The sequence below is a fragment of the Porites lutea genome, chromosome 7 (assembly GCF_958299795.1).
Source record: "Porites lutea chromosome 7, jaPorLute2.1, whole genome shotgun sequence".
Lineage (NCBI taxonomy): Eukaryota > Metazoa > Cnidaria > Anthozoa > Scleractinia > Poritidae > Porites > Porites lutea.
This window is the reverse complement of record NC_133207.1, coordinates 1,678,577-1,821,718: the sequence shown is the minus strand read 5'-3', so window position 1 is coordinate 1,821,718 and position 143,142 is coordinate 1,678,577. Positions and strand designations below refer to the sequence as shown.

At 39.2% G+C, this 143,142-nt stretch overlaps 9 protein-coding genes and 1 long non-coding RNA gene across 15 annotated transcripts in view; 6 read left to right on the top strand and 4 right to left on the bottom strand.

Annotated features, from left to right (window-relative positions):
• The window catches only part of LOC140942702 (uncharacterized), a 6,071-nt gene extending 1,483 nt beyond the window's left edge, over positions 1–4,588 (top strand). Inside the window, exon 2 of the mRNA XM_073391667.1 lies at positions 1–4,588. This exon is cut by the window's left edge and continues 80 nt beyond it. Within this exon, the coding sequence (XP_073247768.1) occupies positions 1–4,050 (4,050 nt within the window). The 3' untranslated portion in view covers positions 4,051–4,588.
• A 13,834-nt stretch (positions 4,589–18,422) lies between these two features.
• Positions 18,423–24,045, top strand: LOC140943451 (uncharacterized). Its single transcript, XM_073392540.1, has 3 exons — positions 18,423–19,288; positions 19,600–21,807; positions 21,934–24,045. Exons 1-3 carry the CDS (start codon positions 18,454–18,456, stop codon positions 23,286–23,288), a joined length of 4,398 nt encoding a protein of 1,465 aa, XP_073248641.1. The 5' UTR covers positions 18,423–18,453; the 3' UTR covers positions 23,289–24,045.
• A 3,355-nt stretch (positions 24,046–27,400) lies between these two features.
• LOC140942786 (phospholipase B1, membrane-associated-like) lies at positions 27,401–60,491 on the bottom strand. Of its 3 annotated transcripts, XM_073391781.1 has the most exons (17): positions 60,362–60,491; positions 59,387–59,758; positions 58,523–58,650; positions 57,682–57,745; positions 57,396–57,454; positions 57,132–57,199; positions 56,655–56,698; positions 55,773–55,887; positions 55,594–55,645; positions 55,406–55,486; positions 54,404–54,469; positions 54,043–54,140; positions 53,498–53,570; positions 53,232–53,330; positions 52,135–52,230; positions 51,495–51,560; positions 50,464–51,212 (listed from the first exon to the last, which is right to left on the bottom strand). In XM_073391781.1, exons 1-17 carry the CDS (start codon positions 60,420–60,422, stop codon positions 50,970–50,972), a joined length of 1,785 nt encoding a protein of 594 aa, XP_073247882.1. In that variant the 5' UTR covers positions 60,423–60,491; the 3' UTR covers positions 50,464–50,969. The 3 variants fall into 3 exon arrangements, with proteins under 3 accessions (XP_073247883.1, XP_073247884.1, XP_073247882.1); XM_073391782.1 differs by lacking the exons at positions 50,464–51,212; positions 51,495–51,560 and adding an exon at positions 27,401–27,520; XM_073391783.1 differs by lacking the exons at positions 50,464–51,212; positions 51,495–51,560; positions 52,135–52,230; positions 53,232–53,330 and adding exons at positions 27,454–27,520; positions 27,941–28,037; positions 28,660–28,758.
• Positions 60,492–62,639: 2,148 nt separating this feature from the next.
• LOC140942879 (uncharacterized) lies at positions 62,640–64,008 on the top strand. Its single transcript, XR_012166578.1, has 3 exons — positions 62,640–62,840; positions 63,238–63,294; positions 63,878–64,008. It is a non-coding gene; the product is annotated as an uncharacterized lncRNA (long non-coding RNA).
• Positions 64,009–66,585: 2,577 nt separating this feature from the next.
• LOC140943450 (transforming growth factor beta-1 proprotein-like) lies at positions 66,586–68,348 on the bottom strand. The gene is made up of 2 exons (XM_073392538.1): positions 67,979–68,348; positions 66,586–67,412 (listed from the first exon to the last, which is right to left on the bottom strand). The coding sequence occupies exons 1-2, from the start codon at positions 68,346–68,348 to the stop codon at positions 66,586–66,588; spliced, it is 1,197 nt and encodes a 398-aa protein (XP_073248639.1).
• Positions 68,349–70,077: 1,729 nt separating this feature from the next.
• LOC140944902 (putative glutathione-specific gamma-glutamylcyclotransferase 2) lies at positions 70,078–72,637 on the top strand. The gene is made up of 3 exons (XM_073394008.1): positions 70,078–70,398; positions 70,486–70,521; positions 71,910–72,637. The coding sequence occupies exons 1-3, from the start codon at positions 70,210–70,212 to the stop codon at positions 72,324–72,326; spliced, it is 642 nt and encodes a 213-aa protein (XP_073250109.1). The 5' UTR covers positions 70,078–70,209; the 3' UTR covers positions 72,327–72,637.
• Positions 72,638–73,422: 785 nt separating this feature from the next.
• On the bottom strand, positions 73,423–102,946 carry LOC140944901 (chromatin-remodeling ATPase INO80-like). 4 transcript variants are annotated; one of them, XM_073394004.1, is made up of 43 exons: positions 102,772–102,911; positions 102,212–102,363; positions 101,261–101,373; positions 100,473–100,540; positions 99,340–99,480; positions 98,613–98,724; positions 98,398–98,477; positions 98,133–98,258; positions 93,298–93,351; positions 92,819–92,917; positions 92,166–92,270; positions 91,862–91,943; positions 91,174–91,296; positions 90,757–90,824; positions 90,462–90,528; positions 90,091–90,191; positions 89,968–90,000; positions 89,528–89,608; positions 88,789–88,884; positions 88,455–88,514; positions 87,989–88,054; positions 87,009–87,094; positions 86,586–86,670; positions 86,380–86,497; positions 85,553–85,638; positions 85,215–85,379; positions 84,712–84,811; positions 84,417–84,450; positions 83,916–83,995; positions 83,593–83,683; positions 82,520–82,603; positions 81,693–82,370; positions 80,854–80,983; positions 79,920–80,142; positions 79,176–79,303; positions 78,906–79,000; positions 78,433–78,505; positions 78,295–78,339; positions 77,817–77,930; positions 76,776–76,878; positions 76,426–76,511; positions 75,683–75,926; positions 73,423–75,126 (listed from the first exon to the last, which is right to left on the bottom strand). In XM_073394004.1, the coding sequence occupies exons 2-43, from the start codon at positions 102,340–102,342 to the stop codon at positions 74,555–74,557; spliced, it is 5,226 nt and encodes a 1,741-aa protein (XP_073250105.1). In that variant the 5' UTR covers positions 102,343–102,363; positions 102,772–102,911; the 3' UTR covers positions 73,423–74,554. The 4 variants fall into 4 exon arrangements, with proteins under 4 accessions (XP_073250105.1, XP_073250104.1, XP_073250106.1 ...); XM_073394003.1 differs by lacking the exon at positions 102,212–102,363 and having other exon boundaries at positions 102,772–102,946; XM_073394005.1 differs by lacking the exons at positions 89,968–90,000; positions 102,212–102,363 and having other exon boundaries at positions 102,772–102,946.
• Positions 102,947–103,784: 838 nt separating this feature from the next.
• On the top strand, positions 103,785–120,472 carry LOC140943207 (arf-GAP with coiled-coil, ANK repeat and PH domain-containing protein 3-like). Its single transcript, XM_073392277.1, has 22 exons — positions 103,785–104,028; positions 105,545–105,700; positions 106,158–106,271; positions 106,503–106,595; positions 107,521–107,631; positions 107,938–108,006; positions 108,528–108,599; positions 109,888–109,997; positions 110,512–110,606; positions 110,713–110,747; positions 111,281–111,443; positions 111,619–111,739; positions 112,723–112,840; positions 113,742–113,882; positions 115,030–115,107; positions 115,452–115,496; positions 116,119–116,248; positions 116,790–116,923; positions 117,440–117,528; positions 117,624–117,771; positions 118,255–118,323; positions 119,211–120,472. The coding sequence occupies exons 1-22, from the start codon at positions 103,906–103,908 to the stop codon at positions 119,316–119,318; spliced, it is 2,322 nt and encodes a 773-aa protein (XP_073248378.1). The 5' UTR covers positions 103,785–103,905; the 3' UTR covers positions 119,319–120,472.
• A 2,561-nt stretch (positions 120,473–123,033) lies between these two features.
• On the bottom strand, positions 123,034–128,170 carry LOC140943398 (uncharacterized). Its single transcript, XM_073392478.1, has 3 exons — positions 127,665–128,170; positions 125,373–126,329; positions 123,034–124,668 (listed from the first exon to the last, which is right to left on the bottom strand). Exons 1-3 carry the CDS (start codon positions 127,985–127,987, stop codon positions 123,801–123,803), a joined length of 2,148 nt encoding a protein of 715 aa, XP_073248579.1. The 5' UTR covers positions 127,988–128,170; the 3' UTR covers positions 123,034–123,800.
• A 5,861-nt stretch (positions 128,171–134,031) lies between these two features.
• LOC140942691 (mRNA decay activator protein ZFP36L1-like) lies at positions 134,032–135,913 on the top strand. The gene is made up of 2 exons (XM_073391653.1): positions 134,032–134,190; positions 134,356–135,913. The coding sequence occupies exons 1-2, from the start codon at positions 134,137–134,139 to the stop codon at positions 135,199–135,201; spliced, it is 900 nt and encodes a 299-aa protein (XP_073247754.1). The 5' UTR covers positions 134,032–134,136; the 3' UTR covers positions 135,202–135,913.
• The last annotated feature ends 7,229 nt before the right edge of the window (positions 135,914–143,142 follow it).

Sequence of the window (143,142 nt, the reverse complement as noted above, 5' to 3'; positions counted from 1 at the left end):
ATTATGGGTCACGTGAAGTCTGAATCTACCCGACTGGTTTCGATCTGGGGTTCACCTGGATTTGGAAAAACATCGGTTGCAATTGCAGTGGGACATTATCTCCGAACTCAAGGACTACCGGTCTGTTGGGTGTCGCTACGTGGACGGAAGTCAAAAGCAGATCTGACTTCAAAGCTTCTAAGCTTTGTCACGCCATCTTTCTTAAATGATCAGCCGTCCTTTTCGCAGTTATCTCTTGATGACCAGCTTTGTCTACTTTTAAGCGAAATTTCCGATCAATCTGTTTTTATTCTAGATAATGCTGATGATTTATTAGAAGATGGTGAGCCAGGAGTGAAGAAAGAGGTCATAGGACTTTTGAAAGAAATTCTCAGGCGAAGTAAGGCGATCACATTTTTTGTAACAACGAGAGAGTCTCTAGATTTTCTGAATGTAGATTTGCAAGGTCACCAGAGTGTAAGGATAAGACCACTGGATGAAGTCTCTGCTACGAGATTGGTAAAAGCCGTTCTTCCAGCTGCAAAGTCTTCAGATTGTACTCGAATCCTGCAAATCTGCGGACTTGTACCCTTTGCAATAAAATTAATGTGTTCCTCAATTTCTGAAGATAACGCTCAACCGAGCCAATATCTCGATCAATTCATGAAGTCCGCCTCTACAACAAGTATCGCTGAGATGTTAGATCGACCAGATTACCCAGACGAGTACAGACTGCAATCCTTTTTTGAGTTATCTTTCAAGAGGCTAAATGCACAAGAAAAAGAAGCGTTAGTGTCGTTAAGTATTCTTCCTGAGAATTTCGGTAGTGAGGTCGCTGCAGCCGTTTTAGATGAAAACAATCTCCAGTCAAAAAAGCTACTGCAGACACTTCAAAGAAAGTCGCTTCTTGATTCAGGAGTGAAAAAGGAGTTATTCACGATGCATAAGCTACTCCAATCATTTGCTAGAGAAAAAGGGGAAAATGAAATGATGAACGACACGATTCGTAAATCAAAGTACCGCTTAAACGCGTTTTACGTTTCCCTTTTTGAAAAGCTGAATGTGGAATATCTCACTGGTCATTCAATGACATCGTTTCTTACGTTTTATGAAGATGAGCTAATTATTATTCAAAGCCTACTTGAGGCTCTATCAGATCCCAGAACAGCTAGCACTGTTATTGATGTGTTAGTACATGGAGAGCTGTTTCTTGCTAGCCTGTATTTCTCAGACGCATCAAGCTTTAATTTTATTTACGATTCAGCACTTAAGGCTGCAAAGAAACTAGAGGCAAATGAGTCTTACCAGCAATTGCTTGTTTCCAAGGCATTCGGAGAGGCATGTTGGGGCGCAGAGGGAAGTACAGTACAGCTGCTTTCTGAGGCTTCATTTTCTTCAGATTCCATGGCAGACTTACAAGGAAAACGTCTCTGTTATTTAGCCTTGAACCACCTTGCTAGAGGAAAAACTGAAGATGGAGTTCAGCATTTGCGAAAAGCTCTTCAGTTGATGCATGGAAGCCTAGATGAGACTATTCTTAGGCTTGCTGCTTTACAAATTCTTGCAATTTTTTTCAAATTTCAAGACAATCTGTCGGATTTAAAGCAATCACTTTGCGATGCACAAATGGAGTGCAAGTACGCGAAAGACACGGAATTACTTGTGATACCCTCAACCAATTTTATGGGAACTGACACCAGCAATGCAGAAGAAAGTCAACGAGACTCTGACGATCATTCTGACCAGCCTTTAAAACTGGAAATACTTTTCATTGTTAGCGTGGCAACAGAGAATTTCATAGATATTGACACTAATAAACATTTAAGAAGTACTTTGCATCAAATGCTGAAGGAGATCGAAGGAGACAAGCGAATTTCTACAGGTCTCTTTAGTGTTTATAGCAATGTTGTTTCCGTTTTAGAATTAAACGAAGACACCACAGTACAAAATGAGGAAAGAATCAGTTTTCATCAAAAAGCTCTCGACAGGTGTAGTGAAAAATCGGCCTCTTATCGTGTACACAAAGAGGCGCTTGCAACGTGCTACGAGAATCTTGGAAGGGTTCTCTACGGAAAAAAATTTTATTCCGAGGCTCTGAACTCACAACAACGAGCACTTGATATATCAATGGAGCTTTTGCGAGATCGAGAGCATCACACAAACACTGCTGATAGGTCTCTTAAGTTAGGCGTCACTCCTCATTCCAATGGTGACTGTAAATCAGCATTAAAATCTAAAAAGCGCACACTCGACATCCGCATTGAACTGTTTGGAAAAGAACACGCAAGGACAGCTAACAGTTATGGTAGCCTTGGCGTGACCCAACATTCCCTTGGCGAATATACATCAGCATTAGATTCTAAGCAGCATGCACTTAACATCCGCCTGAAACTGTTTGGAGAAGAACACGCATGCACTGCTGATAGTTATTATAGCCTTGGCACCACTCAACATTCACTTGGAGACTTCAACGCAGCACTAGATTCTTTTCAGAATGCACTTGACATCCACCGTAAACTGTTTGGAGAAGGACACTCGAGGACTGCTAATAGTTATTATAGCCTTGGCGTTACTCAACATTCACTTGGAGACTTCAACGCAGCACTAGATTCTTCGCAGCACGCACTTGGCACCCGCCTTAAACTGTTTGGAGAAGACCACGCAGACACTGCTAATAGTTATGAAAACCTTTCGGCCATTCAAGTTTCACTTGGAGACTTCAACGCAGCCATAGATTCTGAACAGCGTGCACTTGACATCTTCCTTAAACTGTTTGGAGAAGAACACGCAAGCACTGTTAACGGTTGTGATTCCCTTGGCGCCATTCATCTTTCACTTGGTGATTATAAATCAGCATTAAATTCTATACAGCGCTCACTTGACATCAGACTGAAATTATTTGGAGAAGAACACGCAAACACTGCGGCCAGTTATTATTGTCTTGGCGTCACTCAGTTTTCCCTCGGCGACTATAAATCAGCATTTGTTTCTCATCAGCACGCACTTGACATTCGACATAAACTGCATGGAGAAATACACGCAAGCACAGCTGAGAGTTATTGTCGTGTTGGCGGCACTCAACATTCACTTGGTGATTATAAGTCCGCTTTAAATTCTATACAGCGCTCACTTGACATTAGACTTAAATTGTTTGGAGAGGAACACGCAAGCACTGCTGAAAGTTATTCTTGTCTTGGCGTCACTCAACTTTCCCTTGGTAACTATAAATTAGCATTAGATTCTCAGCAACGCGCACTTGACATCTGCCTTACACTGTTTGGAGAAACACACGCAGAAACTGCTGAAAGTTACCACAAGCTTGGAGTCATTCAACATTCTTTTGGCGACTATAAATCAGCACTAGATTCTAAACAGCATGCACTTGACATCCGCCTTAAAAGTCTGTTTGGAGAAGAACACCCACGCACTGCTGATAGTTATGATAGCCTCGCCGTCACCCAACATTCTCTTGGTGACTATAAATCAGCACTAGATTCTAATCAACGCGCACTTAACATCCGCCTTAAACTGTTTGGAGAAGAACATGCAAGCACTGCTGTTAGTTATTATGGTATCGGCGTCACTCAACTTTCCATTGGCGACTTAAAATCGGCGTTATATTCTCATCAACGCGCACTTGACACCCGCCTTAAACTGTTTGGAGAAGAACACGAAAGCACTGGCGATAGTTATCATCACCTTGGCGTAACTCAGCATTCTCTTTGCGACTTTAAATCAGCATTAGATTCTAATAAACGCGCTCTCGACATCCGCCTCAAACTGTTCGGAGAAGAACATGCAAGCGCAGCTCTCAGTTATTATAGCATTGGCGTCACTCAACATTCTCTTGGCGACTATAAATCAGCGTTAGCTTCTCAGCAGCGTGCACTTAACATCCGCCTTAAACTGTTTGGAGAAGAACATGCAGACACTGCTGACAGTTATTATGGTCTTGGCGTGGTTCAAGATTCTTTGGGCGATATTAAATCGGCCCTAGAATCTTATCTGCGTTCATGTCACATTAGGTTTAAACTTGGAGAAGAAAACACACAGCCTCAGAAAGTGTTTTAGGCAACTCGAGTTTAGAAACTTAGTCACGTAACAGCTTACGTAGATATATCCAACTGACGACAATTTTTGAAAGTACCACCGCAATTCCCCCAACCCTAGCCTCGTTACCCGCGTTGAAAGGCTATCGTGGATGGCTTCTTGTCATAACTGAGTTTGTCAAAACTATGAACGACTACTTTTCCTTCAATACATTTTTATTTGTGTCAGGATATATATCTTGTGGCTCGAAAGAAGCACAGGCGAAAATTTTGGCCAATAGGGATTGGATAGCGGGCCTTCTTCGCTTGATCGGCCCTTATCTAGGCCAAAAGCGAGGAACACAACTTTCAAGCGAGAGTGCACCCACTGGGTTGGGTAATTTAGGGAGATTGATTAATTACCAGGTGTCGCCACTTTTGGCATTTAATTTATTTTAGTAGGTATCGATTTAAAGCGTCAATTTTGGAAGGTCGCTCTTATTCGTATACAACATGTTTTCAGTAAAGTGGTCTTGATTTCCTTTCCTTAGGAAAATTCAAGCTTAGGTTTACGTCACTGAAGTCACAAACAATAAACGGTATTTATTTTTTTATAAGTTTCTGTATTGCCTCGTTTTGGTTTGTTTTCTCTAGTGCTCCTTTATGAGACATATATCAGACCATTGTATTACCTCAAGCAAGCAACGTATGAGCAATTCTGTAATGTTTAAAACAGGAAACAGCAGTGATTTATCACTGGTTAAAAATGCGAGCGCGAAGCGCGAAAATTTTTAGGCTGTGATAAATCACGTGCTGTAAGTGCTGTGAACAGCTCCAAAACGTCCCCAGAGTGAAGTGCTAAATAATGCATGTTTCTTTTAAATACGTGTTGATTGAAAAAAAGTTAAACAAAAGAAGCAAAAATAGCAAATGTTAGGCAGAAATATTTAGGCAGGAGGCTCGCACCCCTTTTTAAACGTCTCACCCCTTCGTGTTTGATGCTCCATAACTTTGGCTGTAGTGGATGCACGGAAAAGTCACGAAGTGAAACAATGGAGTGTAACACTGAACTCAATTTTAGAGTATGTTTCGTTGACATCGCCACTTCCATAGCAACCGCCCAGCCTTAATTTGCATCATTTACCGTCAATGTAAATTCATAAAGAATTTATCGGCGGCGTCTGATTTGAACACATAAGTTCGGTTGTTTAACACAATTGCCAAGTGGAACTCGGCCCTGTGTTCTCATTTTGCGGGTTGAACGTGCAGTTTTCACTTGGATCTTGAAGAGAAGGTGAAGTTTAAATTTATCAATTTTATGATTTAGGTCAAACATTCTATGGCTTCATTTAATGCCCACTCAAACAGAAATTCAATGCGTGTTTCAGTGATCGAACCTTCCCCCTCTTCTCAAAAAGAAGAAAGCGCGATCGCAGGTTAATTTTAACGCGGCTGCAAAGAGTACCAGGTTCAAAGAGAGACCAATCTGTAGCCTAAAAAGCGAATAATTGATAGTACGTATCTGTGAAGAAAGACGCAATCAGTTTTGACAATTTGACAAGAAGATTACAGCAAGCAAGAAAGAACATCGTGTCAGTAATCTCTATTTAAGTCCACATTCACATCTCGGATTTATTAAATAAAACTCAAACCAGTTCACCTTTTACTCAGTTTTATCTTTTCCATGAGTACTTACAGTTAGGGAAGTGCTGATAGTTATATAGCCTCACCGTCACCCAACACTCTCTTGTTAACTATAAATCAGAGCACTAGATTCTAATCAACGCGTACTCGACAAGCGCCTTAAACTGTTTGGAGAAGAACACGAAAGCACTGGCGATAGTTATCATCACCTTGGCGTAACTCAGCATTAGATTCTAATCAACGCGCTCTCGACATCCGCCTCAAACTGTTTGGAGAAGAACATGCAAGCGCAGCTCTCAGTTATTATAGCATTGGCGTCACTCAACATTCTCTTGGCGACTATAAATCAGCGTTAGCTTCTCAGCAGCGTGCACTTAACATCCGCCTTAAACTGTTTGGAGAAGAACATGCAGACACTGCTGACAGTTATTATGGTCTTGGCGTGGTTCAAGATTCTTTGGGCGATATTAAATTGGCCCTAGAATCTTATGTGCGTTCAAGTCACACTAGGTTTAAACTTGGAGAAGAATACACAGCCCCAGAAAGAGTTTTAAACAACTCGAGCTTAGAAATTTAGTCACGTAACAGCTTCTCAAGCGGAAATGTTGGGAAGAAAAAGTGACGTAGATATGTCCAACTGACGACGGTTTTTGAAAGTACCGCCGCAATTCCCGCAACCCTAACCTCGTTACCCGCGTTAAAAGGTTATCATGGGTGGCTTCTTGTCATAACTGAGTTTGTCTAAACTATGAACCAGTACTTTTCCTATTGTAATAGTTCGACAATTTATTTTCATTTGTGTCAGGATATATATCTTGTGGCTCTGAAGAAGCACAGGCGAAAATTTTGGCTAATAGGGGTTGGAGAACAAAACAAAACTGGGGTGTGCTTAAAGCGAGATACACTACTTTCAGGCTAGAGTTGCACCCACTGGGTTGGCTAATTTCGGGAGACTGATTAACTTTGCAGGTATTGCTACTTTTGGCATTTATTTTAGTAGGTATCGATTTAAAGCGTCAATTTTGGAGAGTCGGCTCTTATTCGTATACAACAGGTTTTCAGTAAAGTGGTCCGTCTTAAATTACCTTTCCTTAGGAAAATTCAAGCTTAGGTTTACGTCACCGAAGTCACAAACAATAAACGGTATTTATTAAGTTTCTGTATTGCCTCGGTTTTTGTTTTGTTTTCTCTAGTGCTCCTCTATGAGACATTTTTCAGATATTATGGCTCTTGCTTAAACAATCAACGTATGAGCAATTATGTAATGTGTTTAAAACACGAACATCAGTGATTTATCACTGGTTAAAAGTTCGAGCGCGAAGCGCGAGAAGTTTTAGGCTGTGATAAAAATAGACAGAAACATTAACTGCCCCCCCCCCCCCCCCCCACCTTCATCTCCTAGAAATAAATGGCACGTTTTGGCTTTTATCCTTGTTTTCTGGGGGGGTTGCTGTTCCACTCTATTCTTTTCAAGGTTCCAATCATGATGGATAATTTAGACTCCCTCTCCCTTTCCCCCCCCCCTCCCCCTCCCCCAAAAAAATCAAGAATGGGAAAATGGCCCATTTTGGCCTTATTGCAGGCTTTATTCTTGATTTCGCTATGGGGCCGAGGGTGTGTCACTTGCTTCAAGATTGTACACCAGGCCTGGAAATCGAAATTGTTTTGCAGCCCAGTGTGAGCAATGATGGACCAACAGTGTTAGTGTAATGTCTGTTTTTGTATTTTAAAGGAACTGTTGACTAATCTACATATTGAAAGTAGCTGTGTAAACTTTCTGAGGGACAAACCCCTATTACCAAGGACTGTCACGGACCAAAACGCTTTTCCTTGAGGCTTTTCATCCTATTCTCGACAACAAAGACAATCTAAAGACCGTGGGATTGATCAGCTCAGGGAAGTTTTAACTTGCCTCCTTTAATTTCGTGAAGGTAGGTTATATTTTCAGTTTTAAGTATAAGTATCCATGCAAGCTGCCGGCACTCAACAATAGAATTGCATTTTACACGAGAGCGAAGGCTTCAGAGACTTGCAACTAAAGCAACTCAGGAACTGTCTGTAAAAATAATGTCTTATCGGTGGATTGAATTCAAACATTTGTAAGCCATTAATATAGAAAAGCTGAATTAAAAATTGGTTTACAAAATTAGATTGCGTAGACCGACTTAAGTTTGAAAAAGTTCGATTCGTCTAGGAAATAATGAAGGGTACAGAAGAACTCGAGTGCACAACAGTTGTAAGATGATCTTGAAATTTATTAGAAACCTTGTGGCATGTTCTATAACCCATTACCCCAGCGTATCGCATCGAACGTTTGGTTTTCGAACTCTCTCGAACGAAAGACGTGAGTTCGATACAGCTGTTAACGCGGCCATTGAACCAAATCGAACAAGCAAAAACTATTGGAATTGAAGAAAAATGAATGCTTTTTGAATGAGTTCAATTGGATTGGGTCATCGAACGAAGTGGAACTCTTTACAAAAAAAAAAAGAATTGAACAAAATCGTTTAATTGATCCAGCGTTGAAACAGCCAAGGCGATTTGAAGTTTTGGTTCCTTTCATTACTGTATTTCCATATTCTGAGAATAGTTATGATAATATGCTTTCTGCCTTAATTTTAAAGTACTATTTTCCGATTATCCCCTGTCATTTTCCCGTCAGCCGTCATGAAAATTTCCGGATTAATTTCTGTCTTCATTTTTGTACTTTTTTAAAATCTTCTTTAAAGAGAAAAAGTGACTATTTTCCGCTATTTTCTGTTGAATTTCCTGTCATCCGTCATTTAAGAATTTGTTCATCCTTAGCGTGCGTATATCGAGTTATGGATGCACGCGGGAAGTTTGGAGAGCACGAAAAATGCGTAAGAGTAGCTCGAGGCGCAGCCGAGAGCAACTGTAGCTTTTTGAGTGCTCTCCAAACTTCCCAAGTGCATCCATAACTCGATATACGTACAGCTTAAAGCATGAGCAAATTCTTTTACAACAGAGCGACAACAAGGATTAGATTTTTTGCGGCCTTGATTGTTTGGTAAATTCCCAGTTAACAACTGTGTGCTTTATTCCCCAGGTTGAACAAATTTAAAAACAATAATAAAAACGGACATTTTACCTTTAAATGTTGTTAATGACCAATTGGTGACTTTTTTGTTCCCAACGAATGTCTTTCGGCCAAAATTTGCTGCAACTGGTCTTCGACAAATTTGCGAAACGCAAAACTTGCGAGGTTCAGTTTTTTCGGCTTTATTTTTGCTGCTTGTTGGATCAGGACCTAAAAGGTCAATGCCGATAGAAAAATAGGGCAGTTCTTCGCTGATTTCTTCCATATTTTAAAAGAAGCAAAACTGCACTGCAGCTTAACAGGACGGCAACTCTGCAGCCAGGTAAAAAAAATGTTCACGTCATCTTATCTATGCACGGGCGTGCGTAAATAAAGATTTTGCTCACAGCGGCTCAATAGGACTTATATAGGGCAAGCACGCGCGCTATGTTATGTCCTGTCATCCGTCATCCTTTTTTCCCGGTTTTTTTAATCGGAAAATAGTACTTTAAAACTGAGGCAGAAATCATATTATTATAGTACTCCTGTCAACTGAAGCAAAAGTTTTTGATATCAGCGACCCGAGCGAAGCCGGAGGCTGATGAGAGGGATGGAGAGTGAGTGAGCAGAGAGACAGCCGAAGGCTGTCGAACGCGACTGAACCAAACAACATAACAACACAACTTCCTAATATTATCCTCATTGAATATAATAATCCACAAAGCCATATTATTATAACTACTAAAGACACACAAACATTTGAATCACAAGGGAAATCTCCTATTTGCAAACACCTGCCAGCTTGTTTTGACTTTGTCTAAATTATTTCGAAAATATTCTAGACAAATGGGGGGTTTGGGGGGTTTTCCTTTTTTAACCAATCAGATAATGACACCCGTCAGTAATAATATCGGTGAAAAGTCACCAGTCTGTAAACATTTCAGTAAGACCTGGATTTTATGATACCTGAAAGTTTGAAACAGCTTCAAGACGGACATATATATATATCATAACTATGTAGAGAAAATCAAGGAGTGTAGAGGAGAGATAGTGGATGTTACAAGTGAGTATGATTTGCCCATCGATTTTAATCATTTATTTAATTTAACTGAAATCATGCGGGAGTTGACAAAAATGTCGGATGAAAGAGTAACAGAACTGAAAGATTTTTCAGCTTTTGCGATGAAGATTTTTCCCTTATTGTCACACAAACTGGCAGACAAAATTTGCAAGAGGATACAAGAAATGATTCAGCAGTAGAAATATAAATTAGTCAACCCCAAGCTCAATGATTTGCATTTTAATTGAAAAACTTTTTACTTATATAAACAATATGGCTTTTTGGATTATTATATGCAATGAGGATGTTAGGAAGTTGTGTTGTTATGTTGTGTGGTTCATGCGCGTTCGACAGCCTTTGGCTGTCTCTCTGCTCACTCACTCACGCTCGCTCCCTCTAACTCAGCCTAGTTCGGCTTCGCTCGGGTCGCTAATATCAAAAAATTTTGTTGAAGTTGTAATAATATGACTGCTGCCTCAATTTTACAGTACTATCTTTCGATTATCCCCTTGAGCAGAAACGAGCGAAGCATAATACCGTCTAGTTCATGATTATTTACAACATATTTGTGTACGAAAATAAAGATAGAAAATAAACAGAGAAAAAAGGATGATGGATGACGGGAAATTCGACAGAAAATAGCGGAAAATAGACACTTTTTTTCTTTAATGAAGATTTTTAAAAAAGTACAAAAATGAAGATAGAAAATGATCAGGTAAATTTTCATGACGGCTGACAGGAAAAGGACAGGGGATAATCGGAAAATAGTACTTTATTTTGAGGCAGAAAGCATATTATTATAACTACTTCAGAGTTAACTCTAAATACTGATTATTCCTTGTAAAAACTGTACCAAGGAAAAATATTAACTCTTCAGATCTGGAAACCTAAATCATCTAGAACCATGACCGTTCGATTTTGTAGCCGATATCCTTTCAGACATCGAACTCACAAAAACATGAAAGTTTACCTGATTATTTTTTGTCTTCATTTTTGTACTTTTTTAAAACACACACGCACATGAAAAAAGGTCTGTGCTCGCTTTCGTTCAATAGCCGACTGCATTGAGCTCTTCCGTTCAATAAAGTTTAATTGAGTTCGATGGAAAGTTTTGTTTGATTTTGTTCAGTTTTATTCGGTGTCTGATTCTTATTTCCGACGTCCTCTCACAAAATCGATTTATCATAATTTATTGTAAAAGAGATGAAGATGGTACCAAGCGAAAACTTATATCTCCCGAAATTAGCCAACCCCGAGTGGGTGCACTCTAGCTCGAAAATAGGGACTCGTTGAAACAAAACAAACCGGGAAATACATATAGACATAGCGCGGGCATTCCTCGCTTGATGGGCCGTTTTCTGCAGACCAAACAAGGTTTGTGAAGGTCGACTTTTAAAGAGATTACTGACACTTTTTCGGGGTTACAGTACACCCACTGGATTGGCAAGTTTCGAGAGACTGATTAATTGTGAAGGCGTCGCTACTTTTGGCATTTATTTTATTAGTAGGTATCGATTTGAAGCCTCAATTTTGATAGGTCGATCCTATTCATATACAACAGGTTTTCAGTAAAGTGGTCTCAAATTTCCTTTTATACGCTAGAAAGTTCAAGCATACGTCACTGAAGTCATAAACAATAAACGGTATTTATTTTTTTAACTATAAGTTTCTGTATATATTGCCTCTTTTTTTGTTTTGTTTTCTTTAATGCTTTTTATGAGACATATATCACTCGTGGAGACTACTGTATAATCTTAAACAAGATCATCACCTCATCAAAACAGCTAGGCTTGAAATTTTATGATCTAGACAAAAGAGGCTCCCGGCCTTAATTTGCATCATTTACCGTACAATGTAAAGTCATAAAACATTTATCTACGGCGTCTGGTTTTGGAGACTCACTGAGAACTCGGTTTGTCTATTCTACGGACACCATTGCCAATTGGAAGCCGTGTGTTCTCATTTTGTGGGTTGAAGGTGCAGTTTTCATCTGGATCTTGAAGAGAAGGTGAAGATCGAATTTTTATGCATTATGTCATTTGGGTTTAACATTCTGCGGCTTCATTTAATAGTAATCTATTCCCAGTGGACGTTCGCATAACAAAGGCCTGGGACTCAAGAGATGAGTTACGGGACATGCGAGTCCGCAGGCGAGAAGGCGATAGGACTAGACCAAGATGAGAGAAAAAATCGGGGGGGAGGGAGGGTCAAACAAACGAACCCCAAAGCAAAACAGGTGTAGACCCCCCCCCCCCCCACCCCACAAGGGGCTTCGACGAGCGCATGAATCCAATCCTTCCGCCCTTGCAGCCAAACTGGACAAATTTGCTTACACACGTGTTTATTTATATAGAGAAAGCCACTCCCGAGGGAGAAACGCACACACACTCCTGAAATAGATCTCTCGCTGCTAATTCGTCAGAATTAAGGCCAGTGTTACGCGAGCGAGCACTGGGAATAGCCATCCAAAGAGAAATTCGGTGCGTGTTTTAACGTGGCCGGTGATCTTACCTTCCTCCTCTTCTCAAAAAGAAAACTGAGCGTCATCGCACTTTAATTTTAAAGCGGCTGCAAAGGGTAACAGGTTAAAAAAGATACCAATTTGTAAGATAGAAAACTTAATGCTGTCGGAATAATGGTGACCAATGATAGTACGTATCTGCGAAGACAGACGCAATCAGTTTTGACGGTAAGATTACCGCAAGCAAGAAAGAGCATCGCGTCAGTAATCTCTTTAAAGATCCCCGTTGACATCTCGGATTTATTAAATAAAACTCCAACCCATTTCACTATTTACTCAGGCACACAGTTTTATCGTTCCAGGACTACTTGCAGTTAGGGAAAGTCAACTTCCCACTTATCATCCAAGGTAAAAATTCATAATTTTTCAAAATTTGCAAAGTTTAGATCATTAGCTATCATTAGCTGAGAGCTCGTTGCGAACTTCATTCAAACAAAATTCCAGAAAAAAGTGTTATTTCTGCGAAGACTATGGAGCGCTAAAGATTCCTTGATGCTTATTATTTTAAATAATTAATTGTGGACAAGTTCTGTCACACTTTTCACTGATAGCAGTCAAATGCTAATCACGCAAATCACCCGGGCGGGGCAATTCACTGCTATTTACAAGAAATCGTGTTCCACAGGGTCTTTCTTTTTTAAAAATGGTTGAGAATGTCTCCAAAAAATGAGAAAAGATTTTGTTTGACGAGTGTGTTTTTGTCCTCCAGATCAACATTTAAAAAATGACTGCTCCGATCCAACTGTTTCAAAACCGTAAAAGGTAGCCTACCGTCTCCCGCGTTTCGTAGCTTTTTGTCCTAGTATCGGAAAACGCGGGCATGATTGTCAGCCTAATCAGTATTTTCAAGTAGCTTTGAACACAAGGATACTTAATGGTTACACAAAATACTTTTTTGCGCGCCATTTCTGAAACGAGTTAGCATTTCGGATTTTTAGAAGAAATTAGCCGTAATCTGGAACTTTTAGGCTTACAGAAATGTACGGTTTGTAGGGGTTATTATTAAATACATGCGCTAGCGAGATCTGCGCGAAGTTTGTACCGAAGGTCGGAATGGTACCTTAAGGTGTTTCAATACAGTTTTTCGGAGATTTAATCGCCTTTAAAATGATTTTGTTCTTGTCCGATCGCTACAAACTTTTCATCAGTGATTGACTGTGAATTGGAGTTTGTCAAAATGCAGTTGTCACTAAAATCTATATCACTATGACAACAATAAACAAAAAACTTTGAAATCGATAAAATCCGAATTTTGTGCGATCTAGCTCTGCTACTGAAAATCCGATTCCAGGAACTCACATTACGACATAACTGGATTTGTCTATAACATTCTCTTAAATATGTATTCACATACGAAATGTAGCGTAAAATTTGGGAACAAAATAACTGATTATTTTACCTATGGAAGAGGTGTACGACAAGGATGTGTCCTTCCCCTCTGCTATTCAATCTATATTTGAATGAAATTCCCAGTCTATAAATATTAAAAGCATGCAATTCTTATGACCCTATTATTCTCCCAAATGGTTCACCACTAAGCTGCTTATTCTATGCTGACGATGTAGTTTTATTCTCAAGCAGTGCTACTGGTCTTCAAACAAACCTAATTATCTTTCACCAATGCTGCAAAAACTGGAAACTCTTCATAAATCTCAAAAAGACAAAAAACATTGATATTTGAGAAACGATGCCGCAAATCAACGCTTGAGAAATATTCCTTTTTTATTGATAATGACTCTATTGAAATTTCACAAGACTATTCCTGTTTAGGACTTTCCTTTTGTACTAATGGTAACTTCTCAAATTCAAAGCAAATACTGCTCGAAAAATGTAGACGCTGTGTTTTTGCGACAAAAAGTTTTCTTGACTTCCAAAAATTATCAATTGACTCTTGCAACAAACTTTTTAAGACACCGTTCAAACCTATATTATTGTGTACCTCAGAAATATGGGGTGCGTATGACAAACTGAATCTTGATAAATGGGAACAGGAGAAAGATTACACTGCCAATTTTATTAATACTTTCTGGGATTAAACAAAAGGATTCCCAATTGTCGCTCGAGACGAAGTTGGACAATCATCTTTAAAACCTGCAGTTTATTTGAATATCCTAAAGTTCTGGCAACATTTAGAAGAACTACCCGAGAACAGCATTGCGAAGCAGTGCTTCATCATATCAAAAGAATTAGCAAATACAGGAAATCATTCCTTTATCTCTTCCGCATACCAAATACGCTCTCAGTTTTGCAAAAAAGGAACGAACACAATAGCACTTGATGATATTCAACAAAAAAATAAATTAGAGATATCTAAATGAACACAAAATATTCTTAAAGTAGCTAAGACATAGCTCTAGACACAGACTAGCTCTCTCATTCAACTAAAAAAGAAACTAAAATTTTGCTCTCTTTTCAAACAACAACAAATCTCTTTACTTGGACCTCATAAAAAACACAAATCACCGACGCTCAGAGGCAAAATTTAGAACAAGCAATCATAAATTAACAAGAGCGCTCTAAAAGTGTTTAAGTCTCGCTTGCTTTGAGATAGATAACAAGTGAGGAGGCCAATGCTTAGAGTCACAGCAATTCCTTTCTCTGGGTCAGCAGTAATGTTTAACTTGAAGACCTTTTGCGTCCGTGAAAACACTATTTCCTTTTTCCAAACACAGAAATCTTGTTATTATTAGAAGATGAATTCGTTGAGCTTTGAGCTGTCTATAAACAACTCTATTACTAACGCTTAATTTCCGGTTTGCCGGATACTACCCAGGTGCCTTGTGCATATTATAGTGATATCAATTGATGTGCCACCGGGTCATCAGCGGGTCATAAAAAACTCAGAAAATAGCATTCGTGTTCGGAAAACCTTGTAACTTTGATTAACATCTACCGTCATATTCAGTAAAATTAATAAAATATCACTTAACTACTACAATACAATACAATACAATACAATACAATACAATAAGAGTTTATTGTGAAAATACACTTAGCTACAATAATGGTATGCTTTCACAGACGGGACCGAAATCGGGGTCTGTGAAAGCACGCCAGCTAATTTACAGGTATTCCACAAACACAATAAAATTAAGAGTTAAAAAACTAGATATGGAATATTCTATAATTAAAATTATAACAATAAAATCTTAATAAGTATATCTTATATCTAAATAAATACTAAATTCAATAAAAAAGCGTCGAAATTATAAAAATTGCACTAGGTCAACTTGGCTAATGGATCCCTTAAAAGACTTAAAATTCGTTATATTTCTAAACATGTTTGGAATTGAATTCCAAAGTTTCGGACCAATATAGCGGACTGAGTTCAAGCCATATGTAGTAGACTTTGGCTTGGGTAGCGAGAGGATATAGTTACCTCTTAAATTGTAGCTAACGTTCTTCCTATGAACTATCAGATCTTGTATACTTTTGGGCGCTAAAGAATTGTGGACGGCATCAAAAAAAGACAGTGTGATTTTAATTAATCTTTGTTGTTTTAAAGATGAGAGGCCTAATGCGTTGAGAAGTTCCGAGTAGCTTGTGTACTTATCCCTGAAAACAAACCTAATCGCGCGCTCATTTAACCTTTCCAATTTGTCTGCAGCACTTTTACTACAAAAATTCCACGTTTCACTGCAATAATTGAAGTGGGGAAGGATAAATGCTAAATATAGGTCGCGCATTGTTTCGAAGGGAAGCATTTTCTTCATTCTTTTAAGAACAGCTATTTGCTGTGAAACTTTCCTACATATTTTAGCAACATGATTGTCAAACTTCAGTTTGTTATCTATCGTTATGCCAAGCATCTCAAATTCTTTAGTCACTGGGATACTGGAATTTTCACACTTGAAATCAAGTGTGGCGTCAGATTTTCCCATCACAATAGCTTGATACTTAGGGCCTCTTTACATGGAGTGGGGGGCCCCGGTCTAGTGGGGTTGGTTTCTTTTGTTTTCACGCTCTGGGGGACACAAAACAAAAGAAACATACCCCACTAGACCGGGGTCCCCCACTCCATGTAAACAGAGTCCTAGAATTGTTCCTTTTCAGACCGTTCTCATCATACCATTTATCAACAAGCTCGAGATCAGAGTTTATAGCACTCTCAACTTCTCTATAGTCATTATGAGCAAAGAAAATTTGCGTGTCGTCTGCGTAGCTAGAAAGTTTACATCTTTTCACGATGAACAGGAGATCGTTAAATAAAATATTAAATAACAAAGGCCCGAGGATTGATCCTTGGGCAATCCCTCTGGAAATATAATTCCAGCTCGAATATTCTCCAGCTACTTTCACTCGTTGTTGGCGATCAGAGAAATAATCCTCAATGATATTAGCAGTTCTCTCGTCAGCACCATATTCTTTGAACTTCTTCACAATGAGATCGTGTGGTAGAGAGTCGAAGGCCTTCGACAAGACCATAGACACAAGACCAATTATTTTCCGATCGTCCAGCTCCTTTCGCCATTCCTCCGTAAGACTGAGCAGGGCCGTATCACAACCGTGATGCTTTCTATAAGCGAACACGAACTTGTGGAGAATATTTCTGAACCGGGGACCGACTCTTGAATGAACGAGGGTTTCAAAGACTTTTGACAAAGATGGAAGAATGGTGAGAGGTCTGTAATTATCCTTGGACAGGCTGCAGTCTTTCTTATACACTGGAGTTATTTCGCCCTTTTTCCACTGTTTAGGGATTTTTCCAACGTCCAGAATGTAATTAAAGAGAGTGCAGTACGGCTCACACAACACTTCAGCAGAATCTTTCACTGCCCTCGCGGGAATAAGATCATGGCCAATGGCTTTATTTGTTTTCATGTTACACATGATTTCCTTCACTTCTATGGGGTTAGTATAATTTATCTGGCCGCTGGCGGAGTCGTGTGGAAAATGTGTGAAATCCTTCATGCGTTCAGTGGTTTTATCAGTGCCAACAATGTTTGAAAAGAAATCGTTCAAAGTTTCTGCAACTTCACGTGGCTCCCGCATTATCTGATCGTTCTCCTTAAGAACAATACGGCTATTGTTCTTTTTCTTACGTGAATTAATATACGGTCTAATTGTGTTCCAGAATTTTCTTTGATCTGCGTATTTCTCCTTACAAAGTGTTTTGAAGTGGCCCTGTACAGCTTTTCTTCTCATACTGACAACTTTGTTTCTTAAGACACGATATTTTTCCCACTAGATTCCTGGATCTGTTTTTTTGGCCAAATATCAGTTAACTTCCAACTCCATTGGCACCCTCTTTACGTTCCTGGAGTCGGATTTTAAGTAGCAGGTCTAGAACGCGCAAAATTCCGGCGGATTTTATCGATTTCAAAGTTTTTTGTTTATTGTTGTCATAGTGATATCGATTTTACTAACAACTGCATTTTGACAAACTTCAATTCAAAGCCAATCACTGGTGAAAATTTTGAAGCGATCGCGTTTGCCTTTAATTGTCTTAATTTCTCTTCTCACGTCTGGTTTTTAACAGAATTGAAGCAGAAAGTTGTTCTCCATACGATTCATTTTAGAGCCCTCTGACGATTTAGAAGCCGCTCATCTCTGTGTTGTGCTTCCAACGTGCAGTTTAACAGAATATTTAAGAGAAGGTAAAGTTGTCAGTTTTTGAAATGGAACCCCCCTATGCATTTCAAGATTCTTGTGTAGGAACTAGGGAGCTCTCACACACCCCTGGCACTCAAAGTAAGGTTAAAAGTGCTGCATTTAAGTGCCAGACATAAACGGCTAAGTCTGTCAGCCAAGAAAAAAAATGATAAATCAACGAATCAAGGAAAACGCAATGACGACGACAGATACAATTTCAGATTTAGGATTAATTATGACTCCTTGATTCAAAGCAAGGGGGAATTCACATAATCATAATTTTATGAACCTTTAAATTAAATATTACAGACACTCCTTATAGTTAGCGTATCAAACTTCGTCAATCATCATTATTGAGCATTTTGGAAGATAAAAGAGCTCTTGTGTCTTGCATTCTTTTGTGTTCTGAACTGCGACGTTCGATCACCCTTACTCCGCATGATTACTCACTTAATTATGGTCTAGTAGGGTTAAAGGCAACACAAAAGGGCAGTCTTAAACCAATATTTTGGAGTTCCAGCAAACTTGGAAACCTTGAAACTTTATTCATTTCTCAGGACAACTCATACCTTGCCTGGCTAATCACCACCCAATGGCATTGCAGCCGTTTAGCGACGAACAGTTAAATTTCTTCAAGTTTGCGTCCTTGGTGTTAAATGAATTCCCCAAAGCCTTACGGCAGACCTTCAAAACCATGTGGGACAACACCTATGGACATCGCCCTGGTTTCCAGTTCTGGGATGATTCCTCTGCTGTTAGAAAAATGTTCGACTCTGAAGAAGCAAAAAGCGGCAAGAAGACTAAAGTTCCTGTTCTTCAGTCTTACAACGAATGGGATTGTACCAACCTGTTCCAGGCTACTATATTTGCGCGGTCTTTTGCCTCAGTGATTGCCTCATCAGCCAGTACAGGCTCTTACACGACACTCAGTGATTTGTACGTGAAGCGCTGTGTAGTACCTTATGGTAGTTTTCACGCATGTGTGGTCAGCCCTGGTGGAAACAATGAGGAGACCTTTGCACTTGCAATTGATCAGCTTCGTCGCCTTAGAAATTCGCTCTGTCACTCCACCAGTGATGAGATGGACAAAGCGACGTTTGACCAGCGCGCGAATTACGCCAAAGTTGCGTTTCAAGCCCTCGGTGTTCCAACAGCTCCAATCGACGCACTTAGTAGTTGGACGGAGTCGGACTTCCCCACAAATAAGGTTTGTCAATTGGAAAAGAGAATAAAAGAAGAGACTCGGGAATACATCAAGTTCCTTGAGGAAATGAGTTCAGATGTCATAGAGATGAAGACGCTGTTGAATGCTATTAAGCAAACTGCTGACAATACCGCTAACAAAGAAGACATCGCTAAGTTAGAGCAGAAGATCGCTAAGTTGCAAGTAACCCAACTTGAAAGTGAATCTAAATTGAAGTCTACAGGTAGGTTAACTTTTTAATGGACGACCAGGGCACTGATATTGTTTTCAGGGTTAATAAAGCGATCAAAGTACAATAGCGTGTTAGGAAAAAAATTGAGTCCAATGATACCACTCTTATCGCAAGTGGCGCAAGATCAAAGTGAAGAAGACAGGTATATGTTAACTTCTTTCTATGTCACTCGATCGGTAGGCATAAACAAAAGGAAGAGTTGTGAGTTACAGAAACGAATAGCGGTTTGGTAAAGGACTACGAATTTTATTTTGCTTTTAGGTCACTTTTAAAAATACGAAAACAGATTTTTACTTTTACAGGTTTGAGACCATCGCTATCCATACCTTCTCTTCCTGCAATGGTTCCTTATTTTACTGGACGTCAAAGCGAATGCGAGGAGATTACGGGCTATGTGACTTCTGAATCTACTCGGCTCGTGTCGATCTGGGGTTCACCTGGATTCGGAAAAACATCGGTTGCGATTGCGGTGGGACACGATCTCCAGTCTAAAGGACTACCGGTCTGTTGGGTTTCATTACGTGAACTGAAGTCCAAAACAGATCTGACTTCAAAGCTTCTAAGCTTTGTTAAACCATCTGTCAGAGATGACCATCCATCCTTTTCGCATCCATCCCTTGATGATCAGCTTTGCCTTCTTTTAAGCGAAATTTCCCATCGATCTATTTTCATTCTTGATAATGCTGATAATTTATTAGAAGATGGTGTGCCAGGCGTGAAGAAAGAGGTCATAGGACTTTTGAAAGAAATGCTCAGGCGAAGTAAGGCAACCATATTTGCTCTAACCACGAGAGAGTCCCTACGTTTTCTGAATGTGGATTTGCAAGCTCACGAGAGTGTAAGAATCAGACCGTTGGATGAAGACTCTGCAAAGACTTTAGTAAAAGCCCTTCTTCCAACCGCAACTCCTTCAGATTGTATCCGAATCCTGCAAATCTGTGGATTTGTACCCTTTGCAATAAAGTTATTGTGTTCCTCAATTTCTGAAGGTGAGGCTGAACCAAGCCAGTACCTCGATGAATTCATGCAGTTTGCCTCCACAGCAAGTATCGCCGAGATGTTAGACAGGCCAGATTACCCAGACGAGTACAGATTACAGTCTCTTTTTGAGTTATCTTTCAAGAGGCTAACTGCACAAGAGGAAAAAGCACTAGTTTCATTGAGTATTCTTCCAGAGAATTTTGGTACGGAGGTCGCTGCTGCTGTTTTAGACGAAAGCAATTTTCAGGCCAAGAAGTTATTGCTGAGCCTTCGGAGAAAGTCCCTTATCGATTCAGGTGAGACACAGGAGTCATTTACGATGCACAAGCTGCTACAATCATTTGCAAGAGAAAAAGGAGAAAACGAAATGAAGGACACGATCCTTAAATCAAAGGACCAATTGAACGCGTTTTACGTGTCACTTTTTCAGAAGCTAAATGAGCAGTTTCTCACTGGTCATTCAATGACGGCGTTTCTTCAATTCTATGAAGATGAGCGAAGTATTATTCAAAGCCTTTTATATACGCTTGCGGATGCGAAGACAGCTGGCACTGTTTTTGATGTGTTAGTTAGGGGAGAGTTGTTTCTTGATACTCTTTTTTTAAAAGAAGGATCAACCTTTTACCTGATATACGATTCGGCAATAGAGGCTGCGAAGAGGTTTGAGAGAACCGAATCTTACAGTCGATTACTTGTTTCAAAGGCGTTTGGAGAAGCATATTGGGGTGCAAAGGGAAGTACGGTGCAGTTGCTTTGTAGAGCAAAGGAAGCTGAAGCTTCACAGCCTCCAATTTCCATGTCAGAACTACAGGGAAAACGTCTGTGTTATTTAGGTCTCACTCACCTTGTTAACGGCAATACTGAAGATGGAATTCGGAATTTGAAAGACGCTCTTCAGATGTTGAGTGGAAGTCCAGATCAGAAAAATCTTACTCTTATTACTCTTCAAATTCTTGCAATGTTTTGCCGATTTCAAAACACTTCGACGGAATTAAATGAATTACTTTGCAATGCATCGGGAGATAAAGACCAACTGCTGGTGTTATCTTTAAAACAAGGGGAGGGAAGGTGGAAACTTAGCAATCTGGCAGAAAATCAAAGAGGCGTTATCGGCGTTTCTGATCACCCCTTAAAACTGGCAATGATAAATATTGTAAGCCAGACAACGCAAAATTTCATTGATGGTGACACTAAACAATGTCTTACAAATATTTTACATGAAATGCTGAACGAGATCGAAAGAGAGGAGCATATCTCCACAGGTGTCTGTAAATTTCATTGGCTTCTTCTGTCTGTTTTAGCTCAAATGGAAGACACCACATTACAGTGTCAAATGAGAATTAGTTTCCATCAAAAAGCGCTAGATCGGTGTTGTGAAAACAATCCCTTCTACCGGTTACACAACGAGGCACTTGCAGCGTGCTACGAAGTCCTTGGAAACACTCAGCATTCATCTGGAAACTTCAACGCAGCACTAGATTCTAAACAGCATGCACTTGACATCCGCCTTAAACTGTTTGGAGAAGAACATGCAAGCACTGCCAATAGTTATCATAACCTTGGAACCACTCAACATTCACTTGGAAACTTCAACGCGGCACTAGATTCTAAACAGCATGCACTTGACATCTGCCTTAAACTGTTTGGAGAAGAACACGCAAGCACTGCCAATAGTTATCATAACCTTGGAGCTACTCAACATTCACTTGGAAACTTCAACGCAGCACTAGATTCTGAACAGCATGCACTTGACATCCGCCTTAAACTGTTTGGAGAAGAACACGCAAACACTGCTAATAGTTATCATAGCCTTGGCATCACTCAACATTCACTTGGAGACTTCAACACAGCATTAGATTCTCATCAGCATGCACTTGACATCCGCCTTAAACTGTTTGGAGAAGAACAAGCAGGCACTGCTAATAGTTATCATAACCTTGGCGTCACTCAACATTCACTTGGAAACTTCAACGCAGCACTAGATTCTAAACAGCATGCACTTGACATCCACCTTAAACTGTTTGGAGAAGAACACGCAAGCACTGCTGATAGTTATCATGTCCTTGGAAACACTCAGCATTCATCTGGAAACTTCAACGCAGCACTAGATTCTAGACAGCATGCACTTGACATCCGTCTTAAACTGTTTGGAGAAGAACACGCAGTCACTGCTAATAGTTATCATAACCTTGGAACCACTCAACATTCACTTGGAAACTTCAACGCAGCACTAGATTCTGAACAGCATGCACTTGACATCCACCTTAAAATGTTCGGAGAAGAACACGCAGACACTGCTAATAGTTATCATAACCTTGGAGCTACTCAACATTCACTTGGAAACTTCAACGTAGCACTAGATTCTGAACAGCATGCACTTGACATCCGCCTTAAACTGTTTGGAGAAGAACACGCAGTCACTGCTGATAGTTATCATAGCCTTGGCATCACTCAACATTCACTTGGAAACTTCAACGCAGCACTAGATTCTAGACAGCATGCACTTGACATCCGTCTTAAACTGTTTGGAGAAGAACACGCAGTCACTGCTAATAGTTATCATAACCTTGGAACCACTCAACATTCACTTGGAAACTTCAACGCAGCACTAGATTCTGAACAGCATGCACTTGACATCCACCTTAAACTGTTTGGAGAAGAACACGCAGACACTGCTAATAGTTATCATAGCCTTGGCATCACTCAACATTCACTTAGAGAGTTCAACGCAGCACTAGATTCTAAACAGCATGCACTTGACATCCGCCTTAGACTGTTTGGAGAAGAACACGCAGACACTGCTAAAAGTTATCATAGCCTCGGCATCACTCAACATTCACTTAGAGACTTCAACGCAGCACTAGATTCTAAACAGCATGCACTTGACATCCGCCTTAAACTGTTTGGAAGAGATCACGTATGTACTGCTGATAGTTTTCTGAGCCTTATCACCACGCAGTTTTCACTCACCAACGCCGCTCTAGATTCTTTTTTTACGGCACACAGGTAAATCCACCTTTTATATGTTTGGAGAGAACAAGAGAGCAGTGCTTGTAGTTGTGAGTCCGTTGCCATAACTTAACTCTTTTTTTGATGATTGGAAGAAAGCAATAGAGTCAGCATAACATGCACCTCACATCGAGATTAAACTAGGAAAAGGGAACACATCTTCTGACTAAAGTGGAAGCTATGGATTTGTTTATTTTTTATTACACGGAAGATCTAAAGATAAACAACAGACTTTGTTGATGAGCCGCTGACGCTCGCCTACAAATGTAGTCTTGCAGGGTCCGGAAGGGGGTTCCTATTCGCGCATTCTCGCTCCATTTTCAAGACAATCCTGCATCTTGAAGTTATGTCCCTTCAATCCCGAACACCGTTTTTTCTTCCCCAATACCGCATCCTGTGCCAAGACTTTAGCGAATCCCGGTTGCCGAGTAACGGTCAAATCCCGTATCCCGTCAAGATATTTTGCGTTTTCCCGAATCTCACACTGTATTTCGGATCCCGAGAGAGTACCCTTTCTGACCCTGGTGTTAGTGTCTTTGTGACAACGTGACAACACTCTTCTGAAATCAGCAGTCAGCATTAGGTTTGATACACGAAAAACATGTGCTTTTAGAGCGATTATGACTTTCTACGAAAGATATCCTGGACTGTTCCTTCCTGTATTTGAGCTGTTATTAAGAAAGATAGGGCAGAATTGACATTTAAACGGCAAAGGAATATGCAGACGAATATGCCGCAAAACGTAGGATCTATAGAAGACCTGATTAGCAAACTGATATACACTGAGAAGTCACACTGAATTCTGCAAAGCTGATCGTATTACGTGAAAATTTACTCTGCAAGACATTAACTAGTCTGCTACACAGCCGTTTTTAGTGTCGTCACGCAACGCTCCTTTGTGGGGGGGGAGCGTTGCGTGGCGACACTAAAAACGGCTGTGTAGCAAACTAGACATTAACATGACACCGAAAGAACCCAAAACATGGCGGGGTCGTAGCCGTAGACAGCTGTTTCGCCATAACCCATGGCATTAAAAAATCAGGAAATTCGTAGGTGTTTACTGAAATGTTTAATATATAATTTCATGTTTGAACCGCCGATTACAGAATAAGATCGCAGTTAAAGATGCAACGAACGCAACTGCGAAAAGAAAGGCTGAAAAAAAAAATCAGGTTTTCTATTCGTAACTGCTTTTAAAGTTGTCTAAGTTGCATCTTTGACCGCGATAATACTCTGTGTATTTATTAAATATCTATCGCTTGAACTTTTACCTCTTAACTAGGTAATGCATTTTTAATTTGTCCTCTGAATTTTCTCGTCAAGTCCGTAGTCAATTTATGGAGAAGTTCAGCCAATAATTTTCGATTAGGAAGCTTGACGTCCTCTGTAGCTTGCATAACAGGCGCTTTATGAGAGAGCAGAGTCTAACTCGGCATTTTACGCCAAGCGCGAGAAAAGTGCGAATCGCGAGATGAGGGGAGGAGAAAAAAATTTTTTTCTTCTCCCTCGTCTCCCGCTTCGGGCAAAATGCCGCGTTCGCCTCGCTTGGCTCATAAAGCGTTTGTTATGGAGGTCAAGTCCTCTCTCATCGACTAGTTGACATAGTTTTCAATTGTAATTTTAGTGATTTTGTGTCGCAACAATTTTCCGTTTAAAGGTTAAAAAAAAAAAGGTTAAAGGTTAAAGGATTGTTTATAGTGGAAAGAGCACTTAGCTTGTCCAGCTAATTTACAGGCACTCCACTCAAATATTAGAAACAAATAATTCAAATACAACATAACAGGAATAAAAAAACCCAACTGACAGGAGACAACCAGTTGGCTATTTACAAGCGTGGCCGGGAATTTGAACTCGGGACGACCGAGCACAAATCCAGCAAGTGGCCAGAGCGGGACTCGAACCCGGGACCGCCGGATTGCGAGTCCGACGCGCTAACCACTCGGCCACGCTGTCTCCTGTTTAAGCAAATGCTTGGTAATTTTTATAATGCCCTCCTTGTTTTGTATGGACTGGACAAGCCAAGCTTTACGGCGAAATTAAAGAAAGAAAATCGCTTTGAAGAGTTTTCTAAGCCATTCGAAAGTCAAATGCAATTGAGTCTGTTCTGACCAATTGCAGAGGACCTACGTAAGCATTGAATTTCTCAAAGCAGGTGGGTTTTCTAGTCAATATAAAATTGCAGGAGGCGCCAAGTCTAGTCGTCAATCGGAAAGAATTATTTGCTGGTAAGTAGTAAAAATCGTAACGAATAAAAGCGTTCAAAGAAGATAAAAGCCTTATCCTTCTGTTGAAGAACTTACTAGTTCCCCCTAAAAAGTCGTTAAACACAGGTTAGCCAATCAGAACACAGGATGTACTGATCTTTCCCGCTCGCAGAGAAAGTCTTGCAATAAATAGGCCTGATAACAATACTAGATACCAAAAGGAACTATCCTTGTTATACAGGGATTAGCGGCGGCGTGTAACTAGCGGTCGTTACCGTCTTTTTAGAGTCAAAAACTGTTCCCTTTTTTCAAAAAGCTCAAACATACATATCATCAAGGGGTATTGTCTCCTCTTAAAGAATAACCATTAAAAAGCCTTAGGACATTTTTAGCCCAAAGGGAATGTCAGCAACCTCGTTCCCAAGGCTTTTTCCCATACAAAATGGAAAGAACGGGAAGGGAAAAGCCCCGGGAACCAGGTTGGGAGTGTCATGTGACCTTCAGCACACGTGAGGATTGTACCAATCGCGGCTTTCGACGACGCTTCCCGCCTTCTTGACTGAGAAGACGATGCGTAATCGGAGTGATCTGAAATAGTCGGCTTTGTTAAACGTAGGTTTGAAGTACTGTTCCAGAGGAAAACGTCGAAAAACCTTACATTATAAAACGAGTAAATTCATGTAAATGTAAGTCGAGCGGAGGGGGGGGAGTATAATTTTTAAGTGACCAGGAGGGGGGTTAGAGTTAATTTGCCTTTATTGGGAGGGGACATTATATTACTTTATGTAAGGCCCATTTTTCACCCCCAACATCATCCTCATAGTTATTCACAGTCTCTACCTGTAGGTTTTCTTTGTTTCACTGTTAGGTACTAGTTTATTGTTTGTCTTTCTTCTTGTTTCTAAAGTTCCCCATTTTAGTTCCTTACGCTTGTCTGAAAAATTGCCGGGCTGTTCAGTTGTAAGACTTAGGTCAAAACGTGCTGGACTCTTGAAATTCAAGCCTGTCAAGCTAATTTATTTGAATTCGAGCTTGAATTTTTCTTCAAGTTGAAATTGAGAAAGGATAACTAACCTTCCCGTCTTCGTGCGCATTTTAAAGCGAGAATTTTATTGTTTGACATCACCGTTAATCTATAGAAATGGCAAACAGTTGGACTGAGTTCTGATACAACGTATGTGCCGAGGCAATTAAGCCTTATTATTTAACGGAGGTCTCGCTGAAGTGTTGGTTGTAGGTGCGTGAGAAGTATGTAGAAAACACGGAGCGGGAGAAGCGAGTGAGCACCAGAAGTGCGAGCCGCTCGATTCAACACCTTCCCCTTCTCTTCCCATCGTTTGCTTCCACGAGAGCTGAAGGTATAAGACAGCTTGAACCAAAAACAGCGCTCTGGGCAGGTTAAAAGACAATTTCTACATTAGCGCGCCCGTAACTCAAATTCTTGGTTTATGTAGTCCGGGGGCATAGGGAGTTTCCTTGCTTCTGGTCTTCGTCTTGACTTCCGGGTTCTCCACGCAAAAACAACGACAATCACCACAACAGCTGTTAAACACACAGCTAACGCTACAGCGGCCGCAGGAGGGAAGTCATCTGTGGCGGAGTCCTGGTCATCGTCACTGATCAGTTCACTCATAACTGTGTTACTGTTTGTTTTGGTGAATAAGTAGGAATTTTCCTGAAAACATAAAGTTACAAAGTAATAGTCAGCCCTATACCATGGACAGAGCTAAGTCCGCATTACAGAGATGTCCGTACTTTTTACTTAACATAAACAGTAAAAGTGCCGGCTTTTATAAAAAGGCGTTTACCTGCTCTAGTGGAGCGGTAAACGGCTACATTTGGACAAATCATCAGAATGACACAGTTACGCTGACGTTTAACTGATTAACTACATTGAGACAAGACCATTTGTTTTGGACATGAATTAAGTCAACTGAAAAATCTGGTACAGTTTGAAACAAACCTTTGTGGGACACTTGAGATTTTCTTGATCTCCCCAGCCTTTTGTTTTAGAACCAAATGGCTCCAACTACAAACAATGGATAAATGAACATGTTACATGCTATAAACATGTTTCAGGAGGAAGCTGGACGCCACAGCCTATAAGTAAACTCCTTTCCACACTTAACGCTTTTAAGACATCAAATTAGTAATATTACTTGTAGAACTTCTATCTCTATAAAAAAAAGTAAAGAAAGAGGAAAACATAGACAAAAAAGAGCATAGGCGTAGATATATGGATAGACTGCAAAACAGTTCGTATTTTTGCCTATTCAAGTACGCGCGAGCAGTCAAACAAAAGGTCTGGAACGAGGCTGAAAACAGAGAGCGTGTGAGGCTCGCACGCTTCGTGCTCGTAAGACTCTTACGCCACGCTTTACCGATTTCTCTACTGATTTTGAGAAAAAAACCGACTGTTTTGCAGTCTAATATATAGATAATACCATACCATGTTTCTCCATAAGGCTAGAGATGCTGCCGCATGGCCCCTGTGCTGAAAAGTGCAGACAGTCCAAACCGAAAAATTCCTTCACTAACTTGCCATCCTGCAAGAAGAAAGGGTAAAGATAAAGATTCAAAACTTCTGACTTTGCTGGATGATAACGAGCCCTGGTGGACCCGTGGGAAGCTATATTAATGCCCTTTTGAAGAAGAGACCATGGTTTAAAGCGGGCTTTAATTGGGGGAAAGGGAGTATCAAAGAGAAGGTATTTAAAGTCCCACTCCCGCCCTGGTGCAATATACTTGAATTATTTAGCGTTTTCACATGACGTCACGGCGGCCATATTGGTGTCTCAAAACAAAACATGTTAGTCTTCCACAAAATCCAGTGGGAGTTAAACTCCTCTCTTACGTGAAAGCATTCTTTTTTCCAAGACATTTTCATGGACGCTGGCTACGAGAGTGAAAACATTCTATAAAGTCCGTCTTAATGCGTAAACAGGATCCTCAGTTGGGTATAGAGATGTGTGAAAAACAAAGCCCAAAGAGCAGCGCTTGGCCTCTTCCCAAGATCATGCTCACCAAGCTCCGCTTACTACCAGAAATATCAATAAACTACATGAGCGACATCTGGGCAACAATCATAAGTTATTTTCTGACAACGTTGACCATGAACACTCAGATAACGGAAAACTAATTAAATAGCAAAAGAGCAGTTTCCCGTACCTTAGTTTTCGGAGGCAGTTGAAGAGCAGGTTGAATAACCACCGCAAAGTCGTTCTGTGTGTCATAAAGACCACTGCTTACTAGTTCCATCAAAAGGTGCTAAAAACGGTAATTAAATAAATAGACTACGAGTAGTCCCCCATTTTTCCTCAGGGATAGTAGAGCGAGCGAAACGCGAGCGCGCGTAAAAATCACCCCACGCGAGAAAAATGGGGGACTACTCGTAGTCTAGTAAATAAACGATAATAACCACAAGGACACCTCCTACAAGAACATCACAAATTCTAAACGATGTTAACCCACTATTAAAAACGAGAACTTAAGGTTTTTCAAAGTTTTATTTTGTAACAGGCGTTTCATCCTTATTAGAACTACACGAACAGTTACCTTGTAATTTTTCACAGCTTGTGAAATTTTGGCCCTCTCCTCGCCACCTTTCTTCAAGCACTGGCATGAACTCAGAGAAAAGAACAACAACAACAATTTCATTGAGTATAAAGGTAAGGGGAGGTTCAGAATAGTGTTATGGATAATAACTCATAGAAAATACTACTTTTAATAATAAACTGAACAACTAACAGTTTCTGAAAATACTACAGTTCACAAGAAATGTACCAGACTGACTGCACAACTCTTGAAAACATTATGTACCTGTAACCTTACCTACCATCAAATCTGATATATCACATGCTAATGATTTTAATTACAGTAAGTTTAAATTTCTGACAATTGTGAAAGGTTTTTGAACCCAGAAGTCATGTCCGCTTCAGGTTTAAAAATCAAAATGCATGTAGCTGAGAACACTGAAACCAGTCATCAACATTTTTCCCAGATCAATAAAAACGATCTACCCCAACACAACAAGATAATGGATTAAAATTATGCAACTTTGGCAGCTGAAATGGTCAAATTATCAACCCATGCCAAAGCAGTGTTACCTAAACATTCTGTTTTTCACTCACCAGCCCATGATTTCACAGGACTTGGAAGATCCTCCATGTAAATATTCATAAAGAACAGACATGTCCATGGGCGGGACCAAGTTGACAAAAAGACGGGGCACCTGTTCAGTCAAAAAAAGTAAAATTGAAGGGATATCAGAACAATGCTATATCCTTGTAACGAACTTTGTTGTATTTTTTCTATGAAAATGAAAGAGAAAATAAAGGTAAAATATTTAATCATACGTCCTCTTTCAGGCCATTAAGAGAGCGCATCACATATTTCCCTTGTACTTGAATTTATATGTAAGGTGTTTCTTTCTGTATGTTATTGTATTTCTTTCCTTTTCTTTTTTTCTTATGTATTAATTTCATACCGTCTTTATTTAAAGTCTTGTCCTGCCTAAATTAGAATTAAAGCGATTTGCAGGACATAAAGAATGTAAACTTTATATTTCTTTAAATAAATACATTGTTGTTGTTGTTGCTGTTGTTGTTGAAAGGCCTTGGGCCAAGTTTGTCCTGAAAAATAAAGAAATTAAAATTTTATGACTTTTAATGGATAACACAAATTATTTTCTGGTAACTGTATAGTCTAAAATGTGGCCCACAATTAAGGACAGAAATAAAAAATTACTGAAACAAGCATAACAAGTTAGAGTCCCAACTGGCTGAGAGCAAGCCAGTTAGAAATTTACAAGCTTGGCTTAGGAGATGAACGTGGGACGACCAAAAACAAACCCAGCTGACCGTTAGAGCAGGGCTTCAACCCAGGGAGTCCCGATTGCAAGTCCAGTGCTCTAACCATTCGGCCACGCTATCTCCTTATTTAAATAAGAAAATAACGTATGAAATCCAACACCAATCATTACACCACCCTTAATAAACAAGTGTTTAATCGTGATTTCTTGAATTTATAGCACTATTAGCACAGCTGAATGAACTAGAAGTCATAAAATTGATGAGCCCGGGCCAAAATACGACACAAATCAATTTAATTTAATTACATACACAATGTAATTCAAAGTAATCATACCATGTCTAGTGTACAAACTTGACAGAGATACCACTTCAAATTTAATAGACTTATATTTTTCTGCACAAGATTTCCACCCAGGTGGTTTGTGTACAAGGTGCACCTCAAGAGTCCAAAATCAATCAGTCCAATGATTTTATTAGTAATTTTATACTACTACATGAGAAATTTCTGCAATTTGATTGGTTTAGAGCATTCAGCTTCATTTGAAATTCCTATACGTGAAAATTACAAACCTTTTGCAGGTAGTAGTATAAACAAATAATAGCATGATTTGTACGTGATTGGCATAAATACCACTCGTGATATTTCAAGATTGTCTCAAGTTTCGTCTAGGCAGAGTCAATATAGTCGCTATGGATCGGGGGGGGGGGGGGGGCTGTTCCATTCTATTCTTTTTCAAGGCTGCAATCATGATGGCATGGATAATTTAGACCCCCCCCCCCCCCCCCCCCCCCAGAATAAATAAATAAATAAATAAATAAATAAATAAGAAGAATGGGAAATGGCGCATTTTGGCCTTCTTGCGGGGTTCAATCTAGATTTCGCTACGGCATGGAGATTGGGAGATCCCTTCAAGACTGTAGACCAAACCCGGATTACAGCCCAGTGTGAACAATAACAGCGATGTCTGTTTTTGTTTTTAGACAGACTTCGTGACTAATCTACATAAGTAGCTGTTTAATAATTAACTTCCTGAGGGACAAACCCCTGTTTAATACCAAGGACTGTCTTTGAACAAAACGCTATTCCTTGAGGCTTTTCATCCTATTCTCGACAATAAAGACAATCTACAGACCGTGGGATTGATCAGCTCAGGGAAGTTTTAACTTGCCTATATAAATTTCGTGAAGGTAGGTTATATTTTCAGTCTTAAGTATAAGTATCCATGCAAGCTGCCCGCAGTCAGCAGTAGAGTTGCATTTTACTCGAGAGCGAAGGCTTCAGAAACTTACATCCGGGCTTGCATCCAACTAAAGCAACTCAGGAACTGTCTCTAAAAATAACGTCTTATCCGTGGATACAATTCAAACGTATATAAGCCATTAATGTGAAGGTGAAGTTTGAATTTATGGATTATATCATTTCGGTTAAACATTCCGCCATGTCCGCGGCTTCATTCAATAGCCACCCAAACAGAAATTCGGTGCGTGTTTTAACGTAGCCGGTGATCTTACCCACTCCCTCTTCTCAGAAAGAAAGCTGAGCGTGATCACACGTTAATTTTATCGCAGCTGCAAAGAGTACAAAAGAAGAAGAAGAAGAAAAGAAATCAAGAATGAGAAAATAGCGCATTCTGGCCTTATTGCGGCTTTATTCTTGATTCCGCTAGGGGGATTTAAAGGGGGGGGGGGGGGGGGTGTTTGTTGCTTCAAGATTGTAGCCAAGACCCGGAAATAAACGACTGTTTTGCAGCCCAGTGTGAGAAATGATGGACCAACGATATCAGCAATATGTCTGTTTCTGTTTTTTAAAGGAACACGTGACTAATCTACATATCTTACATATTGAAAGTACTTGTGTAAACTTCCTGAGGGACAAACCCCTGTCATGGAACAAAACGTTTTTCCTTGAGTCTCTACAACAAAGACAATCTAAAGACCGTGGGATATCGTGGGATAGTATCCATGCAAGCTGCCCGCACTCAGCAATACAGTTGCATTTTACACGAGAGCGAAGGCTTCAGACACTTGCATCCGGGCTTGCATCCAACTAAAGCAACTCAGGAACTGTCTCTAAAAATAACGTCTTATCCAACCGTGCATCGAATTCAAACATATATAAGCCATTACAGAAAAGCTGAATTAAAAATCATAAAATTGGATTGCGTAGACTGACTTAGGTTTGAAAAACTTCGATTCATCTAGGAAATAATGAAGGGTATAGAAGAACTTGAGTGCACAACAGTCGTAAGATTATCTTGGAATTTACTGGGAACCTTGTGGCACGTTCTATGAACCATTACCCCGGCGTATCACATCGAACGTTCGGTTTTCGAACTCTCTCGAACAAAAGACATGAGTTCGATACAGCTGTTAACGCGGCCATTGAACCAAATCGAACTAACAAAAACTATTGGAATTGAAGAAAAGCGAATGCTTTTTGAACGAGTTCAGTTGGATTGGGTCATCGAACGAAGTTGAACTCTTTACAAAAAACACGAATGGAACAAAATCGTTTAATTGATCCAGCGTTGAAACAGCCAAGGCGATTTGAAGTTTTAGTTCCTTTCATTACTGTATTTCCATATTCTGAGAGTAGTTATGATAATATGCTTTCTGCCTTAATTTTAAAGTACTATTTTCCGATTATCCCCTGTCATTTTCCCGTCAGCCGTCATGAAAATTTTCCTGATTATTTTCCGTCTTCATTTTTGTACTTTTCTAAAAATCTACTTTAAAGAGAAAAAGTGACTATTTTCCGCTATTTTCTGTTGAATTTCCTGTCATCCGTCATCTAAGAATTTGTTCATCCTCAGCGTGCGTATATCGAGTTATGGATGCACGCGGGAAGTTTGGAGAGCACGAAAAATGCGTAAGAGTAGCTCGAGGCGCCGCGCTAGCCGAGGGCAACTCTAGCTTTTTGAGTGCTCTCCAAACTTCCCAAGTGCATCCATAACTCGATATACGCACAGCTAAAAGCATGAGCAAATTCTTTTATAACAGAGCGACAACAAGGATTAGATTTTTTGCGGCCTTGATTGTTTGGTAAATTCCCCATTAACAACTGTGTGCTTTATTCCCCAGGTTGAACAAATCTAAATACAATAATAAAAACGGAAATTTTACCTTTAAATGTTGTTAATGACCAATTGATGACTTTTTTGTTCCCAACGAATGTCTTTCGGCCAAAATTTGCTGCAACTGGTCTTCAACAAATTTGCGAAACGCACAACTTGCGAGTTCAATTTTTTTCGGCTTTATTTTTGCTGCTTGTTGGATCAGGACCTAAAAGGTCAATGCCGATAGAAAAATAGGGCAGTTCTTCGCTGATTTCTTCCATATTTTAAAAGAAGGAAAACTGCACTGCAGCTTAACAGGACGGCAACTCTGCAGCCAGGTAAAAAAAATGTTCACGTCATCTTATTTATGCACGGGCGTGCGTAAATAAAGATTTTGTTCACAGCGGCTCAATAGGACTTGTATAGGGCAAGCACGCGCGCTATGTTATTTCCTGTCATCCGTCATCCGTTTTTCCCTGTTTTTTTAATCGGAAAATAGTACTTTAAAATTGAGGCAGAAATCATATTATTATAGTACTCCTGTTAACTCAAGCAAAAGGTTTTGATATCAGCGACCCGAGCGAAGCCGGAGGCTGATGAGAGGGATGGAGAGTGAGTGAGCAGAGAGACAGCCGAAGGCTGTCGAACGCGAATGAACCAAACAACATAACAACACAACTTCCTAACATTATCCTCATTGAATATAATAATCCAAAAAGCCATATTATTATAACTACTAAAGACACAAACATTTGAATCACAAGGGAAATCTGCTATTTGCAAACACCTGCCAGCTTGTTTTGACTTTGTCTAAATTATTTCAAAAATATTCTAGACAAATGGGGGGTTTGGGGGGTTTTCCTTTTTTAACCAATCAGATAATGACACCCATCAGTAAAAATTGCGGTGAAACGTCACCAGTCTGTAAACATTTCAGTAAGACCTGGATTTTATGATACCTGAAAGTTTGAAACAGCTTCAAGACGGACATATATATATATCATAACTGTGTAGAGAAAATCAAGGAGTGTAGAGGAGAGATAGTGGATGTTACAAGTGAGTATGATTTGCCCATCGATTTTAATCATTTATTTAATTTAGCTGAAATCATGCGGGAGTTGACAAAAATGTCGGATGAAAGAGTAACAGAACTGAAAGATTTTTCAGCTTTTGCGATGAAGATTTTTCCCCTTATTGTCACACAAATTGGCAGACAAAAGTTGCAAGAGGATACAAGAAATGATTCAGGAGTAGAAATATAAATTAGTCAACCTCAAGCTCAATGATTTGCATTTTAATTGAAAAACTTTTTACTTATATAAACAATATGGCTTTTTGGATTATTATATTCAATGAAGATGTTAGGAAGTTGTGTTGTTATGTTGTGTGGTTCATGCGCGTTCGACAGCCTTCGGCTGTCTCTCTGCTCACTCACTCACGCTCGCTCCCTCTAACTCAGCCTAGTTCGGCTTCGCTCGGGTGGGTAATATCAAAAAATTTTGTTGAAGTTATAATAATATTATTTCTGCCTGAATTTTACAGTACTATCTTCCAATTATCCCCCTCAGCAGAAACGAGCGAAACATAATACCGTCTAGTTCATGATTATTTACAACCTGTTTACAACTTACATATTTGAGTACGAAAATAAAGATAGAAAATAAACAGGGAAAAAAGGATGACGGATGACGGGAAATTCGACAAAAAAATAGCGGAAAATAGTCACTTTTTTTCTGTAATGAAGATTTTTAAAAAAGTACAAAAATGAAGATAAAAAATAATCAGGTAAATTTTCATGACGGCTGACGGGAAAATGACAGGGGGTAATCGGAAAATAGTACTTTATTTTGAGGCAGAAAGCATATTATTATAACTACTTCGGAGTTAACTCTAAATACTGATTATTCCTTGTAAAAAGTGTACCAAGGAAAAATATTAACTCTTCAGATCTGGAAACCTAAATCATCTTGAGCCATCACCGTTCGATTTTGTAGTCGATTTCCTTTCGGACATCGAACTCACAAAAACACAAACGCGCTTGAAAAAGTTCTGTGCTACAGTCGCTTTCGTTCGATGGCCGACTGCATTGAACTCTTCTGTTCAATAAAGTTTAATTGGGTTCGATGGAAAGTTTTGTTTGATTTTGTTCAGTTTTATTCGGTGTCTGATTCTGATTTCCGAGGTCCTCTCACAAAATCGATTTATCATAATTTATTGTAAAAGAGATGAAGATGGTACCAAGCGAAAACTTATATCTCCCGAAATTAGCCAACCCCGAGTGGGTGCACTCTAGCTCGAAAATAGGGACTCGTTGAAACAAAACAAAACCGGGAAATGCTTCCCAATTTATATTATACAAATAGACATAGCGCGGGCATTCCTCGCTTGATGGGCCGTTTTCAGATGACCGGGTTGTGAAGGTGAACTTTTAAAGAGATTACTGACACTTTTTCGGGGTTACAGTACACCCACTCTATTGGCAAGTTTCGCGAGATTGATTAATTGTGAAGGTGTCGCTACTTTTGGCATTTATTTTATTAGTAGGTATCGATTTGAAGCCTCAATTTTGATAGGTCGCTCCTATTCATATACAACAGGTTTTCAGTAAAGTGGTCTCAAATTTCCTTTTAAACGCTTTATTTAGAAAATTCAAGCTTACGTCACTGAAGTCGTAAACAATCAACGGTATTTATTTTTTTTTTACTATAAGTTTCTGTATTGCCTCTTTTTTTGGTTTGTTTTCTTTAGTGCTTTTTATGAGACATTTATCACCGGTGGAGATTATTGTATAATCTTAAACAAGCAACGTATGAGCAATTCTTATATCTTCACCTCATCAAAAAAGCTAGGCTTGAAATTTTAATATCTAGACAAAAGAGGCTCCCAGCCTTAATTTGCATCATTTACCGTACAATATAAAGTAATAAAACATTTATCTAGCTACGGCGTCTGGTTTTGGGGACTCACTGAGAACTCGGTTTGTCTATTCTAGACATCATTGCCAATTGGAAGCCCTGTGTTCTCATTTTGCGGGTTGAAGGTGCATTTTTCACCTGGATCTTGAAGAGAAGGTGAAGTTTGAATTTATGGATTATATCATTTGGGTTTAACATTCTGCAGCTTCATTTAATAGCCACCCAAACAGAAATTCGGAGCGTTAGTTTTTACGAAGCCGGTGATCTTACCTTCCTCCTCTTCTAGTTCTTCTCAAAAAGAAAACTGAGCGTGATCGCACTTTAATGTTAAAGCGGCTACAAAGGGTATCAGGTTAAAAAAGATACCAATTTGTATGATAGAAAACTTAATGCTGTCGGAATAATGGTGACAAATGATTGTACGTATCTGCGAAGACAGACGCAATCAGTTTTGACGGGAAGATTACCACAAGCAAGAAAGAACATCGCGTCAGTAATGTCTTTAAAGGTGCACATTCACATCTCGGATTTCTTAAATAAAACTCCAAGCCCGTCACCATTTACTCAGGCACACAGTTTTATCGTTTCCATGAGTACTTACAGTAAGGGGAATTCAACTCCCCACTTATCATCCATGCTGAAGATTCATAATTCTTCGAAATTTGTAAAGTTTAGATCATTAGCTGAGAGCTCGTTGAGAACTTCATTGATGCTTATTATTTTAAATAATTAATTGTTGACAAGTTCTGCCATACATTTCACTCATAGCAGTCGAATGATAATCACGCAATTCACTGCTATCCACAAGAAATAGTGTTTTACAGGGTCGTTTCTTTTAATAAAATGATTGAAAAAGATTTAGTTTGAGGGTTTTTTTTTGTGTGTGTTCCACATCAAGACTAAAAAATGACTGCTCTGATCCAGCTGTTTCAAAACCGCAAGAGAAAGCCTACAGTCTCCCTAGCCTCCCCGCAGACGTCGTAGCTTTTTGTCCTAGTACCTGAAAACGCGGGCATGATTGTCAGCCTAATCAGTATTTTCAAGTAGCATTGAAAGCAAGGATACTTAATGGTTACATCAAATATGGATCATTTTGCTCGCCATTTCTGAAACGCGTTAGCATTTCGGATTTTTAAAGGAAATTAGCTGTAATCTGGAACTTTTATGTACGGTTTGTCGGTAATCCATGCGATCAGGTGGTCCTTCTTCCCTATAGTTTGGGAGACGCCTGATCGCAGGAGTTGAAAATAACTACAATCGCTAGCGAGATCTGCGCGAAGATGGTGCTAAAGGTGGGATGATACCTTAACGTTTGCAATTAATTGTCTTAATTTCTCTTCTCACGTTTTGCTTTTAACAGCATTGAAGCAGAAAGTTGTTTTGCGTACGATTCATTTTAGAGATCTTTGACGATTTAGAAGCCGCTCATCTCTGTTTTGTGCTTCCAACGTGCAGTTTAACAGGATATTTAAGCTGAGAAGGTAAAGTTGTCAGTTTTTGAATTGAACCTCCCGATGCATTTCAAGATTCGTGTGTTCTAAGGCTATCACACACCCCTGGCACCCGAACTAAGTGCACATTAAAAGCGGTGCATTTAAGTGCCAGACATAAACGGCTTAGTCTGTCACCTAAGAAAAAAATGATAAATCCACAAATCAAGGAAAACGCAATGAAGACGATAGCTATAAATTCAGATTCAGAATTATTCACGCCTCCTTGATTCAGAAGGGGGAATTCACATCATCATAATTTTAGGAACCTTTAAATATTACAGACCCTCCTTATAGTTAGCGTATCAATCTTTATCAATCATTGTTGAGCATACTGGGAGATGAGAGAGCTGTTGTTTCTTACATTCTTTTGTGTTCTGAACTGCGACGTTGGACCCTAAACCGCAACACAAGGCAACACAAAAGGACAATCATTAACCAATATTTTGGAGTTCCACGAAAACTTGAAAACCTTAAAACTTTATTCATTTCTTAGGACAACTCATACCTTGCCTGGCTAATAACCACCCAATGGCATTGCAGCCGTTTAGTGACGAACAGTTAAATTTCTTCAAGTTTGCGGCTTTAGTGTTAAATGAATTTCCCAAAGCCTTACGGCAAACCTTTAAAACCATGTGGGACAACACCTTTCGACATCGTCGTGGTTTCCAGGTCTGGGATGATTCCACTACTGTGAGAAATATGTTCGAATCTGAAGAGGCAAAAAGTGGCGGGAAGACTAAAGTTCCTGTTCGTCAGTCTTACAATGAATGGGATTGTACCAGTCTGTTTCAGGCTACTATATTTGCGCGGTCTTTCGCCTCAGTGATTGCCTCAGTAGCCAGTACAGGCTCTTCGTCCACACTCAGTGATTTGTACGTGAAGCCCTGTGCAGTACCTTATGGTAGTTTCCACGCTTGTGTGGTCAGCCCGGGTGGAAACATGGCGGAGACCTTTGCACTTGCCATTGACCAGCTCCGCCTTCTTAGAAATTCGCTCTGTCACTCCACCAGTGGTAAGATGGACAAAGCGACGTTTGACCAGCACGTGAATTACGCCAAAGACGCGTTTCAAGCTCTTGGTGTCCCAACAGCTCCAATCGACGCACTTAGTGGTTTGACGGAGTCGGACTTCCCCACAAATAAGGTTCGTCAATTGGAAAAGAATATAAAAGAGGAGACTCGGGAATACATCAAGTTCCTTGAGGAAATGAGTTCAGATGTCATAGAGATGAAGACGCTTTTAAATGCTGTTAAGCAAACCGTTGACAATACCTCTAACAAAGAAGACATCGCTATGTTAGAGCAGAAGATCGCCAAGTTGCAAGTAGCCCAACATGAAAATGAACCTAAATTGAAGTCTACAGGTAGGTTAACTTTTTAATGGACGACCACGGGAATGGTATTTTTTCATTGTTTATAAAGCGATCAAAATACCATAAGCGTGTTGAAAAAAAATTGAGTCCAATGATATCACACGTATCGCAAGTAGCGCAAGATCAAAGTGAAGAAGACAGGTATATGTTAGCTTCTTTCTATGTCACGCGATAGGCATAAACAAAGGAAGAGTTGTGAGTTAGTTACACGGGTAGCAGTTTGGTAAAGGACTGCGAATTTTATTTTGCTTTCTATCACTTTTAAAAATACGAAAACAGATTTTTACTTTTACAGGTATGAGACCATCGATATCCATACCTTCCCTTCCTGCAATGGTTCCTAATTTTACTGGACGTCAAAGCGAGCGTGAGGAGATCATGGGTCACGTGACTTCTGAATCTACCCGTCTTGTTTCCATCTGGGGTTCACCTGGATTTGGAAAAACATCAGTTGCAATTGCAGTGGGACACGATCTCCAGTCTAAAGGAATGCCGGTCTGTTGGCTTTCATTACGTGAATTGAAGTCAAAAACAGATCTCGTTTCAAAGCTTCTAAGCTTTGTTAAGTCATCTGTCAGAAATGACCATCCATCCTCGTCGTGTCCATCCCTTGATGATCAGCTTTGTTTACTTTTAAGCGAAATTTCCGATCGATCTATTTTTATTCTTGATAATGCTGATAATTTATTAGAAGATGGCGAGCCAGGCGTGAAGAAAGAGGTCATAGAACTTTTGAAAGAAATTCTCAGGCGAAGTAAGGCGACCATATTTGCTTTAACAACGAGAGAATCGCTAGGTTTTCTGAATGTGGTTTTGCAAGGTCACCAGAGTGTAAGAATCAGACCACTGAATGAAGACTCTGCAAAGACTTTGGTAAAAGCCCTTATTCCAGCAGCAAGTTCTTCAGACTGTACACGAATCCTGCAAATCTGTGGACTTGTACCCCTTGCAATAAAGTTAATGTGTTCCTCAATTTCTGAAGATGAGGCTGAACCAAGTCAATATCTCGACGAATTCATGCAGTTCGCCTCCACAGCGAGTATCGCCGCGATGTTAGACATGCCAGATTACCCAGACGAGTGCAAATTACAGTCTCTTTTTGAGTTATCTTTTAAGAGGCTCACTGCACCGGAGAAAAAAGCACTAGTGTCCTTGAGTATTCTTCCAGAGAATTTTGGTACTGAGGTTGCTGCAGCTGTTTTAGATGACAACAGTCGTCAGGCCAAGAAGTTATTGCACAGCCTTCGGAGAAAGTCACTTCTTGATTCAGGTTTGCAGCAAGAGTTCTTCACGATACACAAGCTGATTCAAACATTTGCAAGAGAAAAGGGACAAAATGAAATGAAAGACACGGTCCTTAAATCAAAGCACCGCTTGAACAACTTTTACGTGTCACTATTTAAGAAGCTGAATCAGCAATATCTCACTGGTAATTCAATGGAGGCGTTTGTTGCTTTCTGTAAAGATGAGCAAAGCATTATTCAAAGTCTGTGGGAGTCTCTCTCTGATCCCATTACAGCCCGCGCAGTCTTTGAGGTGTTAGCAAAGGGAGAGTTATTTCTTGACAATCTATTTTACCTAGAGGGATCAATCACCTTTGACAAAATTTACGATTCAGCAATTGAGGCTGCGAGGAAGTTTGAGGAAAACGAGTCTTACAGTCGGCTACTGGTTTCAAAGGCGTTTGCAGAAGCATGTTGGGGAGCAAAGGGAAGTACGGTGCAGTCGCTTTGTAGAGCAAAGGAAGCTGAAGTTCTGGCACTGCCTTCAGTTTCATTGTCAGAACTACGAGGTAAACATCTGTGTTATTTAGGAATTCAAAACCTTCCTTGCGGTAAAACGGAAGATGGAGTTCAAATTTTGCGAGAGGCTGTTCAGTTGATGTATGGAAGCCCAGATTTGACAGTTCTTAGGCGTGTTGCTCTCCAAATTCTAAGTCATTTTCCCCAAATTCAAAACAATGTGGTCGACTTGAATCAGTTACTGTACAATGCAGAAAAGGAATGCAAGATAGCTGAAGAGGCAGATCTATTTTTGATATCCTCAAGGAAAGGCAAAGAGGGAAAAACTAAATTGGAAGAAAAGCAAACAAACTCCAGTATTCTTTCTAACCATCCACTAAGGTGGCAAGTACTTGAGCTTGTTACCGAAGCAACGAAGAACTTCATGGATTATGATACTAAGCATCATGTTAAAAATATTTTGCATAAAATGCTGAAAGACATAGAAAAAGAAAAGCACGTTTCAATCGGTCTCTTTCGTTTTTATCGCAATGTTATAACCCTATTACCGACAAGCGAAGACACGAAAAAAATCCTTGAAACAAGAATCGATTACCATCAAACAGCTCTCAGCCGATGTACTGAAAACTCCTCCGCTCACCACTTGCACGGAAAGGCTCTTGCAGAGTGTTATATGGATCTTGGAAAGCTTTCCTTCCGTTCTGCCTTAGGGGCAGAACAGAAAGCGCTGGGCTTATCAAGCTCACTTGAGGGAGAAGAACACGCTAGCCCTGCGAGTAGTAATCATAGCTTTGGCACCAATCAAAAATCCCTAGAAGACTTCAATGCAGCACTAGATTCTTATCAGCACGCACTTGACATCCGCCTTAAACTATTTGGAGAAGAAGACACAAGAACTGCTGATAGTTATCAAAGCCTTGGTGTCACTCAACATGCCCTTGGAGACTTCAGAGCAGCACTCAATTCTAAACAGCATGCACTTGAGATCAACCGAAAACTATCTGGAGAAGAAACCGCCAGAACTGCTAATAGTTATCAAAGCCTCGCCGAAACAGAACATTCACTTGGAGACTTCAATGCAGCACTAGATTCTGGACAGCATTCACTTGACATCCGTCTTAAAAGTTTTGGAGAAAAACACACAGACACTGCTGATAGCTATCATATCCTTGGCGTCACTCAAAGTTCACTTGGAGACTTCAATTCAGCCCTAGATTCTAAACAGCATGAACTTGACATTTGCTTAAAACTGTTTGGAAAGGGACATGCACGTACTGCTGGTATTTATCATACACTTGGCATCACTCAATATTTACTTCGAGACTTAAACGCAGCACTGGATTCTTTGCAGTATGCACTTGACATACGCCTAAAACTGTTTAGAGAAGATCACGCAAGCACTGCTGATAGTTATTATGTACTTGGCGTCATTCAACATTCGCTTGGGGACTTCAGTGCAGCACTAGATTCTGAACAGCACGCACTTGACGTACGCCTTAAACTGTTTGGAGAAAACCACGCAAACACTGCTAATAGTTATTGTAAACTTGGCACCACTCAACAATCACTTGGAGACAACATTGCAGCACTAGATTCTCATCAGCACGCACTTGACATCCGCCGTAAACTGTTTGGAGAAGAAAACCCAGACACTCTTAATAGTTATGAGAGCCTTGGCCACATTCAACACTCACTTAGAGACATCAATTCATCATTAGATTCTAAACAGCATGCACTTGACATCTGCTTAAAACTGTTTGGAGAAGAACATGCACGTACTGCTGGTATTTATCATAGCCTTGGCGTCACTCAATATTTACTTGGAGACTTGAGCGCAGCACTAGATTCTGAACGGCATGCGCTCGCCATCCGCCTTAAACTGTTTGGAGAAGATCACACAAGCACTGCTGATAGTTATAATGGACTTGGCGTCATTCAACACTCTCTTGGAGACTTCACGGCAGCACTAGATTCTGAACAGCACGCACTTGTCATCCGCCGTAAACATCTTGGAGAAGAAAACGCAAGTACCGCTGATACTTATGATAACCTTGGTACCACACACCATTTACTTGGGAACTCTAATGCAGCATCAGATTCTAAACAGCACGCACTCGACATACGCCTAAAACTGTTTGGAGAAGAACACCCATGCACTGCAGATAGTTACCATGGACTAGGCGTCATTCAACATTCGCTTGGGGACTTCACTGCAGCACTAGATTCTGAACAACACGCACTTGACATACGCCTGAAACTGTTTGGAGAAAACCACGCAGACACTGCCCATAGTTATCATAAACTTGGCGCCACTCAACATTCACTTGGAGACAACAATGCAGCACTAGATTCTCATCAGCACGCACTTGACATCCGCCGTAAACTATTTGGGGAAGAAAACCCAGACACTCTTGATAGTTATCATAGCCTTGGCCACATTCAACTTTTACTTGGAGACTACAGTTCAGCATTAGATTCTGAAAAGCATAAACTTGACATCTGCCTAAAAATGTTTGGAGAAGAACATGCATGTACCGCTTGTATTTATCATAGCCTTGGCGTCACTCAATACTTACTTCAAGACTTCAGCGCAGCGCTAGATTCTGTACAGCATGCTCTTGAAATCCGTCTGAAACTCTTTGGAGAAGATCACGTAAGCACCGCTGATAGTTATCATAGTCTTTGCGTCATTCAACATTCGCTTGGAGACTTCACAGCAGCATCAGATTCTAAACAGCACGCAAATAAAATACGCCTGAAACTGGTTGGAGAAGAACACCCATGCACTCCAGATAGTTACCATGGACTAGCCATCATTCAACATTTGCCTAGGGACTTCACTGCTGCACTAGATTCTGAACAGCACCCACTTGACATCCGCTTTAAACTGTTTGGGAAAGAACACGCAAACACTGTTGACAGTTATCATAACCTTAGCGCTTTTCAACATTCACTTGGAGACTCAAGTGCAGCACTAGATTCTGGACAGCATTCACTGGAAATTCACCGAAAAATGTTTGAAGATAAACAAGCATGTACTGCTGATAGTTATCATAAACTTGGCGTCATCCAACATTTACTTGGAGACTTCAAAGCAGCACTAGATTCTAAACAGCATGCACTTGACATCCACCGTAAACTGTTTGGAGAAGAAAACGCAAGCACTGCTGATAGCTATCATAACCTTGGCGGTACTCAACTTTCACTTGGAGACTTAAGCGCAGCGCTAGATTCTGAACAGCATGCTCTTGACATCCGCCTTAAACTGTTTGGAAAAAGACACTCTTGCACTGCTGATAGTTATCATGGACTTGGCGTCATTCAACATTTAATTAGAGACTTCACTGCAGCCCTATGTTCTTATCAGCATGCACTTGACATCCGTCTTAAATTGTTTGGAGAAAACCACCCAAGCACCGCTGAAAGTTATAATAACCTTGGCACCACTCAACATTCACTTGGGGACTTACACGCGGCCCTAGTTTCTAAACAGCATGCACTTGCCATCAACCTTCAACTGTTTGGAGAAGAACACGCAAGCACCGCTGTTAGTTATGATAATCTTGGTGCAACTCAACTTTCACTTCGAGACTTCAACGCAGCGCTGAACTCAAAACAGCATGCACTTGACATCCACCTGAAACTGTTTGGAGAAGAACACGCAAGCACCGCTGAGAGTTATAGTAACCTTGGCGCTACTCAACATTCACTTGGAGACTTACACGCGGCCCTAGTTTCTAAACAACATGCACTTGACATCCACCTTAAACTGTTTGGAGAAAAACACGAAAGCACTGCTGATAGTTATAATGAACTTGGCGTCATTCAACATTCAATTAGAGACTTCACTGCAGCTCTATGTTCTTATCATCATGCACTTGACATCCGTCTTAAACTGTTTGGAGAAAACCACGCAAGCACCGCTGAGAGTTATGATAACCTTGGCACTACTCAACATTCACTTGGGGACTTAAACGCGGCCCTAGTTTCTAAACAGCATGCACTTGCCATCAAGCTTCAACTGTTTGGAGAAGAACACGCAAGCACCGCTGTTAGTTATGATAATCTTGGTGCAACTCAACTTTCACTTCGAGACTTCAACGCAGCACTGAACTCAAAACAGCATGCACTTGACATCCACCTGAAACTGTTTGGAGAAGAACACGCAAGCACCGCTGAGAGTTATAGTAACCTTGGCGCTACTCAACATTCACTTGGAGACTTACACGCGGCCCTAGTTTCTAAACAACATGCACTTGACATTCACCTTAAACTGTTTGGAGAAGAACACGAAAGCACTGCTGATAGTTATAATGAACTTGGCGTCATTCAACATTCAATTAGAGACTTCACTGCAACTCTATGTTCTTATCAGCATGCACTTGACATCCGTCTTAAACTGTTTGGAGAAAACCACGCAAGCACCGCTGAAAGTTATAATAACCTTGGCACCACTCAACATTCACTTGGGGACTTACACGCGGCCCTAGTTTCTAAACAGCATGCACTTGCCATCAACCTTCAACTGTTTGGAGAAGAACACGCAAGCACCGCTGTTAGTTATGATAATCTTGGTGCAACTCAACTTTCACTTCGAGACTTCAACGCAGCACTGAACTCAAAACAGCATCCACTTGACATCCACCTGAAACTGTTTGGAGAAGAACACGCAAGCACCGCTGAGAGTTATAGTAACCTTGGCGCTACTCAACATTCACTTGGAGACTTACACGCGGCCCTAGTTTCTAAACAACATGCACTTGACATCCACCTTAAACTGTTTGGAGAAGAACACGAAAGCACTGCTGATAGTTATAATGAACTTGGCGTCATTCAACATTCAATTAGAGACTTCACTGCAGCTCTGCGTTCTTATCAGCATGCACTTGACATCCGTCTTAAACTGTTTGGAGAAAACCACGCAAGCACCGCTGAGAGTTATAAAAACCTTGGCACTACTCAACATTCACTTGGGGACTTACACGCGGCCCTAGTTTCTAAACAACATGCACTTGACATCCACCTTAAACTGTTTGGAGAAGAACACGAAAGCACTGCTGATAGTTATAATGAACTTGGCGTCATTCAACATTCAATTAGAGACTTCACTGCAGCTCTGCGTTCTTATCAGCATGCACTTGACATCCGTCTTAAACTGTTTGGAGAAAACCACGCAAGCACCGCTGAGAGTTATAATAACCTTGGCACTACTCAACATTCACTTGGGGACTTAAACGCGGCCCTAGTTTCTAAACAGCATGCACTTGCCATCAACCTTCAACTGTTTGGAGAAGAACACGCAAGCACCGCTGTTAGTTATAATAATCTTGGTGCAACTCAACTTTCACTTCGAGACTTCACTGCAGCACTGGATTCAAAACAGCATGCACTTGACATCCACCTTAAACTGTTTTGGAGAAGAACACGCAAGCTCCGCTGAGAGTTATAATAACCTTGGCACTACTCAACATTCACTTGGGGACTTACACGCGGCCCTAGTTTCTAAACAGCATGCACTTGACATCCACCTTAAACTGTTTGGAGAAGAACACAAATGCACTGCTGATAGTTATAATGAACTTGGCGTCATTCAACATTCAATTAGAGACTTCACTGCAGCTCTATGTTCTTATCAGCATGCACTTGACATCCGTCTTAAACTGTTTGGAGAAAACCACGCAAGCACCGCTGACAGTTATGATAACCTTGGCACTACTCAACATTCACTTGGGGACTAACACGCGGCCCTAGTGTGTAAACAGCACACACTTAACATCAACCTTCAACTGTTTGGAGAAGAACACGCAAGCACCGCTGAGAGTTATAGTAACCTTGGCGCTACTCAACATTCACTTGGAGACTTACAAGCGGCCCTAGTTTCTAAACAACACGCACTAGCCATCCACCTTAAACTGTTTGGAGAAGAACACGAAAGCACTGCTGATAGTTATAATGGACTTGGCGTCATTCAACTTTCACTTGGAGACTTCACTGCAGGACTAGATTCTGTTCAGCACGCACTTGACATACGCCGTAAACTGCTTGGAGAAGAAAACGCAAGTACTGCTGATAGTTATTTTAACCTTGGTGCCACTCAGCATTCGCTTGGAGACTTCAACGCAGCACTAGTTTCTAAACAGCACGCACTTGACATCCGCCTAAAACTGTTTGGAGAAGAACACGCAAGCACTGCTGATTGTTATTATGGACTTGGTGTTACTCTACATTCACTTGGAGATTTCAAGGCAGCCCTAAATTTTAAACAGCGTGCACGTGAGATCCGACGTAAAGTGTTTGGAGAAGAACACACAAGCAATGCTGATAGTTATAATATCCTTGGTGCAACTCGACTTTCACTTGGAGACTTCCACTTGGCGCTAGGTTCTTATCAACACGCACTGCTGATACTTATCGTAGCTATTGTAGCCTTTGCGTTTCTCAAGATTTACTTGGAGACCTTAACGCAGCACTAGATTCTGTAAAGCACGCTCTTCAAATTCGCCTTAATCTGTTTGGAGAAGAACAAGAACGCACTGCTGATAGTTTTGATGGCCGTGCCTTAACTACACCTTTTTTAGGTAATTTGGAGGGTGTAACAGGGTCTCCAAAGCTTGCACCACCCAGTCCAGATCAAAGTTGAAGAAACGCATGCGGAAGAGCATATGCGGAGAAAGGGAGAGCTATGGGTTATTGTTAGTTAAAAGGTAACTTTGGCTTGCCGATGAAAGCAACGATTGCTAACGCTCAACACTCTGTTATATACTGTTTTTGTTCAACAATAACCACGGCTGTTACCGTGTTGTCGGCTAGTTTTAATCCCAGAATTTATTGTTATGTGAGTTATGTAATAGGAATTAGATTGTCTCATTTTAACTATAAAAGTTACAATTTGCGAACTGTTCTACCTATAAAAAGCGGGGCTAACTTAGGTGGATAAGAGTGCAGTTTTTCCCCGAGAACTATTTTTATAGCCCTCAAAACAAGGTATTGTAGGTACATTTTTGAAACTGCAGTCGGAATTTCCCTTAGCTGAACCCCCCCCCCCCTCCCACCCCCCAAGATTCAGAAAGTGACTTGACACTGGAGCGGATCCTAGATCGACCCCATCACTGATGGCCGCAGGCTGACGGATCGCCGAAACTGATATCCTCGGACAAAGATTTCTCACCTCTGCGCCATGCTACCATCGACTCTAAACAGAAAATAGAGGGCCCCCTCCCCAACCCTATTCAAAGTTATTTTGCTCTTTAAACCAACTTGTTTAATTCTCTTGGTACCCTAAACAGCATTAGAGACCTTTAGATTCTAAGACGAGGACGACTACGTGTACGAGATTTCCTGAATACATCTGCATTTTTGGCCAAGTTCTTTTTTGAGTTTTTATTGAACAAGACGAAATCGAGGTCGGTAAAAAAGCAATAAAGGACGAGGCCAATATTCAGCCATCCTGACCGAACAAGCTCGGTCAATAAAGGATTTATTATATGGCTTAAAACAGAACTTTTTTGTGGGACCAAAGAGGTAAATCCGGGCAAGATGGGCCCATCTTGTCCGCTTGGGTAGCCAATCACAATGAAGGATTTGCCTCGCCTTGCCGACTCGCAGATACAGCCATATAATAATAAGTAGTACTCGCGCGTGAACCAGCGTCATTTTTGGAGGGAAAACGTGACAGCCGTCGCCATTCTATAGACGTCTTTTCTCCTCTCGATCCCTATATAATAACATCGTGGTTTGCTATCGCGCTGGATGAGATCGAGAACTAGACGGATTTTAAGAGAAAAGGCTGACTGCAAGCAGTCTACCATTCTACGACGAGTTTGCGCGAGATCGTCTTAGTGGCAGAAACTTTTGATTTTAAATCATTTTGCGATTGGGAGACGGCTGAACTTCCTTCAGTAAGATAACAGTAAAAAATGTGCAATAGAGCTTTCCGGGATGTCTATTTTTTGAGAAACGCGAAAAAACCTTGTACTCGTAGTCGTTCTAGTCCTCGAAGCGAATTAATGTCTTTATTGAATAAGAAGATGGAGGAAAATGGTCATTCATTTGGCAACGGTTTTTATGTGCCAGGATGACGGGATAAAATCGGTATTTTTTGTTGATGATTGCATGGCCCCGTCCTCTTTTGCGGTTATGCTACGCAAAAATGAACTTGACCAATATCCAGTCATAGACCGAACAAGCTTGGTCAATTATATTTTATTATTATCTTATTATAAAGTTTAAAGTCCACAGACAATGACGAAATCCAGGACAATAAATCTGCGGAAAAAATAACGAGGTCAATATTATCCAGCCATCTTTACCTCACGTTAGGCCAGTCAATAACGCATATATCTTGACCGAACAGGCTTAGTCAATGAAGGATTTTTTATATGGTTAAAACAATATGTATTCTTGTGGGACAAAGCGGGTGATCCCGAGGAAGCCAGCAATGGAAGTTTCAGCTTAGATTTACTTTGTTAGTTTTATTTATATTTAAATTATGATGAGTTACCTGGCGTGCTGGGTGTCACGAAGATTTAATTTTAGTGCTTTTCTGTTGCAAAATTTCCCGTTTAAGTAACTGCCTAGTAATTTTTATAATGCCCTCCTTGTTTTATATGGACTGGACAAGCCAAGCTTTACGGCGAAATTAAAGAAAATAAATTGCTTTGAAGAGTCAGCAACTCGAAAGTTTAAGAAATTGAGTCTGTTCTGGCCAATCGCAGAGGACGTACGTACGCATTGATTTTCTCAAAGCATGTGTTTTTTCTAGTCAATATAGAAGGAGGTGCCAAGTCGTTGACCGGAAAGAATTGTGAGCAAGTAAGTAGTAAAAATCGTAACGAATAAAAGCGTCCAAAGAAGACACATGCCTCATCCTTTGTTAAAGAACTTGCTAGTTCCCCTTAAAAAGTAGTTTAACATAGTGTTTGTTTACGTGGGTAGGCAATCAGAACACAGGATTTACTGATCTTTCCCGCTCGCAGGGCTAGTCTTACAAAATTTCATAGGCCTGATAACAACATGAGGAGATACGCAAAGGAGCTATGCTTGTTATACAGGGATAAGCAGCGGTCGTTACCGCCTTTTAAGGGTCAAAAACTTTTCCCTCTTTTCACACTTTGAAACATCTATACATGTTATGAAGGTAGTGTCCCCTCTTAAGGAACAACCATAAGTCTAAAGAAATTTTTAGCCCAAAGGAAGTGTCATGTGACCTTCAGGACACGTGAACCTCAGCACACGTGAAGACTGTGCGAATCGCGGCCTACGAGGACGCCTCCCGCCTTCTTGATTGAGAAGATGATGCGCAATCGGAATGGTTGGCTTTGTCGAACGTAGTTTTGAGGTAAATTCATGTAAATGTAAGTCATAGGGGGTGGGGGATGGTTATAATTTTTACGTGACCAGGAGGGGGTGGGTAGAGTTAACTTGCCTTTGTTCGCAGGTGGCGTTATATTACTCTATGTAAGGCCCATTTTTCAACCCCCACCCTCTCAGAATTATTGCACAATCTCTAACTTTAGATTTGACTTTTACGCCTTCTTTGTTTCACTGTTAAGTACTAGTTCATTGGTTTGCTTTCTTCTTGTTTCTAAAGTACCTCATTTTAGTTATTCAAGCATGTCTGAGAAAATGCCGAGCTGTTCAGTTGTAATTCTAGAGTCAACGCGTGCTGGACTCTTTTAGACTTATTTTATCTTTTAATTCTGAATCCGGGACTGACTTTTTCAAATGCAAATTAATAAAGGATAAATAAGCGTCGCGTCTTCGTGAGCACTTTAAAAAGTGAATTTTATCAGTTTAACATCACCGTCAATTTATAGAAATGGCAGACAGTTGGATTAATTTTAAAACATACAACTTTAAGTGTAGAGGCAATAATGACTCAATAATAAGCCTTCCTGTTTTGAGAATTTCTCACTTTCGTGGTCGTTGTAAGAGCGTGATAAGTATGGAGAAAACACGGAGCGGGAGAAGCGAGTGGGCACAAGAAGCGCGAGCCGCTCGATTCAACACCTTTCCCTTCAATTTCCATCGCCTCCCACGAGGGCTGAAGGTTTAAGAGAGTTTCAACCAAACACAACGTCCAGGACAGGCTCAAATCCTTGGTTTATGTGGTCCGGGAGCATAGAGAAGTTTTCTTGCTTCTGGTCTTCGTCTTGACTTCCGGGTTCTCCACACAAAAACAACGACAATCACCACAACAGCTGTTAAACACACAGCTAACGCTACAGCGGCGGCAGGAGGGAAGTCATCTGTGGCGGAGTCCTGGTCATCGTCACTGTTCAGTTCACTCATAACAGTTTTACTGTTTGTTTTGGTGAATAAGTATGGGTTTTCCTGACAACATAAAATTACAAAGTAATAGTCAGCCCTATCAGTATACCATGGACAGAGTGAAGTGTCCGCATTACAGAGATGTCCGTACCTTTTACTCAACAAAAACAGTGGAAGTTTCAGGTTTTATAAAAAGGCGTTTAGCTGCTCTAGTGGAGCGGTAAACGGCTACATTTTAAAAAATCAAGAGAATGACAACAGTTACTCTGACTTTTAACTGATAAACTACATTGACACAAGACCATTTGTTTTAGATTGAAAAATCTGGTACAGTTTGATACAAACCTTTGTGGGACACTTAAGTTTTTCTTGATCTCCCCAGCCTTTTGTTTTAGAACCAAATGGCTCCAACTACAAACAATGGATAAATGAACATGTTACATATTATAAACATGCTTCAGTAGGAAGCCTGACCCAACGGCGTATAAGTAAACTCACTTCCACACTTAATGCTTTTAATTTTACTTGTAGAACTTCTTGATGATCTTCGCGATATGCGGACAAAATGCGTACGAGATTAAATCGCTTTTATAAGTTTCAGGTCGTTCGAGTGCTGCTCATTCAATAGTTTAGTTTCAAAAAATAGTGTTTAATCAATTAGACAGGTCATGAGAATCACTGATATAGAGACCTCCCCAGCTGAAGCTGAAGCTTATTCTTATGTTAGACGCATATTACAGAATAGCTACTCCCTTGTTAATGGGAAACTATAGCATCATGAATGACGCCAAAATTTCAGTGAAGCCTACATGGCAGACGTCGAAGCGGATCGGAGAGGAAAGGGAAAAGAGAGGGGAATTGGGGAGAGACAAGCGTTCGTCTCCCTTCCCCCTCCCCCGACCCTTTTTTTTTGTGACAGCGACCCAGGCTATGGATTCATGGATGGACAGGAAAACATAGGCGTGGTTTTGAGATAATACCATACCATGTTTCTCCACAAGGCTAGAGCTGCTGCTGCATGGCCCTGTGCTGAAAACTGCAGACAGTCCAAGCCGAAAAATTCCTCAACTAACTTTCCATCCTACAAGAAGAATAGGTAAAGGTAATGATTTAATACCGTATTTATTCGAATAACTGCCCTGGGCGCTTATTAAATTTTTGGACTTTGAGAGTGGGCGCTTATTCGAGGCTGGGCGCTTATGAAATTTTCACCATTTTTAGCAAGTGAAAGATGTTTATTTTGCAACGAAACAATAAATGCTAATAACAAAACGCGAAGAAGTAACAAAGCAAGGTTTCTGCAAAATACTTTGAAGAAAACTCCGTCCTCGGGGAAGTCTCTTATTAGAATTTATTCACTCAAGTGGGTGGGGTGGGGGTGAGCGCTTATTCGAGGCTGGGCGCTTATTAACTTTTCTGCCTTTAGGATGGGCGCTTATTTGAGGTGGGCGCTAATTCGAGGTTGGGCGCTTATTCGAATAAATACGGTACTTCTGCTTTACCTACAATAGATGATAACGATCCCTGGTTGGTGGGAAGCTATATAAATGCCCTTTTAAAGAAGAGACTATGATTTGAATTCTTTCTTTAAGCGGGCTTTAATTGGGGGATGGGGGGCTAAGGAAAAGGTATTTCAAGTCCCGCGCTGGTGCAATACAGTTGAACTATTAAGCGTCTTTCACATGACGTCACGGCGGCCATACTGGTGTTTCAAAACAACGAAACAGTGGCCATGTTGGTGTACCAACAAAATCCGGGGGGAGTTGAACTCCTTTCTTAAAAGTTTTCTTTTTTCCAAGATATTTTCATAGATGCTGGCTACGAGAGTGAAAATGCTCGATAAATTCCGTCTTAATCCGTGAACAGCCGAGGATCCTTAGGAAAAAAACCGCCAACAGGGCAGCCCTAGGCCTTTTTTCAAGATCATGCTCAACACGCTCCGCTTACTACCAGAAATATCAATAAACTACATGAGCGACATCTGGGCAAATGGAATAAGTTATTTTCTGACAACGAAACGTTGTCTATGAACACTCAGATAACGGAAGACTCATTAAATAGCAAAGGAGCAGCTTCCCGTACCTTAGTTTTCGGAGGCAGTTGAAGAGTAGGTTGAATAACCACCGCAAAGTCGTTCTGTGTGTCATAAAGGCCACTGCTTACTAGTTCCCTCAAAAGGCGCTAAAAACGGTAATTAAATAAACGTTTCATCACAAAGACACCTCCTACAAGAACATCACAAATTCTAAACGATGTTAACCCACTATTAAAAACGAGATCTCCAGGTTTTTCAAAGTTTTACTCTGTATCAGATGTCCCATCCTTATTAGAGCTACAAGACAAGTTACCTTGTAATTTTTCACTGCTTGGGAAATTTTGTCTCTTTCCTCGCCACCTTTCTTCAAGCACTGGCATGAACTCCTGAAAGAAAAAGAACACAACAACAATTACATGGAGTATTACTTTACAACAAAAAAGGTAAGGGGAGGTTTAGACTACTGCCACGGATTATAACTCATAGAAAATACTACTTTTAATAATTAACTGAACAACTAATAGTTTCAGAAAACCACAGTTCACAAGAAGTGTACCAGACTGATTGTACAACTCTTGGAAACACTGCATACCTGTAACCTAGCCTCAAATCCGATATATCACATGCTGATGGTTTTCACTACGGTAATTGAAATTTCTGACAATTGCTACAAAGTCGGCGACTAGTTTATAAAATCAAAGTAGTTCAAATCACTGAAACGAGCCAAAAACGTTTGTCCCAGATAATGGAACCAGCAAAAAGATAATGGGTAAAAATTATGCAACTTTGGCAGCTGAAATGGTTATATTATCACACCATGCCAAAGCAGTGTTACTAAACATTCTGTATTTCACTCACCAGCCCATGATTTCACAGGACTTAGTAGATCCACCATGCAATTCATAAAGTAGAGACACATCCATAGGCGGGACCAAGTTGACAAACAGATGGGGTACCTGTTCAGTCAAACAAAACAACTGGGTATACTCCTACATCACACTGATAAAGGCCTCATTGATCCTATTACTGGTAGCTCAAAAATTGAGTGTCGTGACACTAACGAGTGTTGTCAATCTAAGGAGTGTGGTGACGTTAACTTTTGTTGTGACTTTGAAGAGTAATGTGACTCTGAAATTACCTATAACGAACCAGTATTATTTATTTTTTCTATGAAAATGAAAGACTTTAGAGAAAATAAAAGTTAAATACTTTAACATACCTCCTCTTTCAGGTAATTAAGAGTGCGCATGACATATTTTATGAAAGACCTTGGGCCAAGTTTATCCTGAAAATATAAAAATTAAAACTTTGTGACTTTTGATAGACTACGAGTAGTTCCCATTTTTCCTCAGGGATAGTAGAGTGAGTGAAACATGAACACGCTTGAAAATCACCCCACAAGAAACAGGCGAAAGGCGAGATGCGGAGAGACCAGCGGGCTTTCTCCTATTTTTCACGTGGGGTGATTTTCGCGCACGCTCGCGTTTCACTCACTCTGCTATCCCTGAGGAAAAATGGGGACTACTCGTAGTCTAGACTTTTGATTGATAACACAAATTATTTTCTGGTTTTTAAAATGTGGCCCACAATTAAGGACAGAAACAAAAAAAAAATATTGAAACAAGCATAACAAGTTAGAGTATCAACTGGCTGAGAGCAAACCAGTTAGAAATTACACGCTTAGCCTGTTCCAGGCTCCAAGATGGTAGTGGAAAGTTGTTCAGTAATAAGAAATGTGAAAAATGCGCGGGGCTGGGGAGAGACAGGGCAGCCGCCACCGCCCCCTTTCCCAAGTCGCGCGCGTCTTATTTTTGCTTTCTCTCGTTTTAATATGTTCCCACTATACTATCTGAGAGCCTGGCACAGGCTATTACACGCTTGGCTGAGGAGCTGAATGTGGGACTGCCAAAAACAAACCCAGCTGTCAGGCTTGAACCCAGGGAGTCCCTATTGCAAGTCCAGCGCTCTAACCACTTGGCTGTGCTGCCTTGTTATTTGAATAAGCAAATAATATGTGAAATTCAAGACCAATCATTCTACCACTTTTCATAAACAGGTGTTTAATCGTGATTCCTTGAATTTATATGACTAGCACTTTAACCAGAAGGGTTATATGCTTCTGCTTTAACTGAATGAACATAGAAGTCATAAAATTGATAAGCCCCCAAAACAAGACACAGATTAATTTAATATTTGACTACATAATTCAAAGCAATCATACCAGGTCTGTACAAACTTGACAGAGATCCTCTGTTCCAATCCACATGGTGAGAAGTTTCCAGTCATTTTCATAATCAATGTTCTATTTAAGAGTTACCAGAACAGAAAAAACGGTTAATTACATTTTTACTAAATGCCCTCTTAAACAAACCCAAGGATACTCATAAATCTGGCATATAATATATGTACCTTCATGTTTTTCAATCTTGAAACCAAGTCTTCTGCTTGATTCTCAAGGTCTCTAATAAAAGTATCAAAGAATAAGACAAATTTTGCCTTTTTAACAACACATACAAGTTGCAATAAAATTAAGTACTACATTACTCTACATGACGCAAGTGTAAATGTTTATTTTTATTTATTCTCACCTTGCTGAGGCTCCAACAAAGGCAACATTCAGATCATCATTATAAGGGTTGTTGTCCCTTGACTGGCTTGTTACTGACGCACCTTTTAGTAAAGGGTTAAACTGTCTGATGATATCTGTAAGTGTATGGAATGAACAATAATTTCAATTACTGCTAGCATTTCAATACAATTTCTGTTTTGAATCATCCTTGTTGACCCAGGGGCAGTCAGTGACCCGCAAAAATGTGTACAGCATGTGTACATACATTGTTAAGTGAATTATTACAAATAACATATGCTATATTGAGTGCTAGGGGTCATATCATGAAAAACCAATGAAAACCAACTCCACCAACAGTGTAGTCCAGAATCAATGAGTCCCAGTCAAAAAAACAATGATTTTATTAGTAATCAATTGTGTCAAATGAAAATGCTTTTGTTTTGCTAATTCAGAAATTGCTTCTAAATTTTTTGATGATATGCTCTCTTGTGGTTTACAGATTTAAAGACACAAACAGAAGTTCAAAAACATGCTACATCCATCCAGTATGGACAAGTGCCATTGATTTAAGGGAAATTAATCCAAACTGTACTAGAAAAAAGAAAAAGAAATTAAACCATGGACAAAACTCAATCATAAAACATGGGTAAATACAAATGTGTTCATAGGAAAGGCCGTTTTAGACAGTACAATTTTTGCTTACGACTATCATGCGCGACTAGCATGCATCATGACTTCACAACAGATCGTGTTGTGTGAATTAGACCCACGACATTCGTATGACACAATTGTGGATGCTGTAAGTGAAAATTGTGAGGGTGTGGATGGTTGAAAGTCATGACATATACTAGTTGCATACAACAGTTCTAATACCATCTCAATTGGCCTTAATGGTACTCACTTGGTAAAGTTGTGGATTGGTTCAAATATCCTTCCCCTCCAATGCTTCAAATTGAAAAATAAGGAAAAACTGATCACACAACTTAAAGTCGGTGAGCATGTAGTTTAGTCAACTGTCTCCCTTAAAAGAGGACAGTGTATCTTCCAGCAATTTGGTTAATTAAAACACATAAAATGGTGATACCCAATCAAACACAAGCTAACATTAATAATTGATTGTGGTGTTGTTTAAAATAAAAAGGTGCACAGAATGGTTAAAACCCCTAGGTATTAATGACTTGTTTGCAATATCAAACCTAGACATGAGCTCACAATGAACACTTTCTAGAAATAAATAGTTGCATTTTTCACCCAATTGTTCACTGAACCCTAAGCTGAGTTAAGTTTTTGAGAAAATACACAGTCATTGGGTGAAAGCATCCACATCATTTAGAAATCAAAAGCAACAACAAGTAATATATAAATGATAAATTCTTACCTCCATGAGATTCCTTTAAAATCAGTGAAATATCCATTAAGCGACAAGGCTTGTGCACCAAGGCCAACCTTGGAAAAAAAAAAATCAAAAACAATTTCATCAATATACTCATCAAGAATGAATATTTTGAATGCAAAAGGCAGTGCTACAAACATCTAAAACCAACATGTACTTGACACAAGCAGCTTGACTTACAAACGATAATTTTTTTTAGTTATTCCTTGGTAAATAAACATACAACAGTCAGTTAAACATGTTACTTACTGTAAATGCATCACCCATTGCTGCAATAACTTTGATATCCGATACTTGTAATTGGTGAACTGCAAAAAAAATATTTAAATACATATTAATAATAATTAGTTAGACAAAGCCGTTAATTGTCTCATGCAAAAGACAGGCAAAAGTTACACATGTAGGTGCCTGAGGGCCCTTATGGTTACTCTTAAAGAAGGGCAAACTGTCATGTACTGTTCATTTTATAGTTTATATCACTAATACGAAAGACAAAAAATAGTTATTAAGGGATACAAAATAAAGTGCAATCAACCTGAGCTTGGCCTTTGTTGGAACCTCCTAGGCAATGGGCTACAGTATTCTGTTGTTCCAGTGGGCTACATTATGAACAAAACAGAGTGATAATTATCATATCACAGGTATATATGTTTCCCTTACAAGGTTATCAGAGTCACTGGGAAAACATCTCTGTGTACATGTGCTGTGAATTAATGACATGGTCTTATGCACATTTGGCTCAAAGAGTGATGATGATGATGATGATGATGATGATCAATCCACAAAAGAGCTACTGGCCTGTACCACTGTACAGTTATGTACTTAAATGTATCGCTAGTGGAAAATAGTGCTATGGAAGTTACTGTTAAAGGCAGGTTTATTCAGTCACCAGAGACAAATCCAAGTGCTTGCCAAAGAGCAGAGGTACAACTGTAACCCTCAGTGACTAATCATTGCTAGATTCTCCTTTCGTATTTGCCTTGTACATGTATAATAACATGCTCGTGAATTAAAGAGAGAATTTGTCACTGGATCAGGATTCATATAGGGCTTTCTTCCACTAACCCCTTAATCTAAGATGTACATGTACCTGTATGTAGAGGTTTACACTGTACTTGTGGTTTGGGTAAAATACATTTTGACTACTTGAATTTCACCAGCATTTCACCTTTAGCAAGTTTATTTCAAAATTTCTACTTCTAACTGTACCCATAGTACGGAAGACAAAGGAAATTCTGGTTTAACCTGAGAAAAGATTTTATCTACAACACTATCAGTTGCCCTGCTGTTGCTACTGTGGCAGAGGCTGCTGTACCTATCAAGATACTCCTCTTTTATGATAAAATTATTTTATACTCCACTGACAAGACTTTAACCTGAAGGAGTTGCTGTTGTTTTGTCCATCCACTTATCCCTGATTTATCCTTCATGTACAAGACATAAGATTTAAGTTCCTTCAAGTTTTCTGGCATTTTCAAACCTTTTGCAGCTTCCACATTTTCCACTAGAGGTAAATAAAAAAATTTAAGGTTAGCATCACAATTTTAATTTCAGATAAAAAGTTGGTTATTAGACAATAGTCTTGAGGTTTAGGACTGGTAACATATAAGCATCTCAGAGAGTTAACAATCATGTTTTACTTCTAATCTTGAAATAATCCAGACTGAGGTTTAACTTTGAAGGTTAAATAGTAGAAAATCACTATTAATGCAAACCATACTGTACAAGGTGACTGAAAATCATTTCTAACAACAATATTCCCATTACCCTAAAACAGGGTGCCCTAAAACCTATGTCTGCATGATTGTCCAGCACAGGTAGAAATTCAGTTCGAAAATGTAAACCTTTTACGTGACTTGTCAGTGGGACAAGGACACTTTTAATTAGAAAAATAAAGAAACAGTTCAAATTAAAGTAGAATTGAAATTCAGCTTAAAATTCATAAAAGCAAGCCTCATACTTGACAAAATAAGGTTAAATATTCCTTTTAACTCTGCCATTCCACGGTTATTTGATTTGTTCTTACGAGCTCTGTTTCAGGTCTAAGTCAAAAACAATTTACAAGGGTAATAACGTGATCAAAAAAATTAAATGACTGATTGTTTTTGAGTTTCGAGTTTCCAGCTCAACTTTTTCAACAAGGACTCCTGGGTTTCGGACAACCAAATTTAATATAGTGCTTGTCAGAAGGACAAGTGGATAGTAAAACTTTTCTCTTACTCTGTCATTGACTTCCTCACCTAACACATCAATTGAAGCTGATACATCACCATATATACATGAATAGGTCCCAAGGGTATCAAGGGTGATATTTGAGAATGAAATAGCAGTCTTTGACATATCGTTGGACCAATAACGTACGCTTTTCACAGGCTCAGCTTTAGGAGCAGTCTTGTACCATTTAACAATTTCATCTCTTTTATCCCAGTGTTCTCCATCTTGCAGTAGAGGAGGTGTGATGTCACAAATCAAACGAAGAATGCTTCCGCTGTGTTCCTTATCCATGACCACTTCTGAAGTGTGAACATTTTCAAGTCTTGGATTCTCCCATAAATATCCAACTTCGACAGAAGATGCATTAATGACCAGTGATGATAAACCAGTAACAAATGCTGCAAAAATAACTACTAAATTTATCTCATAACATTTGGTTGTGAACTCAATGGAATACCCATTCTTAGAGAGAGTTTCTGCATGGATCAAATTCACCGGATACCAAATTACAACTTATGAGGAGTGCTGAGTCTTTGTTAAGCCGTTTTTTTTTTCTTTTTCAGCTGATGATGCGGGCGTGCATTGCTTTAATTTATTAACAAGACTTAGCAAGCCTTGGTATCAGTAAGAAAAATTAACCATTAAGTTCAACAAATTCCGCATCATACAAACGTTAGCTGTTACGTGTGGCATGAACAAGCTTTTGTTACAGTAACAAATAAATTAATATGGACAACCCTCAAAGACTTCAGCTAAAACTCATTTTATTTCCGTTTTCTTTTCTTTTTTCTTCTTTTTTTCTTTTCTTGCAAAGCGGTGGTGAGAAATTCTGCCAGGAACATGTCTCCAACAAAGGATATTTTCTAAGCAAACGCTTTTCAACGGAGATTATTCTCAAACAAGTTACTATGCAAATCATCAGTATTTTTCTCCAAAAGTAGCTCTTTAAGTACAGCAAATCACCATTAATCGTATCGAAACTGTAAAACCTAGTTACTTACCTTGAAGAAAGAGAAAAACGCAAAAAAGAGTTAGTTTCCAAGCAGCAATAACAGTCGCCATTATTTTGAGCGTTCCAGTTTGCTTTCCTGCGCCCGAGATCGCCAATTTGAACTTGAACAGCGTACATTTGGGTAGTTCCAGTCCTTCTCAGTCAAGCGTAATACAAAGTGAAGAGACCTCGAGCAGAAAAAAATGAAGTAGTCTGAGTATCAGGCGACAAAAAAGAAGATTTACAACGTGATTTAATAAAGATACAACAACATCGTCACAATACGTACACTATACAGACTTAGGTTAACTACGTAGGATTAAGTTTATTTCCTGTTAGACAGATCCTCAAGGTACAGTTTCGCGTTCAGCATGAATTCAAAGTTAAGCCAGAGAATTTGAAAGAAAAATAAATCATCTCAGTAAATTGTTTCAGAATTGTTGAGACTAGAAATTTTAATTTTAATTAAAGCAATTAAAATAGAACTTATCTGAAAACATGCTGTCCTATTTACAACAATGTTTTAACACTGACTTGCTGGCCTGTGGTTCAATAAGTCTTCAGCAATGTTCATTATCATCTTTAATGAGGCGGTTCTATTGTATTCAAAATTTTATTTCAATATGAACGGTCACGCCCTCCGATATAACCCTAGCCTGACATTACTTCGATAAAACAAACTCGGCGGATTTGTTCAGCGTGCGGCGTTAAAACAGCTTTTTAAATTGTTCAAGTCACGAGCTAGAGTCAGGAGGCGTGTGTCAAAATAGTGATTTAAAAAATGTTATCGTTTTTAATCATTTCATTGCTAGTCTCTCTTGTCGGAGGCCGTTTAAACTCAGAGTTTGCCAGGAGCGGATCAATTAAAGTATCAAAGACCAAAGAACTGGAAAATGGTATGTATTTCAGTGTATTTTAAATACGTCAATGCATGGATCTTTCTTTTAATCCTATTTTTTCAATTTCAAGTATACTTGTGGCTCATGTTCCATGAAATTTCTTAATTGAATAAAGGGAATTTCTGGAATGAGACAAATCCGTTTCGACTACAGGGAACGGTTCATCTCACGGGTCAGCGTGTAGAGGAAAAAAATATAGGATTTTTGGACTAAACGATATGGATCTAAAGTAACAGAAATATTTGCAAAAAAACTCACTCAGTTTTAACATTTCTTTCCGTTTTTGTTAAGATCAAACTAACCGGCAGTTCAATTTTGGCGAATCTCTTTCTGAGGGAGGAACAACCATTTGTGGATTGGTGAGTGAGACGCGTCATTATGGACAAGGTAAGAAAGATCTCTTACTTCAAAATTTCTAACCTTATTTTTTAGGAACTTCCCGTAGGTGGTATTAATTTTTTTTCGCTTGTGCAACAGGGACAAGTTGCATAACAATAAAGTGAAAAAGAACAAGTACATATTGCCATATGCTAGCTAAATTAAAAGTTCCAGGCAAGGCTATTGACCGAGAGAATGTGACAGAATTGAAATAAAAACAGGTGGTAGAATTTATTTGCCCTACAGGGTATTTGACGTTGTGGCTTTATACCTTAGATCTTTCAGCCATATTGTCGATATTTATAGCTGGCAGGGCGAGCAGGTAGGATAAAGCGAATCCTGCTTTCTGATTGGCTACCCGATTTGGTAAGATGTGCCTATGTTCGTGGACTATATTCTTCAATCTTCTTCTTCTAAAATCTTGGTTTGTGAAAAGCTAAGTGACTCACTATGCACCCTTCCAGTTGGTATTTTTATTAAATTTCATGAAAATAAGAGGAGGGAACAATGACAGATTGTTTGATCGCTCACGCGTTCTTAATTTAGCAAAAATAGGCGCCTCAGTCTAAACCCAAGATAGCGTCGGTGGTTGATGATTTCTGTGAACTGAAGCTCGTAGAAATTTACAGGCGGCTTGAATATTGATATGATTATGATTTAATGTTCTTTTCAGGAGTAAACTTGCAAGTTGAGCAAAGGCGGGTCAATTTCTGTCGGATCACTCATCTTTCGTCATTGACAAAAACCAAGGAACAACATAATGGAGTGGTAAGAATGGTCGGAACTTTATACGCTTCTGGGAAACTGCCCACCCACCCCTTCCCTAAGCCAACATTTTGCCCTAAGTGAGAATTAAGTGTAAATGTTGGCTTAGGGGAGGGGTAGGTGGGCAGTTTTCCAGGAACACATGATGATCCCAATGATCTTTACGAAGGATAAAATATTACGGGATAATGACAAAATAAATGAAAATCCAATGTCTCTAATTATTTCAGGCTTGTTCCGCCCCTCAGATGTGTGTGGCAAATCAAAGTTTATTTGAGGAAGTATTTTTGCTAGATGGCCACAGGGAGTCCACAAGCGATGTTAGCTGTCGGTGCATCGATCCCCGCCGCTCTTGTCACAGGGTGACCAACATCCAGGTGCTCAACTGGGGGACTACTTATGAGAGAGCTGTTGATGTGGGTCTGTGCGTTGGCTCATGTAGCAAAGGTATAAAAGGGTATCCTGAGAAAAAAGCCGACATTTAGGGACGCCACCACCGGTTTCCCCGCGAAATGACGTCTGAGAAAATTCCATGTTGATGACGTTCACAACCAAGATCTGGGTAGTGCTTCTGATTGATTGAAGCAAATTTCCCTCGAGACCAGGGTCTTGAGACGTCATCTGTATAGAATTTCTACAGTCGTTACCCAGACGTCATTTCGCGGGGAAACCAGTGTTAGCGTCGCGTTAGAGTGGCTGTTTTCTCAGGTTAATAAAAGTGATATCCGTATAAAAAGGGAGGCCGTTAAATAAGAACGAAACGTGCTTTTTAGAAAAATGTACCTAAAGGTTTTATGTGATAGAACATCAAAAAAATGTTTCTTCGTCTATCATTTTTTCTCAGGGACGAAAGCATGCCACGCCATCGACACTAAAACTGTTAGCATCAAAGGCCCAAATGGTAAGACTGTTTTCTTATACTTTGAGTTAGTTCTGATGGTTTGGTAACTAGATGTATTGATATGCCAGCATAATTAAATGCCTACAATCTGATGTCTTTTTACACTTAAAGACATAGGAGGCTTGAACTTTCCCGTTTTCCACCTTGTTGTCTTCGCACTTTTATAGTACTGAAAACAAAGAGAGGTTACACGTTCTCATTGTTCCAGAATTGATAGCTGACATTTGCCTTGTCTTACGCGCTGTGATTGGCCCAATATATTGTGGCTTCTTTCTCGATCAAACAATTAGAAGTAAAACTAAAGCAATTCACAAATCGTTCCAACACATTTTCTCGCAATTAGACCCAGCCTCGTTTCCAGGGCCTTTCCCATAAGCCATCATGAGAGGTATAAAAGTAATTCTGATAGTGTTAAATTTCGACAATTATTTGAACTTTTGTATCTTTGATCCTTATGTAAATTCTTTATCATTTCTTGGGGCATACTGCTATTTAACCGCAGAAGGGTGCAAAGGGGTTGCTCAGGAACACATGGCGCTTTTTAAGTCGATTGAATACGTGTCTACTTTGTGTGATTTCGTAGGTGCTCATTGCGTGCAAAAAATCCAAAGGTGTGGTTGTGTGCGTGGCTGCTATCGAGCGTCATTCCGCCAACTTTACACTGCCACCGTATTTGACGTGCAGACGAATAGAAACAAGACGTTGGAAGAGGTGAGCTGAAGTTAAGACATGATAAGATCCGGATTTAACTAATTTCTACTGACGGCACTTTGTAGAGTACACAGCCATGCGTTGAATTGAATAACTGCTTTTTTATATAGGTGGTAGATATCGGACGTTGTAATGGGGAATGTCCTAAAAGGAACAAGCAGCAATGCCTTCACTGGTAAGAATCTAACCCAAAAAGTTATTCAGTAAGATAACTTTCATTTCGACTCATCTAGGAAAGTTTGTTCTAATATAATGATGCCTGTTTAGTTAAGGTAAAAAAAATAATAAAACTGCAAAAATCGTGTACGAACAATCTTGTACAACGTCGGATCCAAAAAGATCATGATCAGTCAAAATATATAAAATATATAATGATGATGAGAAGGAGGAGGATGACGACGACGACGATTGCTATATGTAAGAGATTAGAGAGATTCCCATCATATCTTTTTCTAACTCAGCCAACTTGTTTTCAGGGTAGACAATCCTGAGTGGACCCCAGGCTCCGAGCTGCCACAAAAAGTCTGTATGCTGTCAAAACCAGGTGGAGACTCTGCACGAAAATGTCGCCCGCGGTCTTTCGCGCCACTCGTTCTGTTTGCCAAGGAGGGTGCTCCTAAAGTTATTAACACCGTAAAACGTTGCAAATGTTATTGATCAAGTCTTCGTATTTTATAATAAGCAACAAATCGTACTGAACTAAAGCACTTACTATTTGTCTGACTGGCTTGGATTGATCAGCCGATGTGACTGATGCAACTTAAATCTGGTTTAACTCTTAATTTTCACTACTGCCTTCTCGGATCAAGCTTAATAATAATTCATGAAGAAACAACGAACAAAATAAATGTGGCTACATAGCAACGTTGGTTTGGAAATGTAATTTTACTAAGTTAAAATATTATGAACTTTTGTTCAGAATTTCTCCGAGAATCTTTAAGCATTGATTGAAATACCTTGTACACAGTTCAACCCACAAATTAATGTTTAAATACAGTATAATAGCATGTGAAACACTTCCTCACGTGTTTGGTATTTTGAACCAAGCCTAAGTGACAGAATAACGTGGTTTAAGTCTTGGGCGTTCCTAAGAGTTCGGTTGGAACCTATTTTTATGCCAACAAAGCTAGACAAATGGTAAATGCTTAGTTCATTATCAGTTAGTGTATATTGCATATTGAGTCAAAAGTGCACGTCACGATCAGTCTCCATGATCATCAGACGTTATTTTTACTGATATATCTCGTAAATTGAAAAAAAAAGAGACTTTCTAGAGCCGTCAGATCAATTTGCAAAGACGTACTGTACTTTCCTCTCTAACCTCTTATTTACTCACCTGCACTTAAGCAAATATTATGTTAGTTGCACTTGCAGTAAAGACACTGAACTTGTAAAGATGGAATTTTGTGGTGTTTTTGACACTCTTATTTATAATTAAACGGACTTAAAATTTAAAACGGACTAATCAAGTCTCCGTAATCTTGAGACGACATGAAGTGGTCCCAGTTTATGTTTTAATTCTCTTCGTGAAATAACAACTATTACGTAGAACTATGACGATCATGGAGAAAAAACAAAGCGCAAAAAAGGGAGTTTTTCATGCCATTTCAAAGATCAAAACGTTGAAGGCGTTTTAACCGCTGCCTTATCATACGTAGTCGCTGTGTCGCACACTATATCATACTGAAGAGGATGATTTGTACACATAAAAAAGGACTCCTTCGGACACGCATCAAATTTCCCCACCGACCAAATCAGTCGCAGTTGACCAGTTCGGCCAGGGAAAAAATTCTTAGTCACCTTTACAATGTCATAACTGCAGTCTTGCAGTCCAATATTTGTATTGCTGAATTAGTGCATACAATTTAAATGGGATAGTTGAAGGGAGAAATTGTTGTCTCCGTAAAGTGCAGTGCAGACACTGATTTGACACCTTAATCAAATCACTTAAAAGGTTTGCCCTGTAGAATGGGCCTGAAATCATGAAGGATTTCACCCAAAAAAAGATCACACCTTTCAATTGTACTTAAAGTTTGCAGATTAGTTGGAAAATGAAATCATTTATAGTTTTTTACAACACCTTCAGCAAATACGTTTTTTTTGTGACATTTTTCTCTGGGTGAGAAAAATTTCACTTTCTTAGTCATACTAATGACACGTCAAATTTACAAGAAAAAGTAAATTTCCTTTACTTGTAATAAGTTATACAAAGTGACTACACTAAAAAACGAAATGAAATAGCTTTCCCACGCAATATATTTACATTTTGAGCAGTTGATATCTATGATAGGTTTCTACTCGCACAGATAAACCTAGTAGTCATTCTATTTTTATATATCTTTATTTAGAATAGATAAATTAAAAGTGCCCTGTTTTCTGGTTTCATGGACTTGACACAGTTTAAAGAAAAAGTGGTATTCCTGACACGAGTTTATTTCATAATCATCTCTTAACGGTCTAACTGAAATCATGCTTGCTAAAAAATAAAATGTTATCAGACCGACTGAGATAAGGGAACTCTAAGCAAAACAAGAGGTATATTGATAAGCTCTGCAGGAAATACAGTATACAGTAAGTCGTTTAGAGACACGTACACTCACTGACCGCCATATTGGACAGCTCATCAACCTTAGGCTGTCCGTCCTTGAAGTACAGTATTACCAATGGCTCGTATTCCTTGGGTACACAGCAGGGGTCCCCAGGGGCGTTTGGGTTGATTCTATTGTATAGGGCCATAATGGACGTATGATGGTTCTGTTTCTCGCTCCCCCACAGAAAAGGGCACCGCCCCGCGCAGTAGTTAGCATAGAAACCTTTGGGAGCGTGAATCCACTTCCATCGCAAATCCTTCTCGAAGTCGATGTACAGTGAGCGAAGGCAACAGCGAGACTCTCGTGGTCGCTTTTTACAGAATCGCCAGTTAAGCGAGCGCCTGTTTCTTTGTCGACTTGTGGACTCCACTCGCTCGCGAGGAACGAACCATACAAGGATATTTGGCCATGGTTCTTCGAAATCATTCCCGACATTTTTATCCTCCGCTCCACCAAGGTAGATAGGAGAGAAGTGAGAATTTTTGTCCACACCAGCTGTGCTTGTCACCGTCACAGTTAATCCGTGATCACTCGTTTTCGGATCGTACAGCCATTTTTGAACCACTGCTGTGACGTCTAAAGAGACCCACTTCTTTTCATTGGAGAGACTCCATTGTGAATCGAGGGCGTTGTAGCCTCCACATTGGGTGTGGTTGTTACAGGACTCACAAACCTCAATACGAACCCCATTATGAAACTGTCGTTTGTTGGGCGTTTGGTAAACTCGGAGCTCTGCCAAAGACACTCTCGCACCATCTACTAATAACTTACTGATGTTAAATCTCAGTTCGTAGACGTCGATTATTTCTTCGGAACCTGTAAAATTAATCACAAATACCAAATAAATGAATAATATTGACTGTTTTTGATAACAAAAACAATTCAATACAAACAGGTGTTTATTAAAATTGCGCCCCTCTAGAATACAATTTGCTATATAACATAACACCGTCTTAACGATCGGAATAAGAAATTAAGAAAATTCAACCTGTCCTGGAGGTATGTTTGTAATAGCAAAAACGATTCTTTGCCGCTACGTTCCATGTTTTAGCTGTCTTTAATAGTTAGCTCGAGCGACGAATCTAATCGGCAGCTTGCTTACAAAAAAAAAAACAGGTAAGTATGGTTTCCAAGTCCAATGATTTTTAAAGCTCATTTCAAGAGGTTTTCTCGTAACCTCTTGCCCATAATCTGTACAGGATCTTCTGTATTTTTGTTCGGAATGAAATGAAGCGGATTATTCCATTGAATTACTTTCCATTTGCTTCCTCTCATTACTATTCAGGCCAGGAAAAATAGAGACCTGAAATTAAAATCATGCTGAAGTCTTCCATATCGCTGTATTGTTGCTTTGCTTACAAACCTAGTCAGTCCAGACTTACTTGATTTCACCGTTCTGGCAAACTCCTTTTCCAACGTAAGCCTTTCGACTCTCTTTGCGAAGTATTCCTCGCTCGATTCTGCTTGAGAACGGCACAACTTAGACTTGAGAAAAAGTTTGTCTTTTTCGTGTACTGCGCTCTTGTATGTCTGCATCACGTCGCGACTTATATTCATATAATTTTCTCCGCTAGGAGGCTGTGTCATATCAAGCTTCGCTAAAATCTGACCTTGGACGGTCCATAATCGCTTTTCTTTCTCCACTCTGCTATTGCAAGTCTTACAACCAAACACAAATGCCGTACCAACAAGATAAAGCCATATAAAGACCCAGATGTAGGCCCATAAAACTTTAAAAACTGACAACGCCATGTTTTATCTCGCATCGAACATTCAGCGAAATCTCTTGACAACTCATCGGTTCAGAATAGAGTGTAATTAAGATCTTTTGAAATGGCAGCCTTTTGTTTAAGCGACTGTTAATAAGATAATAAGATATTTTACGCTCTACATACTAATGGCTCTGGATCCCTCATGAGAAAATGTGATCATTACACGTTTCCGGGAAACTGCCTACCTACCCCTCCCTAAGCCAAAATTAACACTTTCTTCTCACTTAGGGCAAAATGTTCCCTTAGGGGAGGGGTAGGTGGAAAGTTTCCCAGAAACTTATATTTATCCAATGTTTTAATGAGACTGTGTGATAACTTATTGTCCCATCGGCACCTTTCACTCCGAATTAATGAATGTCATAATTAACGCCTTTGGGCCGCTATCACAAGGCAGCTGAAACCGCCCTACTTAGCAAAGGATCACATAGACACAGTTTAAATAACAACAGCAAAGAGAAAAGCGACTTGAGGTTTTTCTTTATTTTTGTCTTGGATAAAACAGCAGGACTTGGTTGTCGTCATTTTAGATAAAAAGTTTCATAGGAGCATAGGTTTGGTTTAATATTTTTGTAATCAGTCATAATTATTGCTCGGACAAGTACTCAGTTGTATAATCAACACTTCTTGCTCAAGCCAGATTGAGCTGATCTATTATCATTAAAAAAAAAGGACCCAGTGGGTTTTTAGTTTCTGTTATTTCGCTCTTTTCATAAAGATTAATAGTGAAAATTTTAATCTAAATTTTCTTGTTCGGCCGTTTTTCTGATTCTTATAATATATTTAACACTTAACTGTTTGTTGATTAAACAAATCGACTTATCGGACGACCCATTGATCCGTATGATCTCTTACCCTGTTTAGCAAACTCGTTCCCAATTCTTGTTCGTAGCACGAAAACGAAGGGAGAGGCCCTGGGAACAAGGATTTATAGTTTCGTTCAGTTAAAAATGAGAATGCCTCTCTGATTGGCTCAAAGTTTGGCGCGAAAGAAAAATCTGGTTGGCTTGACGGCGAAAACCTTTCTAAGACAGAGGGCGGCAACCTCGTCCAGTGGGCCGCTGTTCCATATGAGACGAGTGGGGAGACGAGGTTGAGAGGGTGGCCGAAGTTTATGGCAAAATCGACTCTGAACCTTCTTACTAATGAATTGAAGAAGGGTATTCCTTTCTCTCAGCTGGTTTGTATTCATGATTTTTTTTCACTATTTGTTAGATTATTTACTGCAAAGCCATGCACAAATTTTAGGTTTTATTTCTTAACCCTCCTTCCCTCCGACCCAAAAAATATGAATGGTCGATCTTTGACTAAAATAACCGATTGTGATGGTCATGTGCGTGAAAGGTTCGTAAAGGCCACACCAACACTACAAAGTAAGAAAACACGACGGGCTAATTTTTAAGACGTGACTATAATATAAGCTAGAAGCCTCGATCATAAAGTTTTCCTTCTCAACAGACCACAAAGGAAAGAGACACCATTAGTGGTATTATGTTAAGCCTATCACTGTTGACGTTCTATGAATATTAATTTTTTCTACTTCTGTAACCAGTTTTTTCCCCTCGCCCGCCTGATACATAGATTTCTCCTATTGCATAAGCCAAGCGTGGGTCGCGTGTGGGCTTTTCCCTTTAAACCAATTAGAATACGACTATTTGATTACGCGACTGTTGATTGGTCCATATGTAAATTTGCAAAGGCGCGTGCAACCACATGTGACGATGTAAACATTGGCATTATAACCGGTTTGTTCGTCTTGTTCCAAGGATAGCGAGGAATGTTCTTGCTTTTTTTTGCTTCCCTTATCGCGACACTTTCAAAAATCTCCAGATTAAGATAGGAGGATGTTCGAGAAACTTAGTTCTCACTCTAACAACAAAGACGAGGCGTCAAAAAGTCTCTGGATCTTTGGTTATGGCTCTTTGATTTGGAAACCTGATTTTCCTTTCGAATATTGCGTAGTCGGTCATATCGAAGGATTTACCCGGAGATTTTGGCAGGGAAGCACTTGGCATCGCGGCGATACGAAGCAGGTAAAGTGTGTTTCATCGACAATTCTTCCCCATGGTTTTGTGGTTGAAATCACTTGCCTTAAAATACGCGTTGTTTTTCTTTTGCAGCCAGGGCGAGTGGTCACTTTGGTTGAGGATAAGCAGGTATGGTATGACTTCCAGTTGTTAAATCACGTATAAAGGATGTCATCTTTTTTAAGGTTTTAAAACTCTATTTTATTTTCTCCACAAAACTGACTAACTGAGTAGTTTTATTCTGAAGTCATAACGCAAGAAAAGCGAGCGTATTTTGCTGAACCGAGATCGGACGTACTTATTCATCTGATCCTGTTGTCACACAGTGCTGAATTGAAACCCGAGTAAATAACTACGGTAGCCTGATTTACAGCCGTCACTGATCCCGTAACTGATCTCTCGGTGCTCCCGAGAGATAGTCTGTTCGACCCAAAATCAGGCTAACAAAAAACCGTTATTAGTGTAGCAGAATTTAATGCTCACAAAGGTTAAATGTTCCCTTATGTAGCTTTTTACCATCGATGTCAGTCAGTTTCGTCAATCTTGAGATTGAAAACTTTTAATACGTAATTTGTGGGCAGATTGCCGTGATCAAGGAGGTTTACACTTTTATGTAGCATCCTTTTGGACTATCCTGCCATATGATCTATCTGCCATCGTGTGCCATTTTAAAAAGGGCTTTGCAATCCTGTACTTAGCTGTCGGATATATTTTTTGATAGACAAAAACAAGGTTTCTTTCTTATATTGCTTCTCGCGGTTACTACGCAGAATATGTTGAATGTTATGTTTGTTGCAAACAAGTTTCCGTACGTAAGAAATGGAAATTTATTGTACTTTATACCTTAGTACGTTAGTTGTATCTAGCTCATAGTCTAAAACCTTGTTTATCCTTAACATGCAGGAAATTGTAGTATTACGCAGAAATAGTCCCTGACAACGCACATTTGCGTCATTTGCATTCAAAACCAATTAACTTTTAAAAGTGTTTTCCAGTGCAGATACCGCAATGACGAACTAATTTTAAAAGTACTAAGTCCATAGTCTATATAAAGTACTATGTACTTAAAGTGTACTTTAAAAAGCCGTTTATAGACTTAATATCCAGTGAAGCAGTGAAGTGAATTTCAAAGTCCTTAAATTAAGCTGGTCGACTGCGAATTGGGTTGGATTGTTGACATTCAAGAAACGTCGCTTGGCATTACCCTGGCATTAGAAGTCCAACACAAATTTAACAAAACATTATCCGGTTCCTTCCAGTTGTGATGAAAAATTAATTATGTTTTTCTTAGAGAAACACAACAGCCTCTGTCAGTAAAACCCAGAAGCAGTAGAATTATATCTGTAGCCCTTTTTGTTAAGTTTGTTTTTCTTTTATCATTCATTGTTTTCACTGATCAAAAGCTAAGCTCCTAAAGTACTTATATCTCACACAAAAGCTCAATAATAACCCAACATTTCATCCTCATGAAGTACATTAATTACAATTTTTGTCTTTGTCTTTTCTATTCTTTGCAGGGACAAGTTTGGGGCATGGCGTTTAAAGTGGCCAAAGAACACGTCGAACGCGCGATGGGAAACCTTCATGAACGCGAAATCGCTGTGGGTGGATATGAGCTCCGTCGTTTGCGCTTCAAATGTAACGAAAACCCTTCACATAGCTTTCATGTGTTGGCATACGCCGCTACCCCCAAAAATTCGCTGTACTTGGGGCCGGCGACTTCGGAAGAACTCGCTGTTCAAATTGCATCTGCCAGGGGGCAGTGCGGACTTAATGTAGAGTATCTGGTTCGACTAGCAGACTTTATGCGTGAAAAAGTGCCTCATTATCACGAGGAACATTTATTTGAACTGGAGAAATTGGTCCGTAAAGAACTGGGTTTTTCCACAGAGATTTCCTCATCATGGACTCAGCTAAGGGGCGCTCTCGTGTAGACCGAAACTCAAGCAGACTCAGCTAAAAAGCGCGCTCGTGTAGAGGCAAACGCACGTAGGCGTTCAACAGTGTGACTTTTTCCCGGATGTTATGGGTAGAGTTATTTAGGGATTCATTTATAATTTTTGATACCTTAATACAATTGCGAATTCATTAGATATATTTTGGAAAGAAAGAAAAAACGATCAAACAAACAAGAAAAAAAATCATTGCAAAGTGATGTGGCCAAAATGAGTTTCATTTTCAGGGTATACATAGCAGAATTTTGTGAATTATTTAATGAAAACTATATGAAATTTTACTTGTTAAATGAAGCTTTTTGATGTGGAGAATACATCGTGAAGAAAAGTCTGTACCTCAGTACAACAATTGCATTTTTGTCTCTTTCTTGTCTACTGGTCAACAACTCAACGCGTTAAGTTTTTTGTGAGACGTCACCGACTTGAATTGCCAAGCTACAGGAAAGCCTGTTCCACAACTGGCTAAGATCTGTGTTAACCGTTCAGTAAATCATTGTTTCTTTTCATCGGAAGATGGTAACGTGTTCCGGAAAAAGATGAACGTACAAAAGAAACAAGTGAACTCTGCATGTGATCTAGCCGGAAAGCTTGTGTCCCGTGAGGTGAATTCTTAGCATACACGTCTGCACGTGCCTAGTGTTTCCTCATGCGTTTTTCCACACGTGAGAGGAACGCGTGAAGACGCGCCAAAACGTACGATAGAGGCTCCAAAAACACATGAATCAACTCGAACTCAGAGATGTTCACTGAACACCAAGGGACAAAGTTTTTTTATTATCCATGTGTCTGTAATAAGCGGGTTTGAGTAAAACCTTAAGGGTACAGCTACATGTTTTATCGATACGAACACTTAACATACAAGACCTGATACAAGACGGAATCCCATCTCTGCAGCGTTAAATTAAAGCAAACTTCGCTCGTTCAAATTTTTTTGGCTGTAAATTTAAGTATATGCGTACCATGAATTTTACTAGAAGGCTAGCAGGAAGGTACTCCTTGACAACCATTTCCGCTTGATCTCGTGAGGAGTTGAGGCAAAAATGGAGAATGGAAGGTAACAAATTTAGTGGACAAATTTGTCATTTCAACACTATTTATTTGACATTTTCTGACTCATGCTAAAACCAAGACTCTTACGACCAAATATTATGATTCCTGACGAATAAATTATTTACTTCAGCGACATCCGCTCTATTTACATGTACATGGAAATGTCTCTAATTTTTTTCACCTCGAGGGATGTGCTCCGGGGAACAGAGAAGAAGTGCTCCGCCATATAAGATATGTACGCCTCAAAGGCAGGCTAACGGTTCAGGAATTCCTTTTGAATTTAAGCATTTAGGGCTCAAATGGTTGCGTTTTGTGTGAAGAATGGGCTTTACCACTTCGGCTGGTTTTCAATTTACCTTTTTCGTAAAGTTCATTAATTTACCCTGACATTGAAAACAATTTTGTTTCTACCTGATTGACCCTGTCAGAGGCAACCCTGTAACTGGTACTAAAGGTTAACGGGAACTTTGGAACGAAACCTCTGTCCAACACCCGGCCACGCCCTCTTCAGGCACCAAAAGAAAATTGTAGCTTGCCGTTCCCTGAAAGTGTATACCTCAAAGAGTTATACATTTCCAGGGTTCTAATTCTCTAAACATAGTCCGTCATCGGGCGAGTACAAATCGTATTTCGCTTTTCGAATGATCGAGCATCATGAGCTTTTCCAGTTTACAGACCATAAATGTGTTAAATCAATTAATAAAGATTTGGGCCGCATTAAAGGTTAAGACATTGACATTGATTCGTTCTCTTTATCGGTGACATTTTCTGGAAAACCGATTGAAATAATGTTTTTGCCTGTCACTTTTTGACAAGATGAGATCTTTGCCGTCCCGAATAATCACTTGTCAGATTTCTATCCGTAAGGTAACTACGTCGGAAAGTCTACAGCTACTCAACTACCATATCACTGCTGTATCATGGACGGACAGTGTTTTGACTGACTAAACAGACTGATACCGACACGCTACTACTGTTCTCGAACGTCCTTTTTTACCCAAGGAAGATTTTTTTTTTAAATTCCGCTGTTAAGATAACTAACATGACCGCTGGTTCACCGATTTGCTGGAAGGTTGTAACATAATGAGTTAAACGCTGCATGACCATGGCAAGTCTGTTTGCTCTCCGACAAACTTGGAGATAGATCAAGATATTCTTCACGACGGAGATGATGACTGTTGCGTAAAGCGCGCAGACGCCTGGGACGAGGGTCTAGCCGGGCTATTTTCTGCACTCTGACCAGGGGAGTACCCTGCGGAGCTGTCGTACCGTGCAACCGGATGACTGATGTTGCTATAGCCTGACACAACAGAGCCACCCGCACCAAACGCTACTGGACTGGATCGCGTGGGTGGTGGAGTAGGATTCGGTGTCCCTGTTCCTTGGAAAGAGAAGCCGTAGGCTGCATACGCAGCAGCAGATGCAGCCGCGGCGGCAGCTGAAGCCGCTGCGGAAGCAGCAAGAGCTCCGCCTGTTCCTCGTCCACGCGTTCGGGTTCTTGTCCCTCGAATACTAGATGACGCTCGTCCCCTACCAGTGGGAAGTCCGCGTCCCCTTCCTCTCCCTCGGCCTCTGCCTCTTCCTCTTTTACTGGAGGTGTCTGAAAGCGCGGGACTAGCATTCTCACTGCGGGGAACATCTAGGTCATCTCCCTCGGGTTTTAAACTGAGTGGGGTGCCTGTGCCACTTGGAGGAACGTCCATTGAAAGATCAGCGGACGCAAGTGATACTGTGAGCAAAAAGAACAGTTCACCCAGTTAAGTTGTGGACTTCAACACAGTAATTGAAAAGCAGTTTGTACTACAGTTCATGTTACATATCATGGATTTCACTCGACCAGACTTTTCACTCTATTTGAAGTTAAGGAAACAAATTCACTCATGGTTGCCACAGTCAGAGGTTTCTGCAATCCTGACAACTGTAAGATTTTTCTGACCAACCGAATAAACAGTTTCACAAGTTAGTCCTGAAAATAGACTCACACCTCCCCTCATAGACTCATTTATCTATGTTTTCTTTTCCGCAAGTCACGTGCAGTGTACATGAATTGACAGTTCCTTAACAAAACGTGCAAAAAGGATTGATTTTCTTGAAAACCCAACACCAGCTTGTCGTTCAATTTTACGAACAATATTCTACTAATACAACATGATTCTTGACCGTCAGGAGCCGACAAAAATATGTACTCTCCAAATTTCAGACCTTTTTTCCCTTGACCACTTCCTGACCTGTAGCAACCATGTCACTTAAGTTAGCGTGACAGTAACAAGAGTAAGGCAACATACCTTCATCCAGACTCAACACGCTTATGTCATCACCGACAGTACCATCAACATCAAACCCTTCCCCAGTCCTCACGCTCATTCCCTCGCCAGTTAAGCTGCTTGTCTCAGAGGCAGGTTTGGAGCCAGATAAGGACCCTTCTGGTACGGGTGGTACAAGAGAGCTCTTACTTTTGCGCCCTTTCCTGGCCTTAGCGGGGGGTGTCCCATCCATGACGTCAATAATAGGGGACGCGCCTTCGTCCAACTGGGTAGTAAAACAAAGGAATCGTTGTAGTTTAAATATCAACACAAGGATTTTTTTTACAATACTGCAGTTTGACTAAGGTGACAAGATTATATTTCCGTTTTGAAAAATACTCGGTGAAATCGGAAAAGTAAAAATTGACAGATGACGTCAAATAACTCTGTTAGAACCATTACTGTTTCTCACCTATATTTTGTTACACTAAGCTAATAGTCCTACCAAGCCGATACGGACTTTTGCCCACCTTAAAACCTGCCTGTTACCAATTTGAAGTACAAAAATCTTAACTTTGAGGAATAGTTTTAACTCATTACGAAGTTTACCGTAACTTATACCTTAGCCACTCATGTCTCAAGGTACAAAACTTCGACATGCTAGCAAAACTACCTTCGGGACTCAGCAGACATCATTTTACACGTCACTTTTAAGACAGGATAGTTATGGATGTTCACAAATTTGTAATTTTGTTTTGTTTCTTTTAAATTTTCCGCAAAAGTACCTCAGCAGGTCCTCCACCCTTTTTCCTTTTTCTCTCTCTTCTTCGTCTTTGCTCGTCTGCCTTCTTTTCAGCTTGACGCTGGAGAACTGTTTGAACAAAAGACATTGAAAAAGATAATAGTGTGCTTAGACCCCGTCCGTACTAGAATGCTAGTCAGAGCTTGCGAGTTGCTGGAAGCATACTTTTTACAAAGCAAGGGTAAGAGAGAAGTCTTGGGTACTACATAAAAACCAATTCAAATCAATTTTCAAATTAAAAACTATTTTCCCACCAAAGGGCTTTGCATTTGGACTCGTTTTGAAAGTGGGGGGCTTTACGAACCAAGGAATGACCTATCAACACAAGCTTACATTTGCATTCCAGTTCCGCGTCGTCAAGTAGGAGAGAGACAACTTCTTTGGGTTTAAGAGCTTCAGGCTTGAAGTGACCTCCCGATATCACCATTTTCTGAATCTAAAATGAAATCCAGACAAAATAATGTTACACAACAAACTCAGTTATGGGAGAAATAATATATTCGCCATACCAAAGGCGTAGAACAAATATAACAACTAAAGCCAGAGGCACAGGGTTCAATTGAAATTCGAGGGAAACCAAATTAAAGGAACTGTACATGTATTACAAAATCTATCAAACTTCAAACAGTTGGAACTACCATTTAATTGAGTTAAACCATCGTTATTAAAGTGGAATGGTCATGAAACCCGTTAAACTCTTTAGCTATATGTTCTTGTTAGCTTTTTTGGACCTGACCGTGCAAAACGTTCAATGGCATTCCTATCATTTTGAACCTACTAAACAACAGAAACATCGCATTAATTTATTCAGTCACAACTTGTGAACAAAAAACAAAGGATTGAGTACGGTCAGCGAGCTTGCACCACCCACCATAACACCGTTGTTTTCAACTCTGATGTTTGCCGGTTTTCCTACCCATTCTCCCCTACCAACTATAGTTAAATATACAAAAAACCGCTCACATTACAAGAAGGTTTATATAAAGTGGCTATGTCACTAGGACATCACTGTTTCAAGTCAGTTCTATGCTTAAGTCATTACTTAGTGCATTTGCCCATACATAAATATCCTGTAGAGTTATGAAGATATCAAACCATAATATTTTTTTCATGACTTTTCCAGGCATAGCATTAAAACTTAAAAAAAAGGTTGGTCCAACTTTTTCAAGATTCAATCCATGTTCAACCTTACAATCTGTAGCAACAGACGACAGGAAACAGTTTCAATGCCTAAACACAGTCTTACATCACAACAGTGTACCATGATTTTTTTAATTCAATAGATGCGCGGACACGTTTTAGCTTTTTCAAAATATGACAAATAGCTTGACATAGCCTCATTAACGTAGCAAATACGCTGAGTGGAGTTCTAACCTCACTCTTTTCTTTAGCTCTCTGTAAAATTCTCTCTTCAATGGATCCCTTCGTTACCAGTCTGTACACGGTCACTTGGCGAGTCTGGCCCAAGCGATGGGCGCGGTCCATGGCCTGTGTACCAAAAACAGTTGTTAGGGGTGAAATAGAAGTCTCCTTTAACCACGGCTCTAATAATAAGGTTCGTCCTGCTAGTCTTTCTGTTTTTTAGAAATTTATATAATCTTGGCAAGAATTTTTTGGACCAGATGTTAATTCTCTTCATACAGTCGACTCTCGCCTTGCAAACACCTCGCTATTATGGACACCCGATAATACGGACAGCTGTTAATTTACAATTGTTTTCTAAAGGAAATTCATTTCCATCCAGCTATTACGGACTCTCGTTATTAAAGACACTAACTCTCGGTTCCGAGAGTGTCCCGATCAGTATATCGGGATTTGACTGTATCCGTAATGCAGAATAACAACTCTTTACCTGTTGATCCACAGTGGGATTCCAATCGCTGTCATAGAAAATTACCTGTCAAATGCAGAAGATAAAGCTTTAGACTTGTACCTGACAAAAGGACGAATGATGCTCTCTACATGACATACTTAACGAAAGGTTTCTTACCGTGTCAGCGGCAGTGAGGTTGATCCCCAGACCCCCTGCTCGGGTGCTCAGCAGGAAAACAAAAATGTCCGCGCTGAAAAGTAAAGCTTACAGCATAAATACAAATGAGAACTATTAACACTCGCTAGCCAATGAAAAGAATGCACTTCGTTTCTACCCAATGGCTGAAACTTAATACAAACCCTTCATACTTAGAAGGTTAGAAAGACTGTTGCAACTTGCTTAACACTGAGTTTTGTTGGCTTGCAAATGTGTATAGACGAAAGAATACGAATGAACAAAGGTTTTTCTGTTCTTTTTTTTTACGGATTCGAACCCATCTTTTCGAACTGGGCAATCAAAATCCTTAGACTCTGTAGTCAACATACCAAATTTAAGACTAAGGGGTGTTATAGTATAAAAGCCCGTAGAAGGTAGTCTGTAGTCATGAAAACTTTAACTCCATTCAGATTCTTCTGTAGAAGGGGACTTACTTATTTTGAAAATCGGCCACCATGTCTCTTCTGTCGGAGATTTTGGACGAGCCATCCAAGCGCATGTACTTGTGTTTTCTGTAGGTCATGTACTCCTGAAAAAAATACGAACTGATTACACATAAAGCGAAAGGCATTTTACATGATACTCAACAATAACATTGCTCCCCCTTTCCTGCCCCTAAATAAATAGAAAGCTAATCAGTCAAAGGGGGAAAGGCCTCCTATTATTTTATTTTTCAATGCAGTGATGAATAAAATGCCTTTTACCTCTAACAGGTCAATCATTCTGGTCATTTGGGAGTAGATCAACACTCTGTGGCCTTGAAGCTTGAGTTTTCTAAGCAGTCCATCGAGTACTGTAAGTTTGCCACTGTCTGTAATCAATGAATTGCGGTCTAAAAAGAAAGAGATGCACTCCATTACAAACACGAACTATCTACACTGTCAATGCAATAAAAGACCAACAGTATAGTCACTCAAATCCACCTCTTGGCCAAACTAGTGAACATGAACCTCCCTTCCCACCCCTCTCATCCACTCGCCTCCCCATGTCATCCAAGGTTAATTTCTCCTTTCAATAACACCGCTTTCTCAAACAAAAAGGCCAGGAGAATAAAAGGAATGGTCACAAACGAATATAGCCTGCCAATGACCTCTCTGCGGGGCTCTGGGAGCGTGGGTTGGAAGAACACCAGAGCTTGAAGTCACGTCTAAGGAATTTGCATTTCTGCATCAAAGAAGTTAGTGTAAAATACTGATTGGCGGAGACAAATTTGTTGACGACGTCATCATGAGGAACTAAATGTGGTGACAGGCCACACATCTTGACTTTCATCTCCTTATTTTTCTCCGCCACCCCAAGAGGCTCCCCCACCCCCATCCTCCCCGAGAGAGCTTACTTACAGGCTTAACCAAAAAATGATTGTTAACTCAATTCTCATCGTGAACACCATAACAAATGTATTGACAACAGTGTGGAGAGTATTTTGTTGAAGGAAGACTCAACCACACCTGGAATTTGCACGAAGGACCATCCAGTTGCTGGTGCTGAACCTTCCAATCCGCCAAGCGGTGAAGGAAAGAGATGACGCTTAGCAAAGTTCACTTCTTCAAGGTCAGGGGTACCGTACAACAGGAGGTTCCTACAGAGTTCTGGGCCTCCCTGTAACAGTTCCTGAATCTCGTATGCAGAACTACGGTCACTACATTGGTAAACGCTAGTTCCTGCGGTCACCTAGATGAAGAACGACAGACTCATTAGTTTGTGGCAAAGTAAATAAAGATACTCTAAATTCCCATATATGCAGCTCATATATGGAGCTTTGGTGCCACCATACGAATGATATATAGAAGAAGGGAGGGACCGGTCATTACGTAGTTTGCTATATTAAAAAATTTCTACGTGTCCAAAGCAAAAACAAAAAAAACAAAAACAAAACAACCCACACTATTTGAGTGTCAATGTATTTAGCACGAAAGCACTAATTGGGGACACTATTTTTGTCTCCTACTGGAGACAGGACTGCCATTTTACGTGGTCATCCGAGCCACGCGAAGGTCCAGCCATTTGCAGGGCAAAAACAGTACCTTCATTTCTCAGTTATTTTAAGCCCGAGTGTTGGTCCGGCCCCGGAAATCGAGCCCGCGATCTCCCGCTCTGCAGTCAAGCGCTCTACCGACTGAGCTGCGGTTAAACTCAGCGAGTTGTCAACATTTGTTGGGGAACAGTACACCCCTACCCTTTGACATGAGAGAATTTGTTATGTTGCTCATTCAGAAGCGTTCGGCGGAAAAAAATTTCATTTTAAGAAGCTATAAGACCTTGAAGTAACCAATAACAGTGCGTGCTGTTGGGAGAAACACTTGCAGCTAAACCCCAACAATGATTGATATTAAACCATGCCATGCGATATTAAGGAGACGTTAGTTACACCACATGTCTTACCTTTGGAATATATGTCGACAAAAAGGCTGGAAGAGGTGTGGGTTGCAAAGTTCTATCTATTGGAACAACTCCTGGAGCGGCGTGAAGGTGGAATCCCTCTGGTAAAGTTGTCAAAAGCGATGGGCCTTGCCTACAAAAAATTGTTTTGCGTTTGAGTCATTGACAGGGCGAATAAAATGCAATTATTAACAAGGTTAAGGTTCAATGGAATTTAAAGAGCGAGAAAAGCACTGAACACGATTTCTGGTGAACAATTTGCCATTCGCCATTTTAGAAACGAGACGGCAGCTGGAACCGAAATGCGTCCCGCAATTGCTTCTGGGATAGTTGCTGGGGACGCGCTGGTCAGCCATTGGCCAATATTTTCCCCTGTTCCTTGTAACTGTCCCAGATGTCTTTGCGAACAAGTTTCCTTATCGTTTCTGGATCATTATACGTTTCCTACCCATCCCCTAAGCCAACATTTTGCCCTGAGTAAGAAGTAAGTGTTAATGTTGGCTTAGGGGAGGGGTAGGTGGGCAGTTTCCCAGAGGCGTATATTGATCCTCGTTTCTTAAGTGGTAAACAGTGCCGGTGGTCATTTCAGCATTCTCTGTACAAGCCGTCGACACGTTTGTCACGCTACTTTTGCTAAATCGGGGCTACAAATAAAACAAGATAACTTACTGTATTAAGTTGTTGGAAAGTTTGGGTCATTAAGCCTTTCCGGGAAAATGCCCCACCTACCCCTCCTCTAAGTCAACATTAAAACTTACTTCTCACTTGTGGCAAAATGTTGGCTTAGGGGAGGGGTAGGTGGGCAGTTTCCCATAAACGTGTAATGATGCGAAAGGTTTTACCTTGTGGGACAGAAGGGCAGTGGGGCACCTTGTCCAGGGGGTGAGTGTAACGCGGGTGGCACATGCCCCGTGGGGGAATGTAGCGAAGATGGGGCATGCCCAGGAGTTGAATGCATCACTGGGCTTCCAAAAGCCGCGGAAGTCGAATGTCCCAAAGATGAATGGTGTTCGTCCAAATGAAGCGCCCCAGGGAGGGGTCCGTGGGGATGCTGATGAGTTCTTGAGGGCGAGACTGGCAAGCCATGGTGATGCCTAGTGTTTGGGGACATCTGTGTGGGAAATGAGTGCCCGTAATGCTTTGTTGGGGAGAAAGGACCAGTAGGAGAATGCATCAGAGGAGACGAGGGGATCTTGCCGGTGGGCGAAATCACTGTGTGATGTGAATGGTGGCCTTTTTGCCGCGATTCTTTCTTCTTTGTTGGGGAGGTTGGTGATACAGCCGCGCTGCTTGAAGTGCGACGAGTTCTAGTTCCTTTGGAGTGTTCTTTATCCTTCCCTCTGAGCGGTTTGTGATCGCTGTCGTCCAGGATGGGTTGCACATTGTGAGTCAAGTGCGAAGATACTCTCTTGGTGTAACCAGTGAATACCAGCGATGGAAAAACTGAACTGGACTGGATGCTCGGATAGGAGGTGGTTGAATCTGGCCAGAGAATCAACCCATGGCGACCCAAACACTTGCTGTGGAAGAAAACAAAGGTTTACAGAGTATTTAGAAATCTAACAATAGAGATATTTAGAATTACGAACAAAGAAAACGACAAAGGTTTAAAATGACTCGTTAGAGGGAGTGGGGTGTATTAGGTTCAAGTAAGGGGTGCTAAACTTACCTATTTTTGGGTACATCTTCACCCCAAAATCGTTGATGATGAAGAATATTTATTTCTCTCAGAAGAATAACCAAAGCTAATAATCTGAAAAAAGAAAACATATACGCTGTTTTAACAATATACTGTTGCTCGAGTGTCTTAAAGAAAAAAGCTAAAAATCAAGGCACCGTTTTCAAAAACCCGTTTGATCTTGCTTCACTTTTGTAAGTTCTGAGCTTAAAGCTGGAATGCTTGAAGTGTATATGATTTAGACCACTCCCCTAAAAAAGTAGCTCACCCCGCTTTTTATAGAGGCCTTTAAGTTTTTTCGCATATTCTCAAATAATAGACACCCCGGATAGCTTAATTGTACATCTTCTTCACCAAAATATTAGCACTGTTATCCTGATTGAAGGAGGTTAAGCTATCTCCCATCCGCAAAATAATAAAAACTATAACACTTTATAATTTGTGTCCGCTAACACAACATTCTCGCTAAAACTCGTAGTGGAGTGACGACGGCTACCACATTTTCCCGCCAAAATGACGCTGGTTCACGCGCGTGCACTACTTACTAGAGCGATTTTCGTATGACCTTGAAATAAAAACGCGCGAACAATACAGAAGCAACAAACGAACAGAAATAGAGCGATTTGATTGGTTTATCGAACACATACAAACGCCGGTGGCTTTTGGTTGGTTCAGAGCGAACACTCGGATGAAAAAACTTCATGCCCGAGAACTTTCTAGAAACCAACCCATACTTCGCTTTGACGTCATACTGCAACACGATTGGCCAATCGAACAACGCCTACTCCATATTAGAGTTTTCTTTGGGGGGAAAACGAAAAGGCCATGTTTTGATCTTTTCATCCATTGGCTGATAAAACAAGTAACGAACACTTACCGAAACCATTTTTCAAGGTAATACGAAAATCGCTCTATTGAGACAATCTCGTACTCGTAGTCGTACTCGTCTTAGAATCTAAAGGTCTCTACGATCTCCCTTCAAAGATTGTGAGATTGTCAGACTAGCAGCACTGAAGCACGGCGTGAACGAGACGCAAGTCTAGAAATGGAGATAACAGGCTCACCTAAATACAAGTCCCTTCAACATCATGGCTGACAGCTGTTCAGGAGACAAGTTTATGAACTTCAAAAACGAGAAACAGTCACTTGCTGGGGCTGGAAATATATCGAAAACAATCAAAAATTTCAGAAAAAGTATGTTACTTCACAATATCAGCGCGACTTGCCGATTTGCAATTCAGTGCTCTACCGACAGAGTTAAACCTGGCGCGGTGCAAGGTACAGCATCTTTGTAACATGAGAGTAATCGAAAAGTGTGTCTACATTTGTGCTCAGCAAAACAATTATTCAGTTCTGTAAAACCCCCAACCAGATTAACATTCATTACCTGCAGTATCTGATACATCAGGCTTCAAAGAGCTGTGAATATAATCAACTGTACTGATATTCAGCAGATTGTAAAGAATTCTGAAAGCAAGCAAAATGTACTCTTTAGATATTGCAAAAAAAGTTTGATGCAAAGAGGAAAACTTCTTCGATTCACCACTTAAGAAACAAAAAGGATATTTAGCCGAGTTAACTTTCACGAAGACTTCTGATACTGCTACTGGAGACAGGGAAAAAAAATAACGAATAGCTGACCGTCGCGTCCTTAGGTAGAAACAATTGCGGGACACATTTTGGCGCCAGCTCCTTTCCCTGTTTCTAAAGCGACGAACTGCGGTAATCAGTAATCTCTGACTAAACCTCTCAGACTATAAAAGCTGCCGAGAAATACTGTCTTTTATTGCTTATTACACTGTAAATCCTGATTGCACTTCAAAAGCTTTGCTTTGGAGCGAATACAGCTGCAGCAAATTCTCTTAATTAATGAAGACATTCAACTTACTTTGTTTTACTTGGCGTTGTGAACTGTAAAATGCCTGAAAAGAAAAGAAATTTTCACCATTTGTCACGGTCATTTTTCTTTTTTCACTTGTCGTTCGTGAACTTAACAAAATATACTTGGGATCGTACGCCATAACAACGGAAACGAAGATATAATCTCTTTCGCGCGACTACTCCAGAAGACAAAAGATCATATCTTTCCCACCTTCTCCCTCTTCGACAGCTTGTTTGTTGCAGGCTACTTGAGGATGGATTTTACTTACAACATACGCACAAACAAAACACGATTACTTTACCCTCTCTGTAGACAAGTTTAGGCAGATGGAAGGGCGGAACCTCCACATGAATGGGAGAACGCACATCTCTTCTCTCAAACAGCTCTGGGTGGTTACAGACCTACAGCCATTGCGGAAGAATTCATTAGAGACCTTAAGCTTTAGATTCGAGGGCGTGGACGTTTAACTTCAAGTTTTATTGCGTGTTTCTCAAAAATTAGACACCACGGAATGCTTCACTGTAATTTTTTCACCAGAAAAGTTAGCACGGATATTTTCATCGAAGAAGGTTGAACCTTTTCCCGATTGCAAAATGATAAAACTTCTGACTGGTTTTCACGGCTGTCGAGGTTTTCCCGCCAAAATGACGCTGGCCACATTGCATGGTTTTATCATAACCCCAGGGAGGGAACGAGTTAACAAAATGGTGTAAGATGTAGTGCGGCCGTGCTCTACGCTTAAGAGGGGCAGAGTGGGAACAAGACAGACAAAGACAGACAAAGAAAATGCCAGAATCAACTTACTTTTCTAAACTGCATGACTAGATTCATCAGGCTGCTTGTTGTTGCATTAGTTGACGAGGAAGACGTTGACGTGTAAACAAGATCATCAATGGAGATTTTATTTCTCACAGCTTGATAAAGCCGGCGCTGTCTCGTTGTGAGATGACACACAAGCTTGATTTCAATCTGAAATTATAGAGAAAATAAACAAAATGACCTCAAAGGTTCTTGTAAGGATCTGAAATCTTTTCTTGTCAATTGGCTGCATACAACACAGCAATAACTTCAGGGCAAAGACTCCAGCGGAAAAAAGAAATGCATAGATGCACTTATTACTAAAAAGCGTAAAGATGTGGTACCTTTTCAGACAGTTCATTTTCCACATCACGTTTTATTCTTCGCAACATAAAGGGTTTCAGGATCATGTGAAGTCTTGAAAGCTGGTCTAGAATGAACAAAAATAATATTAAATTAGAAACTAAAATTTACAACCGCAAGGCTTATCTATGCACGTCATACACGTAAGATTATAAAACATCATATTGAAAACAACACTGACCCATTTCTGTCTGAACGGTTAGCAAAGCCAATTCGGTAAATATAGTTTTAGTTTTAGTTTTACCAGCTTTTCTGGACACAGACAGGCCCAGAGTGAGCGGGCATGAACGGGACTCATAGGTCCCATGCAAGGTGCCATCCCTGCCCAATCCCACAACCCGTAAAGGTTGGCCACACCACTGAGGTCTACAACCCCTCCTTTTATACAGTGATGTGGATTCTTTTACGTCCCACAAGAACAGATCAGTGAAAGTGCTGTGAGACGGGACCTACGGTTTTTCGTCCTTATCCGAGAAGACTAGAAAGTCTAACCATTTGCAGATGTCATTACAGAGACAGAACTTTCTTCTCATATATTTAAAGTTCCTGGGTGCTGGTCCAGCGAGGGTTTGAACCTGCGACCTCCCACTCAGCAGACTGGCACTCTCCCAACTGAGCTAACCAGGCAGCAAAACTTCATGGACTAAAATAATGACAAACGAACAAGTTTTTGAACGGTCACACCTTGGGATTTTATCCATAGACTCAAATTGAGTTAGAACCAGCTTATACAGGGGTGAATTATGGGCATTTGGACCTCTTAAGGGGTCATATGTCTTTACACGTACCCATACAGACTATGCTATACCTTGGTCAATGGCAGTTTTATTTTCAGCATGATTTTCTATGTCTTTCGAGAACCACTCGTTAAATTCTTCATGTGAATCAAACAGCGTCGGCATAATGAAGTGAAGCAAGGCCCACAGCTGCCAATGAGAACAAGCAAAAGCTGTGAGGAAAAGCACTCAAAAGACTATGTTAAAATTTGATGTTAAGTGTTAAAATCACACAAACCTCTGCCATACTGTTCTGAATGGGTGTTCCAGTTAAAAGAAGTCTGTTCCTACACAAGAAGCCAAGGAGAATCTTCCAACGCACGCTGTAAAATGAAAAAAAAAAAATTAGTGTAAATTACTACAAAATGCACCACTTCATGAGCATTAACTGAATAACAGGTGTATAACAGGTTCCTGATTATTTACAAGTTTCTTATTGCTATGTTTTAAATTTCCTGATTATTTAGATGCAAACTCTACAACAGCCAAACACAATATTTTATCCTAAATTTTTGGAACTATGACTTACTTAAGTACAAAAACTTTGAGTAAGAACCTCATGTTGAAGGAAGGCTGATCTCATGCGCAGAGTGACCCCATTATCCCAACAAGTTAGACCAAGATTTATGTAACTTCTCTTAAGGATCTTACAACATTTTACCTGGAACTGCTTTTAATTGCTTGTGCCTCATCCAGTACAAGGTACTGCCATTTAATGCGCTGAAAATACCGGACATCTTGGACAACCTGATTTCCAAAAAAAATATATTACTCATTGAGTTGTAAATATTTGACACTCTTAGGAATGGTTGTTCAACAGTCTGGATGCAATTTTTTTTTACTTCTTCATTTCTTTGCAGAGATAAATGTTTAAGCCTTTTGATATTGCGTACTCTCTTTAATTTAAGTATTCTCATGGATATGACTTGTGCACCAAATTTACATGATGTAAAATGTAGAACTAATCACTCAGTGCTACCAAAACTTAAATTAAGAGTTTAAAACAGCAAAACAACTGACCTGACTGACCACTCCATTAAATAGGATGATTACATACATGTATATAAAATTAATAGGCCATTTCCGAGTTCCAAAATCTCTCACTTTCAAACCAGGAACTAAGTGCAAAACCTTTCTTGTTAAAATGAGTTTGATTTGCATGAGAAGAAAAAATCAATTTCACATCAATGACTTTGCATGTAGCCTCGCTTTGAAACAGAGGCTTGAGGCAAACTACAAAACGGCCTATTCATGTCTGGATTTTACTAAAATTCAATTCACGGGGCTGTGCTCTAGCTAGCAGGGCAAGGTGGCCTCTGGCACCCAACTTTTGCTCTTGGGGGTCTCAAGGTGTTCATTAGACATCGGAAAATTATCCGTTTACTAAGCAGAATTCTCCAGATAATGTTTGATAGTTGTGGCTACTTTTTATTCACACAAGGAGCCTCTTTCAACTGTTCTCCTGTAACATTACACTTTCCTCCTGCTACTAGAATTCTTAATGAAAACCATGGCAACTGGAAAACCTTTGTTTTTTCATACAAATCATATGCAGGGCACCCGAGATTTTACATGTTCCCTTCAATTATCCTTACACCACAGCTTTGATTCAACATGAGCAAGTTCAATGCTTTTACCCACCAGTTGGTAACTTGTAATAAGTACATGGAATGGAGCATTCTCATAGTCATTAATGTGAACTTGTTTCTACACAGAAAAAGAATATGACTTAGTAATTAAAGAAGACAACCTAACTGGCTACAGGTGAGGCATTCCTTAATCCAGGGCTTTAAATTAAATTCATAAATAGTACCAAATAAGGTTGCTTGCAACTTGAGTAATGGGTAATGTAGATTAAACAAAATTTAACTTGTTAGGAAAAGGCAACAGCCACCCCTTAATTAGTAGCAATCATAGACTGAACAATGAGTACCACAGGATACCCAAAAAACACAGGAAACTCAATAATATATGTTTTGTTCTCCTCGCATCAAATGCAATGACCCATAAAAAAGCAGCCAATTTTGTCCACTAGGGCTGTCAAAGAGAGTGAAATTCTTGAATCTTGAGTCTAAAGGGGAAAATCCCTTTAAGGCTGCATACATACCTGTGTCCAGTATTTTCGAAGAGATTTCCTGTCACCCTGGTTTCCCCAGTATGGTAACACCTGTTAAAAAACAATGATAATGAATAAAGATGATGACCAACAAGCTGCTACTGTTAATGGTGAGTTTTGCCACAAAAAATAAACAAAGAAACCAGTTTTCAATCCAAAAAGCAAGCATTTATTACAGTTTACAACTCTTATGACACAAAAATAAAATAACACCTATAACCGAATTTTCTAGGGCTTGCAAGGGCACCTTGGAGTAGTCTTTTTACTTCTTATACTGTGTATAAACGCAATATATTAATAATATTTGTGAAAAAAAAAAAAACACCTTAAACTGGGGTATAAATCTGGTAACTTCCTGCTGCCAGTTGTGCAGTGTAGAGGCCGGAGCAACCACCAGGAATGGACCCCAAATATTATGAGTCTGCAGAAAGGATACAAACACATATTTTTATCAGCATTCAACTACAGTTGTAATAGTGAGATTATTCACAGCCATAATCCCCCTTTCACTGACAAAATAACTACAACATTAACTTGAAACTTAAAGTACTTTTCAAAAAGACCTGTAATTCACAAGTCCAAAGAGACTAAACAAGATTTCTATCTAGATCAACAAAACCTTTTTCACATAGATCAAGAAAGCAACAAATGTCTTTGGGAAACTAGAGAATAATACAATGATTTGCAGCGTGCAAAGAAAGCCATGTCCAATAGCCTTGGATTAGAAGATTTTGCTATCAGGCTAGTGAATTCTGTTCTTAACTGGCCCGACTGGCAAGTGAAGTTTTTTTTAGGAAATTCATATTACAAAGGCACTGTAGTCAATCCAGCTCATAATATTTTTTTCCATTTTTTCATCTTTCACTTTTAGGCTAGTGCATGCTAGCTATGGCAAGCTGTAAAACTGACTTTCTTTGAACACTGATTTGATGCCAGGTTAAAAGATTTCACTGACTCCAATAATAATACAGTACTGTTGTTGAGGTTACAATGTTATGAGACTGCATAACATATCAGAGTGCATAAACATCCCCATTTTACAAAGCCCTAACTACAGAACACACCTCTGCAAGATATGAGAGAAATGCTATGGACTGGACAGTCTTCCCTAAGCCCATTTCATCAGCGAGAATTCCATTGATCCCCTAAGAAGGCAAATTAAAAACCAAACAGTTGGATGATCACAAAAAAAACCCAGCATCTTCCAAAGAGGAAAAATATTGGCAAGTTATGTGATAATGACTTCACACACAACAGTTCTAATATCTTACTGAAAACTAATTTTGCGTAAATGCACTGATTTTTGGCAAAGAGGCATTATTGTCTTCCTCTGTCTGGAAGATTTCAACAAGTCCCATAATCCCACAAAACACACATATGCGTGAAATCAAAGGTGTTTACTCTGTTAATGAACAATGTCATGTCATACTTCCAAAAACTGAACAAGAAAACAACTAGCGATTTTTGTTGGATTTTAGTATGTACCGGTATATGTAACAAATACCTGTTCATAGAGATTGATCAGCCAATTCATTCCCTGGAAAATAATTGAAACACATCAGAATTAAGGAAGTAAGGAAGCTAATGTCAGCCATAGCAAACAGATACATCACAAAATGAAATCTACCTTTAACTGATATGATTTAAGTTCCCCATCAAAGATTGTTGGTTGGGGATGTGCTTGTTCCATGTTCATCATGGGGTTTGCTAAACTGTAACTCTGGTCAACTAAATACAAAATAATAAAAAATGTGAGTTGATGACCACATGAACTGCAGTTCACAAAACCAGAAACTCTCTATACCTAACCATGAGTACTTGTTCATTGAAAATTCTCAAATGTGAAACTATGCACAGAATAATCTTTTTCACGCATTTTTTAATACAAATAATAGGACTGCTTAATCTGCCTGCTTTGTGGTTTTAAGACTACTTCAAATTAGGATAAGTGTAACAAACAGGTTTTTGAGTGGAGGGAGAAAACAAGACCAGACTTACAGAAAGCTTGTGACATTGAAACCTTCTTCCCTGTTTCTTGCTGGTAGCTGTTGTCAAATTCCCTTGTCTACAAAAGAAAATATTCATAGAAAAAAATAAGATAAGATAAAATAAAATATATAATAATAACAGTAATAATAACACTGAAATAGTGTCTCAACTACACTGACTCTTAAAGGGCTCTTATTACAATAATTTAATGTTATATTTTAGAAGAAAAAAAAAAACACTCCTGAACCAAGCACTACAGAATAAATTAAGACAATATTAGAGGATAGTTTGCATGTCAACATACCCTTGCCTCTTGATCTTGGATTGCCCTCTGAGCATTTGATAATGCTTTGGATTTCATTTCATCTGCATCTACATTAAAGAACAGTACACAGTTCTCTTATAGTACGACATGCAAAGATTTAACTCATAAGTAGTATATTTCGTTACAATACATTATTTTCTGCTATTCTGTTGCTCACATTGTATTATGCGGTTCAAACTTTCAATTATTTGCAACTGTGTAGACAAAAACTGCTATTGTGAGCATTCAAATGAAACCAACAAGGAGTACTTTGCTTTGACTTGCTTTCATTATAAATTATATTGCAAAATTAATACAGACACATTTTCAGACTGAGATGATCTTTGATCAACACAACAAACCTTCACTCACGTACTGTTAACTTTTTATGCAAAGAAATGTGAATATATTTCTTACCATATGTATCAGCATTCTCCATGTCTATTAACACACCCCCTTGTACTGTCTTCACATTCTGTTTAGCAGAGGGTTCGTCTAACTTCCTCAAAATGTCTTGGGTGCCTTCATCAGCTTGTGCGCCTGCAAATTGAATGCATAGAATCAACTCTAGTCAAGACTCTAATCAAGCAAAGAAAGTTGGAAAATGTGTTTTTCACAGATGGCACTGTGGTCTAGAAACTGAAGATTATACCTACATTGTAGGAAATACAACCTGTAGTGTTAAATGTAAAATCCATTTTCAACACAAAATATCAATATTATTAAGTTACTTTGCTTATTATTTGTAAGAGTCTCAAGTTAAGTGGATTATAAATAATATGTTTTGAAAGTTAGCATAAATGTCAAAAAGAAAAAGACCTTTCTACACAAGAAACCTTTCACTCTTAAGACTAGCCAATTATGAGAACAGAAAATAGAAAGTTAAAGGGATTTGGAACACATGATCCTAAGCATATGCTAACAGCAAACAAGAGCATTATTATAATGTTTTAGCCAAACAATTTTAGAAACATGGACACTACAGGAATCAGCTTGGTGATGAGGGTGGATGTACAAAAGCTCCATTTAAATGCTGATGTTTGTGTGATTAGTGGGAAAAAAACAGACATGAACAGTGTATTTATATAGTTATTTTAAAACCTACCTTTCAACTTTTTGCTCATGAAATGAGCATACAACTCAGTCTGTGTTATTAAGAAATTCAGTTTCCGCTGCTGCCTTCGGGCCTAAAATAACCAAACAAAAAAGCCTTAGGAATAATTTTGCACAATGTACTGTAAAGATACATGAAGCACTCTGTCTCTTTCTACAAGGATTCTTCTATGCTGCGTAATGTACACAAATGCATTAAACTAAAAAACACTGCAGATTAGACGATGCACTTGGAAGTTTAAACATCAACAATACATTTACCAATCAACTAATCAACACACTTGGAGAATCCTCACCTCTCTGAACTCATCATCAAGTTTTCGCTGTTCCATTGCTTCCTTTTCTGCTCTCTTTCTGTGTTCTTTTTCTACTTTCTCATATTTCTTCCAATACAGTAGCATCTGATGTAAAATAACGATATGTTTTAATTGCATTCACTGTTGTGCTGTTAGTAACCAAAACATTTCAGGAGAAAATGAAATGCACATACCAAAACTTAACATCTGTGTGACATCTACATGTACACAGTAACAATTTGTCAAATGGACTAGTAAGTTTCCATCATTGAAATATACCTCAATTACCTAGAGTAAGGTCTTTATTGTTAGTGACTGATCTGGTCTTGCAAAAAGTTAGGTTGTTTCAAAGTGTCTTCAGAGGGAGACAATGGACTAGAAAACGGAAAAGTGGAGCCACATTTTTAAGTTTAAGAGTCCCTAGCAAAATTAAGTTTTGCTCCGAAACCATCGAATACAGTTTGCTCCCACTTCGGGGATAAAAATTAATACTTTAAATCCCTTTCTCTTGTTTTTAAAGGCCAATTTGTTTCAAGGGGTGCACCTTCAGAGTTCAAGGAAGAGGATGATAAAGCAGAGGGCTTTTTGACACTGGAAGCTTAAAGTGGTAACATGGTACTTGTAGATCGATAAGGATGTGTTGATGTCCGTACCTCTCTACAAAGTCTTCTAGCTTTGGGTGCGGTCTGTAATGTCACCTTCTGAGACCTCTGAGCTTCTCTGCGCATTTCCTTCTGGCAAAGTTGAGCAAGCTATACGTGGAGACAAAATCAACCCCATTATCCTTGGGTCAAATATAATATCCTTTGTTTTGAACTTACTATGTGACATAATTAAGACATCCCCCCCGACACCCCAGTTAGTCCCATTTATTTTGTGATCAAAACATCAACACTATATGTACGTATATACACGTGTACTCATGATGCAACAACTTTAGCTTTTTACCACTTGCTTTAAAAACAATAGGCACTTGCAGGAGTGAATCTGGTTACAGTACTATTTGCTACTGATACCCTATTTTTGAATGACAATATTACATGCAATTTACTGAAATAAAACTTGGAACTCAGAAAGTTAGTTTTGGGTTTTTTACAAGTAAGTATCTGCAAACCTTTCCCATCCAACTCACCTTTTTGCAATTTGCAAGCATGTTGTTCCTGGCAGAGGATTTCTGTCTGTGAGCCTGCGGAAAAATAAAAGATGGGTTAGAATAAACATTTTGAGAAGAGAACAATTTTGTTAAGATAAGTGTTTCATTAAGTGTTCCTAACATGGGTTAGGTTTAGTGTAAGGCCTGGTTTCCATAAAATCATCCAGATTGACTTGATCATCTCTGTCATCCCAAAAATGCACGAGACAGTAACTGTTTTAGACCTCCCCAAAATACATGTAACTAACCCTAAAAATAACCACCCCCACCCCCAACTCCATGAAAGTAATCACCCCTAGGGGCTGCTTATTCTGAAAATTACAAGGGTTGTTACATGGGGTCCCACAAAGTTCTCTGAATGAGATTGTTTAACTGTGAAAGGTTTGAACCCAGGAGTTATTTCAAAAGTATGTTGAGTTTGATGGTCTGGGTGAACGTAGTCCTGAACAGGACTGTTGTTGTTGACAGTGACTGACATTTCGACAACCTGTGCAGGAGTCATCTTCAAAGTCAGGACTACATTTACCTGGACGATCAAACTCAACCTACATTTGAGAATTGCTTAAGTAGCTAAAGAAATTAAGATAAATGAACCAAACAATATCCCTAACTATAAAAAGAATGGAAGACTTGTTTTCAAATGCCAATGAAAACACAGCAGAGGTTTGTAAGAATGTAATGGCTAGAGCATTACTTTTAAGAGTGAGTCCATGAGTGCACCAGGCAGGTGTGCTACATGCTATCTCTCCGATTTCAGTGAAACTTGGCTAGTTTAAAGGGTCTACCCCAAAACTCAAAATGACAAACTGGTTCGCATTTTGGATCTTTATTTTGCCAAAAAAAGTGCATTAATAATCTGCAAAAGTAGAAAGCTCTCAGGACAACTGCTTTTAACCCTTGACTATGAAGGTTTGTATATATGTTGATACATCTTTGACCAATGCAAGGATGTAAGTTTCAGTCAATTTGATTGACAGCTTGTCAATCACCGGCCTTGAATATGGGACCACCTTTTTAGCCATTCAAATACTTGCTGATTTTGAGATCAAATATCTCTCCTTGCCAGAAAGCTTTGACAATAATTTTGCTATTCCCTGTTTACCAACCCTTTGGTCTATAATAAACATAAAAAACATTTCTGGGCTCTGCCTTTTTTGGGCGTCAGGTGCCACTTGAAAACTACCCCTAAATCAAGCTTATTTCCACTTCACCTGTCCAATAATTCAGCGATTAACGGCCGCTGAAGTTACTAAACCGACACTTTCCAGCCCGTTATTCAAGAATAATAATTGAGGAATTCAATGCATGCTTAAAACGTTCGAGATTTTGCAAGAAAATCAAAGATTTCACACTGATTAGTGATGTATGTCACCAAAATATCGCAGGCAAAATCGTAATGTTTGTGACCTCATTTTGATTTTCTCACAAAATCAGAGATTATTCTTCTTAAAAGTTAAACTATACAGAAGTCCTTCATTCAACAAGTGTTGTGGTCTTTACTGTGACAAGACCAAGCTGTTTTTAATTTCCTGGGGAGATTTCAAGGTCACATGGTGCACGGTTGTTGACAAGCTTTGAATCACTCCACTATATGCCAGTCATAAAAGCAATGTCAACTCGTACATCTAAAAACAACATTCAGTGATTAAAATACTTCCCTCTAGCGATAAAGAAATTACGCCCTTAAAAAGTTCATGAAGTTTAGGCTACAACCTCAGAAAAAGAATAGTATTACAAAGAAGAATAGTGTTAGTTTTACTAACCGCCGTTGTCCTACGCCAAACTATAATATATGCTGCGTGACCAGACAATATTTCTTTACAATCCACTTCTTTGCCTCCCAAAGGCTTTCAGAGGGTCCTGCTTGTCTCTATAACTATATTTATCTCCTCCTATCTTCATTTTTTTTCAAATACAAGTTGTTCGAAGATCTCTGTCACTCTCAATCAAGATGATTTACAACCAAGTATTACGTGACAAAAGAAAGAGCCCGCACTGTTTTGATCAGCGAGAGGGGTGAATTTCCCGCGCCTTCCCCGGCAATTTACATAAATCTTTTAAGACAATTTTTGGTTGTCCAAACTGGAAGAGAGAATGAATAAAAATAAGCAACACAAAGGATAACTAAAAAGTAGATATTTACATTTTTGGTTTTGTCTCCCTAAGGCAAAAACTGAGAAACACTATTGCTTGTATACAGACACCACGCTTATTTTTATTCATTCTCTCTTTTTGTTTAGACAGCCGAAAATGTTTTAGAATATATGTAAATTGTCGGGGAAGGCGGGTAGGTACGTGGTGTAAGCATCATATAGTGGTTCCCCGTTAGTTACTAGAAGCAGTGTACATAATCCTACATAATCCTACACAGCCCTACATAGCCCTACATAGACATACATAGACATAAATAACCCTACATAGCCATACACAGCCCTACATAGCCATACATAGCCATACATAGACATAAATAACCCTACATAGCCATACACAGCCCTACATAGCCCTACATAGCCATACATAGACATAAATAACCCTACATAGCCATACATAGCCCTACATAGCCCTACATAGCCATACATAGACATAAATAACCCTACATAGCCATACATAGCCCTACATAGCCCTACATAGCCATACATAGACATAAATAACCCTACATAGCCATACATAGCCATACATAGCCCTACATAGCCATACATAGCCCTACATAGCCCTACATAGCCATACATAGACATAAATAACCCTACATAGCCATACATAACCCTACATAGCCCTACATAGCCCTACATAGCCATACATAGCCCTACACAGCCCTACATAGCCATACATAGCTATACATAGCCCTACATAGCCATACATAGCCCTACATAGCCCTACACAGCCCTACATAGCCATACATAGCCATACATAGCCCTACATAGCCATACATAGCCCTACATAGCCATGCATAGCCCTACATAGCCCTACATAGCCATACATAACCATACATAGCCCTACATAGCCATACATAGCTATACATAGCCCTACATAGCCATACATAGCCATACATACGCATACATAACCATACATAGCCCTAAATAGCCCCTACATAGCCATATATAGCCCTACATAGCCCTACAAAGCCATGCACAGCCATACACAGCCCTACATAGCCCTACATTGCCCTACATAGCCATACATAGCCATACATAGCCATACATAGCCCTACATAGCCCTACATAGCCATACATAGCCATACATAGCCCTACATAGCCATACATAGCTATACATAGCCCTACATAGCCATACATACCCATACATAGCCCTACATAGCCATACATAGCCATACATAACCATACATAACCATACATAGCCCTATATAGCCCTACATAGCCATACATAGCCCTACATAGCCCTACAAAGCCATACACAGCCCTACACAGCCCTACATAGCCATACATAGCTCTACATAGCCCTACACAGCCCTACATAGCCATACATAGCCATACATAGCCATACATAACCCTACATAGTCCTACATAGCCCTACATAGCCCTACATAGCCCTACACAGCCCTACATAGCCATACATAGCCATACATAGCCCAACAAAGCCATACACAGCCATACACAGCCCTACATAGCCATACATAGCCCTTTGGGAGGCAAAAAAGTGGATTCTGAACAAATATTGTCTGGTAACGCAGCATACATAATACTTCTGCGTAGATCGACGGCGATAAGCAAAACTAACACTATTCTTTTTCTGAGGTTGTAACCTCAACTTAACGAACGTTTTAGGCGTAATTTCTTTATCGCTATAAGGAAGAATTTCTCATCATTGAATGTTGTTTTTAGATGTACGAGTTGACGTTGCTTTTATGACTGGCATATAGTTGCGTGATTCAAAGCTTGTCAACAACTTCGCACCATGTGGCCTTGAAATCTCCCCAGGAAATTAAAAACAGCTTGGTCTTGTCACAGTAAAGACCATAACACTTGTTGAATGAAGGACTCATGTATAGTTGAACTTCTATGAAGAATAATATCTGATTTTGTGAGAAAATCAAAACGAGGTCACAAACATTACGATTTTGCCTTCGATATTTTGGTGACATACATCACTAATCAGTGTGAAATTTTTAATTTTCTCGCAAAAGCTCGAACGTTTTAAGCATGCATTAAACTCCTCAATTATTATTCTTGTATAACGGGCGCCAAAGCGTCGGTTTAGTAACTTCAGCGGCCGTTAATTGCTGAATTATTGGACAGGTAAAGTGGAAATAAGCTTGATTTAGGGGTAGTTTTCAAGTGGCATCTGACGCCCAAAAAAGGCAGAGCCCAGAAATGTTTTTAATGTTTATTATAGACCAAAGGGTTGGTAAACAGGGAATAGCAAAATTATTGTCAAAGCTTTCTGGCAAGGAGAGATATTTGATCTCAAAATCAGCAAGTATTTGAATGGCTAAAAAGGTGGTCCCATATTCAAGGCCGGTGATTGACAAGCTGTCAATCAAATTGACTGAAACTTACATCCTTGCATTGGTCAAAGATGTATCAACATATATACAAACCTTCATAGTCAAAGGTTAAAAGCAGTTGTCCTGAAAGCTTTCTACTTTTGCCGGTTATTAATGCACTTTTATTGGTAAAAATCTAATTACACCAGTTGGCTGGGCTATCTCCCACCATAAAGATCCAAAATGTTAACCAGTTTGTCATTTTGAGTTTTGGGGTAGACCCTTTAAACTGACCAAGTTTCGTTGAAATCGGAGAGATAGCATGTAGCACACCTGCCTGGTGCACCCATGGACTCACTCTTAATAGCTTTCTTACCCTTGGTATCTCTTTTCTGACGATCAGAGCCCATAACTTTCTTCTTTTAGCATCTGCTTCCTTGCGTCTGATCAGAGTTTTCTTGAAAATCCTTTCCTCCAATGTCAACTGTCTCTGGTCATCTTCCTGCAAATAACACAAAATATCTAATAAGATAAATAAGTCACCAAAAGTATGAAAATATTCAAACTTGCACCTCGTTATCAGTATTTTGCAGAAAAAAATTGAAGATTTGTTTATTCTGATTGCCAAGTTAAAAACTTACCAATTCATCAGTCTTTTTCTTTTTCTTCTTTACTTTTAGTTTGTCCTTTTCTTTCTTTTCTTTGGGAAGTTTCACTTTGCCTGACAAAAAATATTGGTCAGCTTGAGTTAAGAAATGCATAAACTATTCAACCCTGGGGCTTGTTATCAAAATTGGTAACCCATAGATACTCCTGGCAGCCAACCTTACAGTATCATGAATACAGAAATGCATACCATCTTTTAACTTTTTTCTTTTCAGCTTCTTGGATCCAGACTGTTTCTGATATTCATGGTACTTGTCCTGATTTGAAAGCAAGCTGGCACTGTAAAATTGGTACCTACACAGCTGTATGATAAAACAAAGTATTCATATTAGATAATAGTATTTTTGGGTTGCTATTTACTTAACAATGTCTTTGTATTACAAGGTAATATAAAAAAAACAACAGTAAAATGGACATTCTAAAACCCAGGGACCTGATGGCAATATTGCACCAGTGCTGATATTAACAGACCCATTCATGTTTTTTTAACTTTCGTCATGGATCAGTAAGTGAAAATCTGTTGACATTGCTGAAAAGAAAGCCTAAAAATAGTAAAATTGCCAAGTTTGAGAGTGATTTGTAAAAAAAAGATATAGCTCCGCAAAGTCACAAAATTCTACACGCATTTGTAAGATGGAGGGGAGCAACTTACAACCACCCCCCCCCCCCTTCCTGTCCCCCATACAGAGGTCTGTTACATTTTGCAACTTTAAGAAGCTGTATCTTTGCTTGCTTTAGATGTATCACTTTCAAACTTGGCACGTTTACCAGGGTTAAATTGCTCATTTTAGCGGTGGTGACGGATTTTTACCACATGATCCCCATCAAAACTTGAAGAAAACCGTGGAAGGGTTAAATTCTTCTGGTATTTTTTTGTCATAATCACACTGTTAGTATTGAACAAGGAAATAGCTTACATCTTTGTCAAAGCCATACATCTGCTGTGCAATTTTCTGATGTTTGTGTAACCACAGCATCTCCTGACGATCTTCCTCTGTCAGTGGTGCTTCATCATCCTCATCACATGATGTATCTGAGCTGTCACTCAAAAGCACCTCCTGAAAATATGACACATGCACATAAAATTTTATATACACAGTTACTACAATCGACGACCCTATTAGTTGAGACACTTTGCCCTAAAGAGCCTCTCTGACATTTTAACAACTTAGAGGGGAAAATAAAACTTTCCCTCCCCCACCCCCTCTAGGCAATATTGTGTCGCTGTTTGATGTACCAGTAGAAAACAACAAACACCCCAACTTTGAATGGAGAGGAGAGGGGAGGAGTGTGGATGGTATTGTTCTCCAAAGTTAACCTATTTGTAATAACCTCATTGTTTGTAGGTCTCTAATCATGTAAAAGTCCATCCAGTCAAAACATTTTGACATCAAAAAGCTATGAGACGTAATTCAGGAAACCCATCCTTTTTGTTGCCAGAAGCCTAGCAGTTTCAACACTCAGCAGCGTGGCTAAGTGGTCAGCCATCAGACTCACAATCCAGTGGTAAAAGGTTCAAGTCCCACTCAGGCCACTTACTTGATTTTTTCTTGGTCATCCAACTTCAAATCCTTAGCCATGCTTTTAAATAGCCAACTGGTTGCTTCCTGCCAGTTGGGGTTTTTAATCCACTTTTGATGTATTTGAATTATTTGTTTCTAAGTATTTGAGTGTAGTGACTGTAAACTAGCTGGATAAGCTAAGTGCACCTTCCACTACAAAAACAAGCCTTTAAACATTTTTTTCAACTTTGTACAGAATTACTTGTGAGCAACTCTTGCGTAGTAGATAAGATATAAGAGCCAGAAAAAGTATTGCACCTCTAGGATGAGATATTTTTTTGCCACAAAATGTTTTCCAGGGTACAGGTACATCACCATTTTGGACAATGACCACTTGTATTTGCGTTCTATACATAAATACATGTGAGCTTAGTGACCAAATTTCCTGAAGACATCTTTTAACTGAGATGGGGGGTTTGTTCATAAACTTAGTGCTTCTGTTTCTTTTTTTTACAAAACAAAACAAAAAATGAATGAATTATTATTACCTTCAGCCATCTCCTATCTTTTTTCACTTTGGCAAAGTTGTACAGTCTTGTTTTGTCAATTCGGAGCTCTGGACAAAACATATGCAAAAGAAAACAATACTGGTTTGAATATACTCCCAGAGGTACTTCCTGCAAATACCTTAATAAACCATAGGTATCCCCCATAAAATTCGTGCTACTGAAGTATCTATGTTTGAGATAGTAACTTATATCATTCACAAGGATGGGGGCAATTTATCAGGATATCAGCCTGATGTTTGATAGCCTGACAAAACAGACAACATTTCATGATGCCACCACTGGTTTCCCGCATGAAATGACATCTGAGGAATGAGTTGAGAAATTCACTACTGGTAATGTGTCACTACCCAGATTTTGGTAGTGCTTCTGATTGGTTATGCCAAGAGGGACATTTGCTACGATCAATCAGAAGCACTAACTAGATCTGGTTAGCGATGTGTCATCAGTATGGAATTTCTGTACTCACTGCTCATGCATCATTTTGCAGGGAGACCGGGGGAAGTGTCACAAAATGTTGGTTCTTTTCTCAGGCTAGAGATGTCACAGATATTAATCAGTAACTGCATCTATGGGGGTACGCTTGACTGTAAACAGCAGTTGGGATATATCTTAACTTACACTGTAGCAAGGTGTGCTAGTCCTTCCCCCGGAAGGTACATATCAACCCAACACATACACTGTACACTCCCTGACCCTTCCTATCCTAGACACAGTATAAAATCAAAACATTGTGCTTCTGCTTCATTTTTACAAAGAGGCCAACTCACCATCACGACTCAAGGATCCATTTATCATCAAGCCATTTTTGTCCCCATTTAAAAGGCTTTCACCTTTGGCAGGAGCTTCAGCATCATTCTCGCTTAGTTCACTATCATCTTCACTACAGCAGAACAACATAAAGATTGCTCACAATTCCTGGCTAGAAAAGTTATCCTCTTTTTAATATGCAGTTAAAGTATGGCAAAAATAGCAACTTGAAAGGTCAGGATTGGTGAATGCAAAAAACATAAGTTAGTCGTTAAATAAAATTCAAGTGTAATTCTTATGTCTGTAATAAGAGAGAAAGAAAACTGAGAAGCACACTAGGATAAAACTAGTTTAATTGGAATTTATTTTCAACTATGAGATCAATTTACCACCATAAAAAGATGCTATGATGTGCTCTTTGATAGCACCATTCACTCTGACAAAAGGCCTTGTGCTTAAAGGGTCAGGTTTTCAAATTTCTTAAAGTGATAAACTGACTTTATCAATTTGTTGTTTCCTTCCCTCACTCACACTGCACCATAGTTTCTTTTGAAAATAACCCAGCACCTTTACCTTAAGTTGCTTCTGCTGATCAAGCTTTCCTCTACACATTTTCTTTGTCTCTCCAAAATCCACACAGTTCTCTTAGGATGGACACTGTTTTGTAAACACTCCCTCTCCCTCCCCCACTTCCTTTGCCATCAAGAGTTTTCTTCATGTACCAGAATCCTATCACTTTCAGCATTGATAACAAAATAATATAAAAACTGTGATCTCTTAGTGTATCACCATCGGAGGTGCTTGTGCTGACGTACACTTTACCTCTGCTTATGTTTCATAAAAAATAACCCTTTAAAAAAAAGTACCTTTAATATACTACACTGTATCAGGTTTAATTAATCGACTATGCACAGCTGACGCAACTTTCTGATATAGCCCAGTAAAAATAAATAAATTTGTGATGCGATTACCTGATATTAGACAAGAAAGGATCCGTAAATACACTCTCTAAGTAACTGAGAAATGGATCCAAGCGTAAAGCTTTTTCCAGATGCTGGACATACAGTGGTGCTGCCAGAGCTGATGACTGGGGGGATGCCATGGAAACAGGCACTTTGGAACCCTGAAAATGGGGAAATCAGCAAGCAAAATATTACTTTAGGGCAAAGGCGAGCTTTTGCTGGAGGCGATGACAACACGATCACCTTGTTCGAATAACCGGCAGCTTTCGCTTCCGACGGTGAAACGTGCGAGCTAAGAGTGGTAAACGTGTCCCCAAAATGTTGATATAGTGGGACAAGAAGAGAAATTATTAGCCTAATCTGGGTGAAAAGAACTGCAATTTCCGCCATTAAAACGGGTATTTTCAATTACCACACTTAAAGTTACGACACAAAGGAAAGTAAACGATTCTTTTCAAGAAAGCCGTTCAGCGAAAGCTAAAACGTAAAGAAAGCTTAACGTACGGAAACCAAAAGAAAAATCGGGAGAAACATGTCTCAGATCGAAGGTGCCACTAAACAACGCTCACCTGTGGTCACCTGGTCTGTTCTTGCCGCATGTTCGAAGAGAGCCACCTTTGTGAAACCATATCCACCCTACTTGAAGTCGCTTTGCCGTTATGGCGGATTTGTTCCGTCGAGTTGGCAAAATGCTTGCAATGCGGCCCATGACCATCATTCCCCCTTCGCAGGGGGCCTCCGCCATTTACAATCGCGTTACTACGCATGCTTCTGGTCTATTGAAAATGGAACGGGAAGACCTGGGAACGAAAGGTCCACAGTTTCCGCAACAAACAAAGCACAGACACTGTATCCTGCCAGGAGCCGATTTCTGCATGGCAGGCGGAAGCACCGGTTTGTTTTAATAGAGCACCCTAGGAGAACACACGAAAGAAGGCTCCTCTCCCAACCTCGTCCCCGAGTCGGCTCTTCTACTTTCCTCTCGTACGTGCCTGCGCGCGTCCTCGAAATTTCTCCCTTTTAAATCTCCCTTCACCCTAAAAGAAACCCACGGCTGTTTCAGAAGAAACCGGCATCTACCATACAGACTACTCCTTAGGCGTTATGATAACTTCACCTTCACCTGCCCATCACCGTCCTCCACCCCTTTCCCAAACTGCTACCACAATTTCCAACATCAACAGGCCTGTACAAGTCTGCAAATATCGTCTTTTTCATCAAAAATTAGCCTGTGTGGCAAAGAGAGGGCTTTTTCCAAACTCCTCTCCCCGTTTTTTCGCCTCTTCCACGCAGGCTATCAAAGTTAGTCACGCGTGCGTCCATCTCTCATTAATCAGGTCACGGCGTATCAATCTATAATTTTGGCCTCTAATTATTGATACAAGTTTTGGCGCCAAAATGAATAATTGAGGCAATCACCTTTATTCAAACTTTAGATTCATAGAACAGCTGTAGAAGCCAATACCTTTAACCAGGCTTCCTCTTTTTTCGTCCTCCGCCGTTTCAGAAACAGACTTGGTACCAATCCCATAGTACACCGAGGCGCTATTTGCCGACGTTCTTTGGCGAGGTTCCTAAGCTGTTGACTTCAGAAAAACATGGAGAGGAGGAGTAGAAATTTGTTCTGATTTCCATCTATCTTGCCACGAAACAAGACAACAAATCGGCGGTTCTTGTTTAGTGAACAGGCTCGACATTTCGTCATGACGTTTTACGACAACTATTATGAGACAGTTTTACCAGATCTTCCCTCGTACGATTTTGTTCTAGACGATAGCCCGACATGCCACCAATCTCTGAAGTACTGGACTGATCGAGCAGCTGAGGTAACCGCAAACATCACGTCTGTTTTCATGATTTGTTGTCTTGGTTTTGTGCTGTTCCACAAAAATCTTTTAACTGCGATAATATTGTGGCAAAGTATCATTGTCACGTAGTCTTAGGCAGCGGCGGTTTTTTATACGGAAACTGCGACTTGTGACTTAAGTGAAAACAGCTGTTTGTAAACTAATATAAGTTAATGACAACATCGGTTTTTTGTGGTTTTATAATTGGTCTTAAGCTATTTTCTTGAGTATTTAAACGTGATCTAGGTGCTTGGCATTGAGACAATTTGACTAAAAATAATATTGTTGGAAATCCCGTTGACGTCTTGTAATGACATTTAAAACGTTTTGACACCTGCTCCAAATCTTGGAACTAATGGCTCCCCGCTGCGAGCGAATCATACATTAGACTGTACACTGTAGGTTTTCTGAATACCTGGAGAGCTTATGCACTGCTAACTCAGTATAACTAAACTTCATGTCAGATCTTTTTCCTTTTGGCCAACTCCAGAGGATGAACCTAGATTGCACAGACAGGCCATTATACGTAGTTGTCAATAAGGCCTGGTCAAAACGTCTTGGGACACTTGAGGAAATTAGGCACAAAGACGCACTTTGCTAAATTAACTCATATTCTACCTCTTAAAAAAGCTTGGCGATGTTGTTAAAAGGGGCTATTTCTGCTGTTCCCCTCTCCCCCAAGCAGTGTTGATTGTGTTGAATAATAAAACTTGAATACATAATGTCAACACTGCACCAAGGGGGAAGGGGGGAGGGAAGATGCCTAAATTTGACAAGCTATTGCGTTAGTGTCTTAAGAGTTTTGACCAGGGTTGTAGAAAATATCAGTCTCCTTCTAGTTGTTGGTGTAGTGAAGATATTTTATATTTTTTTTAGATATTTTAAAGAGCTAAAAGTCAATTTAACTTTCTGCACATTGACGATGGAAAGAGTTTGTATCCCTTTTTCCTTTGTTGTTTTAAGTGGAAGGAGGCTAGGCTGATACTTGGTGTAAAAACCTGTAAAACTTAGGAGTGATGTAAAAAAATAATTAATGAAGATGAAGAAATGATTGTCGCAGTGAACACAATTTATGCAATTGCGTAAAGAAGCCTGAAAAAAATTCAGGACTTCAACAGGGTTTGAACCCGTGACCCAGTGTGATGCTCTACCAACTGAGCTATGAAGCCACTGACATTGGGAGCAGGTCAATTGTGGGTTCAAGCTTCAGGCTTCTTTACGCAATTACATAAATTGCGTTCACTGCGATGATCATCTCTTCATCTTCATTTCATTTCCGCAGTTCATATATGATTTATTTCATATATCATTAACAAAATAATTATTATAAACAAGCCGCTGAAAAGTCAACATAATAGAGCCAAGGAAAATAATAGCTAGAAAACAAAGAAAAACTTCACAGGTTTTTACACCACAGAGGATATAGGTAGCTGGTAAGAGGCATTGTAGGAACTTCTGCCTTTTGTTATTTGATTGATGGTATTTTATCCTCTAGATCACCCCTGGGTTATCAAAACTCGCAAGCACAGTAGAGTCCTATTATAACACTGGCTTACAACATAGTCAGGCTGCAGTTGGGTTTGGAAGTGCTCTGTCTGATGTGGCTAAAACTCTTCAGAATGATAAAGATATAAGTGAACCTATACTAAAGGTAATAAAATATTTTTTAAAAAAGTCATCTACTGGTACTGTAAAATTTCGAAAATAAGCCCCTGGGCTTATATTTTTCAAAGGCCCTTTTTGAGGGGCTTATTTTTGGAGGGGCTTATCTTTGGAGGGAAATTTGCATTTCAAAATCGATAAGGCTAGCCTTATCGATGGAAGGAAATTTACCGTTTTTGCTTTGTTTTACTTTATATTTGAGGGCAATTTCCAAGTACAAGCCCCCGAGGGTCTTATATTTGAAGGGGGGATTTAATGGACAGTTTTTTGCGTTACAAGTTTGGGGGGCTTATTTTTGGAATTTTACAGTATTGTAATGTTGTGTTCTCTACTAATAGAAACCATGATCACTTCTCATGAACTGTTTTCAGTTTCTTCACTATATTAATCGTACTTAAGCTTTTCATTGGATCATCAAATGTCTGACAATCTTTTCTTTGTTACAGTTTGCGGATATGTTTCAGCGAATTGAGTGCTACAGAGATATGTTCTTAAGTCAAACACAGATCCTAACCCTTCAGCCACTTGTAGCTTTGACTAAGGAGTTTGAAAAGGCTAAGGTAAGCTTGACTGAGCATTATCCAGTAACATAAGGTGGCATTTTAGTATTGATAAGGATTGTTTACCATACAATGTACTGTACATGTACTGTTAAGTGGACTGTTAGTAATGTTTTTGGGTGTCTTGAGCAGCTTAAGTCTTGATTTATTCTTTATTAATCTATTTATTTTTGTTGTTTACGACATATTATGTTCATGGTATGAGAATTGACATAAATTTTAATTTTACAGGATCTTCAGTCTCAAATGCAAAAAGCTCGAGATGCTTTGCATGTATCCTGGGAAAAGTTCTCCAGCGTTCCTCATCTAACTAACTTGCAGGAGGTAAGGAAATCTTAGATAAAATGTGATGGCAGATGTTGTGATTTAATTTTACCCTTGGTTTGAATTTTGTTTTCCTATGTTTTAAACTTGTTATAGTAAATTACCATCTAAAAACAAAGGATAGAAAAACTTGAAACTGAGGATTAAAGTGAAGCATTAGTTACATAGATGTATTAAAGGTTAAATTTGATTTCTGGTGAAAATCTTCTAACCTGGGTTGGTTCTTAATTTCGTTTTTCTCCTTATGGGCTGGGAGAAGTAAGAAACGAGGCTAAATCAGCCCAGGTTGAATCAAAATAAACCTGAAATGAATTTTTGTCCTGTAATATAAATACACCCAATACTTTCTATTGCATCAGTGCTTTGTCAAACTTCAGAGGTTATTGGCCCCAAACTTTACACTGTGATTTTGCTTGTCAACATCCCATGTAGGGGACAGAGATTGATCAAGCGACCTAAAGTTGATTTTGAAATTATCCTGTAACTTGTGACTTTAAATCTGTAATATAACCTACAACAAAAGAGTAATACGGTCAACTCTCGCTAAGTTGGACACTTCTGGGGCTGGTACTAAGTGTCCGTCTTGGAGAGATGTCTGTCTTATAGAGAGTCAAATAAAGAGGTTAAAGAAAGGCAGGGACCAACTCTAGGTGTCCATTATACAAAGGTGTTCGTCTTATAGAGGTGTCCGTTAGGAGAGAGTTGACTGTATCATCTACCATGAACAAGGTCCAGAAGTAACTTCTGGTCAAATAAACAGAAGCATTTCCATGCAAATACTCTAAAAAGATCATTGGTTTTTGGACTGAGACTCATGGATTCTGGTCAGTGACTCAAGATTTTTCACAATACAAATAAAATGAGTCCCACTGCTCACCATAATAGCAATCTTTGACAAAATCACTACTTCAAAATTTCCTTCCAGCCTGCTGTACTAGACAAGTTGGCTCACAGTATGCTACATGCCAGACACAATTATCACAGAATCCTGCTCAAATATGTGTCAGCTCTACGCGACATTCACACTCTGAAGAAGGTATTTGTTTAACTACAGTTTTAATCAATTACTTGATACATGTAAATGCTGCATTGTTTATTTAATTTTCCAACTTGTTGATTCATCACTTAATTATATGAGGGTATTAATTTTTCAAGGGGCAGGGGACTTATATTTACTTCTTCTCATTGGTTGATGTGAAATTTCGATAAGTCGGAGGCCAACAGATATTACCTAGAGATATATGTGTAGCAATGAACTGCTTTCTGGTCTCTCAGCTGTCTCTCATGCTTTGTCCACAGTTGATGATCATTAAGTAGCACTGACTTGGTTTTTTCCTTGCAGGTAATTATTCTTCAGAAAGTGCTGGAACACATGCTTGCCCAGTTCTCTTTCTTTAATTTTGCTTACCAGGTACAGTTTTTTAGCTCTACAATAAATAAATTGACCACTCCAGAAAATACCATATTATACCATAATACTCCTTGTTTGTCACCCCAAATTTTGCATAAGCATTGTTTTCAGCTTCTCTTGGGGCCATTTTAACTCCCAAGAGGGAGTGACAAACAAAGAGCATTATGGTATGTTATGGTATTTCTGGAATGGTCAATTAGCTAGAATGGAATCTAAGGGGGAAGGAAATTTAAGATAACACAGTAGACCTTTAGGCCTGGTATTAACTTGCCATGTACCCTTATTTTCATTTATTAACCTGCACATCCTGTTATTATTATTGGGTTATCATTATCATCACCATCATTATTATTTTTGCTATTATTATTATTATTATTATTATTATTATTATTATTATTATTCTATCTGAATTCCCTTAATGCTTGTTTTAATTCTGCAGCATCATGTGGGAAAACATTAAAATTGGTCTGCTTTTAATTTTCCTTTAAAACATAATAGTAATGTTTTTTTTTTTCCAATAGACTTTGAAAGACGTGGAACCATATATGAATGAACTTTTTCAAGAGCTTCAAAACACTCATGCTAAACTAGAGGTGAGACTTTGTTATGCCAGTTTTATTCTAATTTCCACTTTGCCAGTTAATTGGTACACACTGCACATACGTGTCCCTTAAGACATTTTATTTTACAATTTAGTTTCTATCACTTTACATTCCCTACCTCTGAGCAAGGTTTTAGCTGGGTAGGGGTCCTCTTAGGTCACTTTCTATTTAGCAAAAAAATTGGCTTTTTCCGAAGGTTAAACCCATCGACAAAAGATGGGTGTGGGGAAGGTGGCTGGTGAAACCAAATGGAGCCCCAAGCCAGCCTAGAAGGTAATCATGACTACTTTGGTAACTTTGGTAACCATGATAACCCTGTGAGTGGCAACCACCAGGCACCATTACACTAAGAACCTCAGTGGAGAAATGCACAGATACTTACCAAAAGAACATCCAAAGGGTTGGGCGCAAAACAGCTAAAGCTACTGCACACGAAGGCAACATGAGCAAAATCATTGACTTCTGCGAAAGAGCTGTAAAATTACTTTAGTTAAAGCCGTGCTAAAGCCCAAGACCTCCCCAAATATGATTGATGGTGGAGACTGCCGGCCAGCATTGAATCATGTTTAACCTTGCCTAGATTACATTTAGCCACATGTTTTTGCTAAAAACCACTTCCTTTGTGCATACTAGTTTGGATTTGACTGAGCTGGCTGGATATATAGTGTTTATTAAAAGTGATGGGAATTGTCTGGCTGGTCAGTTCTTACAAGTGGAAAGCACCCTTAGATTCCAATGCAGTTTTCTGTGTAAAAAATCATGAGATGGCTTAGAACTGTTGGACTTGCTGCAGTGGAATTAAGTTCAATCCTAATTTGATCAGACAGTAAACAGTGGGGTTTTGCCTGGTGAAACTACAGCCACTGATGTCGTCATAGGTTATTATGTAATGTTTGTGGGCTGTCACCAAGGGCTAAGATTTTCCCCAGCCCCTATAATCATGACCCCTGGCTGCTTTCACAGGAAAGCAAGAGAAAAACGAAACCACAGAATGTCCTTCAGGTATATTCCCCACCTTCTATAACTGCATATACACAGCACTTTAAAATCGTAGAAACTGCCCTGATTTTTGGAAAAAAATTTTTTGGAGTGTTAGATTAGGAGTATGAGTTTAAAAATTGTGGTTGCTTGTGTGGCAGCCAACCAATATGGTAATGTTGGTGATGGTGATATGATGATGGTGATGATGATGATGATGATGATGATGATGATGATGATGATGATGATGATGATGATGATGACAGTGATAGAAGTAAAACTAACATTTCACTCATCACAGGACAAACTCAAGGAAGATGAGGATGTTCAAGCAGCAAGTGAAGCTAGCATTCTTACTCAGTATCAGAAAGACGCACAGTCTTTTGCCGAGCCACAGACAACTGTTCTTGGGTAATACTATATGGAATGTGGTGTATGAATTTCTGATGTCCTTACAGTGTACATGTATCTAGATCATATAGATTTTTTCAAGTCTGTAGGCAGATCAGCAAGCAAGGTGTGTAAACCTATCAAAAAAGAACTTGATGTTGACCAAACAGGTTATTTCATTGCCAGCTATGGAGGCATTGACCGCCACAACATTTCAAGGCAACATGTCTCACCATTTAAATTCCAACTTTTTCATCTTGTCTCCACTAGGTTCTGGGAAAAATGTGAAAATAAATTTCAGCTTGACACTCACAAAATGTCATTTGTCTTATTCATGCTGCAGCACTGTGGATGCCCCTAAGACCATACACTTTTTGTAAAAATTGTTTTTTTTTCCTCTAATTATTTGTTTGAGGACCTTTTACTTATGTGATCCAATGATTTCATGCTTATTAGCCTAAGGTGGTAAAGCAGTTTTTTTGTCACATGACAATGGATTCAATCTGAGTCACACATACATGCTCTATTTTTACAGTTCAGCAACCCTCGGTCATTCTGTTAATGCAGTGAATGCACAGGCAGGCAAGTTCTTTAACAAGATTGGTGATTTGTTTCAAGGAAGCACTGCAGGTTTGTAGCCAAAATGATGCATTATAGATTACTGTTGGCATACTTTAGTTTATTGTGTCTGAGTTATTAACTAGCATCAAATTTAAAATTTTTAATTTACCTTCAGGTTCCAAAAAATCTGGCAAGGATGTTCATCGCCAGGTACACATGAGTTTTTGCTTTAGATTTAAGCATGGTGAAAGTTATATATCATAGTGGATAGTCAAGAAGTATTCACAACTTGAATTGGCTTTCCCCCAGTGTAAGATTTTTCTTCTCAGCGATTTTCTACCTCATTAGAATTGCCTGAAACAGTTGTTAAAGTCTTCTTTATCTATTATTCATTCAATTAACTTACATTGCGCTGGGTCCATCACTTAAACATAGTTCACTTTAACCAATGATTTAAACAATCAGTAGACCTTCAAATATGTTTAAATGTGGTTTATTTCAAGTATAGCAAGTGATTACTAGTCTGCGCAATGTGCCTTCATGATGCTGCTAGCAGCAAAGGGACATTTTAAAAAAAGATGATCCAAACTTAGTACCCCTCACTGCTGTTTAAGTGTCACAATACAATACAACACTCCTTCTCCAACCAACTCAACATGGTTGCTTTTGATAAATTTGCAAGAAAATTCCAGGTGTCTTCTAAAAACAGAATAATGTTTTTACCAACATGAATCATTCCATAGGATTCAGAATGGGAAGTGATTAACAAGCCCACGGAGACATCATCCCCACAAGTCAACAGAAAAGATCAAACATCATCATCTTCGCATAGTAAAGCTGAACCACCCACCAGCCTACCATCTTCTCCATCCAAGAAGAAGGAAGGCTCTTCAACAACTTCTGATGGTATAGTATGTGCTCCATATAAGATAGAAAACTAACACATCTCAGAATGGGATGTAAATAGCAAAATCTACTTACCTACATGTGATGACAGATTTTTTTGTGTGTGAATTTGTTTTTCTTAGCCACTTTTACAAAGAAAGGAATAACTGATTGAATCCTTGCTTTATTTTTCCAGATGTTCCTCAAGAAAAAGTCATTAAAGTTATACCTGATGATCTACTCAGTCCAAGCTCTGAAGTTGGCCCATCCAACGTAACCAGTAAACAGCCCAATACAGACACTTCAAGACCTATCCAGTGAGAACATTATGATCTTACGTTATAGCATTTTGTGGGGCAGTTGCTTTGTATGATCAAATGCAAAACACGACTGTCACTAGAATTTCAAGGAGGCAGGGAATCTAACAGCTAGGAGTTTCATTTGGTTTTATTTTTGTTCTTTTCATTTCTATGAAAGTTGCCAGGGGTTATGGTACATTCCTGTTAGCTGGGGAAATCCCCAGCCCCTAGCTCTTAATGGCAGCCTTAGGAAAATCTCTAAAAAGGATTCAACATACTAAATTGGCTAAAATCTAAATAATTTAAACTTAATTCAAAATTGTAAAAAAAGTTAAAAACTGAAGTTGTAGAGCTTTTTATGTTGTAATTCATGCAAAAAAATGTTGCACACTGCCATGTACAAAATTTGCTTGCATTCAATAATGTAAGTAATATCATAGGTGACGAATTACTCCTTAATTTTGGCGCGAAATTTCAGCGTTAATTTGTAATTTCACATGAGAAATTACTAAATTGCCATGGCAACCTGCCATACGTCTCCGTTTCAAGATGGCGAGGAAGTTTTAAAATGTCATGAATGAAGATGTCAGGGCATAAAAAGATGCTTTAGAAACCTGAACACACGAAAGAGCACATCAAGAAGGATTCTTAGAGGTATGTTGTCGAAAAAGTCTGAAAACTTAAGCCAAATTTTAGCTCTAAACGTTTGAGAGAGTGGAGTTCATGATCGATCAATACGATCCAGGATTAACAAGTCAAAAATCCTTGATTGCTAACGTAATTCATCACCCATGATATTAATAGGTAATTAAATGGTATACTCGTGAAATTAGGGAATAATTTCACTTGCGTTTTGTCCAAATCCTAATAATTTCCCTCGCCTAAAGGCTCTGGAAATTATAAGCATTTGGACAAAATGCGAGTGAAATTATTCCCTAATTTCACTTGTTACCATTTGATTACACATACGTAATTATTCTGTTTTACAACCTTCCTTGCAGAATTATAGCAACAGGAGAGGGAACCTTGGCTGAAACATCTGCTGGTTTTGAGCGATGTAAGAGAGGATATTTAAGGATAAAACAGAAGGGCTTTCCCAAGTCAAGATGGCCACTACTGGTAAACAAGTCTAACTTCATCTACACCTAACTGAAATTCTGTAGAACCTTTTTGTTGCACTCTCTTGGAAGAGATTGAAAGAGAAGGACCATGATGAATTTGCTTTAGACATGATATTGGCCAATGATAGTAGTTCATCTACCACTGTAAAAGATTAAGAATTGCTTAAAATATGAATTGAAAGCAAATTAACAGTTCCACTTAACTGTATTGTTGAAGAAGTCTCATTTTTAGGCTCACAGACCTTTGGAGTAATTTAGAATTTATCAAAACCTCTGGAGTGGATAGGATTGTGTTTCAGCAGTGTCTTGGCTAGTTTGTGACACAAGTGAAGAAACATGCATTGTAACTCATTCACATGTATTTTGATGGCATACAACGTGCAAAGAAAATAGTGTCCGATAACCTGGGGCTAGTGGATTTTGCTATCGGGCTAGTGAATTCTGTTCTTAAATTGCCTGACAGGCAAGTGAAGATTTTTGGGGTATTCAGATTACAAAAGAATGGGTAAACAATCCTGCTCGTCCAAAACTTTTTTCGGGCTAGTGCATGCTAGTAACAGCTTGCCTGAAGAGCAAGCTGCAAAATTGGCTTTCTTTGCATCCTGGACCAGGTTTTTCGAAGCTAGGTTAAGATACCCCAGGGTTAGTGCGAGATTTGAATTCAACTATGAGAGCTTAAAAATTAAATTTAGCTTAATTTCTTTGTCTACAATTTGATGATTGGATACTCTAAAAACAACAAAGAAAATTATCCGAGAAAGTGCTTTTGACAGTAAGAAAAAGAAACCCGGGTTAAAATTTAACCTCAGGTTAGCGTTAACCTGCATTCGAAAAACTGGGCCCAGGGCATCTCACATTAAGAGGGCATATTATTTTGATGTACTTTGCTGTTCTGTTAGTACTTCATTGTGGATCAAAAAGATGGCAGATTGTTAGCCCAAGGTCAAGAACAGGTCATGCCATCAGTGATGGAAAATCTGTTGCTGTGCACAGTGAAGTTGTGTGAATCATCAGATGCAGACAGGAATAACTGCTTTCAGGTACATGTAGATACTCAGAGCTGTAAAATTAGAGTTGGTTTTACTGAAACCTGTCCAGCAAATAGCTATAATTAATTATCCAGCTCTTTTAGACTAAAACAAGCTATTGTTAAAAAAAATAATTTTTTCTTGCGTTATTATTTTTTATGGACTTGGTAATGTAAGGCAAGATTAGACCATAAGTATTTTAAAGGGTATCATGTAACAGTTGCTAATAGTTACTGACAACCTTGTCACATATATTATTACTTTAATTCTGTTCAATAATAATAACAATAATAATGATAATAATAATAAAATATTTTTATATAGTGGCAATATCCTTTATGTTCAAAAGTGCTTGACAAGAACAATAAAATAATGACAATAATAAGAAAATATTAAGAAAAAGCTTCAAATCTTAAGACTAAAAGAAAAATGGCTAAAAAGTTATTGGAAAAAAGTTATAAAAGTGCTTTTTGAAAAAGAAAAGTTTTAAGTCTTTTTTTAACATTCAACAAGGGCTTGCGCAAAAACACCTCCTGGCTCACCTTCAATTTATTGCTACGTACCAGAATAATATTATACTTGGCAACTTTTCTAACTACTGGTTATTTAACAGTAACTGTTAATGAATGAGGCTGAGTATCTTATGAAGAATTATGGAGATTGAGGAGGGTGTTATCCGTCGAGGCCGTAGGCCGAGGCGGATAACACCCTCCGAGATCTTCATCAATTCTTCATATGATACGAAAGCCAAATTCAATAACTGTTTTATTATTCATTCAAAATAATTCCTAGTTTAAAAACATAGCTAAAACATGCTTACCTCCATCGATCCATTGATGTTCAGTTCATCTCCGATAGTGTACGTTTAGGTTTGCCCAGCTCCGCAAATATTCTCCAAATAGCAGATGTCGCCCTTCAAGTTGTCTTCTTGCTGTTCTTGCCATGTTTTTAGCTATTTTTTCGCCTAGTTCTTACTCTTGAAACGAGTGAAATTTACCAAAACAACTCAACCTTGTCCCCAGGTCTTCTCGGTTAATGGTGCCTTAACCTGTGAAAACGCTGCATTTTTGATGTCATTTCCTCGTTAATTTTTAGCCAATCAGAATCGGGGAAATATTTTGAATGAATAATAATAATATTTATTTCAATTTGTTTGCAGCTTATATCACCATCTAGTGAAAGAATTTTCCAAGCAGTCACTGATCAAGAAGTACAAGAGTGGGTTACAGCAATTCAGGTAACATGAGAGACTCTGAGACCATTTGTTATTTTGTGTCAAAAAATTAATGCTATAGAAGAGAGCTTTTACAAAAAAATTCTTTAATTCTTTTAATGGCAGTTGTTGAGGGGTGTGGCCATGTCAGCCCCCCTTTAGTTCCATTTAGGTTTATTGGGTTTTTTTTATTAGTCTCTCCACTGAGCTGCAAATACCATGTAGCATTGCTTCAATTTTGTAGTTTGTAGGATCTAATGTCTCAGATGCTACATGCCTGTGGTTGGAATAGCAGTGGGCTACAATAGAATCCAATTGAGGAAGTAAGAGAGCAAATTTTTTCCAAACCAATACTTGTTTTTCTTTAGAAAGCAACTGCTGATGCCTTAAGAAATTCTAAAGCAAAGCTACAGGTGAGTTACACGTAGACCTAAGTTGTCATTAAAATAAGTAATAATTAATAATTATTATTTAATTAATTTAATTATTATTAATTAATTAATAATTATTATTATTATCTAATTAGGATTTTTAGTGTTCGTGGTAATTATTACCATGAGCACTAAAAATCCTAAGCATGGTGGAAATTAATGTAGTAAAATAAGACACATTGAATAGAAAATAAATGATATTTAAATCAAACAAACAAACAAGAAAAACATTTGTTAATTTTGATTTACGAACTGTATTATTTTGTCCTTGAGGGTACCATTAAGTCCCAGTCCTCCACCCTCCCTTGCTTCGGTTATTGGGTCATCTGTATGTACCAGTATTTTGATTGGTCTTAGTAAAAGTAAGAGGTTTGAATTATTTCTTTTAAGTAACATAATTTAAGCATGTTTCATTATCATCTTTTGAAGTGTACATTTATGTGAATGTAAGCCACCCAAAACTTGGCTTTAAAGTTTATAATTCATCGTTACCTTTTAATTTGTTGTAGCATGCATATTACCTAGTGATCTCTATTTTTGTCGCGAAGAAATAGGTTGCAAAAAGTTGCCTTTAAAACCAATCAACATGGTCTTTTTGTTTTAGTCACTTGCGAGATCTCAAGTAGGCCTATCAACTTCTGCAGCCAATTCAAAGAAAGTGTATGTTTCAAATGCTTCCGAGAGGATAAGAAAGATTGAAGGCAATTCATACTGCGCTGACTGCTCAGCACCACGTGAGTAAACTTACTGTCAATACTGATCTATCTACTTTGTAGTTTCTCCTTAAAGAACATTAGTACAAAATTTGGCAGAACTGTTATGAGAATAATTTTAAAGATCTGATCATCAGGTAGTGGTAGTGGCATGAAGAGGCAGCCATTGTGTTGGAAGTAGCAGCATTAACTAGATACAGTTTGTTATCCCTTGTATGACTGTAAGTTCTTTTACAATAATATTGACCACCACTGTTTTATCTTTGCTGTGTTTGTTTTGTAAATATGATACAGTATCTGTTAATATATCATGACCTTTTCATCCCTAACACTTGCTAGAGTAAAAAATTCACAAAAATTCCAAATTTCTTTTTGTAAAATCCTCACATTTAATTGTAATACTGTTCAAAAGTTCTGCAAAAGAGGTTTTATTTGAATGGTAACACCATGGGATTTTGTCCACTGATTTATAATGATCAGTCACGTCATAACTTGGTCTAAGGTTAACATGAAAGTGCATATCTAACATCAGTCATATTTGATGTTACTCTGTTTGTTGTAGGGCCAGACTGGGCAAGCATTAACTTAGGAATCTTAGTTTGTATTGAATGTTCCGGAATACATCGGAGTCTAGGAGTGCATGTATCTAAAGTGAGATCACTGACGTTAGACAAATGGGAGGAACAGACTGTTAAGGTAGCATATTTGTTTTAAATTTATTTTTTATTGAATGCAAGTGATACTCATCATCTACAAGAAAAGTGGAATTTTTTGTGTTTTCATTTTCTAAAACATGTGGTTATCTTAGCGATATATATGTTGTAGATATTTTTTAAAAAAAAAGAATGAGTCATTGGACAGATTGCTAACATCCTCTTATTAACAGTGTATTGTCCTGTCTGGGAGCTCTTCATTTTCTCAGTTATTTATCAATCCAGGGCAACCTGGATTTCATAGATTCAAAACCTTTTGGCCACTTTCTGGTAGCTACTGGTTTATTTTAGGAGTGCAACACTAATTTGGTTCACTGAGATAGTGTGCTACTTTCAGCCAAATTTAGGGTATATGCATTATTGAATATTGGCTAAAAAAAAAGGAACAAGAAAACAGAACAAGCCCAACATCCTGGCCCATATATTCAGCCATCTTGACCAAACAAGCTTGGTTAGAAACTTGTTGATTGTGTATTCCATTTCCTCTCTTTTTCACCAGTATATGGAGTCCCTGGGAAATACAAAAGTAAATAGAATATATGAAGGAAATCTTGGAGAATATAAAAAACCTGCAAGAGATTGTTCAAAGTAAGTTAGATTACCACATGTTTTTCTGACATAATGTTCCCACTTGCATCTAGAAATGCACTTAATGACTTGTAAATATTTTTTCGCCCTGACAGGGAAGAGAGAAAAAAGTACATTGTCACGAAATACATAGATCAACGATTCTTCGTCCCTGAGGAAAGCACAGATAAAGAACTTCAAGAAGTTATGAAAAATAGACCGCCGGGAGAAGGGGAAGATGAGCTGTTTAACGACTCTGCAGAGGTATGAAGACCAGGAACAACAACGTAGCCCCCATGCAATGCATTTATATGGAGAAAAGTTGTCATGGGAAGAAGGCGCACCCTCCTACCCAAGCTACTTTGGGCGAACCAACCTTTCCTACACTTCCTTGCAAAAATTGGTGAACCATTTAAAACAGAAGCAAAAAGTTCCCTCGGCTAGATGGTTGAACCGCCGAGTGGGTCACCCGTTTGCGACGGTAGGGTCACCCTCATAGCTGGCCCAACATTTCTCCATATAAAGTAAAACACTTTGGCTGGCTCAGCTAGGAGATTTGGTGACCCCTACGAGAGACCGACAGATTGTTGCTGTCAATCTTGGTGCTGAGTATAATCTAGGATCCAGGAGGTTTCTCATATATGAATTATTAGAATGTAGAATTTTTCTTAAATCTCAACTCAGGTAAGTAAAAGACCAACTTTATTTTCTGTGACATAACCTATACTATGCTCTCATTTCTATTAGTTCCTAGATTTTCTGCAGCAGAGATCGATTCAAGGATCTAGTCCCGTTTGTTTAGTGGATGACTGCAAGGTATAAAAACCTTCTTTATTTTAAGTACTAATGTATTTAGCTCAAAGTACTAATTGAGGTACTGGTTGAAGTAATTATGACGAGTGACCCACAATAACCTAATGGTATAGGTTAGCCAAGAAGCTATCACGAATCTCTATTTTTTTAGGGAGCTTAAGCAACAACGCAGGCGACGGGCAGTGAAACATCTCTGAAATACTGAATTCGCATGGCTCCAAACTTTATCACGACTATTCTACCTCGTCCTTGTTCAAATGTGCGCGAATTTTTCTAGAGCTGAATTCCAAAGAGCTGTGCCTACGTTATGAAAAAGAAAGAGAAAATCGTTTTCTTGCATTCATGTCTTCTATAAAACATGAAATTAGGTATTTTTTTGCATCTTAGTAGTGTAACGACGGCAAAAAAGCGTGCAGCATGTGCCAAGTTGTTGTTTTGCTTATTCTAAACCTCTTGCTTTTTTGCCGTTTTTGTTGCTGTTGCCGTCATTGTTGCTCGAGCTCGTTATTGGCCTTTGAAAAGATTAAGGGTCTTTTTTGGCTTCATTTGTCTGTGTTGTTAGCTAATTTAAAAAGTTCTACACACTTAAACAATGTCCTGTTCGTGCAATTCTACCACATCGTTTTTTGACAGTTTTCGTCTTTGGTCCTCAAAATCTCAACTTGCCAGTCCTTACTTTAAATCTATGGAAGTGGCGCCTGTCAGCCGTCCCCAACCCCTCTCCTTGCAGACCTCAAACATCTGAGTTTTGCCTTTCTATAACAGAAGTACATGAGGTTATTGTTGATGCATTGTACCAACATCACTCATGTTATTATAAGACCATTCGCAAACATTATAATATTATTCCTCTCATTCAGATATCATTTCGATCTTGTGTTTTCTATCAGGAATGTGCGTCATCCTCAAATTGTGTTCACAAGGGACAAACAAATGGACAGTTCGCATCATCTCAGTTAATTGTCACACCCGCAGAAGGCGAAGAAAGCGAATGTTGACTTGGAATGGCAGTGTTGGGCTATTAACATAAAAATTAATACTTATCTTATAAATTATTTTTTGGGCTTAAAACTGTGAAAGAATACTTGGAAAATATGTGAAGGTGGACGGAGAGATCCATAGAGCAACCGAGCCGGAATCAAACTTTTCGATTCTCTGTTGCTCAATAGTAGTATTACCATAATGTGAGTCATCAAATTGAACTCACCATCATGTCAAACGAAGTGATTTCTCTCTCAGAGAGGAAACAAACCTCCAATCATGAGGCAACTACATGTATATAAGTCCCTCTCAGTGATGCATAACAGCTGATAACTGAAAAATCCAAAAATCAAGGTGGCAGTTACACGGTGACTCTTATGAAAATAGCTCATGCTAGCTAGACCTTCGACAAAGATTTTTCTGGTCATGGGAAATTCAAGCACAAAGATGATGTTTTTGTTCCGTCCCTCGTCACACTTGGTTTTTGTACATTAATCACACTCTCTGCATATTTCGTCAACTTGTCGAGACTCATATTTTTCAATTTGGTAGTGTTATTTTACTGTTCCCCAGAAAAAAGATATGTTTGAACACATTGTAGGTGACTATTGCTTGAAATTTATTCATTACAAGTTCAAGTATAATTTAAAAAAAAAACATTTACCATACTTGTGGACAGGATAGAGCGGCAAGGAATATCGGAATTACAAAATGATTTTTTTTTTTCAATTGTTGAGTAAAATCTAATGGTGCATGAACCAAGAAATGGCAAAAAAAATAAGGGAGGCGGAAGAAAAAGAGGTGAAAAGAGGGAGATAAGAGATTAATCAATCTTTTCCCCTCTCCCCTTTCAAGCCATTTCAAACAGTGTCTGATTATGTGACATGGGTGAGTGAATTGCAATTATTACAATATTAACCTGTAGTAATAAAAAAAATCAGTCACCATGAGTGTGTTTTAGACATAAAATGTTATTTATTTGCTCGCAGACCTAATAATTAGTTTATAATTTAAGATGATGAATGTAACATTTTACTCCATGTAAATGAGTGGGCAGTGACCATGTATGGTTGTGTAAATTATAATAAGAAGTGTTATGATAAACTGGTGGTGATCTATAGTACAGTGTACGTGTGCACTAGCACTATAATTAAAGTGAGTGAATAACCCATTGGATGGTCTTTCTTCAGTCAAAACTGGCGAAATCTCTTGTTCTAAGAGGGTTTGGTTATTTTGTATATAGATGACATGATTCTAATTCCTAAGATTTTTAAAAGATGTTCTGCAGAATTCCGAAGGTGTTCAGGGCCATCTGTGGAATCAGAAATTACGATCATCAGTTCTCCCGTCGGGTTAATTTTCTTGTGATCTACAAGACATACTTGTCAAAAATGTATGTGTGAACGTTAGTACAGTGTAGCTTAATTCCCCCCTCCCCCACCCAGATGTAAGAATGTCACAATAGGTCTGCAAGCTTGATCATGAAAACACTAGCGTAATACTTGCAAAACTCCAGGAATTTTTCCAGGGTGCAACTATGAAAGTCCCAGAACCCAGAAATGGAACATTCCACTGATACATACAACAGTACGCCTTGCTATAACAACATGTGAGCCTACGCGTATTGTACTGTATAGTTGTCGCTTCAATGATGATAATGGGGGGGGGGGGGGGGGGGTGCCCTGAGAACCCTGTTGAGTGAAAACACTTGCATTCTTGTTAACTATTTAATAATCATAACAACTGGAAGATGTTTATCTGAACAACAGGGAATTGGGGGGATGTTTATTCTTGCAGAGTGCTTTCTGACACACTTTAAAAGAATCAGTCTCAAAATGATGTCAGTCTCAAGTAAAATTTTATTAATGGGAAGGATTTATTAATACCTTTTTTGTGAAACAAAGTTCTCTTAAGAGAAGATTTAAATTTTTTTTTTACAATAAATTATACAATATTTGCTCCTCTCAATGTATAATACATGCAGTCCACCCTCTATCAACAATCCCCCTCTGCCACCTCCCCTATGCCCCAATATTACATACAAATTGTCCTTTCTGATCTCATTACATTTCCTTATGAATTAGTTGAGAGAATTTGAAAAATTAATGATAAAAGCTTTCCTCCTTTGGTGATCATGTCATTCTCATAATCTTTTCTCTTAAAACGTTAGTCATGGTCCCACTGACATGCAAAAACTGCAAAAAAACTTTTCTTTTCTTCTTTCCTGAATTCAAACAAAGCAACTTTCCTGCAAATGGGACAATGAACTTGCTCCAGTCTCAGATTTGAGTTCAGAATGCAAGACAATATTTTGGGAACCCAAAGGCATGGGAGAAAAAAATTCTGAGCTGCAAATTACAAGAACTTTTTACAATATTCTCAAAGATTCTTGTTTTTAAATTCTAAAGCTCTTACACAAGTTACAAAGAACAAGTTTCTTTCTTTGTAAAATGTTCCATAGCTTGCCTTTACTCTAGTGTTTATTATTATTTGTCCATGGTGTGGTCTCCTTTATCTTTCTGTGATGCATAGAACCCTCTTTAGCAAGTTTGTTAATCAAAGGGTCAAAGGTCATAGGCTTTTGACATGTCCCCCTTAAATAGTACAAAAGTTATTTACTTTTTTAAACAATACCAAGTCCACTTTGCATTTTTCTTTGACCTCAAAGACCTTCATTCTTTCTCCACTGTTTGTTGATCACACCTCAGTGAGATGGACAGTGTTGAGGAAGAAGAACAAAGTAAAACTAAGAATTTTTCAATTCAGGTTTTCAAAAGAAAGTTAGAAGGCTAGAAATGCATCACTTGTCAGCCTGCATTAATTTAACTTACAACAATAGTAATACAGTTTGTCTTTAAAACGATTCCTTTTATCACAGCTCTTTAAGGTTTACATGAAAGAGAATCTTTAGGTCTGCACATACTTGAGCTTTAGATGTCGAGCATCTGATACAAGCCAGCTATAAGAAAGTTAAAGACCATAACAGATAGGCACTTTCAGGTGCGCAGGAATTTAATATGCCTGGGTAGACTGCCGCCTGCCCAGGAGAAATGGCTAGGCTACTAAGTAGAGCTGATGATGTTGTTAATACAAGCAAGATAACCTTAAAAATTATTATTATTATTATCAGAAAAAGATAGCAACTTGCTCCTCTACATGTACCTGTAAGCTGAACAGTATCTCTTAACCCTTTAAGCCCCAGTATCCACATACAAATTCTCCAGACTGATCTCTATACATTTTTTTTAAGAATAGTTGAGAGAATTTGGTTTAAGATCAAAGCGTTCTACCTTTGGTAATCAACTTAGTAATTCTCAGAACCTTTACTCTTGATGATCTGCTGATGTTGTTAGGAGAAAAATAGAGAGCTTTAGATTCTCAGACGAGTACGACTACGAGTACGAGATTTTCTCAATACTAAGTAGTGCATGCGCTTGAACCAGCGTCATTTTGGCGGGAAAATGTGGCAGCCATCGTCATTCTACTACGAGTTTTAACGCGAATGTCGTGGTGGCCAAAACAAGTTATCAAATGTTAGAAGTTTTATCATTTTGCGATGGGGAAAGCGCGAAACCTCCTTCAGTAAAGGTAACAGTGCTAACTTTTCTTGTGAAATATGATAAAACATACCTTTCCGGGAAGTCTATATTTTGAGAATAGGCGAAAAAAAATTCAAGTCAAATCTCGTACTGGTAGCCGTTCTCGTCCTCGAATCTAAAGGTCTCTATTGATGTTGGTGAAGCAGGAGCTAAGCAGGGCTGTCACACTGCAGAGTACAGCCAACTCTCTCTTAATGGTCGGCCACCTAGGTAAGATGGCCCCTACCTTTTGTTACTCCTTTCATTTGTTTCTATAAGATGGACATCACTCCCAAATGGACACTTAGTGCTGGTCCCAACCAAGGTGGCTATATGGGACTCTATATGGGACTCTGGAAGTTGTAATTTGAACTTTATACTTGAGAAGGTATGAAAATAAACAAAATACGATCTAAATTACATTTTTTGAAAAAAAATTGCAATATTGTGTTTGTGTTGTGTGTTTTACTTGGCTTCCAAATGGCTCTAGAAGTGAAGAGACAGTAAAACACCCGACACAAACACAAATTGAGTCATTTTTATCGTGAATTTTGTTTTAAAAAAATGTAATTTAGATTGTTTTTTGTTTATTTTCATACGTTCTGTTACAAAAGCCAAATTCCAACAAACTCCCATATAGAGTCTGGGCTGCCTGTGGTACCAAAGGTGTCTGTCTTAGAGAGTTGACTGCATATTACTATATGTAATTTATTAGAAGGTTAGGAATAAAACAGCTAAGAAATTCTTTTTCTTCTGTTTCCTTATGTTTTTGATGAAAGTAGCAGGTGGTCATGCCCAAATTAGACAGGAGAAATCCCCAGCCCCTAGTGACAGCCCTATTTAGGATTCCTTAATGTTAATTCTCTGGTAACAGGCCATCTCAAACAATAACAGCTGGACATGAATATCCTTAAAGATCATTCAGTCAGTATCACTGCTTATAAATTTCACTTTTGCACCCTCAAGATACAGTTTAAACTCACACTCAAGGTTCTCATTTGACGTAATTGCCCACAGACACGCTGAATAATGAATGCAGTTCACAGATCGGACCACTGATGGCTGGCAGTTACCCTTGCCAGCTATACAACTGAAGACTGGGTTCCACGCGATGCATGGTCTTCCAGAACAGTAAACCTGGGTTTGCCAGAGGCTCCCAACTTTGCTTCTTTCAAACCGCACATGGACAAACCCCAAAAAATCACTTGCAAGGTTATTTACTCCATCAGGGTGAAGTAGTTGATCAACAACAACAAAAGTTCTGTCGGACACACCTTGTACCAGAGGCACACCCCTACTGCTACACTGTCTGTCAAGTTCCCTCAACGATTCTGAAACTGCCTCAGTTAGATATTCACTTGGTAATTTCTCATAATTAAGTTCAAGCACTCTTGAGTTGGTTATTGATCCTTGCGCCCGGCAAATCTTGGCATGCTCACACAAGAAAACTGGCTTGTTCTCTAAATCCATCGCTGTCACACACGGAGGATAATCACAGGAATACATGTCTTTCATCTTGCTGGATGGTTCATTTTGTTGACACCACACAAAGCACCTATGATCTGGACCCACTTTGCTTCTCCGTACAGAGAATACAGTGACAAATGAGTTTGATGGAATTTGCAACTGAACAGCTTGACGCAAGAGTTTTCGGTTGCGTCTAAATGGTGGATTTGCTTCATTTAACAAAAACTTGCAATGCTTACACACCTTGGAACGACAACCAATAAGACACTGGCATTTCTGACAGGGCATTACACCTCGTCGAGTAGCATTTCCAGGAAGCATCCTGAAAGAATGTACAAACATATTAATTCTGTTCAAAATTATGTGTAAATTCATGCCTGGCAGCTTGACATTATTATTGTTATTGACAGAATGTTTATTAATCATGCGTAAATTCAACTACCTTCTCGCCTGAGAGCTTTAAAATTTATTGACAGAACTTTTTAAGCTTTCTTAAACTTGATATTTAAATTATCTGTTACCTTAGTTTGTTAGTATTTAAGGATTTTTTTTCATAGGGCCATAGGGCAGAATACAGTACAACTGTAATATTTATGCACCCTATTGAAATAAAGTGTCTTCTTTCTTAATTACTAAGACCACAGAGCGGCCAGCATTTATTATCAGTTGGTAATTAAACATGATCACCAAGTGAAGAAGAGTTGTAATTTTCAAACAAATTTCCCTGATCATTACAATAGCAAATGCATGAAGAGCAGCATTAAGATAGGCAGTTCTTCAATCCGATCATCCCAACCCAAATCTCTGCCCAATTTTCTAATCCCGATGTTTCTTTTACAAAATGTTGGATCAAATTTTTCAGCAGGTTGAAAATTTGACTGGTGCCACGTCAACGTAGGCTAGGGTGGACATTATTTTGTGCCAGTCCAACAGTGTTAGTGATACTTACAGAGAGAGATGACAGTATCACTTGCACAAAAAAGATAATTTGTCATTTCTGGGATCATAAAAGGCAAGTCTTCCTACCTGAGTTGTGATTCTGTAGACTTCACTTCACCAACAGTGTTAGCAATTTCCTCCTCTACTGCACAATCCTCACTGCGCTGAATTTCTACTGTAATAGTGCACTCATCAATAGTCTTGGGTCTTATTTTCCTGTACTTTGCTTGACTTGACAGATCATCCTCAATAACAACCTGCTTTGCTTTAATTCCCAAGGGGCTTGATGTGCTTGTGTTGGGCTCAGCATTGTCACTGGCAATGTTTAAAGAGGGTCTTGCTTTCTTACCATTCTGCTGAGCAAGATGTCCCAAAAACAAAGCAACTGAATTAGCATCATATGCATTTTCAGGAGATCCCACCGCACCAACTGCTCCTACTGAATTTCCTTTAACTTCTTTCACCTCTACATCACCAGCCTGTTCCTCTTGCTGATTAACATCTGAATTCTCTGTATCTACCTTATCAGCTTGCTCCTCAGAATCTTGTGCGACATATAAACTACTACTTTGATTTTGCACCAAAAGAGTTTGAATTAACTCCTGCAGGCTAGTGTGGTAGGTCTTCTTCCCAGCCTCAATCACACCACTGTTTTGCTGGGATGTTTCTGCTTCCATTCCCTCAATAGCATTTACACTTGACTGGGTTCCTTGTACAAAATTATCTGCTGTAACAGCCTCAACTTCTTCTGTTACATTCTTAGAAATAACATCACTGGTAGAGGACACTGACACTTCTGCAGTGTTACCAATCGGAGATGTTGCCATATCAGGTTCACTGTCCATCAGTACCATGTTCATGTCAACGTTAGATGAACTCTGTTCACTGTCATTGTTGGGTTCTTTACTTGTTTGAGATTTTCTTGACCTTCTTTTCTGTTTGCCAGGAGAACAATACTTACACTGCTTGGCACGATTACCAATTTTGTTTGTACAGAGAGGACAGGTTTTGACACCTCTTCTTGTGGCATTGATGTCCAGCAATCTAAAATATTCAAGTATAATAATGTCAGCAACAGCCATCAGCTTGTGAGGAAAAAACTCAACCAGTATTTTGGTAACTGTCAAGTCGCCCAAAAGTCATCTCACCCAAAGCTATGTCACCCAAAACAAGAGTTACAAGGTTATGTCACCTGAAATCCTGAGTTATGTTGTCTGAAATTTCATCAAGTGTTTACTGGGGTTTTCAATGACAAGCAAACACCAAAGTTCAAAAGCCAACCAACCTTGACATTATTTGCTACCGTCAATCACCTTAGCAGACCTCTCAGAAAACAGAAGTTTACTTCAACAAGTTGAAGAGGTCATGGCTTGTGATATGTGATTGGTGGATTTTGATCCTTTTTGTGTTTTGTTGTGCTTGAGGATTCATCGTTTGCGACCATAATTATGATTGACAGCAGCAAAAATGCAATTGTGAATTTAGCTTTTAAACTTCAGAGTTTGCATGTCACTAAAAAGCGCAGTAAGCTGAAAAAGGCAGTGTGTGTAATTTGATGAACCCTAATGAGGGAAACAAGTGCAATAACAGGAAGTGTGTCAGGATGTTAGGATGTTGTTGAACATGATAAAATGACAGGCAACATAACTCAGTTTTTCAGGCAACATAACTCCAAGCGAGATAACTTTCGGACAACTTGACCATACACCAGTGCTTTATGAGTTGAAAAAAAAACCATGTTATTTAAGGACCACATACTGAACTGAATTTCAATAAAATGTATATGTTGTAGTTATTTTTATATTTCAGGTAATTTTTATTTTCCTTTTGTTTCAACTTCATTAGCATACAATAACATACCCAAAAACAAAAGAAAATCAAAAATTGCCTGACATAAAAAATTAACTACAACATATACAGTATGCTGTGGTTCAATTTTATCTTCGGTTTAATTTCTTTATTTTGTTTTTTGGTACGGTAATGTGTAATAATAAGTTTGAAACAAAAGAAAGCACAAATTAAAACAAGGATAAAATTGAACCACAACACATACGTTGTATCTCATATGATTTATTGACTCCAGCTCTCTAGCTAGATACAGTTGGTGTAACAGTTCAGGTTATACAGCCTCAATAGTGATAAAAAGAGTATCACTGTATCAGCTGACTTGTGAAATACTATACTGTTGCATAACTTTTAATTAGATCAACCAGTGGACTTGGCAAAGTCAAGAGCACTAGCCTGTTGATGAAATCCTTTAGTTGGATAAAAGCAAATACAGCCAATTTTACTCTTTATCTGTGCGTGCTTTTAATATTACGAGTCTGAATAAAAATTAGAAACTTAGGCAGTGTATGAAATGGGAAAATTTGCCATTACCTTCCAAAGGGACTGCCCTCACCATCACCTTCAACCAACTTCTCACTCTCGTTTCCCGAGTCTGCAGGCTTCGGCTCAATTTTACGTAATCCTTGAGCTTGTGCACCGCTAAGAAATTTCCCGGTGCTTCCCGCAGCTGCGCCAGCAGAAGATCCCGTCAACAGTTTGGTAAAAACTTCGCTTCCATTTGACGAAACAGAAGTGTTCGTAGTCAATAATTTTACGATTACCTGCTCCTCTCCACTACCTAGAATTGTGTTTTCTAGGATCAGAGTGGGATTACTGTCTTGTTCTGTGGATTGTTCGCTCCACATATCTGTCATCTGGCTCAGCTGTCTTTCCTCGTCATGTAAACAATTCGCTTCCCTCAAGCTTTTCAAATATTTCCCCGGCTTTAGACTTCAAATATAAGCACCTAACGATTTCTTATATCCTCGAATGGCTGGAGAGCGATTTACAGTAAAAAATAATTGAGTACAGTATGTTTTTCGACAGGCGCAAAAGGAAAGAGAATACAAGATGGCGGAGGATTGATTGCTTGGGAAAGCGTAACGCCAGCGATGCGTGCCGCTGATTTGACCACGTGATCCCGTAACTGAGGGCCCGCGGTGCGTGCAAAGCGAAAGCGTATAACCAGGGCGCCCTGGTACAATGTATAACATAAACATGGTCAGGAGGAGCGTGACTTGTGTAATTTTCATTGAGGAGTGGTCAAATAAAACAACGCCACAATTTATTATGATATAATTTTGAATCATTCTTCAGGGCCATGAGTAGCCTGTGCCAGGCTCTCAGATAGTATAGTGGGAGCGTATTAAAAGGAGCAAAGCGAAAATAAGACGAGCACGACTTGGGAAAGGCCCCCGCGCGTTTTTCGCATTTCTTATTACTGAACGACTTTCCACCACCATCGCGGAGCCTGGAACAGGCTTGGCCATGAGCTTATAAGCCTGTCCAGGCCAGTAAAGTTATGGAAGACACTAACGTCGCATTACATTGCTGAAGGCGGGGGCAACAAACTCTAACGCCTGCTACTGGGGAACTTGGCGTGATCTATCACTGATTTATTTTTGGGCAAACTTACTCGAACGACCTAACGTATGTTCAGTTTAAATTGTTCGTAAGTTACAGTTAAGATGTTGAACATCGTTCTTTGGTGTCCGTCAGGCGATTCTCACTTAGATAACGATTATAACCTTCTTTCTTACCTTCCATTGGAAAATGGAACCTATTTTACTTTTAAAGTAAAGAACACTGCGTCCTTCTACTTTAACGTTTCCTTGGAATGAAGATAATAGGGAGCTTAAGCAACGCTGACAGCGAAGGCAACGAGAACGGCAAAAAAGCAAAAGGTTTAGATTAGCAAAACAACAACTTTGCACTTGCATCAAGCATTTTTTATATATTTCTTTGCCCTCGTGAGATGAATACAACTTCTCAAACTCATTAATAATTCATTAAGAAAATACAAAGGAAATTAATGTTTAATGAGTGTTTGGAAATCGGATGAAACACTGCTTAGTATTTGCATCCTTAATTTCTCCTTCAAAAATGATTTTGTTTGAGAAGAAATATCAAACATTCGACACAGTGTTTCATCACCAGATGAAACACCTCGAAGTTCGTCAAAAATACTCCGCTGCGCGTCGTATTTTCAACTCTCTTCTCGGTGTTTCATCTGATGATGAAACACTGCATCTCATGTTTGATATATTACGTGAAAGTGCCTAAATTCACGAGTTTTGTCGAGGACGGAAATACAAGACAACAACTTTCTTTTTCTTTTCCTGAATTTTGATACAGTCCTTTAGAATTCAACTTCAAAAACATTTGCCAACATTTGACGAAGTAAACGTGATGAAATAAGCATGGTAAAGTTTGAAGCAGCGCGAATTCACTTTTTAACTGACGTTTTCGCAGCCGTCGCCGTCATTGTTATTTAAGCTCCCTAATGAAGGATACCAAGAGAAATCATCAGACACAATTCAATCGGACGAAATGTTAACCAACAAACAAGGAGGGTCAGTTTAGATAAATAGTAACACGGCGTACCCTGGCTTCTTGCACATTAACTCGAGAAATCCCTACCCTTTTTATTTTTGTATTAAAATGAAGCCTGTAAAAACACCGCTTTGGGGCAGATACACCCTGTCAGGCCAATATAAGGGGTAACTCCCAAAAGCACTCGCCTACTCGAGCAAATTGTATCGCATTGAGTAGCAATATAAAATCAAATCGACTGTGACAGCACTTCCTATCGGCTAAAATCATGGAAAACCGCACTACGAATACTATTGTAACAGTTGTAATCAGGTCCTTGATGTGCTGCATGGCCGACTGGCTCAGTACACACTATGCAAAATAACACTTTTCAAATATCTCTTTCTACTTGCTTTTGAGAGGAAATATTCGTCTTTGGGTCAGTAAGTAAAGCTAAGTAAAGTAGACGTTGCCTAACTTGTAAGTGGTACTTAAACGAATTTCTAACGACCTTATGTGAAGTTGTTGAAGCTTCCGACTATATCAGGGGCACCCAACGAGAAAATAGTTCAAAACCACTTAAACATAGCATTGTTAAACGTATAGATATAGGCATATTTTTATCCCCCCAAAATTTTTCATCTGTTCGGATTTCCTAGCTGAAGTAGTGATCCGAAAAATATAGGGATCAAAACTGACCTTTTCGAAAATTTCAGCCAGAAAAAAGGCTCCCGAAAATTCTATATGACCTTTTTAGGGTAAAAATCCGTTAAAAAAGGGCAGTTACACCATTTCTTAGATGTTCGAAAATCCTAGGAGAGACAGGCAAGCAAGAAATTTTACAACAAATGTTCCGAAAATTCTAGATCTGAAATCGTCTTCCGAAAAGATATTTTCCGAAAATTGACGTTGGGTGCCCTTGACTATATGTCTATATATAATAGATTTTGCAAGGTACTATATGTTAATGTAAATAAATGTTGTGATATCTCAATGACACGGGAACGTCGAATTTATGATTAGGGGACGAAATCAAAGTGGGACGGGAATGTAGAGAACCGGAGCAGCCGCGAGGTTCTTTCTTCAGGTGCGTTTCCTTTGTGGATCGAATCAATACTGAGGCATATTTTCACAACACTTTGTCTTTATTTTTATCTCAGACAAGAAATTTCTATAGATCTCCTATAATTTGTCAATTTATTCGTGACTGATTTGTAAGCCTGTATCTCGGATAATTGGTCGGTAGGGACTGAATAATCCGTTGCGTTGGAGCTCGTGTATGAAATTTCGGCCAAAGGGGTGAGTCGTTTAACACTGTACTGTAAACGACCTGGAAGTTAATTTAAGCAGATAGCGTACATAAAAAAACATGGAGATAACGAAAAAGGGAACTTACCTAACGGGCTAAGAAATACAGTGCTCTCCATTCATTCCGGTGTAGTCAGATTTATAAAAAAAAATCTGCCCACTCTCAAGGCCTGCGGATCGAAATTTTCCACGCCCAAGCCTACGCCTACGCACCGACTTCTCACGTCTTGCATGTGAAAAAATAAAAACAAATAGCAGACACATTTTTGAAAATATATGAAATAACAAAAAAAAAAAACCGAAACAATGAGAGAAAAACAGCTATCAAACAACTTTACTTGCACTTGCCCCAGAACTGAAGCTGAGCACTGGAACTGAGAAGATGAGAACCCTCGGTAATCTTTTATCGGATTTTTAAACGTTTTCGGACGTCTTCGGATATGATCGGGTCCTCTGCAAAAATCCTGGCAAATGACCGAGTTTTTCATGCCTTTGCAATTGACTGAAAAAAGTAAGGTACAAAATTTTGAAACATTAAAGAAAGTTATGTCTAGGGGAGGGAACGCTTATTTACTAGATTGTCCAAGGAACTGTGAAAAGAGGGCATGAGGGAGTATTCTTTGGAAATCTTGATGTGGGTGTACCATTCGACTCTCCAGAATCTTTACCCAATTTTAGACTGTTGACCTATGTTCCACACCCTTATTCTGACCTGGCCTCTGAAAGTTGGTCCGCGAAAACAGTGTAAAATTTCTCCTTGTAATATGAATGCGTTACAAAACACGGACGAGAATAAAGGACATTGGCCGTTTTTATACAAGATCGGGAGGACGCATTATCCGTCAAGACGGATAATAAGTCTATGGCCGTTTTTACTAAAGACGCATAACCAGACGAACTACAAAATGTTTGCCCAAGTTCGTCTAAACGGATAATGCGTCCTCAGTATAAAAACGGCCATTATCATGCAGGATAAATCTAATTGTTACTTTAACAAATTCTCCCTACTACTTTTATATAGGAAACGTATAGGGATAACAAATGAGAATCTGAATTTTGATGTTAGGGTTTTTAAAAAGGGTTAAGTAGAATTTGACACTGAAAGTTGCTGTTTATACTCTGTATCATAGCCGTGTTCCCAAAACTGCCCAGAACTAATCAGACAGTGGCTCAATCTAAAACACCTGCAACAGGCTAGGGGCAGCACATAGATTTTCCAGCAGAGTACCCTCCGGCGCTTACCCTCCACCCCTTTCCCCCTACCCCCTTAAGTAAACAACAGTCATTGAGCGCGGGGGAGCTGTGATGTCCGTTGTTGATGTTGCTTTTTTTTTCTTTTTTCGGGCATGACTTGTACTGTGGCGTGTGCAGGCGGGGAACTGGATTTCCTTTATAAACTTGTTACAAGAACGTTTCATGTTCTCCCACATACATAACATTTCCATCTGTTTTGGTTGGGTCAAGTAACTCGGGGAGGACCTCTAGCAAGGGGTCGGGAGTTTTCTCCACATAGCTGGCCAGTCGTCTATCGCTTGTGCACCTGATACATTGTTGCGCATTTTAATTTATGTATTTTGAAGTTTCAAATTTTTTTACAGCATATTTTCCATTCATAGCCAGCCCCCGCCACAACGGCGCAATATCCGACAATATTCTATTCTGCACTTCCTACATTAACAAGATATCACCTATTTCGGTCCCTAATGTTTTGTTTCTGTCAGTTATTTTTCCTTGCGGTATCTCTGTTTTGTCTGTTTCGGTAATAAAAGTTAGAATGTGAGTGAAGTTGAAATCGAATGAACCGTAACGCTGCTTGACGCCAAACAGTAAACAGCCGTCAAATCTTCTGCGTCTTTCGTGCGGCAGGACCCAAATCACATTAAGTTTTTCCGGAGATCGTATTTCACCTTGAAGAGCATCGTTTCTTGGAATTAAAGCCAATATTCAACATGAAAAGGACAACAGCATCGGAGTGATCAAGCGTAGAAATTCGGAAAGGAAGGGCTTTTAAAATTCACTATGATTATGTGGCGAGACAGAATTCTGTAACAGTCAGTGAATAAAAACAGAAGACAGATCTCGGAGCATTGTGTGAGTGTTTGTCACCTCTGAGACTAATACTGACACTGTTTTGAGACATTCTCTTCCCTCTGATTGGTTTAAGTCGATTTAATCGCTCTTTTAATTTGTTTTGAGCTGCTGATTTGACACCACACAATCAACTTTCACGGCTATTTTAAGTCGCTGCAGGGTTAAATTTCCATGGCATTCAAATGACGAGAAAGACAAAAAATTCAAAGAACGATAAATTTGAGAAACAGAGCATGAAAGAAAAGTGTCTTTGTTCGAGGTGTTTCGAAGGTTTTTAACTTTTAAGAAGACACGAAAGTTATTTGTGCTTGTAAAGGGTGGAAGCAGTGTTTAAAATGGGTTGTGTTTGTTTTTATTAAAGCCCTGACAGCTCCACTTAGTTTCTGTCTGCATTTGGATTCTAAGATCAGATGTCAAAGTACAGATCATCGCTCGCTTTGGAAAACGACGGTTTATATCTTCCGCTCCGCTCCAGCGCAAAAAATTATCGCGTGAAAGAGACCAATACAATACGATGTTAATTTCAACGCACCTTTGATCACGAAATCTACAATTTACATTTCTGTGCATGATCCCTAGAAAGATTCGTTGCAGACGACTGTTTGTTTCACTTTCTATAAATGTGTATTTTGATTGACGTTCTCACTGTAAGAGCCAATCAATGATCATGTTGAGAATGATGACGCAAATAGAGCATTTATTGGCCTCGGTAAACAAAAGAGCAAGGGTAGGATGTCTCTTTCGTCCGTTCACATCCCTAGTTTATTTAGCTCACTGTGCATTTTGCTTTCGGTGAAATATGCAAAATGCAAGACTATACCGCGAAAATTGGTTCGATTTTCTGTTCAGAAACTGCGCCTGTCCATTTCACGCCTGCCAACGTGTCTCAGGTAAAAAACCCTTCCCCCACCACGTGGTCTATGATAATTATGTTGCCATAGAAATCATTATCTTTTTGACACAAAGTTGACACACCTCTCACGTTTGCATTTTATATTCGTGTGTTATTACAGTGCAGCAAATCGGTGGAAAGCAAAAAGGCAATCGGAGTTTCGGGAACCCGTAGTTCATTTAGACTCCTCACACGGAAAACATGTCCACAGCGCTGGTGTCGGCGTTTTATGATGTAAACGACGTTCTTTATAAGGTAAGTTTCTATCGTGTCACTTTCTTTAGCGCGAAAACAATCGCGTCTATTCATTGCGCGATGTCTCTAAAGTAGAGTTCTTTGTGCGAGGTGATTAAGACCAATTTTGGATTCTCTTTGGCGCTATGATCTCACGTAAACATGTTAATCGTTTCTTGCTTTCAGAACAACAAAAACCTTGGCTTGGCCTTTGAACAGAGACAGAGGAGCGAGCGAAAACCCCTTCCTATCGGCCAACCAAGGCGACACTCTTCAGTTACAAGTTCTCGCTCGTCGCCGAATTTGATCACGCTCACTGGTTCTCCAGGCAAACGAGAGCGCTCATTGAGTTTAAGTGCCGAAGAAGAGCGTAGGCGATCGAGCTCAAACTCAAGTCGCTACAAGACAGAACTTTGCCGTCCTTTTGAGGAAAACGGAACCTGCAAATACGGCGATAAATGCCAATTCGCACACGGCGTTCATGAACTGCGCTCGCTTAGCCGCCATCCAAAGTACAAGACCGAGTTGTGCCGAACTTTTCACACCATCGGATTCTGTCCATATGGACCGAGATGCCATTTTATTCACAACGCTGAGGAAAGAAGAGCCGCCCAAATGGCGATTAGTGGTTCCAGAATATCGCCTCCTTCGCCACTGATCGGTCCACCTTCTCCGCCGCTCACCGAACCAAGTTCGCCATTGCCAAGCTCACTAACCCCTCCTTCTCCTTCACCACTGTCATTCTACAACGACGATAGCCCGTTGGGAAGTCCCATAAATAGTCCTCTTCCAATACCTTCGCCGTCTTCTAATAATGTCTTCACTTTTCCAACTCAAGCTCAGGATTTTTCTCCTATTCTTTCCCCGACCATGGGCAGTCCACCTGGTGTATTTTCTCCAGGATTAGAATTAAACGAAGAGGATGAATTGGATGAAGACGAAAACCTGCCCCCAACTCCGCCGGATTCTTACGACGCACTGGCAAGCCGAAGGCGCCTTCCCGTGTTCAATAGGATCTCAGTTCCCGAATGAATTTGTAAAAAATTACGTCGCTACTTTAACGTTTATACACAAGATTTGTAATTAAGCTTTATAAGGACTGATCGAGTCAACAAAACGCTGGAAAATCAGTTGTTATTTCACATCAAATAGGGCACACAAGAATATATATATATATATAATTAACCATATTTTTATGATCGGGACTAAGCACAGATTTATATGCATTGAGCAGTTTCTATAGGTCCTAGAGCTATTTATCAAACGAAACAAAAGAGAAAATTATCGACGGAATTGTTGCTAGTGTTAAAACACGACATTCCTAAGTGTAAGTTTTTTTCGTACACGTTTTATATTTGGTCAATAATTACCCACTGTATATTGTAAAGCTGTGAATAATGGAAGCTAAAATTATATGGTCGTTTTTTTCAACATCTACCTCCCTCAATTCCTATCTATTTAATATATTATTTATTTAACTTATAATACCAAGCGATAAGTGCTATTTTGTTACCGAATTTCGAATCAAATCCATAATTTTTGTTACAGTTAGGTAGAAGAGAGTTAATTCGTTAATATATCTCATATTTACTTGAACGTAATTTAAACGTAGATAATTTATATTCGACTTTATAGGTTGGGAGTGTTGTTCGCACTGATTTTAAGAAAAAAGAAAACAAGTTTGTGAAGATAGGAACGGTGTTTTGGAAAGCAAGTTAATAAAGGTTCCTCTAAATTTTGTAAATCACTGTGTGATCAATTGGTTGTGTGGGGTTGTTTCGAAAAAAAAAGGGGGCGTTCTGCTCATGATGTGAAGTATAGAAAACACTTTCCTTGTGTGCAATAACAACAGCAATGGATTTGGCGACAATGATGCCAGGCTCGCTTTTCCAAGATAAATCATTTGAAAGTTTCGGTTTACAAATTTTGCATGCGTGAAGCCCTCTGTTGATTTCATGCCAACAGTGGGGTTCCGAAAGCCCGATATCAAGTGATACTCTGGGCGCTCGGCCAATCGTGTGGCGGCTGGCTTTTCTTAGCCTCAGGGGTTTCGCTTGAAATTCGAGAGGTTTCTAAGCAAAAAACGCTTATCGGTTATAGCAGGTCGAACTGCTGACAGACAACGAAATAACTTCGGCTCCATACAAGGGGCAGGCAGAAATTGAGGTTTTTGTTTTATCCTTCGCGTTTCATTTGTTGTTATAAAGTAAGCTATGCAGCACTTCCGTCGCCATTGATTAGACACCTCGTTTTCGCTTGTAGATTAGGTGGTGTATTGCCGCAAACTACCCGCAAATAATAAATCACAGGAAGAAACGATTTGCCTGAATGCGTGCAGGTAGTTTGTCAGCAAAACAGCCGCTCTGAAGCCGTGCGTAAACCGCTGTTCTAGACTCCACTGATTTCGCAAACTTCTAACGTCATCTTTGCACCTCTCGGTGATTCCTTCACATGACATGGGTAAACCATTTGAAACCTGACCTGGCTTGCAATATTGGATTTCACAAAGATTGGAAAGTTTCACAGAGAATAGAAATAAAAGCAATTTACATAAATCGCCGTCAAAGGAAATTTTCAAAACAACTTTTGAAACTAGCTTAAGGCAAAATTCTCTCAATTATAAAAAAATCTGCATAAAATGAAAAAGGGGTCATTTAATTCGTTCAACTGTTTGTCCTTCACGTTACGGTGGCTAAGTTTTGTTATTGTTACTAAAAATACATTTATTTTCCACATTTCGCTTCTTTTAAAGTGCATTTAAGTACCAACGTTACAAAACTATTGTGGAAGTATTTTACCTTCGCAACAAATGTAGGAACTTCAATTCAATTTCCTTTGAAAAGCTTGCGGAAGCACGATTTTGCGGAGGAATATACTGTCTCATTTCCGGTTTATTACGACTGTGGTTTTCCGGTCTGTGAGTTGTCACGTAGCCAAGGCATACAGAATTATTTCTGATAGGAATTATAAAACTGATTTACATAGACGTATATTTACTTTGTTTATTACAAAAAACACACAATCGCGCTTTTAAAGGATCTTTCGACGTTACATATATTGCTTTGTCTAATGATGGAAAGGAAGAGAAATCACTGAAAACGCGAAAACACGCGCGCGGAAAATGGTATGATGATGTCAAAAGACTTTCTTAAACAAAGACTTATTTGAATTTCAAACACTTTTAAACTCTCAAAAGGTCCTGACTCCAATATTGTAGTGGTTTTGCTTGTTACCCGTGTCTTTTCATAGTTTTAAAAACCGTTTACTTTTTTTGTTCTTTCAAAACAACTGTGGAAGCCCATTTGTTTTGCACTTTACAATACTTCTTTAGAAAAGAACTTTCATATTTGTTTCGCGCTGATATCTCGTGAAGCTGTTCATGCATGTTTATTATTTTCTTGGATATTTAAGAGGGAGGAAAGAAAGTGTCTAGACACCCGTTACCGGTTCAGTTGAATTTTGAGTAATTTTAATATGAGTCAAAACTGAACTCTTTTATGGGTTTGCAAATTTTTTTCCTGAGGATTACTTGAAGTCAGGAAAGGCTTCGAACTTATCTAATGCTCATTTAGTATTGGATGCACGAAACCAAGAAGGTCTAGAGAGCTAAATATAAACCTGAAGTCATTAATCGGAAGGTTTTTAACAAGCAGCGATCCGGCACAAAAGCATGCGAGTGGTATTTTCAGTCTTAAGGGACTGAGAGGCTAAAAGCGGTGGTTGGGCAGTGGGGGCGAGGGAAACTACTAGAGTGCGCAAATCACCACTCAACTTGTACTATCCCTGATGATACGAATTTTAAGGTTGAAACTGAGTTAAGCTAGTAGAAAACAGCACAGGGATTTTTAAATCTTATCAAGTTTCTATTTTGAATGCGGATCGAACCACGATTTTGGGCAGAAAAACTCAGGCCCTTACTTCGTTTTCTTGGACTTCTTGTTACCGGATCAGGTTGGATCTCTTCTGTCGAAAGATGCCCGTACCAAACGTTACTGCCGTGAATGTATTAATAAAGTATTACAATTACAAAACTCCCACTACGGAAGAAGAGTACTTAAAACATTAAATTATGCTTAACGTGAAAATATTTGGATGTTGTCCTTCAGTGTGGCACTTGCCCGAAAGAAAAATATTGGCCTAAATTAAAACGCGTTCTTTTGCCGTAGTGCCATTGCTATTAGAAATGCTTCCTTAGTGATACACCTACTTACGTTAGCAAAGAGGACCAATCGTTTTATGGCTTTAAGGGGTGTGTCCAGATCTGAGTAAAGATTGGACTTATTCCCTCCTAGTACCGCAATACATACATTTCAAATCAAGGAATTTAGCCGATTACTACTAATAGCAATTTGCCAAAGTAATAACTGGTGGAGGGCGTGCTGGGGACCAGGACGGCTGACAAGCTAAGGGTGGACAATGAGAAAGACTGAGGTTATTTTTACGGTTGTCTGGATTAATCAGCATTCTGCCATTTGTCTTCTTTTGAGTTGATTCGACGATTGTGATCCCGTGATTTACGTGAGAGAGATTCGGTTGCAGTTCGTTGCTGTTTGTCCAAGTGGTCCTTGAATTATCGCGAGAGAGGAGATATGATTGTCGTCAGAGGTTTTAATACTCAGACAAATGGTTAAAGCTCTGTCCGTGATTAGGTCTCGGAAAATCGTCATAGGCTTATTTTAAAACCAACTGATATAACACTGGGGTTTGCTTCAGTTCCGTCAGAGATCTTTTCTTCTTCTAAGGCAAAATTCATTTGAAGTCTGATTGTTTTTCGCAAGGAGGGTTTTTGATCGCATAACAAACTTTATAACCAAGAAAGGCCTCAGTAGACAGTAGTAGACAATTTTTAATTTTCTACGTACATAGTGATAGGAAACTGAGTACCGCCTCTAAATTGGTAGCTATTTTGCATTTATTCCACACTTTAACGAGCCATTCATCAAGTTGAGAGATTGGGATTAAAATCATGGCTGAAAATTAGCCAATATTGTGAAAAGACCCTCTCTAAAGTCACGTAAATTACTTGATTAGGTGCTTACTCAACCCAACCCTAACGTCTTGTTTATTCTTCAGATTAAAAAAGTGGTTTAATGGCAGTTTAGTGATTTACCCCGAACCGATTATTTTAGCTGGTTGGTTCACGAAAATTGGCCTTCAACCTTCCAGATGTACCTGGGAGGTCCTTAATTAGCTGAACAGTATAACAAACGCATGCATGAAAAAAATAGGCGCGAAATAAAGCAAGGTGTGTGAAGAAAAGAGACATTTGGACCCCGCTCTTTTTTTGCACCTACATACAATTCACGCCGTACGTAGCTAGACTGGCTGGTCCTTCCACTTTTGTAGCAAGTTCAGACAACACTTCCGTTTGAAATAAAATATCTGGCCTCTGTCCCTTGATCCTTGATCATCTGAAGAGCTGAGATAAAGTGGCGGGAAGCAATTAAAAAACTTATAGCAGAAAGTGTTAATTTTTTTTTTTAATACACTGTCAGTTCTTGATTCCGCCTTTTCAAAACAGCTGACACTCTGTCAAGTATAGCTGTTTCTTTAGTTCCATTTTGTTAGTCCCTGATTTGCCACAAGCTTCTTTGTAACATAAGGTCCATAAGGGTCGTGTTACCAAGAACTTTAAATGCCGTTACTTAACCAACTGAAACACCAAGTGGATTGTACCGGTTAAACTGGATACCTAACCGGTTACGGCCGAAAGGATAAAAATATCGTCGAAACGTATATAACAATGTTATTAAAGTACACGATAAACATTACCGCCAATTATCTGGAAAGGAAACACAATCCTATTAAAATCCGCTATAAAAATACTTTTTCGGCTTTTTGTCAAGGTTATCTAGATATGTTTGTTTTTGTTTTTTTTCTCAGTGTAAGTGTGCTTTAATGATTCGATGGTATCGCCCAGTTTCGTGAATTCAACGCATGAAAAAATATCCTTTATTGGAGACGAAGGGAAAAGGAAAAAACTTAGAGTTTACACCTCGTCTATCTGTGTGGGAGGCCAAATCTACTAAAGTTTTAAATTGTTGCAAAATTGTTAGTCTCTATTGCGAAACTTAAAGAGCCAATTGCAAGTTCAAAGACGAAACCATAAAGAGCGACCCTTAAATTGAAACCTCCTTTTATTCATTCATTTATTTATTTATTGCAATAAATAGCCTAATACAGTGTAAAGAATAAGAAAAAAAAATACCAGCAGTAATATCATTTTACGCTGTTTGTTTTCCAGTATTTTGCAAAATGAAATTTGGAATATTTCTTGAATTTTAAGATTGAGGAATCTTGAGACCAAAGGGTCAATACATAAACAAGCAAACAGAGCTATTTTGAGGTTATGGTAAATTTAATTTTCTGCCTGCTGCGCTTTGAAGAAAATAAAACGGATTACTTGTTTGTTAGTGAGTTAACATTGCGTTTGTATTGTACGAAGGTCCTGTTTCGATTGTTTTGTTTTTAAAAATGCTGCTTAGATAACCTGCCTAAATCTTGCAAGCACTTCCTTTAATGATTTCGTCCGAAAGAGTTTCCTGAGAAGGATTAACTTTCATTGTTTTCCACAACTGATAATTAATATGCGCACAAGTTTGCGCGGAAATCATTAAACTTCTTATTTCTTTGCGTCAGACGAGTCCTATATCCTGTATCAGACTGAAGAGAATCCCTTCCTCGATCAAAAAATTTTTTTCCAGGTTATCTTCATCACTGGTTTCTCGGACAGCTGGATTTTCTTCTGTTTCCTCACCTGAATACACAATTTTGTGTTAAAACCAAATATAGCAGTGCATATCCCGACTTGATTAATGAGCTGGGATAACTTTTGCTTACGAAGGATAAAACATGTAGCTCTGCTAAATTGAGCGAGTTCTGAGACATGCTTGAAAGATATTTCTGATATAGTCCATGTTGTGAATCTTGCACTTATCACTCCATTTGGGGAAAATTTGTCAGTTTTGACAAACAGTATCTTGTGAGACGTGTAGATCCTTTAAAACCTTTGATAAGGACAATTCTTGCAATAAAGCATTTTTGTGTTTTTGTGAGAGCTAAAAGTGTCGCTGTTCGAATTCGTTCCATTTGGACGAGTTTCAGCTATTTACAAGCTTGTAGGTGTGCCAAAACATAGACAAATGGGAGCCTTAGAGGGCACAATTGATATGAGAGGTCAGTCGTCTTGAAAAGAAGGTTTGTTTTGCCTAGACAGAGATCGTTTTCTGTTACAAAACAGGGAAATAGATGCCTTCATTGCGCAACCGTTCGTAACAAATACGCTTCGGTTTTGTGAGTAATGTTTATTGTTAGCTGAGGAAATAGGCTCAAAGTCCTTTTTCCTGTGAACAAAGTTGAAAGGATGGGCTTCAGAACTGAAGAAAAAGCCTGAAAATTTTCAGGTGATTTTAAGGTTACCATGGTGTTTTCAAGTTTGAAATGGAAGAGGAAACAAATAGCCTTACGGCATTACAGCTCACAGTATCAGTTGATTTTAGTAAACTATTCAAATATCACTTTAATGAGCATATTATCTATTCAAGCTATGCTAAATATTAATATTGTGGCCAATGTTTTGAAGTGCCCTTTGAATTTGTGAACAACGGGAAGGAAATTTGAATACACAGTGTTAAGCCTATTTCACCGCACAAAGGCACTGATTTAAAAAATTAGTGACAGGCCAGGACGTGACTTCTTCTAGATATATATCTGATATATTAAAAACACAGCACAAATTGCATTTCTTAATTCTTAAGACTTCCTTTAAATCCTTGGAAATCCTAAACAAAAATATTCGGAGACGGATTATTTAGCCTTGATGATGACCACAAGCTCAAAGATAAACGGCTGGAAAGTCAAGAATAGAGAGTAAACCTTTTTGACCGAGTCTTGCTCACGTGCCACGTTTCTTCTAATTCTTTGCTTTGATGATGTAGGTTATTTGCGCTAGCTTCCGGATTGATTTTCAAAGTCAAGAAACCCATCGATAAATGAAATTTCATGAAAGGTGAGACTTAAGTATGTCGCCTTAAATCCACCCCGTATGATGAAATCAATTTTCCATTTCTTCCAAACAGGCATTGAAGCGAACGCCAAACTGAAGGAATAGAGAAGAAGGGAGGGGAGACAAGAAAACGAAAACTACGCAGGCATCCCCTGTTGGGCAACCAAGCTATTTTCGTCCGCTGAAAGGCCCTGGAATGCGCTGTTGTCCGAAATAGTTTGACCTTAAAAGTTACAATATTACATTACTAAAGGCAAGTCTTGGCGTAAACTTGTTTCAAATTGTTTCAATCGTGGAGCCCCGTGCCGCATCCATTTGCTTCTTTCGTCTCAAATTTGTGAGATTATGGGAGTCGAAGAAATTTTGACGGTCAGCAGTGATATTACCCTCTCGTAAGAAAACTGAAAGAGTGTTTTCAACTGTCTATTCTACCGTTTCCTTTTCAGGTGATTGATGACAATGTGGAAGCAAACCTGTTTCCTTCTGTTGACCTCCCTAAAAACCTCAAGTGTGCATAAACGCATAGACAGGCAGAGTGCCTTGCCCTACTTGTAATACAATATCCATACGTCATCAAGTTACGACGTCATAGCTAATCTCATACGTGCTCGTAGGCACAGGATTTCTTTCGCTTTCATGACTAATAATAATAATAATAACAATAATAATAACAATAATAATACTAACTATTTATGATTCTTAGAGGAAACTGTGCTATCGCCGTTATCAGTCAAAATCTGCAAAATTGCTATCCTGAGGTATCACTCGAGCATCCGTTCAGATCGGAAACTTGGTATCTCTCATCAGCTGAAAGTTGAATGTTTGCCATAATTCTTGGGTGGTACAATAGATAGGTTAATCCCAGAGTTATCCCCACCCTTGAATTGTCATTCCAGATGGCAGTCATCCTGTGAGCGTTCTCCCTTTCGATGGAAAGGTCACTGCTCACAGGGTACCCAGGTACATGA

Bases quoted from the DNA above. Each gene is read 5' to 3' on its own strand.
- LOC140943451 (XM_073392540.1), top strand. From the start codon at position 18,454: ATGGCATTGCAGCCGTTTAGCGACGAACAGTTAAATTTCTTCAAGTTT. The intron at 19,289-19,599 runs GTAGGTTAACTT...TTACTTTTACAG, and splicing joins ATCTAAATTGAAGTCTACAG to GTTTGAGACCATCGCTATCC. The intron at 21,808-21,933 runs ATGCAAGCACTG...TTGGAGAAGAAC, and splicing joins TAAACTGTTTGGAGAAGAAC to ACGCAAGCACTGCCAATAGT.
- LOC140942786 (XM_073391781.1), bottom strand. From the start codon at position 60,422: ATGGCGACTGTTATTGCTGCTTGGAAACTAACTCTTTTTTGCGTTTTT. The intron at 57,200-57,395 runs GTAAGTAACATG...TTTTTTTCCAAG, and splicing joins CAATGGGTGATGCATTTACA to GTTGGCCTTGGTGCACAAGC. The intron at 53,571-54,042 runs GTGAGTGAAATA...TTTTTCTTTCAG, and splicing joins TCCTGTGAAATCATGGGCTG to GAGTTCATGCCAGTGCTTGA.
- LOC140943450 (XM_073392538.1), bottom strand. From the start codon at position 68,348: ATGGCGTTGTCAGTTTTTAAAGTTTTATGGGCCTACATCTGGGTCTTT. The intron at 67,413-67,978 runs GTAAGTCTGGAC...TTAATTTTACAG, and splicing joins TGCCAGAACGGTGAAATCAA to GTTCCGAAGAAATAATCGAC.
- LOC140944902 (XM_073394008.1), top strand. From the start codon at position 70,210: ATGTTCGAGAAACTTAGTTCTCACTCTAACAACAAAGACGAGGCGTCA. The intron at 70,399-70,485 runs GTAAAGTGTGTT...TTTCTTTTGCAG, and splicing joins ATCGCGGCGATACGAAGCAG to CCAGGGCGAGTGGTCACTTT. The intron at 70,522-71,909 runs GTATGGTATGAC...TATTCTTTGCAG, and splicing joins CTTTGGTTGAGGATAAGCAG to GGACAAGTTTGGGGCATGGC.
- LOC140944901 (XM_073394003.1), bottom strand. From the start codon at position 102,920: ATGATGGTCATGGGCCGCATTGCAAGCATTTTGCCAACTCGACGGAAC. The intron at 99,481-100,472 runs GTAATAATAATT...TCATATTTTCAG, and splicing joins AAGATAGGAGATGGCTGAAG to GAGGTGCTTTTGAGTGACAG. The intron at 90,529-90,756 runs GTATGTTGACAT...TTTCTTTTGTAG, and splicing joins TCCAAGATCAAGAGGCAAGG to ACAAGGGAATTTGACAACAG.
- LOC140943207 (XM_073392277.1), top strand. From the start codon at position 103,906: ATGACGTTTTACGACAACTATTATGAGACAGTTTTACCAGATCTTCCC. The intron at 109,998-110,511 runs GTAATACTATAT...CTATTTTTACAG, and splicing joins CCACAGACAACTGTTCTTGG to TTCAGCAACCCTCGGTCATT. The intron at 118,324-119,210 runs GTATAAAAACCT...GTTTTCTATCAG, and splicing joins GTTTAGTGGATGACTGCAAG to GAATGTGCGTCATCCTCAAA.
- LOC140943398 (XM_073392478.1), bottom strand. From the start codon at position 127,987: ATGACAGATATGTGGAGCGAACAATCCACAGAACAAGACAGTAATCCC. The intron at 126,330-127,664 runs GTAATGGCAAAT...TGAATATTTTAG, and splicing joins GAGGGCAGTCCCTTTGGAAG to ATTGCTGGACATCAATGCCA. The intron at 124,669-125,372 runs GTAGGAAGACTT...ACATTCTTTCAG, and splicing joins TCTACAGAATCACAACTCAG to GATGCTTCCTGGAAATGCTA.
- LOC140942691 (XM_073391653.1), top strand. From the start codon at position 134,137: ATGTCCACAGCGCTGGTGTCGGCGTTTTATGATGTAAACGACGTTCTT. The intron at 134,191-134,355 runs GTAAGTTTCTAT...TCTTGCTTTCAG, and splicing joins TAAACGACGTTCTTTATAAG to AACAACAAAAACCTTGGCTT.